Source organism: Pristiophorus japonicus, chromosome 23, assembly GCF_044704955.1.
Source record: "Pristiophorus japonicus isolate sPriJap1 chromosome 23, sPriJap1.hap1, whole genome shotgun sequence".
In the NCBI taxonomy this organism is placed as follows: domain Eukaryota; kingdom Metazoa; phylum Chordata; class Chondrichthyes; family Pristiophoridae; genus Pristiophorus; species Pristiophorus japonicus.
In genome coordinates, this window is record NC_091999.1 from 39934427 (window position 1) to 40078605 (window position 144179).

The 144179-nt window shown below is 46.1% G+C and overlaps 2 protein-coding genes, 3 non-coding genes and 1 pseudogene across 5 annotated transcripts; 2 read left to right on the plus strand and 4 right to left on the minus strand.

The window, feature by feature from the left end:
* Positions 1-14596: 14596 nt before the first annotated feature.
* Positions 14597-15022, plus strand: LOC139235498 (zinc finger protein 239-like; the record flags this gene model as incomplete). The annotated part of the gene is made up of 1 exon (XM_070866584.1): positions 14597-15022. A coding segment is annotated over one exon (384 nt), but the record flags the coding sequence as incomplete, so codon positions are not given.
* Positions 15023-23207: 8185 nt separating this feature from the next.
* On the minus strand, positions 23208-98812 carry LOC139235499 (zinc finger protein 229-like). Its single transcript, XM_070866585.1, has 2 exons — positions 98328-98812; positions 23208-24341 (listed from the first exon to the last, which is right to left on the minus strand). Exons 1-2 carry the CDS (start codon positions 98810-98812, stop codon positions 23498-23500), a joined length of 1329 nt encoding a protein of 442 aa, XP_070722686.1. The 3' UTR covers positions 23208-23497.
* Positions 79238-79837, plus strand: LOC139235666 (zinc finger protein 664-like; annotated as a pseudogene).
* trnad-guc (transfer RNA aspartic acid (anticodon GUC)) lies at positions 90926-90997 on the minus strand. Its single transcript has one exon. It is a non-coding gene; the product is annotated as a tRNA-Asp (tRNA).
* trnad-guc (transfer RNA aspartic acid (anticodon GUC)) lies at positions 92891-92962 on the minus strand. Its single transcript has one exon. It is a non-coding gene; the product is annotated as a tRNA-Asp (tRNA).
* Positions 98813-110227: 11415 nt separating the features above from the next.
* Positions 110228-110300, minus strand: trnaf-gaa (transfer RNA phenylalanine (anticodon GAA)). The gene has a single exon. It is a non-coding gene; the product is annotated as a tRNA-Phe (tRNA).
* Between the last annotated feature and the right edge of the window lie 33879 nt (positions 110301-144179).

Sequence of the window (144179 nt, forward strand, 5' to 3'; positions counted from 1 at the left end):
ACGGGAGGGGAACCAGTGAGTGCAGAACTGAACCCAGCCAGAGTCAGTACCTTCAGGGGAGGGGAACCAGTGAGTGTAGAACTGAACCCAGCCAGAGTCAGTACCTTCACGGGAGGGGAACCAGTGAGTGTAGAACTGAACCCAGCCAGAGTCAGTACCTTCAGGGGAGGGGAACCAGTGAGTGTAGAACTGAACAAAGCCAGAGTCAGTGCTTTCAGGGAGGAGGTACAGAGGTTTCGGGAGGCAGTTCAAGAGCTTGGGGCCTCGGCAACAGAAGACAAGGCCACCAACGGTTGGGCGATTATAATCAGGGATGCTCAGGAGGGCAGAATTGGAGGAGCGCAGACATCTCTGGCGGTTGTGGAGCTGGAGGATATTACAGAGATAGGGAGGGGCGAGACCATGGAGGGATTTGTAAACCAGGATGATAATTTTGAAATCGAAGCGTTGCTTAACCGGGAGCCAATGTAGGTCAGTGAGCACAGGGGGTGATGGGTGAACGAGACTTGATGCGAGTTAGGACACGGGCAGCCGAGTTTTGGATGAGGTGAAGATTACGTAGGGTAGAATGTGGGAGGCCAGCCAGAAGTGTGTTGGAATAGTCAAGTCTAGAGGTAACCGAGGAATGGATGAGGGTTTCAGCAGAGGGTGAGCTGAGGCAGGGATGGAGACGGCTGATATTACACAGGTGGAAATAGGTGGTCTTGGTTTTCTGGGGATATGTGGTCACAACATTCTGGATAAGATCATCCGCCATTTTCATAGAATGAAAGCGCAGGAGACCATTCGGCCCATCGTGCCTGTGCTGGCTCTATGGTCGAGCTATCCAGTTAGTTCCACTCCCCTGCTCTTTCCCCATAGCTCTGCAAATATTGCCCCTTTAGTATTTATCTAATTCACTTTTGAAAGCCACTATTGAATCTGCTTCCACCACCCTATCAGGCAGTGCATTCCAGATTGCAACAACTCGCTGCTTATACAATGGTTCCTCATGTCGCCTCTGCTTCTTTTGCCAATCACCTGAACTCTGTGTCCTCTGGTTACTGACCCTTCTGCCACTGGAAAGTGTTTCTCCTTATTTAGTCTTTTAAAACCGTTCATGATTTTGAACACTCTATCAAATCTCCTCTTAACCTTTTCTGCTCCAAGGAGAATTACCGCAGCTTCTCCAGTATCTCCACATAACTGAAGTCCCTCCTCCTTCGTACCATTCTAGTAAATCTCTTCTGTCCCTCTCTAAGGTGCAGATACCCTTCTGAAAGTGTGGTGCCCAGAATTGAGCACAATATGTCAGCTGAGGCCTAGCCAGTGTTTATAAAGGTTGAGCAGAACTAAACATCAAATGCTGCTATTTGTGTGATGGGGTTTAGACGGGCGAGGTTTATCCAGTCAGTTGGATGTGAGCTGAAACATGTGCACTTGGAGTGGGGAGCCAGGGACAAGCTGTGTCACCGGGCACAGACACTCTGTACAGCCCACACATCACTTGTTTCCCACTTGGCCCAGAAGGATGTATTAAATGCAACAATTCATTTGATTTGACTTTAAATAGTTTTGTTTATAAATTTAATCATGCTTCTCTAATTTTATTTCTTAACTCAGATTCACTACCCCATTTTATTTCTTCCTCTGAGCCTCTCAACTTAATCTGTCAGCGAAATGTTGGCGAGTGGTGATTGATTGTCCTGGGAACCAACAGGAAGAGAGGTCAGAAGCCGGAGGGCCCAGGGAGCAGCGTGTTCTGCAACCAATCACGGTGCTTGAGGGGTGGATCCTGAGCCGGCCTGTCAGGTGAGTGTGTGTGAACCCCTGTGAAACAATTCATCTTTTAAAGTTAAATCGAGATTTCTTTTGTCAGCAAAACAGTTTAACATTTGTCAATATTTTATTTCCCTGGAGTTCCTATTATGAGTTTCAGACACTTCAGTGCCAAGTGGACCAGGTGTTTAAAGGTCATTCATTTCCCCCATGTCGCTGTTAGTTAAAGATACAGAGATTGATTTCCCTTCATTATGCATCTTTTGTAAGTAAACAAAAATCCTTTCTGTTAGCAGTGAGTCACATTCTGCACTGGGGGAGACGGCTGGTGGCTTCAGGCTTTAAAATTCTCATCCTCTTGTTCAAATCCCTCCAAGGACTCGCCCCTCCCTATCTCTGTAACCTCCTCCAGCCCTCCAATCCTCTTAATAAGGAGAAACAATTTTCAGTGTCAGAAAGTTCAATGACCAGAGGCACAGATTGAATGTGATTGGCAAATGAACCAGATGCTACATGAGGGGTCTAATGAAGCAGCGAGATGTTCTGGCCTGGAACACACTGCCTGTTAGGGTGCTGGAAGCAGATTTACTTGTAACTTTAGAAAGAGATAAACATGAGTTGAAAAAATTTTCAGCGTTATGGGGCAAGAGTAGGACAGGAGTCCCCTGAGTGCATCTCGCTCGCTAACCGGTTTTCAGTTCTGGATACTGATGAGGGCGATGGTTTCTCTGGGGAGTGCAGCCAGAGCCATGTCCACGACACCGTGGGTGGCTCAGCTGCACAGGGCGGGGAGGAAGAAGAGTGGAAGAGCAATAGTGGGAATGGATTTGATAGTTAGGGGAACAAACAAGCGCTTCTGCAGGCACAGACATGATTCCAGGATGGTATGTTGCCTCCCTGGTGCCTGGGTCAAGGATATCACTGAGCGGCTGCAGGACATTGTTGAGGGGGGAGGATGAACATCCAGAGGTTGTGGTCCATATCGGGACCAATGACATCGGTAGAAAGAGGAATGAGATCCTGCAGGCAGTATTTCGGGAGCGAGTAAAGAGATTTAAAAACAGGAACTCAAAGGTAGTAATGTTCGGATTACTCCCTGTGCCCCGTGCTGGTGAGTACAGAAATAAGAGGATAGAGCAGATGAATGCATGGCTGGAGTTTAGTGCAGGATGGAGGGCTTTAGATTCCTGAGGCAGTGGGAGCGTTTCTGGGGGAGGTGGGACCAGTACAAGCCGGACAGGTTGCACCTCAACAGGACCGGACAATATCCTCACTGGACAGAGAGAGGGGACAGTGTGGACAGAGAGAGGGGACGGTGTGGACAGAGAGAGGGGACGGTGTGGACAGAGAGAGGGGACGGTGTGGACAGAGAGAGGGGACGGTGTGGACAGAGAGAGGGGACGGTGTGGACAGAGAGAGGGGACGGTGTGGACAGAGAGAGGGGACAGTGTGGACAGAGAGAGGGGACAGTGCGGACAGAGAGAGGGGACAGTGTGGATAGAGAGAGGGGACAGTGTGGATAGAGAGAGGGGACAGTAGGTATCATGTTTGGAAGGCAGAGGAAACAAAAACTAGAAAATAGACAATAAGGGAGTTTGGCAGCACTAAATGCCAGTGCCAGTGTGTTTCAATGAGATCACCTCTCATTCTTCTAAACTCCAGAGAGTATAGGCCCATTCTACACAAACTCTCATCATAAGACAGTCCTCTCATCACAGGAATCAATCGAGAAATACTTCAATGCCAGTGCAAGGAGTCCAGGGATTAAGGCAGATAAGCTGAGGGCACAGACAGACATGTGGGGGTATGATATTGTAACTATTAGTGAAACACGGCTAAAAGAACTGCAGGAATGGCAGCTCAACATTCCTGGTTACAGGGTTTTAAGACGAGACAGAGACAGGGATAAAAAAAGGAGAGCGCGTCGCAGTGTTGATTAAAGAAACAATTCCAGCTGTGGGGAGGGATGATATGTTCGAAGGATCATCAAATGAGGCCACATGGGAGAAGTGAAGAACAAAAAAGGGGCAATCACACTGCTGGGGATGTACTATAGACCCCCAAACAGTCAGAGGGAGACAGAAGAGCAAATATGTCGGCACATTTCTGCTACGTGCAAAAATAATCGGGCAGTAATAGTCGGGGATTTCACTACCCAAATATTAACTGGGATAGAATTAGTATGAAAGATATAGAAGGAGCAGAATTCTTAAAATGCATTCAGGAGAACTTTTTTAGCCATTACGTAGCAAGCCCAACAAGAGAGGGGGTGATTCTGGACTTAGGTTTAATGAATGAAGCTTGGGCAGGTGGAAGGGGTATCAGTGGGAGAATATTTTGGTGCTGGTGATCATAATTCAGTTAGATTTAGGGTAGTTATGGAAAAGGACAAAGATGGACCAGGAATAAAAGTTCTCAATTGGGGTAAAGCTAATGTTACTAAGCAGAGATGTGATTTAACCAAAGTGGACTGGAAACAGCTACTTGAAGGTAAATTAGTGTCAGAGCAGTGGGAGACATTCAAGGAGGAGATAGCGAGGGTACAGAGCAAGTATGTTCCCTTAAGATAAAGGGTGGGACTAATAAATCTAGAGCCCCTTAGATGTCAATATTAGAATATCAGAGATAGGAGCAGGAGTAGGTCATACGCCCCCTCGAGCCTGCTCCGCCATTCAACAAGATCATCGCCCTCAACTCCACTTTCCCACCTGATCTCCATATCCCTTGATTCCCCGAGAGTCCAAAAATCTAACTATCTCTGCCTTGAATAGACTGAGCATCCACAGCCCTCTGAGGCAGAGAATTACAAAGATTCACTACCCTCTGAGTGAAGAAATTTCTCATCTCTGTCTTAAATGACCTCCCCCTTATCTTGAGCCCCCGAGTTCTAGTCACTCCAGCCCGGGGGAATCGAGCTCTCAGCATCTACCCTGTCAATACCCTTCAGAATCTTGTATGTTTCAATGAGATCCCCTCTCATTCTTCCAAACTCCAGAGAGTATCGGTCCATTCTACACAATCTCTCATCGTAAGACAGCTCTCTCATCCCAGGAATCAATCTTGTGAACCTCTATTGCACCATCTCCAAGGCAAGTATATCTTTCATTATATAAGGAGACCGAAACTGCCCAGTACTCCAGGTGTGGTCTCACCAAGGCCCTGTACAATTTTAGCAATAGATCCTTACTCTTATACTCCACCCCCTTACTGCTTGCTGTACCTGCATGCTCGCTTTCTGTGTTTCTTGCACAAGGACACCTAAATCTCTCTCAACACCAACATTTAAAGTTTCTCACCATTTAAAAGATATTCTGTTTTTCTATTCTTCCTACCAAAGTGAATAACCCCACATTTCCCGACATTATACTCAATCTGCCACCTTACTGCCCATTCACATCGTCTGTCTATATATCTTTGCACTCTTGTGTTCTGCTCACAGCTTACTGTCTCACCGAGCTTTGTATCGTCAGCAAATATTACACTGGGTCCCTTTATCTAGGTCATTAATATAGATTGTAAATAGCTGAGGCCCCAGCACTGATCCTTGCTGCACCCCACTAGTTACAGCCTGCCGGAAGCCCCGCCCCTCACACACTCCAATTGGTTGGAGGACCAACCGCCCATTTGGTCTTCCAGCCCCGCCCCACTCTTCCTATTGGTGGGGAGCTGCCGTCAATCCCCCGGGCAGTGTGAGCTGAGCATGTGCAGGCCCCGGGCCCAGATATAAACCGGGGAACATTCTCCCCACACCGCGGGGGGATATAAACCAGGGAACATTCTCCCCACACCGGGGGGTGGATATAAACCGGGGAACATTCTCCCCACACCGGGGGGGGGGATATAAACCGGGGAACATTCTCCCCACACCGGGGGGCGGGGGATATAAACCGGGGAACATTCTCCCCACACCGGGGGGGGGATATAAACCGGGGAACATTCTCCCCACACCGGGGGGGGATATAAACCGGGGAACATTCTCCCCACACCGGGGGGCGGGGGATATAAACCGGGGAACATTCTCCCCACACCGGGGGGGGGATATAAACCGGGGAACATTCTCCCCACACCGGGGGGTGGATATAAACCGGGGAACATTCTCCCCACACCGCGGGGGGATATAAACCAGGGAACATTCTCCCCACACCGGGGGGGGGGGATATAAACCGGGGAACATTCTCCCCACACCGGGGGGGGGATATAAACCGGGGAACATTCTCCCCACACCGGGGGGGGATATAAACCGGGGAACATTCTCCCCACACCGGGGGGGGATATAAACCGGGGAACATTCTCCCCACACCGGGGGGGGATATAAACCGGGGAACATTCTCCCCACACCGGGGGGGGGATATAAACCGGGGAACATTCTCCCCACACCGGGGGGTGGATATAAACCGGGGAACATTCTCCCCACACCGGGGGGGGGGATATAAACCGGGGAACATTCTCCCCACACCGGGGGGGGGGATATAAACCGGGGAACATTCTCCCCACACCGGGGGGGGATATAAACCGGGGAACATTCTCCCCACACCGGGGGGGGGGATATAAACCGGGGAACATTCTCCCCACACCGGGGGATATAAACCGGGGAACATTCTCCCCACACCGGGGGGGGGGGGATATAAACCGGGGAACATTCTCCCCACACCGGGCCGGGGGGGATATAAACCGGGGAACATTCTCCCCACACCGGGGGGGGGGGGATATAAACCGGGGAACATTCTCCCCACACCGGGCCGGGGGGGATATAAACCGGGGAACATTCTCCCCACACCGGGGGGGGGGATATAAACCGGGGAACATTCTCCCCACACCGGGGGGTGGATATAAACCGGGGAACAGTCTCCCCACACCGGGGGGGGGATATAAACCAGGGAACATTCTCCCCACACCGGGGGGGGGATATAAACCAGGGAACATTCTCCCCACACCGGGGGGGGGATATAAACCAGGGAACATTCTCCCCACACCGGGGGGGGGATATAAACCGGGGAACAGTCTCCCCACACCGGGGGGGGGATATAAACCAGGGAACAGTCTCCCCACACCGGGGGGGGGATATAAACCAGGGAACATTCTCCCCACACCGGGGGGGGGATATAAACCAGGGAACATTCTCCCCACACCGGGGGGGGGATATAAACCGGGGAACATTCTCCCCACACCGGGGGGGGATATAAACCGGGGAACAGTCTCCCCACACCGGGGGGGGGATATAAACCGGGGAACATTCTCCCCACACCGGGGGGGATATAAACCGGGGAACATTCTCCCCACACCGGGGGGGATATAAACCGGGGAACATTCTCCCCACACCGGGGGGGGGGATATAAACCGGGGAACATTCTCCCCACACCGGGGGGGGGGGGGGATATAAACCGGGGAACATTCTCCCCACACCGGGGGGGGGGGATATAAACCGGGGAACATTCTCCCCACACCGGGGGGGGGGGATATAAACCGGGAAACATTCTCCCCACACCGGGGAGGGATATAAACCGGGGAACATTCTCCCCACACCGGGGGGAGGGGGGGGATATCAACCGGGGAACATTCTCCCCACACCGGGGGGGGGATATAAACCGGGGAATATTCTCCCCACCCCGGGGGGAGGGGGGGGATATAAACCGGGGAACATTCTCCCCACACCGGGGGGGATATAAACCGGGGAACATTCTCCCCACACCGGGGAGGGATATAAACCGGGGAATATTCTCCCCACTCCGGGGGGTGGATATAAACCGGGGAACATTCTCCCCACACCGGGGGGGATATAAACTGGGGAACATTCTCCCCACACCTGGGGGGGAGGGATATAAACCGGGGAACATTCTCCCCACACCGGGGAGGGATATAAACCGGGGAATATTCTCCCCACACCGGGGGGGGGGGATATAAACCGGGGAACATTCTCCCCACACCGGGGAGGGATATAAACCGGGGAACATTCTCCCCACACCAGGGGGAGGGGGGGGATATCAACCGGGGAACATTCTCCCCACACCGGGGGGGGGATATAAACCGGGGAATATTCTCCCCACCCCGGGGGGAGGGGGGGGATATCAACCGGGGAACATTCTCCCCACACCGGGGGGGGGAGGGGGGGATATAAACCGGGGAACATTCTCCCCACACCGGGGGGGGGATATAAACCGGGGAACATTCTCCTCCTGCCTGCCGGGTCCCGGCTCTGCTCGCACTGTGTCTGCGTCAATCTCTCAGGGAGCGTCTGTAAATCAACGAGAAATAGTAATGGACCAGGGAGCGTCTGTAAATGAAGGAGCAATGGTGACTGAGCAGGGAGCATCTGTAAAGAATTCTAGAATCACAGAATATTACAGCAAAGATGGGGGCCATTCGGCCCATCGAGTCTGCGCCGATACTTTCGGGGAGCAATCCGGTTATCCCGCTTCCCCCGCTCTTTCCCCAAATCCCTGCAATATCATTCTGCTTCAAGTCTTTGTCCAATTCACTTTTGAAGGCTACTATTGACTCTGTCTCCACCGCTCCGTCAGGCAGTGCATTCCAAACCCTAACCACTCCTTGTGGGAAAATGGTTTTCCTCATGTGACCTCTGTTTTTGCCAATCGCCTCAAATCTGTGCCCTCTGGTTATCAGTGTTAGAAACAGTTTCTCTATTTATTCTATCTCATCTTCATGATTTTTAACACCTCTATCAAATCTCGTCTTTACCATCTCTGCTCCAAGGAGAACAATCCCAGCTTCTCCAGTCTCCTATAAATGAACTTACTCATCCCTGACACCATTCCAGTAAATCTCTTCTGCCCCCTCTCCAAAGCCTTTGTGTCCTTCCTGAAGTGTGCCCAGAATTGGACCCAATCCTCCAGCTGGGGTCGAGCTAGTGTTTTATATCGCTTTAGCATAACTTCCCGGCTTTAGTACTCTGTGCCTCGATTTATAAAGCCAGGATCCTTTACGCTTTATGAACAGCTTTGTTAACCTGTCCTGTGACCTTCAAAGATTTATTAAACTCTTTAAATATTTCAAAAAATGTAGCAGAAATGGAGAGTGGTCAGGGAGCGTCTGTAAAGGAAGGAGAAATGGAGAGTGGTCAGGGAGCGTCTGTAAAGGAAGGAGAAATGGAGAGTGGTCAGGGAGCGTCTGTAAAGGAAGGAGAAATGGAGAGTGGTCAGGGAGCGTCTGTAAAGGAAGGAGAAATGGAGAGTGGTCAGGGAGCGTCTGTAAAGGAAGGAGAAATGGAGAGTGGTCAGGGAGCGTCTGTAAAGGAAGGAGAAATGGAGAGTGGTCAGGGAGCGTCTGTAAAGGAAGGAGAAATGGAGAGTGGTCAGGCAGCGTCTGTAAAGGAAGGAGAAATGGAGAGTGATCAGGGAGCGTCTGTAAAGGAAGGAGAAATGGAGAGTGGTCAGGGAGCGTGCGTAAAGAAAGGTGAAATGGTGACTGGGCACGAAGCTCAATTTTAAAATTCTCATCCTTGTTTTCAAATTCCTCCGTGGCCTCGCCCCTCCCTACCTCTGTAACCTCCTCCAGCCCTACAACCCTCCAGGATCTCTGGCCTCCCTCGCATTCCTGGTTTTAATCACACCACCATTGGTGGCCATGCCTTCAGCTGCCTAGGCCCGAAGCTCCAGAATTCCCTCCCGAAACCTCTCCCTCCTCCTTTAAGACCCTAAGAACATAAGAAATAGGAGCAGGAGTCGGCCATTTGGCCCCTCGAGCCTGCTCCACCATTCAATAAGATCATGGCTCATCTGATCATGGACTCAGCTCCACTTCCCTGCCCACTCCCCATAACCCTTTACTCCCTTATTGTTCAAAAATCTGTCTATCTCCACCTTAAATATATTCAATGACCCAGCCTCCACAGCTCTCTGGGGCAGAGAATTCCACAGATTTACAACCCTCTGAGAGAAGAAATTTCTCCCCATCTCAGTTCTAAATGGGCGGCCCCTTATTCTAAGACTATGTCCTCTAGTTTTAGTTTCCCCTATGAGTGGATGCAAATATCCTCTCTGCATCCACCTTATCGAGCCCCCTCATTATCTTATATGTTTCAATAAGATCACCTCTCATTCTTCTGAACTTCAATGAGTATAGGCCCAACCTATTCAACCTATCTTCATAAGACAGCCCCCTCATATCCGGAATCAACCTAGTGAACTTTCTCTGACAGCCTCCAATGCAAGTATATCCCTCCTTAAATAAGGAGACCAAAACTGTACGCAGTACTCCAGGTGTGGCCTCACCAATACCCTGTACAGGTGTAGCAGGACTTCTCTGCTTTTATACTCTATCCCCCTTGCAATAAAGGCCAACATTCCATTGGCCTTCCTGATTACTTGCTGTACCGACATACTAACTTTTTGTGTTTCATGCACAAGGACCCCCAGGTCTCTCTGTACTGCAGCACTTTGCAATTTTTCTCCATTTAAATTATAATTTGTTTTTCTATTATTTCTGCCAACGTGGATAATCTCACAGTTTCCCACATTATACTCCATCTGCCAAATATTTGCCCACTCACTGAGCCTTTGCAGATTTTTTGTGTCCTCCTCACAATTTGCTTTCCCATCCATCTTTGTATCATCAGCAAACTTGGCTACATTACACTCTGTCCCTTCATCCATGTCATTAATATAAATTGTAAATAGTTGAGGACCCAGCACCGATCCCTGCGGCACCCCACTAGTCACTGTTTGCCAACTGGAAAAAGACCCATTTATCCCGACTCTGTTTTCTGTTAGTTCGCCAATTCTCTATCCATTCTAATATATTACCCCCAACCCAGTGAGCTTTTATCTTGTGCAGTAACCTGTTATGTGGCACCTTATCGAATGCCTTCTGGAAATCCAAATACACCACATCCACTGGTTCCCCCTGATCCACTCTGCTTGTTACATCCTCAAAGAACTCCAGCAAATTTGTCAAACATGATTTCCCTTTCATAAAACCATGCTGACTCTGCTTGATTGAATCATGCTTTTCCAAATGTCCCATTACTGCTTCCTTAATAATGGACTCCAACATTTTCCCAACGACAGATGTTAGGGTAACTGGTCTGTAGCTTACTGCTTTTTGTCTGCCTCCTTTTTTAAATCGGGGCGTTATTTGTGGTTTTCCAATCTGCTGGGACCGCCCCAGAATCCAGGGAATTTTGGTAGATTAAAACCAATGCATCCACTATCTCTGCAGCCATTTCTCTTAATACCCTGGGATGTAAGGCATCAGGTCCGGGGACTTGTCCACCTTTAGTCCCATTATTTTACCTAGTACCACTTCATTACTGATAGTGATTGTATTAAGTTCCTCCCTACCTATAGCCCCTTGATTATCTAATATTGGGATGTTTTTAGTGTCTTCTACCGTGAAGACCGATACAAAATATTTGTTCAACGTCTCTGCTATTTCCCTGTTCTCCATTATTAATTCCCCAGTCTCATCATCCAGGGGACCAACATTTACTTGAGCCACTCTTTTCCTTTTTAACACTCTTTAAAATGTGCCTCTTTGACCCTCGGTGTCAAATTCTATCTGATAATGCTCCTGTGAAGCACCAGGGGCCATTTTACAGAGTTATTTCAAGGCTGAGATCGATACATTTTTGGTGTTTGGGGAATCAAGGGATATGGAGATCGGGCGGGAAAGTGGAGTTGAGGTTGATGTTCAGTCATGATGTTATTGAATGGTGGAGCGGGATCGAGGGGCCGTATGGCCTACTCCTGCTCATAACTCTTATGTTCTTAAAGGTGCTATATAAATGAAAGAGAAATGGTGATGGGTCAGGGAGAGCATTTGATCAGAACTGGGAGATATGGCAGATGGACAGCTTATAGGGAGCGATAGAGTGAGGGAAAGGAGAGAGAGAGAGAGAGAGAGAGAGAGAGACCATGTACACAAGAAATGAACTGTAAAGTTGGGTGGGGAAGAGGAGGTGGGGAAGTGACAGCAGACAAAAGGAGGCACAATGGGAGAAGGGAGAGTAATAAAAGACACATAGAAAATAAAAAGACTTGCATTTATTTTGCACCTTTCACCACCACCAGATGCCCCAAAGCACTTTACAGTCAATTAATTTATTTTTGAAGTGTAGTCACTATCGTAATGTTGGAAACGCAGCAACCAATTTACAATGTGGTAATGACCAGATAATCTGCTTCGCTGATGTTAAGGGAAAATATTGGCCAGTACATCGGGGATAACCCCCCTGTTCTGCTTGAAATAGTGCAATGGGACCTTTTACATCCACCTGAGGGAGCAGACGGGGTCTCGGTTTAACATCTTATCCAAAAGACAGCACTTCCGACACTACAGCAGTCCCTCAGCACTGCACTGGAGCATCAGCCGAGATTTTTGTGTTCATGTCTCTGGAGTGCGACATCAACCCACAACCTTGTGACCCAGAGGCAAGTGTGTTACCCACTGAGTCACAGCTGACACAAATACTGACATAGTTAGAGCAGGGTAGCTCAGTTGGAGATGTTTGATAATGCATTTATCAATGCTTAGATATTTTGTCTATTCCTCAAAATCAGTAACATTTTGGAAGCTTCAGGTCAAGGTTCACAGATTAACAATAAGAAATAGGAGCAGGAGGAGGCCATTGGATCCCTCGAGTCTGCTCTGCCATTCAATAAAATCATGGCTGATCTGATCTTGACTTCAACTCCACTTTCCTGCCTGCTCCCCATAACTCTTGACTCCCCTATAATTCAAAAATCTGTCTATCTCCCTTTTAAATATATTGACTGACTCAGCCTCTACAGCTCTCTGGGGTAGATAATTCCAAAGATTCACGACCCTCAGAGAAGAAATTCCTCCGCATCTCCGTTTTAAATGGGCGACCCCTTATTCTGAAACTATGCATCCTAGTTCTAGATTCCCCACACGAGGGGAAACATCCTCTCTGCATCTACCCTGTCAAGCTCCCTCAGAATCTTACACGTTTCAATAAGATCACCACTCATTCTTCGAAACTCCAATGAGTACAGGCCTAACCTGCTCAAGCTTACTTCATGAGACAACCACCTCATCTCAGGAATCAACCTCGTGAACCTTCTGTGAACTGCCTCCAATGCAAGTATATCCCTCCTTAAATAAGGAGACCAAAACTGTACACAGTACTCCAGGTGTGGTCTCACGAACACCCTGTACAATTGTAGCAAGACTTCTCTACTTTTATACTCCATTCCCCTTCAATAAAGGCCAACATTCCATTTGCCTTCCTGATTACTTGCTGTACCTGCATGCTAACTTTTTGTGTTTCATGCACAAGGACCCCCAGATCCCTCTGTACCGCAGCATTTTGCAGTCGCTATTTAAATAATAATTTGCTTTTTTATTCTTCCTACCAAAGTGCATAACCTCACATTTTCCCACATTATACTCCATCTGCCAAATTTTTACCCACTCACTGAGCCTGTCCATAACCCTTTGCTGATTCTTTGTGTCCTCCTCACAACTTGCTTTCCCACCTATCTTTGTATCAGCAGCATATTTGGCCACAGTGCACTCCGTCCCTTCATCCAAGTCATTAATATAGATTATAAATAGTTGAGGCCCCAGCACTGATCCCTGTGGCACCCCACTAGTTACAGTTTGCCAACCTGAAAATGACCCATTTATCCCGACTCTGTGTTTTCTGTTAGTTCGCCAATCCTACATCTATGCTAATATATTACCCCCAATCCTGTGAGCTCTTATATTGTGCAGTAACCTTTTATCTGGCACCTTATCGAATGCCTTCTGGAAATGCAAATACACAACTGCTACTGGTTCCACTTCATCCATCCTCAAAGAACTCCAGCAAATTTTTCAAACGTGATTTCCCTTTCATAAAACCATGCTGTCTCTGCTTGACTATTATGGTTTTCTAAATGTCCTAATATTTCCTTAATAATGGACTCCAGCATTTTCCCAATGATAGATGTGAGGCTAACTGCTCTATAGTTTCCTGCTTTCTGTATCCCTCCCTCCCTTGTTGAATCGGGGTGTTGCATTTGAGGTTTTCCAATCCACTGGGACCTTGCCAGAATCCAGGGAATTTTAGTAGATTACAACCAATCCATCCACTTTCTCTGCAGCCACTTCTTTTAAGACCCCAGGATGCAGGCCATCAGGTCCAGGGGACGTCCACCTTTAGTCCCAATAGTTTGTCTCGTACTTTTTCTCCAGTGATAGTGATTGTTTTAAGTTCCTCGCTCACTGTGACCCCTTGATTATCTATTATTATTGGGATGCTTTTAGTGTCTTCCACCGTGAAGACCATACAAAATATTTGTTTAAAGTCTCTGCCATTTCCCCGTTTAATCCTCTCAGGGACCAACGTTTATTTTAGCTACCTCTTCCTTTTTATATATCTGTAGAAGCTCTGATTGTATTTATATTTCTTGCCAGTTTACTCTCAATCTATCTTCTCCCTCTTTATTATTTTTATTAAGTCAATATATAAAACCACACAGCAGAAGGAAAGAATGTTCCATAGAAACTAGAATTGTCTCTTCTGAATTTCGATCCTGTACTTACAGTAACGACTTTTGTAAACTCCTTTTGCAGGGTGTTAGAAGGGGAGGATTTGAAGGAGGGAAACTCAAACTAAACGTCACGTCAAGATCTGATGGAGTCACTCGATTCATCAGGACTTGAATATCATCGGCCTTGGAATGTGGAAGGAGAAATGTTTGTTTATTCTGTCTGTGGGGAAAGATTACAAACATCAATGTGACTGAAAAAGCAGAGACCCACACACCCGAGTGAGAGTGTTTCAGTGCACTGATTGTGGAAAGAGCTTTAACCAGTTACACAGCCTGAAAAACCCTCGAACCATTCACAGCGGGGAGAAACTGTAAACGTGTTGTGTGTGGAGGAGGCTTCAACTGATCATCCAACCTGGAGAGACGGAAGCACACCCGTACCACGGAGAAAACATGGAAATGTGGGGACTGTGGGAAGGGATTCAGCTACCCGTCTGCGCTGCAAGTTCATCACTGGGGAGAGGCCGTTCACCTGCCCCGTGTGTGGGAAGCGATTCACTCAGTCATCCAGCCTGGTGAAACACCAGCGAGTTCACACTGGGGAGAGGCCATTCATCTGCTCTGAATGTGGGAAGGGATTCACTGTGTCATCCCGCCTGCTGACACACCAGCGAGTTCACACTGGGGAGAGGCCGTTCACCTGCTCGGAGTGTGGGAAGGGATTCACTGTGTCATCCCGCCTGCTGACACACCAGCGAGTTCACAAGTGACTGCAGTGGTTGGATTCTGCTATCATTGCTGCTGTTAATAACATCCCGACTGAATCGTGTCCATTACGACAGTTGAAGTTTGTTTCTGATGATAATAGTCCCTATAACTGGGCTGGAATATAATATTTGATGTTTCAATAACAGAGTGTGTCGACATTTAATGTTCCAAGATAAGAGGAGACTAATTGATGTCCTGTTATTTTGGGGCCTTTTCTCCATTCGAACTCTGGATTATTTCAGTGCTCATACCTTCGGTTACTCTCGTGGACAAATGCCAGTTCCCCTTACCTTCCAGAGTGCCTCTCCTAGCCTTGGTATTGTGGGAAGGTGTCGGTAACATTTCTGGGAGCCCTGAACACAAAACCCAGTCTGTGAATCACTTTCAGATACTGGACTTAGTGTGTCCCACAGCATCTCTCTCACCTTCGATGTGTGAATGGAGCATCACGCCTGCAAACCTGGGCTCAATTTAAATTTCAATTTATTCAGGAAATGTATTTAAGACAATACAGATCACATGAAATAATTGGCAACGGTTTTGAGTCAACAAGATGAACAAGTAAATATATCCCGGTCCAATATTCCAGCTCTACATTCACAGGAGAAAGTCTGTTATCAAACTCCTCGAGTAGACAGAATAGAGAACAATGCTAACTCTAAGAATATCTAGCATCTGTTGTAAATATCTTTCAAATCCCGACTGTTAAAATCTGGCGTTTTCCTTTCAGTTGAAGTGAATGGAAGATGAGAGGGGTGTTGGCATCCGGAACTCGGTTAATTCAGCTTCTGAAAGGTGTTCATGTTTAGTTCATTCCATATCGGGGAAAATGTGGTTGTTATCATTCGAGAGAGATTTCACTGAGCAACAGTTGGTGTTTGCAACCAACTGGCCGTGGATATTTTCATCATAGAATGTTTAGATTAGAAATATTATGTTCGAATAAGAAAAGTTCAGAGACTGGTGGTTTGTGCTTGCCACAGGAAGACCAGTGTTTTACGTGCTTCGAATATTGTTGATGTATGTTGAAGAAAATGCAGACTCGTGTTTCTGGACTATGCCGTAGCCAAAGACGACCATATTAGGCAATGCCAGTTCCAGTTGGCTAAAAGGTTGATGGCACAGCAAAAGATCCAGCAGTTAAAACAAAATTATCTCCAGTTATCTGCAGACATCGAATGTCGCAGCATGCTGACAAAGATGGACTTAAGAATTTAAAGTATTGAGTTAAATTATTGGGATCGATTGTTATAGAATTGAATTGTTGTAGAATGGAAAAGTGGTGAAGTTATGCTAAACTTGTATCGAACCTTGGTTAGACTTTGTGTGTGCAATTCTGGTCACCATATTATAAAAAGGATACGGAGGCACTGGAGAGGGTGCAGAGAAGGTTTACAAGGATGATACCAGAAAGGCGAGCGTATACCTATCGGGAAAGGATGGACAGGCAAGGTCTCTTTTCTCTTGAAAAAAGAAGGCTGAGGGGTGACCTAATGTCTTTAAAATGATGAAAGATTTTGATAGAGTAGATACAGTGTTTCCACTTGTGGGGACCAGCATAATTAGAGGCCATCAACCTAAGATAGTCACCAAGAAATCAAATAGGGAATTCAGAAGAAACCGCTGCCACAGAAAGTGGTTGAAGCGAACAGTATCGATGCATTTAAGGGGAGGCTAGACAAGTATATGAGGGAGAAGGGAATAGAGGGTTATGTGGATATAGTTAGATGAGGAAAGAAGGGAGGAGGCTCGAGTGGAGCATAAACGCCGGCATGGACTGGTTGGGCTGAATGGCCTGTTTCTGTGCCGTATATCCGATGTCATCCTATTGTCCAAGTCACACTGCTCGAAGGGGAAGATAAATGACTTGCATCCAAACGCGATTGTTACTTTTGTCTTCTTTGTAAAATGACAAAGTCTGGGCATAATTTGTTTGTGAAATTAAAACTGATTTTATATATTTATATATATATATATTGCTAAGCTTCGCTGGTCAAACCCATGGGAAGGAAAATTTACTGAAAATTGAGATAATTAAGTTTTATTTTTGAAAAAGTCCCGTCTCTGTGGTTCTGTCCAAACTATGTATTCAGAAGTAAGTTTTTGGGGGCGACTGTTATGCTAAAGGTAACTAACATCCTTCTTGTTGTCGACTGAATTGCTCTCTGGCATATTTTGGAGAATAAAAGGTCCAAGAAGAAGTTCGGTTAAATAAAATTAAACAAAGAAACTGGGTCAAAACTTGGGCCAAGTGGGAATGTTTGATCGATGTTTAAAGACAGTATGATAATATTGTAGTCGACAGTAAAGTTCCCCCGGGCTCATGAATGAAATGGTGAACACTGTATAAAATGTAATGAGAGGAAATGAGTGAGGATATAATAGGAAAACAGGAAAGTTACACCTCAAAATAGAAATGTTTCTTCACTCATTGTTCCTGGGCGAATTGTCATAAATCACCTTGGTACAATCTGGTGTTAATGTAAATTCTTGTTAAAGTCAGGGAAGTGTAGGAAATTGCTAATATTTCTCTGAGATGTTTGTGTCATTGCATACACTGAACAATAAGAAAACTGAATTTGATCGCCTGGCCACTACCCGAGACATCGGGACCATGTAGAGGGAGATGAGCAAAGATCTTCAGAGACCCCACGATCTTTTGATAAGATCGCCTCAAAAGGCTTGGATCAGATGTCACATGTGGCATGATACTGGGATACCGCTGCGTGTGTGTGTGAACGAGTCTCGGGCATGCTCAGTTATCGACAACAGCACAACATGAAATGGCTAATGTGGCTCAGGAGAGTGAGAACACTTTTTAAACCAGCAAGGCCGTGACACAATCTCCATAGAGAAATCGACTTTGAAATAATCCGGATAGAGTTAAACACACTGCTACCTGTCAGAGGCATTAGAATTAACAGGAGTGAGAATGCTGATCAAATTAGGATTTCCTTACAGCTGGAATGGTCGTCAGTTTCAAGGCCTCCACTAAGTACTGAACAAAGAAAGCTTGTAGAGAGGCTAAAAACAAAAAAAGTCAGCCGGTCTCTGTCTGGACAAGGTGGCCATGGCTGTGTACAGATCAGCTACAAGCTGAAGGTGGGAGATAAGGAGGCCAGACCTTACAGGTTGCATAACAAAACATGGATCCAAGTGAGAGGCGATCTCCAGGAGGAAGCAGAGGACCTCAAAAGGGTTAGTTTTGGAATCTGTGATAAACCGAGGTATAGACCCTCAAAAGCATAATTTTGGTGGTAATGGAGAAAGAACCCTAAAGCGTGCTCCTTGGGAAGATTGGGAGACCAGGAAAACTCCCCTGAACCAGCTGGGTTGGGACACATCCTGACCACAAACATTAAATTAATAGTGTTCACTTAAAGAGTTAGTATCACTCCAGGGCAATAAGTAATTCAAGAACATTATAAAATACTTCAATACAAACTTAAAAGATAATGACGGCAGATTATTTTAAAGTAAGAAATGTTGTATGTTGATCAGTAATGTTAACTATTGGTTTGCCAAGTACAAATGCTGATAGTGATCATCATATGTGGGACTTAAATAAAATGACATCCCACCTCACAAAAAGAACTCGACCTGTCCGATCCAGTAAATTAACCCACATTTTAATGGACTAGAAGTAACTGAATCAGGAAATGTATTATATAACAATGTGTGTTTTTAAATTGTTCATTGAAATCAAAAGTTTTAAACATGAGCTTGAATCTATCAACTAGATTATGTGAAGGGAGATATTCACAGTTAATAGATAAAATGGGAAGAGAATTAGTAAAGGATGTGTTAGTAAAGAATAGAAAACAGGAACCAAGGGATGAGGAAGATGGGGAACACAAGGAGAATCAGTTTAAATCGCAAGGAAAGTGAGAGCTGACAGGATAGCTCAGAATAGGAGCCACAGCAAGGTTAGCAGGAGTAAACAGAATAGATATAGAAAGTGAATGGGAACACGATGTGTCTTACTGGTGGTATTGTGTGTAGCCTCTGTGACATTTATGATGAATGTGGTACAGAAGGGACTGGACAAGAGAGAGAGTAATCAAATCCCTTTGTTTATTCATGAAGAACAACTGAGAAAATGGTTTAGGGGAACCAAGTCATAGGCTTTGATGTGATGCAGCCAATAGGAATGGGGATTTTGACCCCCAGGGAAGGAGAAAGAAGTGAAGATATTAGACCAGTGGGATTGATCTTGCCTTTGCTGAGGAAAAATGAAATTGAAACGAAACCTTGGCCGGTGTATAGGGTAGAATCGTTTGCAAGGATGGAAGACTGAGTTAGGTCCGATCCATAAACAGTATGAGGAATATCCAAGATATCTGATTAAGAAGGGAGGAACTTGGATAGCACCAGATATGCAGTGTTGTACTCTGAAAGGGACAACATGGGTTTGTAGATGTTCCAGCTTGTGGGTTCACCCTCGACAAAGAATCTCCAGAATGCCAGATTGAAATAAGTAAATGGGGCAAAGGCCAAACTAATACCGTGTATAAAGGAAAAGGACAGTATTGTGTGAATACTACTGTCACGTATATGACTGTGGGTTAAACCGATGCCCCATACTAGAACATCACTTTAGCTTGATTCCACCGTGGAACACATGTATCAGTGCTAAACGTTGTTTCTGGTACATCATCATAACGCAACTTATCTGCAGATGAGACTGCCTCTGGAGGATGAAGCCATTCGAGTCATTCCACATATTGGACACTATATTCTCCCTGTTTCTGGCTTTAAAGCTCATAATTTAGCGAATTAGGACATCCCTGAAACACACAGTGCAAATCATATAGAGGAAGAGAGAGACAGAACAGGCAATCCCGAGACTTGCCAATCAGGAATGGTGGAAAGTAGTATCTAGTTAGATTGTTCCAGCTGGGATTGGTGATAGCACGGATAATAGCTTCAGGGATTCTGGTCATTGCATTATGCTGTAAGGAAGTCAATAAGGGACATTGAAAATATAAGAAAAGGGAAGGACGCTGAGAGGAAACCAGGATTAGTAAAGACAAAGAAAGATATAAAACACTTTATCAACAGGTAACGTAACCCATAAAAAAACCTGTGGGACAGGTTAACATGTGGACCCTGGTTAATTCAGCTTCTGAAAGGGGTTTATGTTTCATTCATTCGATAGAGGGAAAAATGTGGTTCGTATTATTAGGGAGAGAGAGAGACAGATTTCACTGAGCAACAGCTGGTGTTTTGTGACCAACCAGGCTTCGATATTCATAATAAAATGGATTAGAAATATTGTTTGGATAAGATAAGTCCAGAACTAGTGGTTTATGATCACCGTACCAGGCCGCAATGCTTCTAAATGTGTTGCTGATGTAAACTTGTGTGTCTGGATTATGCAGTAGCCAGAGACTACCATATTAGGCAATGCCGGCTCCAGTTTGATAAGAAAACAGTCTATAAATGTAAGCTTTTTCCTTTGTTTGTTAGCGTGGAGATACCCGTGCCTGGTTACACGTGCTCCATCTGTGACTATACTCCACTTGTAAATTGATTATAAACAGAAGACTGAATTCGTTACTACTCAAGTGAACAAACAGAAGTTTGTTTTCAATCAACACTTGTTTCTTTTTTTAAGTTTGATACTTTAAAACTTCCTTCGGAATTAAAAATCCGTTAAAACAGCAAAAATCATTCGTAAAGCTATCATCATTAACCTTGAATAAAACATAACTTAGTTAATTTCAATAACTCCAATTTAATTCGGACCAATATTTTATTAACTAAACACAATACAGAACAGATAAAATAAAACAAAATAGCACCTGCTTACAGAACACAGTAAATTACATCATTGTTACCTTCAGGTGCTTTTAAGGAAAGATAAACTTGCTGTAGAGGGAGTGCAATGAAGGTTCATCAGACTGATTCCTGGGATGGGGGGGATTGTCCTATGAGAGATTGAGTAGACTAGGCCTATATTCTCCAGTGTTTAGAAGAATGAGAGGTGAGAGGCGACACCCACATCCCATGAACAAATTTTTAAAAAGATGTGAGATGTTTAAATTTGATCAAGGACACCAGCCAAATTAATAGAGACACTCCCTGTCCTTCAGGACCTGTGTCCAGGGGAGAAGCTGATGGGTTTATCTGATCATCTTTGGGATAAATGTTGTGCTCATCGAGCTGAGCAGCTCATGCCAGCATCAAACACTCTCCAGTCAGGCACAGCACGAGTTAGATACAGAGTGAACCCATCGGTCGCTCCCCGACACAGATACAGATAAATTGATCCTGTACCTCTCCCCATTAATCCTGGGCTCCACACGGCTCGAATCCTGCTCCTGTTTCCCTTCCTGTAACAGCACTGAGCTCAACCCAGCCCATAATGAGCAGGGCTCAGGGAGGGTGGTTGGTAGGCACTGCAGTGATGTCATAAAGCAGGGCCATTCAGCCCAGCTGGTCCTCTCCTTGTCCCTTTAAAGGTGGAGAGCTGGGACATCCTGTCTCAACACACATCCTCCTGTTCATACTGAGTCCCCGGGGAAGGCCCAAGGCCCAGAGTGTGGAACACAACCAAGGGGGAAAGAGGAGGAGGTAAATCAAGGAGTGGGAACTGAGGGGCATCAAGCTTCAGTTTTAGAGCCAGCAGACTTCAGGAGGGATCAGTGAGTGCTGTAGTTTCAGGATCCAGGGAGAGAACAAGGAGCAGATGGGGAGACTGGTGTGGATTCCAGCACAGTGAGGATGTAGGGGGAGGGAGATTGTGTCGGGCCGTGTATTAGGGGTGTGGGAGGGACAAGAGAGGAAAGGTCAGAGGAGCAATTACTGCAGCAGTGTCCATCAATAGTGAGAGAGAGAGAAGGTGGGGGTCAGAGTGGGCCCTGGACAGACCGGTAAACTGTTTGTTTTCTGTGACCAGCTTTCCTTCTGTCACAAATAGCCTCCTGTCGCCCAGTGACACAAACGCCACCAATGTCCTTTGGTCTGGTGAGGTCTCCCTTTGTGAAACATCGGCTGTTGTTAAAGCTTTTCATTCTGACTCGCTCACAGTGAGACAGTATCCATTGTCCCTTTTATTCCATGGGCTTCATCTTTGCTGGTTTTGGTAACACGCCCGGGATCACTAAACACAAAACCCAGTCTGTTCATCACTTTCAGCTACAGGACTTAGTGTGTGCCCCACAGCACCTCTCTCACCTTCAATGTGTGAATACAGCATCACGCCCGCAAAGCTGGTTTAAGTTTATATCCAGGCAGAAAATCTATTTAAGAAAAGCCTGTAGGCCGATGAGACTCTGTTCAGGTGCCAATGTGCTGCTGGTTTGTCCGGCATTTTGCCAGTAATGGAAAATAACTGAACATTTCTCCCAGTGTAACCTTTGCTGTAATGAAATGTGTCTTTTAATAAGCCTCATTTCCTTGCTCATGTCTGCTGCAATTGTTTAGAAAGAGGATGTGAAATGATGGTGTTTGTATGAAGATGTGAGACAAGGAAACAGTATCTGTGTGTGGCAGTGACACAGCCCTGTGGTCACAGGCAGAACCATGCACCGATATCCTCATGGTTATGGTTTGAGCAGGGTCAGTTCATGAATGCTCAAGCTAAGATGTGCCAGGGATCGGGAGCAGCGGCAGTAAATAAAATCTAAATGTAAATTCCGATGTAGTTTTTCTTCATTTATTGCTATTTTCATAGCTTTTGCTGAATGTGGCCCAAGCCAAGTGCCAGGATACTGGACCAGGCCCACCATAGAATATGAGTTTGACACCTTGAGGTAGACAATGTCAACCGGAATCCACCATCCACCAACCTAACAACTTCTTTACAAACTGAAGATAGTTTGTAAGACGTGACCATGTTTACCAGAATCCGTGTTCAGTATCTGTAATGGCCCCTTCCCTTTCCCCATGATGGAAAACAGCATCTCTCAGGATCCCTTCAAGCACCTTCCCAGTGATCGAGGTCACGTTGATGGGCCTTTAGTTCCCGAGCTCTGACTTGTGCCCAATTTGCAAAATGGGAACGACATATACTACCTTCCAATCTCAGGGAACAACCCATGACTCTACTGAGCTGTTGGAGATATGGGCAAGGGGCTGACAGAGCACCCATCCCATCTCTTTAAACACCCTTGGGTGGATATCATCCGCACCTTACACGTCAAGGTTAACCCACGCAGTGAGTTTGCTGTCAGTGAAGAGAAATGAGAAAGACCAAAGTGCCATTTGCCCCCCTCAGTGTGACCTTGAAGGACTGTGTCCAGGCTGAAGTTTTCTCCCCATATGATCCTCCCCCCAGTGTGTCCTCTCTGAGCTCCAGCCAGGTGATGATAAACACACAGGTGGGAAAGACAAAAATCTACAGCAATGTGTTGAAAGCAACACGAATTTATTTGTCTATAACCCAAATATTAAACTCCAGTCCAGTTACTGGAGTTATTGACATCAGCAGAAACAAACCCCAACTGTCAGAATGAACATGGTTCAGTCGGGATGTGATTAACAGCAGCATTAACAGCAGATCCCAACCCCTGCAGTCACTTGTGAACTTGCTGGTGTCTCAACACATGGGCTAACGTACTGAATCCCTTCCCACACTCAGAGCAGGTGAATGGCCTCTCCCCAGTGTGAACTCGCTGATGTGTTAGCAGGTTAGATGACTGAGTGAATCCCTTCCCACATTCAGAGCAGATGAACAGCCTCTCCCCAGTGTGAACTCGCTGGTGTCTCAGCAGGTGGGATGATGTAGTGAATCCCTTCCCACACTCAGAGCAGGTGAACGGCCTCTCCCCAGTGTGAACTTGCTGGTGTGTCAGCAAATGGGATGATGTACTGAATCCCTTCCCACACTCAGAGCAGGTGAACGGCCTCTCCCCAGTGTGAACTTGCTGGTGTGTCAGCAAATGGGCTAACGTACTGAATCCCTTCCCACACTCAGAGCAGGTGAACAGCCTCTCCCCAGTGTGAACTCGCTGGTGTGTCAGCAAATGAGATGATGTCGTGAATCCCTTCCCACACTCAGAGCAGATGAACAGCCTCTCCCCAGTGTGAACTCGGTGGTGTTTCAGCAGGGTAGATGAATGAGTGAATCCCTCCTCACACTCGGAGCAGGTGAACGGCCTCTCCCTCGTGTGAACTTGCTGGTGCCTCAACAGGTGGGATGAACAACTGAATCCCTTCCCACACTCTGAGCAGCTGAATGGCCTCTCCCCGGTGTGAACTCGCCAATGTATTTCCAGCTGGGACGGGTAGTTGAAACATTTCCCACAGTCCTCACATTTACACAGTTTCTCCCCAGTATGACTGCACTTGTGTTTCTCCAGGTTGGATGATCGGCTGAAGCCTTGTCCACACACACAGCACGTGTACTGTTTCTCCCCGCTGTGAACAGTGCTTTTCCCTTCCATGGTCAAAGGCCGATGATATTCCGTTCCCGATGAATCGAGTGACTATCACATCTTAATGTGATGTTTGGTTTGAGCCTCTGGTCGACAAATCCTCCCCTTTTAATACCCTGTAAAGTGAGTTTCAAACAGGAAAAAGGGTGGGTGAGAGAGAACCCACAAAAACACAAAGGCAGGTTGTGAAATTGAGCTGAATGAACCTGGCTATTTGTGCGGCCATCAGCAGAAAATAAGTGACCATGAAAGCTGTTGGATTGTCGTAATAACCCAACTGGTCACTAATGTCTATAGGATTCACAAAATTCTGGGACCCCCTACTCAATGGACATGTGTCTGGAATTTAAATTGGAACTGTGTTAGACTTTTGGAGGAGAAATGTGGACAGAAATATCTCACTATTAGGTGCCTTTGGACTAAACTAGGGCCTTTTAGATTGAGTTTGGACATTTTAAATTGTATGCTGGGTCTGCATAGGGCTGCTAACCCACCTGGGAGGCAGGCCCCAGGGAGACATTAGCAGTCTAACAAAAGCCCACTTACCAGGGACCCAGATACATACATATTTTAATAGTTCTTAAAACGGCTATACGGAAAAACCCTGGCATCAGCAAAACACACAATGGACAGTATCAAGACCTGATTACATTCTAACGGCACCATTTGAAAACCCCATCAACACCTTTGGGAATCTTGTATCAGGCTAATACTCAATCAGCCCACCAAAATATCTCACAAAGGGATCACATTAGAGTTGATCAGCCTGCCAACATCGCACAAAAGCAGTCATCAGAAATCAATTGTGCACTCAGGTATAACTGGGGGCCTTGGTGGTGATTTTGGGCTGTGGTACCTTTTGGGCATAGAAAGTAGGTGCAGGAGTAGGCCATTCAGTCCTTCGAGCCTGCACCACCATGCAACAGGATCATGGCTGATCATTCACCTCAGTACCCCTTTCCTGCTTTCGCTCTATATCCCTTGATCCCTTTCGCCGTAAGGGCCATATCTAACTTCCCCTTGAATATATCAAATGAACTGGCATCAACAACTCTCTGCGGTAGGGAATTCCACAGGTTAACAACTCTCTGAGTGAAGAAGTTTCTCCTCATCTCAGTCCTAGATGGCCTACCCCTTATCCTTGGACTATGTTCCCAAGTTCTGGACTTCCGCAACATCGGGAACATTCTTCCTGCATCTCACCTGTCCAGTCCCGTCAGAATTTTCTATATATCTATGAGAACCCCTCTCATCCTTCTAAACACGAGTGAATACAGGCCCAGTGAATCTAGTTTCTCCTTATATGTCAGTCCTGCCATCCTGGGAATCAATCTGGTGAACCTTCGCTACACTCCCTCAATAGCAAGAACGTCCTTCCTCAGATTAGGAGAACAAAACTGAACACAATATTCCAGGTGAGGCCGCACTACGGCCCTGTACAACTGCAGTAAGACCTCCCTGTCCCTATACTCAAATCCCCTCGCTATGAAGGCCAACAAAGCATTTGCCTTTTTCACCGCCTGCTGAACCTGCATGCTAACTTTCAATGACTGATGTACCATGACACCCAGGTCTCGCTGCACCTCCCCTTTTCCTAATCTGCCATCATTCAGATAATATTCTGCCTTCGTGTTTTTGCCACGAAAGTGAATAACCTCACCTTATACTGCTTCTGCCACATGTTTGCCCATTCACCTAACCTGTCCAAGTCACCCTGCAGCCTTTTAGCGTCCTCCTCACAGCTCACACTGCCACCCAGCTTAGTATCATCTGCAAACTAGGAGATATTGCACTCAATTCCTTCATCCAAATCATTAATATATATTGTAAATAGCTGTGGTCCTAGCATTGAGCCCTGCAGTACCCTACTAGTCACTGCCTGCCATTCTGAAAAGGACCCATTTATCCCGACTCTCTGCTTCCTGTCTGCCAACCAGTTCTCTATCCACGTCAGTACATTACCCCCAATACCATGTGCTTTAATTTTGCACACCAATCTCTTGTGTGGGACCTTGTCAAAAGCCTTTTGAAAGTCCAAATACACCACATCTACTAGTTCTCCCTTGTCCACTCTACAAGTTACATCCTCAAAAAATTCTAGAAGATTTGTCAAGCAGGATTTCCCTTTCATAAATCCACGCTGACTTGGGCCGATCACGTCACTGCTTTCCAAATGTGCTGCTATTTCATCTTTCATAATTGATTCCAAGATTTTCCCCACTACTGATGTCAGGCTAACCAGTCTGTCATTACCCATTTTCTCTCTCCCTCCTTTTTTAAAAAAGTGGTGTTACATTAGCTACCCTCCAGTCAATAGGAACCAATCCAGAGTCGATCGACTGTTGGAAAATGGTCACCAATGCATCCACTATTTCTAGGGCTACTTCCTTAAGTACTCTGGGATGCAGACTATCAAGCCCCGGGGATGTATTGGCCTTCAATCCCATCAATTTCCCTGACACAATTTCCCACCTAATAAGGATTTCCTTCAGTTCCTCCTTCTTACTCGACCCTCGGTCCCCTAGTATTTCCGGAAGGTTATTTGTGTCTTCCTTTGTGAAGACAGAACCAAAGTATTTGTTTAACTGGTCCACTATTTCTTTGTTACACAGTATAAATTCACCTGAATCTGACTGCAAGGGACCTACGTTTGTTTTCACTAATCTTTCACACATATATATAGAAGCTTTTGCAGTCAGTTCTTATGTTGCCAGCAAGCTTCCTCTCATACTCTATTTTCCCCCTCCTAATTAAACCATTTGTCCTCCTCTGCTTTATTACAAAATTATCCCAGTCTTCAGGTTTGCTGCTTTTTCTGGCCAATTTATAAGCCCCTTCCTTGGATTTAACACTATCCTTAATTTCACTTGTTAGCCACGGTTGAGCCATCTTCCCTGTTTTATTTTTACTCCAGACAGGGATGTACAATTGTTGAAGTTCATCCATGTGATCTTTAAATGTTTGCCATTGCCTATCCACCGTCATCCCCTTAAGTATCATTCATCAGTCTATTCTAGCCAATTCATGTCTCATACCATCAAAGTTACCTTTCCTTAAGTTCAGGACCCTAGTCTCTGAATTAACTGTGTCACTTTCCATCTCAATAAAGAATTCTACCATATTATGGTCACTCTTCTCCAAGGGGCCTCGCACAACAAGATTGATAATTAGTCCTTTCTCATTACACATCACCCAGTCTCGGATGGCCAGCCCTCTAGTTAGGTCCTTGATACATTGGTCGAGAAAACCATCCCTAATACACTTCAGGAAATACTCCTTCACCACATTGCTACCAGTTTGGTTAGCCCAATCAATATGTAGATTAAAGTTGCCCATGATAACTGCTGAAGAGAGAAAGCAGTGTGCAACTGGTCTAAACTGTGGAGAAATCCTTTGGTGAGCATAGTCCCTGCAATTTCTGAGCCGAGCTCAGTTAGTGTAGTGGTGGTAGGTGTTTTTTTTTCCACTGCATAGCCTCTGTACCCGTTGCGTATATGTTTTCCCCCTTTTTCTGTACATTTTGTTATATGCTATTCAGGTAATTAGTGTGGTGTGCTATTTCCTAAATAAAATATTTGTTCTTGCACCAAACAGTTGTCTGTCCACATCTATCACATCTCCTAAATAATTCCAAGCCCGAGAACCAGGGAGTGTGACGATTCGGACCATCAAGGTCAGAAAAGGCTGACACACCCACCACCCCCTACATGTCCTTCAGGGACAGGAACTCACCACCCGGTCTGGGCCGACACAAGACTCTGGTCTCTATGCGAGGAGGGAGGGGTGGGCGGGGTGAAGGGGAGGGAATGTATACATCTGCAACTCGACCAGAACTTTGACAGAACCTCCCAAACCCACAACCTCTCCCACCCAGATGGACCAGGGCAGCAGGTGCATGGGAAATCCATCACCTCCAAGTTCCCCTCCAAGTCTCACACCATCCTGACTTGGGCATATATCACCGTTCCTACATCGTCACTGGGTGAAAATCCTGGAACTCCTCACCTAACAGCATTGTGGGAGGGCCTTCACCACACGGACTGCAGCGGTTCGAGAAGGCCCACCATCACCTTGTCAAGGGGCAAATGGAAATTGGAAATATATTCTGGCCCGACTGGTGACAGCCACATCCCAAGAATGGATTAAAACAAATCTTTATATTGAAAGCCCCTACAGAAATACTTGTTCCTAAAACAATACTCTTCTACATTGTGCGGGCAGTGTCTGTTTCACAACCTAATCTCCCCTAGAATCCACCGCTGTTGACAGTCTCTCATCGGAAATTGTTGGGCCCGACTGGGCCCAGAGGTACTGGGGGTTAAACCCAGCAGCTTCTCCTCCTCTCCACTCCAGCTCAAACTGATGCAACAAACAGACCCACACAGGAGGCCATGGAGCGACTTCTGCATCCAGCACCCACCCTGATACAGAGCGGCTCTGGATTGGTCGCTCTGTGTTTCCAGTATCGATGCACTGAAGATCAGCATATGAGGGAGGTGAATAGAGGCTGATGATGAGAGAGTTAGAACCATAGAATCAGAGAATGGTTACAGCACGGAACAAGACCATTCGGCCCGTCGAGCCCGTGCCAGCTCTCTGCAAGAGCACCTCAGCTAGTCCCACTCCCCCGCCCTTACCCCACAGCCGTGCAAATGTTTTTCTTTCAGATACTTATCCAACTCCCTTTTGAAAGCCGCAATTGAGTCTACCTCCACCACCCTTTCAGGCCGTGCAATCCGGATATTAACCACTCGCCACGCAAAAAGGTTTTTTCTTGTGTCGCCTTTGGTTCTTTTGCCAATCACCTTAAATCTGTGTCCTCTGGTTCTCGACCCTTCTGCCAATGGGAACAGTATCTCTCGACCACTCATGATTTTGAACACCTCTATCAAATTTCCTCTCAATCTTCCCTGCTCTAAGGAGAACACAAGAAATAAGAGCGGGAGTAGACCATTTGGCCCCTCGAGCCTGCTCCATCATTCAATAAAATCATGGCTGATCTGATCCTGGACTCAACTCCACTTACCCCTCGCTCCCATAAACCTTTACTCCCATATCGCTCAAAAGATCTGTCTATCTCCGCCTTAAATATATTCAATGATCCAGCCTCCACAGCTTTCTGGGGCAGATAATTCCACAGAATTAGAACCCTCAGAGAAGAAATTCCTCCTCATCTCAGTTTTAAATGGGCAACCCCTTATTCTGAAACTATGCCCCCAGTTCTAGATTCTCCTATGAATGGAAACACCCTCTCTGCATCCACCTTGTCAAGCCCTCCAGTATCTTTTATGTTTCAATAAGATCACCTCTCATTATTCTGAACTCCAATGAGTATAGGCCCAAACTACTCAACCTTTCTTCATAAGTCAACCCCCTCATCTCAGGAATCACCCAAATGAACCTTCTCTGAACTGCCTCCAATGAAAGTATATCCTTCCATAAATACAGAGACCAAAACTGTTCACAGTACTCCAGGTGTGGCCTCACCAATACCCTTCTCTGCTTTTATACTCTATCCCCCTTGCAACCCCAGCTGCTCCAGTCTGTCAAGGTAACTGAAGTCCCTCATCCCTGGAATCATTCTCGTAAATCTTTTCTGCACCCTCACCAAGGCCTTCACATTATTCCTAAAGTGTGTTGCCCAAAATTGGGCATAATACTCCAGTTGAGGCCGAACCAGTGTTTTGTACAGGTTCATCATAATATCCATGCGTTTGTACTCTATACTTCTATTTATAAACAGGGATACTGTCAAGTGTAGTATAAACAGGGACAGGGTCTAGTGTAATATAAACAGAGGCAGGGTCGAATGTAATATAAACCGAGACAGGGTCATGTGTAATTATAAACAGTGACATGGTCTAGGGTAATATTTAGAATGACTCCTGGCGCCATGAACTAGTGAGTACAGAAATAGGAGGATAGAGCAGATGAATGCCTGGCTGGAGAGATGGTGCAGGAGGGAGGGCTTTAGATTCCTGATGCATTGGGACCGCTTCTGGAGGGAGGTGGGACCTGCACAAACCGGACGGGTTGCACCTCAACAGAGCCGGGACCAATATCCTCGTCCGGGGGGGGGGGGGGTTTGTCAGTGCTGTTGGACAGAGGAAAAAAGCAGGAAACACAGGTAAAAATAACAAATTTAAAGCTTTTTGTCTAAATGCACATAACATTTGTAACAAAATAGATGAGTTGACGGCACAAATAGATACAAATGGGTACGATCTGATAGCCATTACAGAGACGTGGTTGCAAGGTGACGGGGACTGGGAACTAAATATTCAGGGGTATTTGACAATTCGGAAGGACAGACAGAAAGGAAAAGGAGGTGGGGTAGCTCTGTTAATAAAGAATTAGATCAGTGCGTTAGTGAGAAACGATATTTGCTCAGAGGATCAAGATATTGAATCAGTTTGGGTGGAGATGAGGAATAATAAAGGGAAAGTCACTGGTGGGCAGAGTCTATAGGCCCCTAACAGTAGCTACACTGTTGGACGGAGTATAAATCAAGAAATAATGGAGGCTTGTAATAAAGGAACGGCAATATTTATGGGTGATTTTAAACTTCATATTGATTGGACAAAGAAAATTGGCCAGGGTCGCCTTGAGGAGGAGTCCATAGAGTGTATCTGGAATAGTTTCCTTGAACAGTATGTTGTGGAACCAACCAGGGAGCAGGCTATCTTAGATCTAGTACTGTGTAATGAGGCAGGATTAATAAATGATCTCGTACTAAAATGGTTGGTGAGAAAGTTGGTTCTCAAACCAGGGTCCCAAGCTGAAATAAAGGAGACTACAATGGTATGAGGGCAGAGTTGGCTAAAGCGGACTGGGAAAATAGATTAAAGAATGGGACGGTTGATGAGCAGTGGCAGACATGATTGAGAGGGAAGATAGATTATGAAAGAAAACTAGCACAAAATATAAAAACAGATAGTAAGAGTCCTTCATGGTAGAAGACACTAAAAACATCCCAGCAGTGGATAAGCGAGAGGCAAGAGATCGGGAGGAACGCAATACAATCACTATCACTAATGACGTAGTACTAGGTAAAATAATAGGACTAAAGGCAGACAAGTCCCCTGGACCTGATGGCTTGCATCCTAGGGTCTTAAGAGAAGTGGCTGCAGAGATAGTGAATGCATTGGTTGTAAAATTCCCTGGATTCTAGGGCGGTCCCAACAGATAGGAAAGCCGCCAATGTAACGTGCCTATTTGAAAAAGGAAACAGACAAAAAGCAGGACAATTTAGACCAGTTAGTCTAACATCTGTCATTGGGAAAATGCTGGAGTCCATTATTAAGGAAGCAGTCGCAGGACATTTGGAAAAGCATGATTCAATCAAGCAGATTCACATGGTTTTATGAAAGGGAAATCATGTTTGACAAATTCGCTGGAGTACTTTGAGGATGTAACAAGCAGGGTGGATTAGGGGGAAGCAGTGGGTGTGGTGTATTTGGATTTCCAGAAGGCATTCGATAAGGTGCCACATAAGAGGTTACTGCACAAGATAAAAGCTCACAGGGTTGGAGGTTATGTATTAACGTGGATAGAGGATTGGCAAAGCAACAGAAAACAGAGGGTCGGGATAAATGGTAATTTTCCAGTTGGCAAACATGACTAGTGGGGTGCTACAGGGATCGGTGATGGGTCTTCAACTAATTACAATCCATATTAATGACTTGGATGAAGGGACCGAGTTTGCTGTTGTTACAAAAATTGTGCGGAGGACACAAAAAATCTGCAAAGGGATATAGACAGGTTAAGTGAGAGGGCAAACATTCGGCAGATGGAGTATAATGTGGGAAAATGTGAAGTTATCCACTTTGGCAGAAATAACAGAAAAGCAAATTATAATTTAAATGGAGAAAAATTGCAAAGAGCTGCATTACAGAGAGACTTGGGGGCCTTGTGCATGAAACACAAAAAGTTAGTATGCAGGTACGGCAAGTAATCAGGAAGGCAAATGGAATGTTGGCCTGCATTGCAAGGGGGATAGAGTATAAAAGCAGAGAAGTCCTGCTGCAACTGTAAAGAGTATTGGTGAGGCCACACCTGGAGTACTGTGCACAGTTTTGGTCTCCGTATTGAAGGAAGGATATACTTGCATTGAAGGCTGTTCAGAGAAGGTTCACGAGGTGAATTCCGGAGATGGGGGGTTGACTTCTGAGGATAGGTTGAGTAGGTTGGGCCTATACACATTGGAGTTTCGAAGAAATGAGAGGTTATCTTATTGAAACTTAATGATAATGAGGGGGCTCGCCAAGATGGATACAGAGAGGATATTTCCACTCATAGGGGAAACTAAAACTAGGGGGACATAGTCTCAGAATAAGGAGCCGCCCATTTAAAAGTGAGATGAGGAGGAATTTCCTCTCTGAGGGTGGCAAATCCCTGGAATTCTCTGCCCCAAAGAGCTGTGCAAGCTGAGTCATTGAATAATTAAAGGTGGAGATAGACACATTTTTGAACGATAAGAGAGTAAAGGGTTATGGAGAGCGGGCAGGGAAGTGGAGCCGAGTCCATGATCAGATCAGCCATGATCTTATTGAATGGGGAGCAGGCTCAAGGGGCCAAATGGCCTATTCCTGCTCCTATTTCTTATGTTCTTATGTTATAGACTGTTTTCCCTCCACTCCCAATTTTCACCACCAATTCTAGCTGCGTTCAGTTCGACACTCACTGGCTCCCCTCCATCTCCTTCCCTGAAGGTGCTGGCTCTGGCTGGGTTCAGTTCTACACTCACTGGTTCTCCTCACTTCCCTCAAGATGCTGGTTCTGTCTGGGTTCAGTTCCACACTCACTGGTTCCCCTAGCTCACCTCCGCTGATGGTGCTGACCCTGGCTGGGTTCAGTTCCGCACTCACTTGTTCCCCTCCCTCTCATTACCAGAGGGTGCTGACTGGCTGGGTTCAGTTCTACACTCACTGGTTCCCCTCCCCTGAAGGTGCTGACTCTGGCTGGGTTCAGTTCTACACTCACTGGTTCCCCTCCCCTGAAGGTGCTGACTCTGGCTGGGTTCAGTTCTACACTCACTGGTTCCCCTCCCCTGAAGGTACTGACTCTGGCTGGGTTCAGTTCTACACTCACTGGTTCCCCTCCTCCCCTGAAGGTGCTGACTCTGGCTGGCTTTAGTTCTGTACTCACTGGTTCCCCTCCCGTGAAGGTGCTGACACTGGCTGGGTTCAGTTCTACACTCATTGGTTCCCCTCCCCTGAAGGTACTGACTCTGGCTGGGTTCAGTTCTACACTCACTGGTTCCCCTCCCCTGAAGATACTGACTCTGGCTGGGTTCAGTTCTACACTCACTGGTTCCCCTCCCCTGAAGGTACTGACTCTGGCTGGGTTCAGTTCTACACTCACTGGTTCCCCTCCCCTGAAGGTACTGACTCTGGCTGGGTTCAGTTCTACACTCACTGGTTCCCCTCCCCTGAAGGTACTGACTCTGGCTGGGTTCAGTTCTACACTCACTGGTTCCCCTCCCCTGAAGGTACTGACTCTGGTTGGGTGCAGTTCCAGACATTGACATCATTCACTTGGTTCCGACACCAAGATAGCAGCGCATGCGCTATGCTACTCACTGAACCAAGATGGCGGAGCGATGAACCTGCCTTCCTATACGAAGATGGCCGCCGTTATCCTGGGCCTGTGACCCGGAGAAAGCCCCGAAGCTGCAACCGCCGATATTCCGGTTATTATTCCGGGCTTGCGGCGGGCACCGGATGTTTATGAAGCCTCCCCGGCTCCCCGCTGGTCCATTATTCCGCTCCGTCCCGGTGAAAAGGCGACTTCTGAGGAGCCTATCCAAACTGTGTCTCCTCCGCCATTACACGCACCGCGCATGCTCCAAACACATCCAAGATCCGCGCCTGCGCACTGAGCTCCTGTAGTCTGGATGCGGCTCATTCTTCCGCGCGGGGCATGCTGGGTACATAAGACCATGAGAAATTGGAGCAGGAGTGGGCCAGCCGGACCCCCGAGCCTGCTCCCCATTCAATAAGATCATGGCTGGTCTGATCATAGACTCAGCTCCACTTCTCTGCCCGCTCCCCAGAACCCTATACTCCATTATCGCTCACAAATATGGCTATCTCCGCCTTAAATATATTCAATGACCCAGCCTCCACTGCTCTCTGGGGCAGAGAATTCCACAGATTTACACCCTCTGAGAGAAGACATTTCTCCTTATCTCAGTTTTGAATGGGCTGAGGAGAAAGGCTGCATTTGTGAATAGAACAGGATTTACTGTGATTGCATTGGGCACTGAAACATGTTCACTCTGGCAGCTCTACTTTGTTTCTGATGATCTTAATAACCCCTATACCTGAGCTGGAGAATAATATTGTGTTTAAATGTTGAATAAATTATCTTTGTTTCAAACACAGTGTGTCGAATATTTGATTCCTCGATGATCAGAGGAGACTAATTGATGTTCTGCAACTGACTGTTCCATTTTAGTGCTTTTTCTTAATCTAACTTATGTCATTTCTCACCTAGTTCACCTTCTATCAAACCCCAAACTTGTTCCATTTGAGTACGAGTTGTAGTTGTAGTCGACTTAACTGCAGTGTGTCAGTTTAAACTCAACTGAAATCCTTTGAACCACCCCTTTATTGAACCATCTTGCATAAGGTTCGAAATCCGTTACTTTCTGTAACCCGTTTTTGTAACCGATTGAATTTTACAAACTCATCCACACATTTTGCACGTGATAGCCTGTCAAATATACTGATATTTGTAATTGTCATTGCCACAAACTCCGTTCCCTAGCCACAGACTCTGTCCCTCTCCCCAACTTCTGTCTGAGCCTGAACCAGATTGTTTGCAACCTTGGTGTCATACTTAACCCTGAAATAGATTTTTTAAGCAGATATCCACGGCATAATTAAGACTGCCTATTTCAATCTCTGTAACATCATCCGTCTCCGCTCTTGCCTCAGCTCATCCACTGCTGAAGCCCTCATCCATGCTTTTGTTACTTCTGGACTTGACTATTCCAACGCACTCCTCCCACATTCGACTCTAGATAAACTAGAGTTAATCAAAAATTCGGCTGCCCATGCCCTAACTCGCACCAAGTCCAGCTCACCCATCACCCCTGTCCTCACTGACCTACATTGGCTTCTAGTTAAGCAACGCCTTGGTTTGAAAATTCTAATATTTTTAAACCACTCCATGGCGTCATCCCTCCCTAGCTCTGTAAATTCCTCCAGCCCCACAACCACCATCCTGTCCCCCACCCATGAGATATCTGTCTTCCTGAGCATTCCTGATTATAATTGGTGACGGTGCCTTCTGTTGCCCAGGTCCCAAGTTCTGGAAAACCCAGCCTAAACCTTTCTGTCGAACCCATGCTGTACCTGCTCTGGCAGTTATTGATGGGATAGTGTAGAGCAAGCTTTTCTCTCTTATCTAATCCGTGCTGTATCTTCCCTCGTAGTGTTTGATGGGACAGTGTAGAGTGAGCTTTACTCTGTATCTAACCTGTGTTGTTCCTGCCCTGGGTCTGTTTGATGGGACAGTGTAGAGTGAGCTTTACTCAGTATCTAACTCATGCTGTACCTGCGATGGGAGTGTTTGATGGATCAGTATATGGAGAGCTTTGCTCTCTGACTAACCCGTGCTGTGTCTGTTGTGCGAATGTTTGATCGGACAGCGTAGAGGGAGATTAACGCTGTATCTAACCTATGCTGTACCTACCCTGGGAGTGTTTGGGGCAGGCTAGAGTGAGATTTAGCCTTTAATAACCCACGCTGTACCGACCTGGGAATGTCTGGTGAGACAGTGTAGAGGGAGCTTTACTCTGCATTTAACCTGTGTTGTCATCATCATCATCATAGGCAGTCCCTCGGAATCGAGGAAAAATAGAAGGAAGACTTGCTTCCACTCCTGAAGTGAGTTATTTGGTGGCTGACCAGTCCAATATGAGAGCCACAGACTCTGTCACAGGTTGGACAGATAGTCATTGAGAGAAGGGGTGGGTGGGACTGCTTTGCCATATGCTCCTTCCACTGCCTGCGCTTGATTTCTGCATGCTCTCGGCATTGAGACTCGAAGTGCTCAGCGCCCTCCCGGATTCACTGTCTCCACTTAGGGCAGTCTTTGGTCAGGGACTCCCAGGTGTCAGTGGGGATGTCGCACTTTTTCAGGGAGGCTTTGGGGGTGTCCTTGTAATGTTTCCGCTGCCCGCCTTTGGCTCATTTGCTGTGACGGCGCTCCACATAGGGCACTTGCTTTGGGAGTCTCGTGTCTGGCATACGAACTATGTGGCCTGCCCAGCGGAGCTGATCAAGTGTGGTCAGTGCTTCAATGCTGGGGACATTAGCCTGGACAAGGACGCTGATGTTGCTGTGCCAGTCCTCCCAGGGGATTTGTAGGATCTAGCGGAGGCATCATTGATGATATATCTCCAGTGACTTGAGGTGTCCATTCCTCTGAGCCATACAGGAGGGCGGGTATTACTACAGCCCTTTAGACCATGAGCTTGGTGGTACCTGCCCTGGGAATGGTTGATGGGACAGTGTAAGGGGAGCTTTACTCTGTATCTAACCCGTGCTGTACCTGCCCTGGGAATGTCCAGCAGAACAGTATAGAGGGAGATTTTCTCTATATCGAACTGATGCTGTATCTACCCTGGAATGGCTGGACAAGTCAGAGGGAGATGTAGACTGTGTCTAACCTGTGCTGTACTTGACCTGGGAACGTCTGATGGAAAAGTATAGAGGGAGCTTTACTCTCTATTTAAGCCATGTTGTACTTGCCCTGGGAATATTTGATGGGACAGTGTCGAATGAGCTTTACTCTATATCTGACCCATGCTGTATCTTCCCTGCAAGTGTCTGGTGGGAGAGTGTATTGAGATCCTTACTGTGTACCTACTCATGTCCGTTATACTCCGCAGAGGATGAAAACCACACTGTGACTCCGGGAGGAGCTCCTCAGCCACAGGGAGAAGATGGTTGAGGAGGATTCTAGCGATGGCTTTCCCAGGGCGATTCATCTGTAATTGCCGCAGTTGGACTTGTCCCCTAGTTAAAGATGGTCACGATTACTGCATCTCTGAGATCTCCAGGCATGCCCTCCTTCTTCCAGATGAGAGAGATGAGGTCATGCATTTGTGCCAATAGTGCCTTTCCGCCATACTTTAGTGCCTCAGTGGGGATTTCATCCACTCCCATTGGCTTGTTGGTTTTGAGCTGGCAGATGGCCTTTTCCACCTCATACAGGGCTGGGGTTTTGCTGAGATGGTAGTGGATAGCATGCTGTGCGTTGGAGCCGAGGACACTCGAGTCAAAGGCAGTGTGTCGGTTAAGGAGATCTTCGAAGTGTTCCTTCCAGCGGGTCCTGACTGCCTCGGTGTCCTTGATGAGTGTTTCCCCGTTCTTGGCCAACGGTGGGGTGGTGCCTTGGGTGGCTGGGCTGTAGGTGGCGTTGACTGATGTGAAGAATCCTCACACATCATGGCTGTCAGCCAGCTGCTGAACCTCCTGTGATTTCTCCACCCACCATCTATGCTTTAGGTCACAGGTTTTTTCTTGGACCTCGGCCTTAAGCCACTTGTAATGCTGCTTTGCTGGTCCCGAGTTGGGTTGTTGTTTTAGGTTCAGAAATGCCCTGCGCTTGCGATTTATTAGCTCTTGGATCTCCTGATCATTTTCATCAAACCAGTCCCAGTGTTTCCTCGATCAGGCCAACATCCTCAGCATCAAAGCACTGACCACACTCGACCAGCTGCGTTGGGTGGGCCACATTGTTCACAACTATTTTAAGTCGAACAATGATCAAGTGCCCCCTGATTAAAGTGTGGGAGGGTGGTCACACTCCAGAAACTTTCATTAAAGTGCCCCCTTGTTTTTTTTTTTTTGAGGGCACCAAAAACACAACTTAATAATTCAACATAAAGGGAACCTTTGTCAAATCAAATCAAATTAATAAAAATTAAAATTCTGTTCTCTCTTGAAATGATGCACTCCAGTCTCTGCAGTGTCCATCTCTTGTGGACACGGCGTGCTCCAACTCCAGAGATACCCTGGCTCGCCACATTGTTCACATGGCTGACACAAGACTCCCAAAGCAAGCGTTCTGCTCAGAACTCCTACATGGCAAGCGAGCCCAAGGTGATCAGAGGAAACATTTCAAGGACACCTTCAAAGCCTCCTTGATAAAAATGCAGCATCCCCACTGATACCGAGGAGCCCTTGGCTAAATTTGCCCTAAGTGGAGGAAGTGCATCCGGGAGGGTGCTGAGCACCTCGAGTCTCATCACTGAGAGCATGCAGAAACCAAGTGTAGGAGCATGCGGCAATCCAGTCCCACCCACCCTTTCCTTCAATGACCGGCTGTCTCACCTGTGACAGAGACTGTAATTCCCGTATTGGAATGTTTAGTCACCTAAGAACTCACCTTTAGAGTGTAAGCAAGTCTTCCTTGATTTCGAGGGACTGCCTATGATGATGATAATGTGTACCTAACCTGTGTTGTGCTTGTCCTGTTAATTTTTGGATTGGCTGTTTTGAAAGACGTTTACCCTGCATTTAAATTATGCTGTACTTGCCCTGGGAGTGTTTGAAGGGACAGTGTAGAGGGAGCTTCACTCTGTCTCTAACCCCTGCTCTACCTGCTACCGATACGCTTGCGGCCTTCTGTAAGAGGTTGGCACTGGAGGGACTGGAGTGCATCGTCACCTCGAGCAACCAAATTTTAATTTGATTTAAGTTTACCATCCAAAGTTTAATTAGTTTATTTTGTTGGTTATAGTGCCCTCCTCCCTTTAATCAGCGGCATTTGATTTACAGATTAACAACAAAATAGTTGCGTTGTACCTGCCCTGGGATTGTTTCTTGGGACAGTGCAGAGGGAGCTTTATTCTTTATCTAACCCGTGCTGTACATGCCCTGGGAATACCTGGTGGGACAGTGTGCAGGGACCCTTACTGTATATTTAATATGTGCTGTACCTGACCTGGAAGTGTTTGATGAAAGTCAGCGTACAGCAAGCTTTAAATTGTAACTAACCCGTGCTGTACCTGCCCTGGGATTGTTTAGGACAGTACAGAGGGAGCTTCACTCTGTATATAACCCTTGCAGTATGTGGCCCACTCCTGCTCCTGTTTGTCATGGTCTTATCTACCCAGCATGCCCCGCACCCAGAATGTAGGAGCTGTGTTTGGAGCATGCGCGGTGCAAGTTATGGCGGAAAAGCCATGTTTTGGACAGGCTCCTCAGGATTCTCTTTTTCAGCGGGACGGAGCGGGGTAAGGGACCAGCGGGGAGCTGGGGAGGTTTCATAAACAACCGGTGCCCGCCGCAAGCCCGGAATAATAACCGGATTATCGGTGGTTGGAGCTTCGGGGCTTTCTCCCGGTCACAGGCCCAGGCTAACGGCGGCCATATTTGAGCAGGAAGGCAGATTCAGTGAGTAGCACAGCGCATGCGCGGCCATCTTTGTGCAGGTACAAATTGAGTGATGTCAGTGTCTGGAACTGAGCCCAGTCAGAGTCAGTACCTTCAGGGGAGGGGAACCAGTGAGTGTAGAACTGAACCCAGCCAGAGTCAGTACCTTCAGGGGAGGGGAACCAGTGAGTGTAGAACTGAACCCAGCCAGAGTCAGTACCTTCAGGGGAGGGGAACCAGTGAGTGTAGAACTGAACCCAGCCAGAGTCAGTACCTTCAGGGGAGGGGAACCAGTGAGTGTAGAACTGAACCCAGCCAGAGTCAGTACCTTCAGGGGAGGGGAACCAGTGAGTGTAGAACTGAACCCAGCCAGAGTCAGTACCTTCAGGGGAGGGGAACCAGTGAGTGTAGAACTGAACCCAGCCAGAGTCAGCACCTTCAGGGGAGGGGAACCAGTGAGTGTAGAACTGAACCCAGCCAGAGTCAGTACCTTCAGGGGAGGGGAACCAGTGAGTATAGAACTGAACCCAGCCAGAATCAGTACCTTCAGGGGAGGGGAACCAGTGAGTGTAGAACTGAACCCAGCCAGAGTCAGCACCTTCTGGGGAGGGGAACCAGTGAGTGTAGAACTGAACCCAGCCAGAGTCAGCACCTTCAGGGGAGGGGAACCAGTGAGTGTAGAACTGAACCCAGCCAGAGTCAGTACCTTCAGGGGAGGGGAACCAGTGAGTGTAGAACTGAACCCAGCCAGAGTCAGTACCTTCAGGGGAGGGGAACCAGTGAGTGTAGAACTGAACCCAGCCAGAGTCAGTACCTTCAGGGGAGGGGAACCAGTGAGTGTAGAACTGAACCCAGCCAGAGTCAGTACCTTCAGGGGAGGGGAACCAGTGAGTGTAGAACTGAACCCAGCCAGAGTCAGTACCTTCAGGGGAGGGGAACCAGTGAGTGTAGAACTGAACCCAGCCACAGTCAGTACCTTCAGGGAAGGGGAACCAGTGAGTGTAGAACTGAACCCAGCCAGAGTCAGTACCTTCAGGGGAGGGGAACCAGTGAGTATAGAACTGAACCCAGCCAGAATCAGTACCTTCAGGGGAGGGGAACCAGTGAGTGTAGAACTGAACCCAGCCAGAGTCAGCACCTTCTGGGGAGGGGAACCAGTGAGTGTAGAACTGAACCCAGCCAGAGTCAGCACCTTCAGGGGAGGGGAACCAGTGAGTGTAGAACTGAACCCAGCCAGAGTCAGTACCTTCAGGGGAGGGGAACCAGTGAGTGTAGAACTGAACCCAGCCAGAGTCAGTACCTTCAGGGGAGGGGAACCAGTGAGTGTAGAACTGAACCCAGCCAGAGTCAGTACCTTTCAGGGAAGGGGAACCAGTGAGTGTAGAACTGAACCCAGCCAGAGTCAGTACCTTCAGGGGAGGGGAACCAGTGAGTGTAGAACTGAACCCAGCCAGAGTCAGTACCTTCAGGGGAGGGGAACCAGTGAGTGTAGAACTGAACCCAGTCAGAGTCAGTACCTTCAGGGGAGGGGAACCAGTGAGTGTAGAACTGAACCCAGCCAGAGTCAGTACCTTCAGGGGAGGGGAACCAGTGAGTGTAGAACTGAGACCAGCCAGAGTCAGCACCTTCAGGGTGCCGCGGCCCCGCCACTGATTGGTGCGGAGCAGCACGCTGGGTGGGCTGGTGCCCTGCGCCCCCTCGCTATTGGCTGTGGGCTGAGTGTTGCGGGCGGGCGGTTAGGGGGTTTGTTGGTGGGCTCCGCTCGCAGCCGTTGAGCTCGGGGCCCAGGTGAGGCGAGGCGGAGTTGTGTGCAGGCGCGGGGCCAGCCTATTGTGGGAGAACAGCCGTGGGCGGACGACGTTTTGCCCTCCCCCGCGGAGGATGGATGAGCAGCCCGGGCAGTGCGCCCAGCCTCCCTGAGGACTCACAGACTCACGCTGGCGGTGAGATTTGTCGGCGGGTGGCAGCTGTGGGGCACCTTCGGGCAGGGACAGGCCTTGGTTATTGTTGGGGTTTGCCGGGAGTTTGGCCGCCATCTTTGGGCAGCACGGGGCCGCCCGCCACGGGGGGCGGAGCTTCCTCGACGTCACAATACTTTCCATTGTCCCGCTGTAGGGCAGGGAGCATGCGTGGCGGCCATCTTACTGCAGGGAGCAGGTGCAGGATGGGGACCAGTGACATGAATACATGAGAACATCAGAAATAGGAGATGAGTCGGCCCTTTGGCCCCTCGAGCCTGCCGCCATTCAATAAGATGATGGCTGCAGCATCTGGGGTGGTTCTCCTTGGAGCAGTGAAGGTGCAGGGCAGGTTTAACAGGTGCTCATAATCAGGAAGGCTTTAGATTGAGTCAGGGAACAGAGTGGTTCTGCTCACACAATCAGAGAATGGTTACAGCACGGAAGGCCATTCGGCCCATCGAACCCTTGCCTACTCCCCTCCCTTTCCCCCGGCCCTGCAAATGTTGTTTTTCAGATACTTATCCAACTTTTTTTTTTGAACGCTGTGATTGAGTCTGCCTCCACCACCCTTTCAGGCCGTGCATTCTGGATCCTAACCACTCTGCATAAAATTGATTTTTTTGATGTCACCTTTGGTTCTTTTGCCATTCACCTTAAATCCGTCTCCTCTGGTTCTCTACCCTTCCACCAATGGGAACAGTATCTCCCTATCCACTCTGTCCGGACCCCTCATGATTTTGAACACCTCGATCAATTCTCCTCTTAACCTTCTCTGCTCCAAGGAGAACAACCCCAGCTTCTCCAGTCAATCCACGGAACTGAAGTCCCTCATCTCGTGAATCATTCTTGTTAATCTTTTCTGCACCCACTCTCAGGCCTTCACATCCTAATGTGCGGTGCCCAGAATTGGACACAATGCTCCAGTTGAAACCGAACCAGTGTTTTACAAAGGTTCATCATAACCTCCTTGCTTTTGTACTCTGTGATGCCCAGCAACCTGTAAGTTTTTTTAACTGCTTTCTCAACCTGTCCTGCCACCTTCAGCGATTTGTGCACAAATACCCGCAGGTCTCACTGTTCATGCACCACCGTTAGGATTGTACCCTTTAGTTTATATTGCCTCTCCTTGATTATTTAATCATGCTTTTCTAATTTTATTTCTTCACTCAGATTCACGGCCTCATTTTATTTCTTCCTCCGAGCCCCTCAACCTAATCTGTCAGTGCAATGTTGGCGACTGGTGATTGATTGCTCTGGGAACCAACAGGAAGAGAGGTCAGAGGCCGGAGGACCCAGGGAGCAGTGTGTTCTGCAACCAATCGCGGTGCTTGAGGGGTGGATCCTGAGTCGGCCTATCAGGTGAGTCTGTGTGAATCCCTGTTAAACAATTCACCTTTTAAACGTTAAATCGAGATTTCTTTTGTCAACAAAACAGTTTAACATCTGTCAGTATTTTATTCCTATTTATGAGTTCCTATTATGAGTTTCAGACACTTCAGTGCCAAGTGGACCAGGTGTTTCAAGGTCATTCATTTCCCTCTTTCCATATCGCTGTTAGTTCGAGGGACAGAGATTGATTTCCCCGCATTATGCATCTTTAGCAGTTAAAGTAACATCCTTCCTGATGGTAGTGAGTTACATTCTGTGCTGGGCGAGATGGCTGGTGGCATCAGCCTTTAAAATACTCATCCTCTTGTTCAAATCTCTCCAGGGTCTCACCCTTCCCTATCTCGGTAACCTCCAGCCCACCAACCGTCTTAATATTTTTTTTTTCTTTGGAACAGAGGAGGCTGAGGCAAGACCTTTAATGAGGTGTATAAAATTATGAGCGGCCTAGATAGAGTGGATAGGAAGGACCTATTTCCCTTCGCAGAGGGGTCAGCAACAAACAGAACTTTTTAGCCAGTCTGTAGTAAGCCCAACAAGAGAGGGGGAAGTTCTGGACTTAGTATTAGGTACTGAAGCTGGGCAGGTGGAAGGGGTATCAGTGGGAGAGCATTGGTGCTAGTGATCGTAATTCAGTTAGATTTAGGGTTGTTATGGAAAAGGACAAAGATAGACCAGCAAAAAAGTTCTCAACTGGGGAAAAGCCAATTTTACTAAGCTGATCTGTGATTTAGCCAAAGTGGACTGGAAACAGCTACTTGAAATGGTGAGAGATTGGGAAATGTTGGTGTTTAGAGGGACCTTGGTGTCCTTGTACAGAATCACTGAAAGTTAATATGCAGGTACAGCAAGCAATGAAAAAACCAAATGGTGTGTCGGCCTTTATTACAAGAGGATTTGCGGATAAGAGTAAACATAAGAACATAAGAAATAGGAACAGGAGTAGGCCGTACGGCCCCTCGAGCCTGCTCCACCATTCAATAAGATCATGGCTGATCTGATCATGGACTCAGCTCCACTTACCCGCCCACTCCCCATAACCCCTTATCCCCTTATCGTTTAAGAAACTGTCTATTTCTGTCTTAAATTTATTTCATGTCCCAGCTTCCACAACCGTCTGAGGCAGCGAGTTCCACAGATTTACAACCTTCAGAGAAGAAATTCCTCTTTATCTCTGCTTTAAATGGGTGGCCCTTATTCTAAGATCATTCCCTCTAGTTCGAGTCTTCCCCATCAGTGGAATCATCCTCTCTGCATCCACCTTGTCAAGCACCCTCATAATCTTATACATTTCGATAAGATCACCTCTCATTCTTCTGAATTCCAATGAGTAGAGGCCCAAACTACTCAACCTTTCCTCATAAGTCAACCCCCTCATCCCCAGAATCAACCGAGTGAACCTTCTCTGAACGGGCTCTGAAGCAAGTAAATCCTTTCGTAAATATGGAAACCAAAACTGCATGCAGTATTCCAGGTGTGGCCTCACCAAAACCTTATATAGCTGTAGCAAGACTTCCCTGCTTTTATACTCCATCCCCTTTGCAATAAAGGCCAAGATACCATTGGCCTTCCTGATCACTTGCTGTACCTGCATACTATCCTTTTGTGCTTCATACACAAGTGACCCCAGGTGCCACTGTACTGCAGCATTTTGTAATCTTTCTCCATTTAAATAATAACTTGCTCCTAGACATCTTACTGCAATTATATCAGGCCCTGGTGAGACTACACCTGGAGTATTGTGTACAGTTTGGCTGCTTACCCAAGGAAGGATGTACAGACCATTGAGGATGGTAACGAAGGTTCGCCAGACTGATTCCTGGGATGGGGGGATTGTCCTGTGAGCAGAGATTGAGTAGACCAGGCCGATATTCTCTACAGTTTAGAAGAATGAGAGGTGATCTCATTGAAACATAGAAAACTCTTACAGGGCTTGACATTGTAGCTCAGGGGTGTCAAACATACGGCCCGTGGGCAGGACACGGCCCCCCCAAGCCCCTTCCTCCGGCCCACCGCGTGTTTTAATTTATACACCCCCCACTCCCGATCTTTCGCTTGCTGACTGGAACACAACCTGAATTTGTCGGCCGTCACGGAACAGGAGGAGGGCGGCGGAGGCACGGGGAAGGTCAGTTGGTGTCCACGGGGAGCAATTCTGGGACAACGAGGGCTCTCACATGGATTGTCAATGGGAGATAAGCTTTGAGTGAGGCAGTGAGTGGATAAATACCGAGAAAGAGGGGGAGAGTGTCGCTGGAACTCCAGGTGATGTAACAGATGATGGGGGTTAGTGCAGGGTAGGTAGTGAGGGGGTTGTGTTCCTGCACTTCTCCCCCCTCCTCGGCCCCAGTGAGGCGCTGATTTAAAATTCTCAGCCTCCTGTTCAAATCCCTCAATCTCCCCTCCCCTCCCCTCCCCTCCCCTCCCCTCCCCTCCCCTCCCCTCCCCTCCCCTCCCCTCCCCTCCCCTCCCCATCTCTGTAACCTCCTCCAGCCCCTCCCCATCTCTGTAACCTCCTCCAGCCCTACAAACCTCCCGTTCTCTGTAACCTCCTCAGCCCTACAACCCTCCCGTTCTCTGTAACCTCCTCAGCCCTACAACCCTCCCTATCTCTCTCAACCTCCTCCAGCACCGACACCTCTCATATCTCTCTAAACCTCCTCCAGCCCCAAAACCCCACCCCTACATCCCTCCCTATCTCTCGAACCTCCTCCTGCCCTACATCCCTCCCTATCTCTAAACGTCCTCCAGCCCCTACACCCCTCCCTATCTCTCTAAACATCCTCCAGCCACTACACCCCTCCCTATCTCTCTAACCCTCCTCCAGCCCCTACACCCCTCCATATCTCTTACCCTATCCACCTCCGTATCTCTGTAACCTCCTCCAGCCCTACACCCGTTGTTATCTCTCTAACCTCCCCCTGCCCCTACATCCCTCCCTACATCTGCAACCTCCTCCAGCACGACAACCCTCCCCCTCTGTAACCTCCTCCAGCACTACACACCTTGGTATCTCTCCAACCTACTCCAGCACCTACATACCTCCCTATCTCTAACCTCCTCCAGCACCTACATACCTCCCTATCTCTGTTATCTCCTCCAGCCCGTACACCACTCCCCATGTTTGTACTCTCCTCCAATCGCTGCACCCCTCCCGATCTCTGTAACCTCCTCGAGCCCCTAGACCCTTCCTTATCTCTGCAATCTCCTTCAGACCTACACCTCTCCCTATTTCTGTCACCTCCACCAGCCCATACACCCCTCCCTACCTGAAATCTCCTCCATCCCTTACATCTCTCCCTATCTCTATAACCTCCTCCAGCCCCTATACCTCTCCCTATCTGTAACCTCCTCCAGCCGCTACACCCCTCCCTATCTCTGTAACCTCCTCCTCCGGACCCTATACCCCTCCCTATCTCTGTAACCTCCTCCAGACCCTACACCCCTCCCCATCTGTAACCTCCTCCAGTGCAACACACCTCCACATCTCTCTAACCTCCTCCAGCCCCTACACCCGTCCCTATCGCTGTAATCTTCAGAACCTACACAGCTCCCTATCTCTGTAACCTCCTCCAGCACTAGACCCCTCCCTATCTCTCTAACCTCCAGACACTACACCCATCGCTATCTCTGTAACCTCCTCCAGCCCATACAACCCTCCCTATCTCTGTAACCTCCTCCAGCCCTAAACCCCTCCCTATCTCTAACTTCCTCCAGACCGACACCCCTCACTATCTCTGTAACCTCTTCCAATCCTACACCCCTCCTTTTCTCTAACCTCCTCCAGCCTAAACCCCTCATCTCTGTAACCTCCTCCAGCCCCTACACCACTCCCTATCTCTGTAAACTCCAGCCCCTACACCCCTCCCTATCTCTGTAACCTCCTTCATTACTACACCTCTTCCTATCTGTGTAACCTCCTCCAGCCCTTACACCACTCCCTATCTCTAACCTCCTCGAGCCCCTACAACGTTCCAATCTCTTCAACCACCTCCAGCCCCGACAACCCTCCCTATCCCTTGTAACAACCTCCAGTTCCTATCTCTATAAGCTCCTCCAGCCCTACTCTCCTCCATATCCTTCTAACCACCTCCCGCCCTACACTCCTCCATATCTCTCTAACCTCCTCCAGCCCCTACACCCATCCCGATGTCTGTAACCTCCACCAGCCCCTACACCCATCCCTATCTCTGCAACTTCCTCCAGCCCTGAACCCTTACCTATCTCTAACTTCCTCCTGCCCCTACACCCCTCCCTATCTCTGTAAACTCCTCCAGCCCCTACACCCCTCCATATCTCTGCAACCTCTTCCAGCACCTGCTTATTTCTGTAACCTCCTCCAAACCTACATCCCTCCTTATCTCGAACCGCCTCCAGCCCTGACCCCTTCCCGATCTCTAATTTCCTCCAGCCCCTACACCCCTCTCTTTCTCTGTAACCTCCTCCTGCCCCTACACCCCTACCTTTCTCTGTGACCTCCTCCTGCCCCTACACCCCTCCCTATCTCTGTAACCTCCTCCAGACCAGATACCCGTCCCGATCTCCAACCTGCTCCAGCCCCTAAACCCCTCCCTATCACTGTAACCTCCAGGCCCTACAACCCTCCCTCACTGTAAGCTCCTCCAGCCCTAAACCCTGCCCTATCTCTAACCTCCTGCAGGTCCTACACATCTCCCTATCTCTGTAACACCCTCCAGCACTACAATCCTCCCCCTCTGTAACCTCCTCCAGCACTAGACCCCTCCCCCTCTGTAACCTCTTTCAGCTTTTACACCCTCCCGATCCCTCTAACCTCCTCCAGCACCTACACACCTCTCTATCTCTCTAACCTCCTCCAGCCCGACACCCCTCCGTATCTCTGACCTTCCCCTTCCCACTGCCCCCCCCCCTTTACAGTTGAGCCACCCATGATGCCTTGGACTTGGCTCTGGCTGTACTCCCTGAGGAACCACCAGTACAGAGAGTGAGATGCAGTGAGAGATGTCCTGCACTATCTGCCTGGTCCTCCATGTCTGTCTGGGCAGTCACCCATTCCCTCTCTGCCTGCACACTCTTCTTCTGCGAGGTGACGACCCCGTGAAAGGTGCTATCCACGTAGCGCTCAGCCTCGCGGATGCAGTGACACTCGCTGCTGCTCAAGCTCACAAACCCCATGCTCAAGCATGCCTCCCCCAGCTGAAGTGCCTTACCCCAGTCCCAGTATATGCCTTACCACAGTCCTGTTTCTCGGCACCACCTGCATGGAATGATTTGGGCTTAGAGGGGGCGGGCCATGACACGGGGTGGGGCTTGTCGCCTCTCCATCAGAAAAGTGCAGAACAAATAGTTCCCTGCGTTAATAAACCCCGGGGGGGTCACGCAGCCCGAGCGCGGGCCCAGGCTCGAGAGACAACACTCCGCACCATCCGCTACACACACACCCGGGCTCGGTCCCAGGCCCCGAATCACAGGCCGCAGGCCCAGTGTTTGCACCCCGGGTTCCAGCCTGGGCATATGCTATTGGGCCAGCCTGGGCTCACGCTATTGGGCAGCACAAAAGACCCAGGGTCCAGCGTAATATAAACGGAGACAGGGTCCGGCGTAATACAAACGGAGACAGGGTCCGGCGTAATACAAACGGACACAGGGTCCGGCGTAATACAAACGGAGACAGGGTCCGGCGTAATACAAACGGAGACAGGGTCCGGCATAATACAAACGGAGACAAGGCCTAGTTTTACACTGTAAACAAGTATTTAATAACTGAAACAGCGTTTTTGCAATGATAACTGAAAGTGTGACACTATCCCCTCTAAAAGAAGCCTTTAACACTTTAACAATACCAGAAACACACTCTATAGAGTACAACAGAGACACGATCTACAGTTATAATAATAGAGCTGTGCACTAGAACTGGAACTACAGGGGCAGGTTATTTTCAGCTCTAGTGTAACAATTCCAGAGACAGGGTCCGGAGTAATAACAGGAAATGAATGGCCAACTGTGAGAGTAACAAAGACAGTGTTTGAGCCAATAATAACAGAGGCAGACTCGAGTGTAATACTGAACACAATGCTGGATCGAGTGTGATGGTCACACAGGCAGTGTCCAGTGCAACAAAACAAAGATTGGGTCTCCTCTAATAGTGTGTGCAAGTCGGGGCCTATTGCTATAACCTCATTCACCCATCCCCCTGTGCTCACTGACCCAAGTTGGCTCCTGGTTAAGCAACGCCTCGATTTTAAAATTCTAATCTTTGGTTTAAAACTCTCCCTGGCCTCGCCCCTCCCTATCTCTGTAAACTCTTACAGCCCCACCACCCTCCGAGTTTCTGCACTCCTCTAAATCTGTCCTTGCCCATCCCTGATTTTAATAGCCCCACCATTGGTGGCCGTGTCTTCAGCTGCTGAAGCTCTAAGCTCTGGAATTCCCCCTAAACCTCCACCTCCTCTTTCAAGGTTCTTTTTAAATACTACCTCTTCGATCAATCTTTTGGGAATCTGTCCTGATATCTTTCTCTGTGGCTCTGTGTCAAAAATGTTTTCTTATTGATATCGATCGTGTTAAGCACCGTGAGATGTTTCATTGCATTAAAGGCGCTATCTTAATGTAAGTTCTGGTTCTTTTCTTGTTGTAACAAATGCTTTGCCGAATGTCTGATAACAGAGTCAAGGCCCACTGCAGTATGAATGTGTGGGTCAGTGTGATAACACCGGCACGGTCCAGTGTAACGTGAACAGGGAACAGACCCTGTCAGCCTTCGCTCAGTGGTAGCACTCTCGGCCGAGTGAGGGTTCAATTCCCAATCCAGAGCCCGAGCACATCATCTACGCCCAGACTCCAGGTGCCAGTACCGAGGGAGTGCTGCACTGTCAGAGGTGCCGTCTTTCAGGTGAGACACTAAACCGATGCCCTGTCTAAATTTTAAGTTGGATGTAAAAGATCCCACGGCCACGATTCAGAGGAAGAACAGGCGGAGTTCACCCCAGTGTCCTGGGTAATGTGTATCCCTCAACTTACATCACTGAGAACGGATTGTCTTGTCATCATTACATGGCTGTTTCTGGGATCCTGCTGTGCACAGATTGGTTGCTGCATTTCCCACATTACATCCCCCCCTCGCCCCTTCGTGTCTTGAATTGCCTTCACTGTCATGGAAACTGACAATTGGAACCGGTCAGGATTTGAACGATATTTACAACAGATTCGAGATGTTCTGAGAGTCGGTATCTTTCTCTCTTCTGCCCACTCGAGGAGTTAGATGACCAACTTTCTCCTGTGAATATAGAGCTGGAGTATTGGGTCATGATGTATTCACTAGTTCATCCTGTTGACTCTAAATATTGAGTCTTGTGGTTACAGACACCAGATAATCAAGCTCAGAACACCAGACTGACTTTTACTGACGTTATTAACAGCACTGCAAACATACAGACAGTATAGTTACCGGATCCGGAGAACAGGGATAATGGAGTGGGTTCCCAGGGCTCCTCTCCCCAGGTGTGTCTAACAAGCTGCGGATACACTGGCGATATGTATACTGAACTGGTTTGCTACATTCCTGAGCTGACCCTGCTCAAACCATAACCACAAGGATATCGGTGCATGGTTCTGCCTGTGACCACAGGGCTGTGTCACTGTCACACACAGATACCGTTTCCTTGTTTCACATCTCCATACAAACACCATCACTTCACACATCCCCTTTCTACACAATTACAGCCGACATGAGCAAGGACATGAGCCACGTTAAAATGCACAAACATTTCATAATAGCAAAGGTTAAACTGGGATAAATGTTCAGTTATTTATTGTTCAGGCAAAATGCAGAACAATCCAGCAGCTCACCGGCACCTTTACAGCATCTCATCGGCCGACAGACTTTCATTGAGTCGCGGCCGTCTGGGGGAGGTGGGGGGGCTGCCTGGAGGGGAGGGGCTATCTGGGGGGGGAGAGGGGTTGTCTATGCGGGGGGCGGGGGTGGAAGAGTGGACATCGGGGGAGAGTGGAGGAGGCGCGGTCCGAGAGGAGGGGGGAGAGGGGAGGAGGGGCGGTCCGGGAGGAGGGCGGGAGAGGGGAGGAGGGGCGGTCCGGGAGGAGGGGGGGGGGCGTTCCGGGAGGAACCGGCTGGTGCAGGGTCACAGCCCAGCAGGTAAGTGATTGGCTGGTGGATTGGTAAATCTTTTTCTTTTGGTTTTCAGTTGGAAACCTTTGTCATTGTTGTAAGTCAGAACTGCCAGTAAATATATGTGAACTTTATTATCTAAGGAGAGCCAGTTAATTAAATCAGCGGATTGCTGAGTAGTTGCTGGGTGTATTTCTCTAAGGTTTAGAGTTTAGTTCTACTTGATAGTTGTGAGTGTAACTAGAGGGATGACAGGACAGCTCAGTCCCGTGGATTACACATCCTGTGGCATGTGGGAAATCCCGGAAGCTTCGCACAGCCGGGACGACCACATGTGCAGGAGGTGTCTCCAGCTGCACCAACTCCAGCTCCACGTTTTGGAGCTTGAGCGGTGGCTGGAGTCACTGCGGTGCATCCATGAGACTGAGAGCTCCGGGGATCTCACGTTTCTAGAGGTGGTCACTCTGCAGCTTAAGAATGTGCATTGATAGGGATTGGGTGACCCCTGGACAGAAGAGGAGGACTAGGCAGGTAGTGCAGGAGTCCCCTGAGTCCATCTCGCTCTACAACTGGTTCTCTGTTCTGAGTACCGGTGAGGGCGATGGTGGCTCTGGGGAGTGAGCCAGAGACAAATCCACGGCACCACGGGTGTCTCAGCTGCACTGGGTGCGGGGGGGGAGGAAGAAGAATGGAAGATCTATAGTGGTAGGGGATTCAATAGTCGGGGAGCAGACGGGTGTTTCTGCGGCCACAGACGTGACTCCAGGATGGTATGTTGCCTCCCTGGTGCCAGAGTCAAGGATGTCACTGAGCAGCTGCAGGGCATTCTGGGGGGAGAGGGTGAACAGCCGGAGGTTGTGGTCCACATCGGGACCAATAACGGGTAGAGGAAACTAACAATATTCCAATAGTGGATAGTCAAGGGGCTATAGGGCGGGGAGGAGCGTAACACAATTACAATCACTAAGGTGGTGGTACTCAGTAAGATAATGGGACTGAAGGCAGATAAATCCCCTGGACCTGATGGATTACATCCTAGGGTATTAAGAGAAGTAGCGGCGGGGATTGTGGATGCATTGGTTGTAATTTACCAAAATTCCCTGGATTCTGGGGAGGTCCCAGCAGATTGGAAAATTGCAAATGTAACGCCCCTTTTTAAAAAAGGCTGCAGACAAAAAGCAGGAAACTACAGGCCAGTTCGTCTAACATCTGTGGTTGGAAAAATGTTGGAGTCCATTATTAAAATAGCAGTTGTAGGACATTTGGAAAAGCAAAATTCGGTCAGGCAGAGTCAGCATGGATTTATGAAGGGAAGTCATGTTTGACAAATTTGCTGGAGTTCTTTGAGGATGTAACAAACAGGATGGATAAAGGGGAACCAATGGATGTGGTTTATTTGAATTTCCAGAAGGCATTTGACAATGTGCCGCGTAAAAGGTTACTGCACAAGATAAAAGTTCACGGGGTTGGGGGTAATAATTTAGCATAAATAGAGGATTGGCTAACGAACAGAAAATCGAGAGTCGGAATAAATGGTTCAATCTCTGGTTGGCAACCAGTAACTAATGGGGTGCCGCAGGGATCAGTGCTGGGACCCCAACTATTTACAATCTATATTAACGACTTGGAAGAAGGGACCGAGTGTAACGTTGCCAAGTTTGCTGATGATACAAAGATCGGAGGAAAAGCAATGTGTGAGGAGGACACACACAATCTGCAAAAGGACATAGACAGGCTCAGTGAGTGACCAAACATTTGTCAGTTGGTGTATAATGTTGGAAAGTGTGAGGTCCTGGACTTTGGCAGAAAACAATGGAAGAGCAAGTTATTATTTAAATGGAGAAAGATTGCAAAGTGCCACAGTACAACGGGATCTGGGGGTACTTGTGCATGAAACAAGGATAGTATGCAGGTACAGCAAGTGATCAGGAAGGCCAATGGTATCTTGACATTTATTGCAAAGGGGATGGAGTATAAAAGCAGGGAAGTCTTGCTACAGCTATATAAGGAATCGGTGAGGCCACACCTGGAATACTGCGTGCAGGTTTGGTTTCCATATTTACGAAAGGATATACTTGCTTTGGGGGCAGTTCAGAGAAGGTTCACTCAGTTGGTTCCAGGGACGAGGGGGTTGACTTATGAGGAAAGGTTGAGTAGGTTGGGCCTCTACTCATTGGAATTCAGAAGAATGAGATGATATTGAAACGTATAAGATTATGAGGGGGCTTGACAAGGTGGATGCAGAGAGGATGTTTCCACTGATAGGGGAGACTAGAACTAGGGGACATAATCTTAGAATAAGGGGCAGCCCATTTAAAACTGAGATGAGAAGGAATCTCTCTGAGGGTTGTAAATCTGTGGAATTCACTGCCTCAGAGAGCTGTGGAAGCTGGGACATTGAATACATTTAAGACTGAAATAGACAGTTTATTAAATGATAAGGGGATAAGGGATTATGGGGAGTGGGCAGGGAAGTGGAACTGAATCCATGATAGGATCAGCCATGATGGTGTTAAATGGCGGAGCAGGCTCGAGGGGCCGAATGGCCCACTGTTGCTCCTATTTCTGATGTTCTAATGTTCTAACCCGTCCAAGATGTCGGCCAGTGACCCCGCTGACCCGGGCCTGTCACCACGAGGCAAACCCGGGGCCTCTGGGCTGTGATTGGGGCCTGGGGCCTACAGCAGGTGTTTGACGTTCACCCGCCCACTCGTGGCTCCAATTCCTGCCCCACACCGACAGTCGACTGTCTCCTGTCCGACATCATCCGGGCTCCACCAACTGTGGCCGCCGCTGCCTGTCATGCTCAGTGCGGGAGATCCGGGCCCAGTCCCGCCCACTGGGGGGGGGCGCAAGCCCCGCCCCTCGCTCACTCCGATTGGTTGGAGGACCAACTGCTCGCTCAGTCCTCCAGCCCCGCCCCTCGCTCTTCCTATTGGCCCAGAGCTGGCCTTGCCAGTGACACCCATATCCCATGTCCCATGAACAAATAAAAAAAACAGGTCAGCTTTGTTTCAAACGCACAGTTGAGTATTTGTTTCTAATTGATGTCCTGTTACCGACTGTTCAATTTTGGGACCTTTTCTCCTTTCTAACTCTGGATTATTTCAGTTCTCATACCTTCGGTTACTTTCAGGGACAAGTGCCAGTTCCCCATACCTTCCAGAGTCTCTCTCCGAGCTTTGGTATCAAGGGAAGGTGTCTGTAACACACCCGGGATCAATAAACACAAAACCCAGTCTGTTAATCACTTTCAGATACTGGACTTAGTGTGTGCCCCACAGCATCTCTCTCACCTTCGATGTGTGAATGGAGCATCACGCCTACAAACCTGGTTTTAAATTTAAATGCACTCAGCAAATGTACTTAATGAAAGTCTGTCGGCCGATGAGACGCTGTAAAGGTGCTGGTGAGCTGCTGGATTGTTCTGCATTTTGCCTGAACAGAAAATAACTGAACAGTTATCCCAGTTTAACTTTTGCTATTAGGAAATGTTTGTGTAGTTTAATGTGGCTCATGTCCTTGCTGATGTCGGCTGTAATTGTGTAGAAAGGGGATGTGTGAAGTGATGGTGTTTGTATGGAGATGTGAAACAAGGAAACGGTATCTGTGTGTGACAGTGACACAGCCCTGTGGTCACAGGCAGAACCTTGCACCGATATCCTTGTGGTTATGGTTTGAGCAGCGTCAGATCTGGAATGTCGCAAACAAGTTCAGTATAAATATCGCCAGTGTAACCACAGCTTGTTAGACACACCTGGGGAGAGGAGCCCTGGGAACCCACTCCATTATCCCTGTTCTCCGGATCCGGTAACTATACTGTCTGTATGTTTGCAGTGCTGTTAATAACATCAGTAAAAGTCAATCTGTTGTCCTGAGCTTGATTATCTGGTGTCTGAAACCACAAGACTCAATATTTAGAGGCAACAGGATGAACGAGTGAATACATCACGACCCAATACTCCAGCTCTATATTCACAAGAGAAAGTTGGTCATCTAACTCCGCGAGTGGACAGAATAGAGAAAGATACTGACTCTCAGAACATCTCGAATTTGTTGTAAATATCTTTCAAATACTGACCAGTTCCAATTGTCAGTTTCCATTACAGTGAATGCAATTCAAGACACAAGAGGGGCTGGGAGTAGGGGTGAAGGAGGGGTTGGGGTGAAGGAGGGGTTGGGGTGAGGAGTTGGGGAGTAGGGGTGAAGGAGGGGTTGGGGTGAGGGGGGTTGGAGAGTAGGGGTGAAGGAGGGGTTGGGGTGAGGGGGGTTGGAGAGTAGGGGTGAAGGAGGGGTTGGGGTGAGGGGGGTTGTAGAGTAGGGGTGAAGGAGGGGTTGGGGTGAGGGGGTTTGGAGAGTAGGGGTGATGGGGGGGTGAGGGGGGGGTTGGAGAGTAGGGGTGAAGGAGGGGTTGGGGTGAGGGGGGTTGGAGAGTAGGGGTGAAGGAGGGGTTGGGGTGAGGGGGGATTGGAGAGTAGGGGTGAAGGAGGGGTTGGGGTGAGGGGGGTTGGAGAGTAGGGGTGAAGGAGGGGTTGGGGTGAGGGGGGTTGGAGAGTAGGGGTGAAGGAGGGGTTGGGGTGAGGGGGTTTTGGGGAGATGTAATGTAGGAAATGCAGCAGCCAATTTGTGCACAGCAGGATCCCACAAACAGCCATGTAATGATGATAAGACAATCCGTTCTCAGTGATGTAAGTTGAGGGATACACATTACCCAGGACACCGGGATGAACTCTGCCTTTTCTTCCTCTGAATCGTGGCCATGGGATCTTTTACATCCAACTTAAAATCTAGACAGGGCATCGGTTTAATGTCTCATCTGAAAGACGGCACCTCTGACAGTGCAGCACTCCCTCTGTACTGACACCTGGAGTCTGGGCCTAGATGATGTGCTCGGGCTCTGGATTGGGAATTGAACCCTCACTCGGCCGAGAGTGCTACCACTGAGCCAAGGCTGACAGGGTCTGTTCCCTGTTCCCGTTACACTAGACCGTGCCGGTGTTATTACACTGACTCACACATTCATACTGCAGTGGGCCTTGACTCTGTTATCACACATTCGGCAAAGCATTTGTTACAACAAGAAAACAGCCAGAACATACATTAATATAGCGCCTTTAATGCAATGAAACATCTCACGGCGCTTAACACGATCGATATCAATAAGAAAACATTTTTGACACAGAGCCACAGAGAAAGATATCAGGACAGATTCCCAAAAGGTTGATTTGAAGAGGTAGTTTTTAAAAAGAACCTTGAAAGAGGAGGTGGAGGTTTAGGGGGGAATTCCAGAGCTTAGAGCTTCAGCAGCTGAAGACACGGCCACCAATGGTGGGGTGATTAAAATCAGGGATGGGCAAGGACAGATTTGGAGGAGTGCAGAAACTCGGAGGGTGGTGGGGCTGTAAGAGTTTACAGAGATAGGGAGGGACGAGGCCATGGAGAGTTTTGAAACCAAAGATTAGAATTTTAAAATCGAGGCGTTGCTTAACCAGGAGCCAATGTAGGTCAGTGAGCACAGGGGGATGGGTGAATGAGGTTATAGCAATAGGCCCCGACTTGCACACACTATTCGAGGAGACCCAATCTTTGTTTTGTTGATCATCACACTCGATCCAGCATTGTGTTCAGTATTGCACTCGAGTCTGCCTCTGTTATTATTGGATCAAACACTGTCTTTGTTACTCTCACAGTGGGCCATGCATTTGCTGTTATTACTCCGGACCCTGTCTCTGGAATTGTTACACTTGACCTGAAAATAACCTGCCCCTGTCGTTCCAGTTCTAGTGCACACCTCTGTTATTATAACTGTAGATTGTGTCTCTGTTGTATTCTATCGAGTATGTTTCTGGTATTGTTAAAGTGTTAAAGGCTTCTGTTAGTGTGACACTATCACCTCTTCAATTATTATTGCCAAAAAATTCTTTCAATATTAAAGACTTGTTTTTCGTGTAAAACTAGGCTTTGTGTCAGTTATTAATGCACCATACCCTGTCTCTGTTTATATTAGACTAGACCCTGTCTCTGTTTATATTACACTACACCCTGTCTCTGTTTATATTACACTGAGCCCTGACACTGTTTATATTACACTAGACCCTGTCTCTGTTTATATTACACTACGCCCTGTCTCTGTTTATATTACACTAGACCCTGTCTCTGTTTATATTACACGACACCCTGTCTCTGTTTATATTACACTACACCCTGTCAGTGTTTATATTACACTGGGCCCTGACACTGTTTATATTACACGACACCCTGTCTCTGTTTATATTACACAAGACCCTGTCTCTGTTTATATTACACGACACCCTGTCTCTGTTTATATTACACGACACCCTGTCAGTGTTTATATTACACTACACCCTGTCAGTGTTTATATTACACTGGGCCCTGTCTCTGTTTATATTACACTAGACCCTGTCTCTGTTTATATTACACGACACCCTGTCTCTGTTTATATTACACGACACCCTGTCTCTGTTTATATTATACTAGACCCTGTCTCTGTTTATATTACACTGGCCCCTGTCTCTGTTTATATTACACTAGACCCTGTCTCTGTTTATATTACACTGGCCCCTGTCTCTGTTTATATTACCCTGGACCCTGTCTCTGTTTATATTACACTGGACCCTGTCTCTGTTTATATTACACTGGCCCCTGTCTCTGTTTATATTACACTAGACCCTGTCTCTGTTTATATTACACTGGCCCCTGTCTCTGTTTATATTACACTAGACCCTGTCTCTGTTTATATTACACTAGACCCTGTCTCTGTTTATATTACACTGGACCCTGTCTCTGTTTATATTACACTGGACCCTGTCTCTGTTTATATTACACTGGGCCCTGTCTCTGTTTATATTACACTAGATCCTGTCTCTGTTTATATTACACTAGACCCTGTCTCTGTTTATATTACACGAGACCCTGTCTCTGTTTATATTACACTAGACCCTGTCTCTGTTTATATTACACGAGACCCTGTCTCTGTTTATATTACACTAGACCCTGTCTCTGTTTATATTACACTGGACCCTGTCTCTGTTTATATTACACTAGACCCTGTCTCTGTTTATATTACACTAGACCCTGTCTCTGTTTATATTACACTGGGCCCTGACACTGTTTATATTACACTGGACCCTGTCTCTGTTTATATTACACTAGACCCTGTCTCTGTTTATATTACACTGGGCCCTGACACTGTTTATATTACACTGGGCCCTGACACTGTTTATATTACACTGGACCCTGTCTCTGTTTATATTACACTACACCCTGTCTCTGTTTATATTACACTGGACCCTGTCTCTGTTTATATTACACTAGACCCTGTCTCTGTTTATATTACACGACACCCTGTCTCTGTTTATATTACACTACGCCCTGTCTCTGTTTATATTACACTAGACCCTGTCTCTGTTTATATTACACTACACCCTGTCAGTGTTTATATTACACTGGGCCCTGACACTGTTTATATTACACTACACCCTGTCAGTGTTTATATTACACTGGGCCCTGACACTGTTTATATTACACTCGACCCTGTTTCTGTTTATATTACACGACACCCTGTCTCTGTTTATATTACACTAGACCCTGTCTCTGTTTATATTACACTAGACCCTGTCTCTGCTTATATTACACGACACCCTGTCTCTGTTTATATTACACGACACCCTGTCTCTGTTTATATTACACTGGGCCCTGTCTCTGTTTATATTACACTACACCCTGTCTCTGTTTATATTACACTGGGCCCTGTCTCTGTTTATATTACCCTGGACCCTGTCTCTGTTTATATTACACTACGCCCTGTCTCTGTTTATATTACACTACGCCCTGTCTCTGTTTATATTACACTAGACCCTGTCTCTGTTTATATTACACGACACCCTGTCTCTGTTTATATTACACGACACCCTGTCTCTGTTTATATTACACGACACCCTGTCTCTGTTTATATTACACGACACCCTGTCTCTGTTTATATTACACTACACCCTGTCTCTGTTTATATTACACTGGGCCCTGTCTCTGTTTATATTACCCTGGACCCTGTCTCTGTTTATATTACACTACGCCCTGTCTCTGTTTATATTACACTACGCCCTGTCTCTGTTTATATTACACTAGACCCTGTCTCTGTTTATATTACACTAGACCCTGTCTCTGTTTATATTACACTAGACCCGGTCTCTGTTTATATTACACTAGACCCTGTCTCTGTTTATATTACACTACACCCTGTCTCTGTTTATATTACACTACACCGTGTCTCTGTTTATATTACACTAGACCCTGTCTCTGTTTATATTACACTACACCCTGTCTCTGTTTATATTACACTGGCCCCTGTCTCGGTTTATATTGCACTAGACCCTGTCTCTGTTTATATTACACTACACCCTGTCTCGGTTTATTTTACACTAGATCCTGTCTCTGTTTATATTACACTAGACCCTGTCTCGGTTTATATTGGGTCTTTTGTGCTGGCCCAATAGGGTGAGTCCAGGCTGGCCCAATAGTGTGTGCCGGGCCTGGAACCGGGGGGTGAACACGGGGCCTGCGGGCGGTGAGTCGTGGCCTGGGCCCGAGCCCGGGAGTGTGTGAAGCGGATGGTGCGGAGTGTTGTCACTCCGGCCTGGGTCCGCACTCGGGCTGTGTGACCCCCCACCTTCCCCGCCCCGGGGTTTATTAACCCAAGGGAACTATTGGTTCTGCACTTTGTGACCGACAGGCGACAAGCCCCGCCCACTGTTTAGCCTCCCCCCCCCGAATCATTCCATGCAGGTGGTGCTGAGAAACAGGACTGGGGGAGGAATGCACTGGGACTGGGCAAGGCACTTTGGCTGGGGGAGGAATGCACTGGGACTGGGCAAGGCACTTTGGCTGGAGGAGTGCATTTAAAGAGATGGAACCCTGTGAGGTGGAGCAAACATTGCAGCGTTTGGGAATGACATGGATTCATTCAGGCCGGGCAGCGGGGATTATTTCAGGGAATAACAGTGGAGCTGTTTTTGTTTAAACAGATGAAACCCTGTCATTGTGGAACAACCACGATTCTCGTGTCCTGGTCAAGTACGTGTGCAATAAGTGTCGTCATCTGGAGGAGCTCGATCTCCGGGTTTCGGAGCTTGAGCAGCAGCGAGTGTCACTGCATCCGCGAGGCTGAGAGCTACGTGGATAGCACCTTTCAGGGGGTCGTCACCTCGCAGCATAAGAGTGTGCAGGCAGAGAGGGAATGGGTGACTGCCCAGACAGACATGGAGGACCAGGCAGGTAGTGCAGGACACCTCTCGGTGCATCTCACTCTCTGTACTGGTGGTTCCTCAGGGAGTACAGCCAGAGCCAAGTCCAAGGCATCATGGGTGGCTCAACTTTACGGAACGGGGGGAAGTGCAAGGTCAGGTCGGCAATATTGAAAGGGATTTCAATAGTTACAGGAACAGACAGGCCTTTTTGCGGCCACCGACATAACTCCAGGATGGTAGGTTGTCTTCCTGGTGCCAGGGTCAAGGATAACATTGAGAGGCTGCAGGACATTCTGAGGGGCGAGCGTGAACAGACAGATTCCTGAGGGGCTGGGGACTTACAAGCCGGATAAGGTCACACCTCAACAGGGCCCCGACCATTATCCTCCCGGGGGTTTGCTAATGCTGTTGGGGAGGGTTTAAACTTGCTTGGCAGGGGGATGGGAACCTGAGCGTAGATTCAGAAGGGAGAGAAGCAAAGCTTGGAAATGGGAGCAGAAAATTCGTAAATGAGTTTGGAAGGCAGAGGAAACAAAGGCTAGAAAATCGACAACAAAGGAGTTTGGCCATGCTTAATGGTATATACTTCAATGCAAGAAGTCTAGGGGATAAGGCAGATAAGCTGAGGTGTTGTTACAGCAGTGAGGAGGGATGAGATGTTGGAAGGATCATCAAATGAGGCCATATGTGTTGAACTGATGAACAAAAGCGGGCCAATCACAATGTTGGGAGTGTACTATAAACAGTCAGAGGGAGATAGAAAAGCAAATATGGAGGAAGGTTTCTGAGAAGTCCAAAACCACAGGGCAGCAATAGTCGGGGATTTCAACGACCACAGAATCATAGACATTTACAGCACAGAAGGAGGCCATTCGGCCCACTGTGTCTGTACCGGTCGAAAAAGAGCTATCCGGCCTAATCCCACTTTCCAGCACTTGCTCCACAGCCTTGTGGGTTATGACACTTCCAGTGCATATCCAAGTATGTTTCAAATGTGGTGAGGGTTTCTGCCTCTACCACCCTTTCAGGCAGTGAGTTCCAGACCCCCACCACCCTCTGGGTGAAAGGTTTCTGCTCAACTCCCCTCTAATCCTTCTACCAATTACTTTAAATCTGTGCCCCCTGGTTATTGACCTGTCTGCGAAGGGAAATAGGTCAGTTCAGAGAAGGTTCACAAGGTTGATTCCTGAGATGAAGGGGTTGTCATATGAAGATAGGTTGAGCCTGTACTCATTGGAGTTTAGAAGACTGAGAGGTGATATTGAAATGTATAAGATGCTGAGGGGGCTTGACAGGTTTGATGCAGAGAGGATGTTTCCCCTCAAGAGGGAAACTAGAACTAGGGTGCATAGTTTCAGAATAAGGGGTTGTCCATTTAAAATGGAAATGAGGAAGAATTTCTCTCCCAGAGGGTCGTGAATCTTTGGAATTCTCTACCCCAGAGAACTGTGGAGGCTGGGTCATTGAACATATTTAAGGTGGAGATAGACAGATTTTTGATTGATAAAGAAGTCAACGGTTTATGCGAGTGGGCAGGGAAGTGGAGTTGGGACCAAGATCAGATCAGCCAAGATCTTATTGAATGGCGGAGTGGGCTCGAGGGGTCCGATGGCCTACTCCTGCTATTTATTTGTCCTTATGTTCTTAAGTCCTTCCTATCCACTCCATCTGGGACCCTCCATAATTTTGTACGCAATTATATCCTCAGCCTCTATTCCAAAGAAAATAACACCACCCCATCTAAAATTCTTCAGCTAAAATTCTTCAGTCCAGGCAACATCCTTGTAAATCTCATCTGTACCCTCTCCAGTGCAAAGACATATTTCCTGCACTGTGGTGACCAGAACTGTGCGAATACTCTAGCTGTGGTCTAACTAGTGTTTTACACAGTCCGAGCATAACCTCCAGAGTCTGGAACTTACTGCCTGAAAGTAGAGGCAGAAACCCTCAGCGCATTTACCGAAGTACTTGTATATGCACTGGAAGTGCCGTAACCTACAGGGCTATGAACTAAGAGCTGGAAAGGGGGATTAGGCTGGATAGCTCTTTTTCAGACACACTAGGACAAATGGCTTTCTTCTGTGTTGTAAACTGCTATGATTCCATGTCACCAATCCCCTCCTGTCTGATATAAACCCACCCCACAGTCACTGACACCAATCCCCTTCTGTCTGATATAAATCCACCCCACAGTCACTGACACCAATCCCCTCCTGTCTGATATAAACCCACCCCACAGTCACTGACACCAATCCCCTCCTGTCTGATATAAACCCACCCCACAGTCACTGACACCAATCCCCTCCTGTCTGATATAAACCCACCCCACAGTCACTGACACCAATCCCCTCCTGTCTGATATAAACCCACCCCACAGTCACTGACACCAATCTCCTCCTGACTGATATAAACCCACCCCAGTCACTGACACCAAACCGCTCCTGTCTGATATAAACCCACCCCACAGTCACTGACACCAATCCCCTCCTGTCTGATATAAACCCACCCCACAGTCACTGACACCAATCCCCTCCTGTCTGATATAAACCCACCCCACAGTCACTGACACCAATCCCCTCCTGTCTGATATAAACCCACCCCACAGTCACTGACACCAATCTCCTCCTGTCTGATATAAACCCACCCCACAGTCACTGACACCAATCTCCTCCTGACTGATATAAACCCACCCCAGTCACTGACACCAAACCGCTCCTGTCTGATATAAACCCACCCCACAGTCACTGACACCAATCCCCTCCTGTCTGATATAAACCCACCCCACAGTCACTGACACCAATCCCCTCCTGTCTGATATAAACCCACCCCACAGTCACTGACACCAATCCCCTCCTGTCTGATATAAACCCACCATGATCATAGACAGTCCCTTGGAGTCGAGGATGACTTGCTTCCACATTACAAATGAAGTCTCAGATGTCTGTTAAGTCCAATGCGGGAGCTGCAGTCTCTGTCGCAGGTTGGACAGACGGTGGTTGAAAGTACGTTGGTTGAAGTGCCGGTTTGTTGAAGTGCTTGGGTTGTCGTGTGCTCCTCCCGCCGTCAGCACTTGGTCTCCGCTTGCTCCAGGTGGAGAGACTCGAAGTGTTCGACGCCCTCACGGATTATTCTCTTCCACTCTGAGCGATCTTGTGCCAGGGATTCCCAGGTGTCGGTGGGGATGTTGAACTTCAAGGAGGCCTTGAGGGTGTCCTTGAAGCGTTTCCTCTGCCCCCCGGGGCTCGCTTGCCATGTTGAAGCTCCAAGTAGAGTGCTTGCTTTGGGAGTCTCGTATCGGGCATGTGGACGATGTGTCCCATCCATCGGAGCTGATCGAGCGAGGTCAATGCTTCAATGCTGAGGATGTTGGTCTGTGCGAGAACAGACGTTGGTGCGTCTATCCTGCCAATGGATTAGCAGGATCTTCCGGAGGCAGTGTTGATATTTCTCCAGTGCTTTGATGTGCCTGCTGTCCATAGTCCATGTCTGAGAAGCGTGTCTGAGGGCAGGTATCACTACTGCTCGGTAGACCATGAGCTTTGTGCCGGTTTTACGGTTCTGGTCTTCAAACACTCTATGCCTTAGGCGACCGAAGGCTGTGCTGACACACAGAAGGTGGTGTTGGCCCTAGTCATTGATATGTGCCCTTGTTGACAGCAGGCTCCCGAGGTATGAAAAATGGACCATTTTGCCAAAGGCCTCATCGTGGATTTTGATCATCCGGGGTGGGGTGGGGGTGAAGGACAGTGCTGTTTGGCGGGGATAGGTTGATGGAGCACCTTTCTTTTACACAGATGTTTAGTGTAAGGCCTATACTCTCAGACACTACGGTGAATGTCTTGACGATAGTTTGGAGCTCGTCCTCTGAGTGAGCGCAGACACAAGCATCATCTGCATATTGTAATTCGATGACAGAGGATGGCACGACCTTGGATCTGGTCTGAAGGTGATGGAGGTTGAACAGTTTCCCATTTATTCTGTAGATTATCTCCACTCCAGCGGGAAGCTTACTGACGGTGAGATGTAGCAATGCAGCAAGGAAGATGGAGAAGAGTGTGTGTGCAGTGACACAGCCTTGCTTCACCCCGGTCCATACATGAATTGGGTCTGTGGTGGATCCATTGCTCAGGATCACAGCTTGCATGTTATCACCAAGCAAGTGGAGGGTGGTGACAAATTTTAGAGGACAGCCGAATTTGAAAAGTACACCCCATAATCCCTCACGGTTGACAGTGTCAAAGGCCTTGGTCAGGTCAAAGAAGGTTGAATTAACCCCACAGTCACTGACACCAATCTCCTCCCATGTGATATAAACCAACCCTTGTCACTGACACCAAGTGGACTGGGAAAATATGTTCAAGGGTAAGACTGTAGAAATGCAGTGGCAAACATTTAAGGAGATATTTCATAATCTCAGCAGAGAAACAAAGATGCTAAGAGAAGGATGAACCATCCCTGGCGAAGTAAGGAAGTAAAGGATGGTATCAAATTGGAAAAAAAAAGCATACAATGTTGCAAAGGATAGTGGAAGGCCAGAGGATTGAGAAATGTTTAGCAACCAGCGAAGGAGGACTAATAATAATGATAAAGACAGAGATGATAGCATACGAGATCAAACGAGTAAGAAATATAAAAAGACAGTAAGAGCTTCTACAGGTATGTAAAAAAGAAACGAGTAGCTAAAGTCCCTTAGAAGATGAGACTGGAGAATTAATCATGGGAAACACGGAAATGGCAGAGACTTTGAACAGATATTTTCTATCGGTCTTCACGGTAGAGGACACTAAAAACATCCCAATAGTAGTTAAAGGAGTTATTGTGGGGGGTGGGGGCCTTAAAAGAATCACTATCACTAGAGATAAAGTAGGAAGCAAACTAATGGGATTAAAGGTGGACAAGTCTCCTGGACCTGATGACATGCAACCCAGGGTCTTAAAAGAAGTGGCTGCAGAGATAGTGGATGCACTGGTTGTAATCTACCAATATTCCCTGAATTCTGGAGAGGTCCCAGTGGACTGGAAAACTGCAAATTTAACATCCCTATTTAAGAAAGGAGGGAGACAGAAAGCAGGAAACTATAGACCAGTTAGCCTACCATCTATCAATGGGAAAATACTGGAGTCCATCATTTAGGAAGTAGTAGCAGGACATTTAGAAAATCATATTGCAGTCAAGCAGAGTCAGCATGGTTTTATGAAAGGGAAATCATGTTTGACAAATTTGCTGGAGTTGTTTCAAGATATAACGAGCAGAGTGGATAAAGGACAACCCGTTGATGTATATTTGGATTTCCAGAAAGTATTCGATAAGGTTACTGCACAAGCTAAGAGGTCACGGGGTTGTCGATAATATATCAGCATGGATCGAGGATTGGGTAACACACAAAACAGAGTCGGGATAAATGGGTCATTTTCAGTTTGGCAAACTGTAACTAGTGGGGTGCCGCAGGGATCAGTGCTGGGACATCAACTATTTATAATTGATAATGACTTGGATGAAGGGACCGAGTGTAACGCAACCAAATTATTGATGATACAAAGATAGGTGGGAAAGCAAGTTGTGAGGAGGACGCAAAGAATCTACAAAGGGATATAGACAGGCTCAATGAGTGGGCAAAAATCTGGCAGATGGACGACAATGTGGTAAAATGTCAGGTTATCTCCTTTTGGTAGGAAAAATAACAAAGCAAATTATTATTTAAATGGATGATTACAAAATACTGTTATACAGAGGGATCTGGGGGTTCTTGTACATGAAACTCAAAAAGTTAGTATGTAGGTACAGCAAGTAATCAGGAAGGCAAATGGAATTCTGGCCTTTATTGCAAGGGGACGGAGTATAAAAGTCGAAGTCCTGCTACAACTGTACAGGTTATTGGTAAGACCACAGCTGGAGTACTGCGCACAGTTTTGGTCTGGACTTATCTCCATTCCCGTGCTGAGGGGATTTCTACACCAGACAGGAGAGGAACCAGGGAGTGAACCTGAAGGTTCCTTCTGTGGATGTGTTCAGTTCTATACTCCATGCTTCCCCTCCCTCCCATTTCTCCCCTCCCCTGAAGGTACTGACTCTGGCTGGGTTCAGTTCTACACTCACTGGCTCCCCTCCCCTGAAGGGTGCTGACTCTGGCTGGGTTCAGTTCTATACTCATTGGTTCCCCTCCCCTGAAGGTACTGACTCTGGCTGGGTTCAGTTTTACAGCGAAATTGACCTATTTTGCCAAAAAGCCTGCCACTTGTTTTTTTGTTGATAAAAGGGGAACTAGTCCTCTTGAATGTATATAATTCCTGTCACAATGCGAGGCTGGTTTATATCAAGAGCTCAGCCTTGGACAGTAATTGTATGAAAAGCTTTGTAAACTTTGTAATGCGACTTAAGGACGAGTGCTAAAGCACGTGATGTAAAGTGACGTAATTTGTAAGATAAAAGATCCTCACTGGAGATATCAAATTGAGAAGCTGGTTCAGAGACAGGGGTATCTAACACTTCTCCCAAAGCTTTGTCTCCGATTTAATAAACCTCTTTTTATATATTATACAATTTCGGAAATATTTTTCCACAACACCCCACAGCATCTCTCTCTAAACCAATCACATCAAATAATTGGCAAAGGTTTAGAATCAACTAGATGAATAAGTAAACACATCACAGCCGAATAACCTAGCTCTATATTCACAGGAGAAAGTCTGTTATCTAACGCCTCGAATGTCAATTGGTGAGATGAGCGACTGAATCACTGTCCACGTGCAACAGCATCCATTCCCACTGTCCCTACATTTACAGTGTTGAGTCAGGTGGGCGCACGAGTCTCACAGGCTGAACGATTGGTTGAAGGTACATTCACACACACAACATGTGTCCTGTTTCTCCCCGCTGTGATTGGTGTTTTTACAAAGGCTGATGATAAGGTGATCCTAATCAATCCAGGGAATCTCTCAAATCTTGACGTGATGTCCGGTTTGAGTTTCCCAGCTGCAGATCCTCCTCTTCTCATACCCTGCAAATGGTGGTTACAAACGTTGTTACTTTAAGTAAAGGATTGAAATTCAGAACACACTATTCCAGATTCTACAGAACATCCTGTCCTCTCCTGTCCCCGCTAAGCTGTAAATTCCTTATTCAAGACTCTACCCTCCATCCTCACTCTCTAAAATCAACATTCCTTTCATCGCCTGAGATGTATTATCTCCAGAAAATGCTGAATCTGGCTAGGTGCAATTCCACAGACATTAGAAAACCTCTCGTGCTTCACTGTCAGTCGACACTGAGTGCCAGCAGGATTCCCACTTTGGTAGGCATCACAGCCTCAAATCCTGTCCTCAAATGACATCCACACACTTCCCAGTTGACGTCACTTGATCGGTCTGAAGAGCAGGGGCAGTGTCTGATTTTTACTCTTATTTAGCCCAATGGTATTGAGGACAATTATAACCTCTGAACTGCTGCCTTGGCTGAGGTCAACCAACAGCCCAGATCAAGGATTGAACTTGGGACCTTCCCAGTCAGTATTGTACTGTTCTAAAATTTGGGGGGTTGGGGAAGGATTAGAACAGAATATTTTGAAACAAATTTTACTCCACCTTTAAATGAAATCTTCCTCACACTGCACAATTCTGGACTCTTTCCAAATTATACAATTGGATCATCAAAATCAGTGAGACATTTTAGAAATGTTCAAGTAACTGAAATGGACAGCTTTACAATCACTGCACAGTACAGAAGGGAGCGACTGTCAATGGGAGCTCTGTTAGTGAAGTCCTCCGACACCCCAAGATGAACTGGACTGTCCCTTTAACTATAAAGAAGCAGAGAAAGGGGAGTCCCCGTCCCTTTAAATACCTGCCCCATTCCCCCAGGCAGTGGGAGGAGGAACAGCGCACGGTCTCTTTATATCCTGACCCGGCAAGCACCGCCGGATGGGCTGCCGCAGGGTCCTAAAATGCACATCGTAAAAACGGTCGGGTTGAGCAGAACAACTGAAAAGGGCAAACACAGAGTCTTTGCTATATATATAAATATTTATGTGTGTTTGTAAACAAAACACGACACTCTTAATGTTTGCTAGTCAATTCCACAGAGATACATACTTATCTTCACCAATTATTTTCCAACAATTTATTTCCATTCTGTTTACAATGCAATTGCGGGGTGTTTAATAACTTTACCATTTATTGATAACACATTGTCTTGTGTGCTCTTGTTCAAAAAGTGACGTCACACTGACCATTCTGTTACAAGGTGACCATGTCTGTCTGCAGTAATCAGTGGGAAAGCGGATTAAATCAAATCGAGGATAATGAGCAGCCCCCACCCCCCCTCCCCGCCGTCTCTGCGCTTTATTGTCCAGTGATCATCGCACCGTCACACAGAAGCTCCTGAGATTTACCTCCAGTGGGAAAGAGGAGCTGGGGTGAGGAGTTGTATGTAGAGAGGGAGTTGAAGAGTCGGGGTGAAGGAGGAGTATGAGTGAAAGGGATTTACTGAAATTAATCACCTCTGTTGTGCTATGTTGCGGTTCATTTTTATTTTAAAATGTTTATAATTCACTGAAGTTAAATGCGGGGCAGCAGTTACTTGTGGGCACTGGGTTGTTCTGTTGAAGTAATGTGGACCGTGTTAATTGGGAATAGACTGAGTGGGATCATTCTGTGCTGAATGCAATGATGGGCAGCGGGTTTGCACTCAGTCCCAGTGACGAGGTGCTTTCGACAACAAATCCAAAAACTACTCGCATTGTGACACCAAATCCAGGGACCACTTACACTGAGACACCAAATCCAGGGACCACTTACACTGAGACACCAAATCCAGGGACCACTTACACTGCGACACTAGATCCTTGGATCAGTTACACTGAGGCACCAAATCCAGGGACCACTTACACTGAGACTACAAAATTACACAGGATTTACGACACACAAATGGGCCATTCGGAATAATCAGTCCATGCTGGCGTTTGTGCACCATTCGAGAATTAGAGAGTCTTAGTGTGGGCAATGGTCATGATGCTGAAACCAGCTCTAGTGAGGGCAAAAGCTGAGTAATGGATGAAGATATGACGGTGGAATCACATGGTGACTGGAGGGGTCTGGTACAGGAACATAAGAAGTAGGAACAGGAGTCGGTCACCTGGACCCTCATGACTGATCTGATCATGGATTCAGCTCCACTTCCCTGCCTGCTCCCCATAACCCTTTATTCCCTTATTGCTGAAAAATCTATATATCTCCGCCTTAAATATATTCAATGACCTAGCCTCCACAGCTCTCTGGGGCAGAGAATTCCACAGATTTACAACCATCTGAGAGAAGAAATTCCTCCTCATCTCAGTTTTAAATGGGCGGTCCCTTATTCTGAGACTTTGCCCCCTAGTTTTAGTTTCCCCTGTGCGTGGAAATATCCTCTCTGCAAGCATATTGTCGAGCTTCCTCATGATCCTATATTTTTCAATAAGATCACCTCTCATTCTTCTGAACTCCAATGAGCATAGGTCCAACCTACTCAACCTATCTTCATAAGTCAATCACCTCAACACTGCAATCAACCCAGTGAACTTTCTCTGAACCACCTCCAATGCAATTATATTCCTCCTTAAATACGGAGATGAAAACTGTATGCAGTACTCTTGGTTTGGATTCACCAATACCTTGTGCAGTTGCAGCAGGACTTCTCAGCTTTTCTAATCCATCCCCCTTGCAATAAAGTCCAACATTCCATTTGCCTTCCTGATTACTTGCTGTACCTGCATACTAACGCTTTGTGTTTCATACACAAGGACCCCCAACTCCCTCTGTATTGCAGCACTTTGCAATTTTTCTCCATTTAAATTATAATTTGCTTTTCTATTTTTTTCAATTTTGTAATAGGTTATTGTCAGAAGCACTTTTCAGACAGGCTGATAATTTGATGTAACCAGCACAGCAAACGTATCCGTCTGTTCTTGTTCCAAAGTACCAAAATCTAATGTCCCTAATTAAATGTTCGGTGAGATTTGTAGAGAAGGGAGGAAATGAGGCTTGCAGGAAAGAAGGTTCTTTGAATGAACAGTTTGTGAGGCAGGTTTGTGACTCGTCTGCATGAGGTTAAAGGCATGAAATGGAAAAGGACACGTCCAGTGACACTTATATTGTCAATAATGGTTTCTGTGTTAATTACTCATCATCATAGGCTGTTCCGCGGAATCAAGGAAGACTTGCTTCCGCTCCTGTAGTAAGTTCTTTGGTGGCTGAACAGTCCAATACGAGAGCCACTGACTTGTCACAGATGAGGCAGATAGTCGTTCAGGGAACGGGTAGGTGGGACTGGTTTGTGCACGCTCTTTGTGCTGCCTGCACTTGATATCTGAATGCTCTCTGCATTGAGACTCAAGCGCCCTCCCGGATGCACTTCCTCTGCTTAGTGCGGTCTTTGGCCAGGGACTCCCAGGTGTCAGTGGGGATGTCGCACTTTATCAGGGAGGCTTTGAGGGTGTCCTTGTAACCTTTCTGCTGCCCACGTTTGGCTTGTTTACCATGAAGGACCACCACAAAGAGCATTTGCTTCGGGAGTCTCATGTCTGGCATGCAAACTGTGTGGCCTGCCCAGCGGAGCTGATCGAGTGTGGTCAGTGCTTCAATGCTGGGGATGTTAGCCTAGACGAGCACGCTGATGTTGGTGCGCCTGTCATTCCAGGGTATTTGTAGGATCTTGTGGAGACATCATTGGTGATATATCTCCAACGACTTGAGGTGTCTGCTGTATATGGTCCGTGCCTTTGAGCCATTCAGGATGGTGGGTATTACTACAGCACTGTAGACCATGAGCTTGATGGTAGCTTTGAGGGCCTGGTCTTTGAGCACTCTTTTCCTCCGCCGGCTGAAGGCTGCACTGCCGCACTGGAGGTGGTGTTGAATCTCCTCATCAATGTCTGCTTTTGTTGATAAGACGCTCCCGCGGTATGGGAAATGGTCCATGTTGTCGAGGGCTGCGCCGTGGATCTTGATGACTGGGTGGCAGTGTTGTACGTTGAGTACTGGCTGGTGGAGGATCTTTGTCTTACGGATATTTAGCGTAAGGCCCATGCTTTCGTGTTCCTCAGTAAATACGTCGACTATATCCTGGAGTTCAGCCTCAGAATGTGCGCAGACACAGGCGTTGTCCACGTACTGTAGCTCAACGACAGAGGTTGGGGTTATCTTGGACTTTGTCCCGGAGGCAGCGAAGATTAAACAGCTTCCTGCTGGTTCTGTAGTTTGGTTCCACTCCAGCAGGGAATTTGTTGACTGTGAGGTAGAGCATGGTAACGAGGAAGATTGAGAAGAGGGTGGGAGCAATGACGCAGCCCTGTTTGACACTGGTCCGGACGTGGATTGGATCTGTAATGGATCCGTTGGTAAGGATTAATACCTGCATGTCATCATGGAGCAGGTGAAGGATGTTGACACATTTTTGAGGGCATCCAAAATGGAGGAGGACGCTCCATAGAGCCTCATGGTTCACAGTGTCAAATCCCTTTGTAAGGTTGAAAAAGCCCATGTATTATGGCTGGCGCTGGTACCTGCATTTTTCCTGCAGCTGTCGCGCTGCAAAGATCATGTCCGAAGTGCCCCGTGGGGCACTGTGATTCCAGGAGGAGCTCCTCGGTCACAGGGAGAAGACGGTTGAAGAGGGCTCGAGCAAAAACTTTCCCAGTGCCTGATTAGCAGTGAGATCCCTCTGTAGTTGCTGCAGTTGGAATTGCCCCCCTTTTTTTAAAGATGGTCACGATCACTGCATCTCTGTGATCTCCCGTCATGCTCTCCTCCCTCCAGATGAGAGCGATGAGGTCATGTATCCATGCCAACAGCACATCTCCGCCATGCTTTAGCGCCTCAGTAGGGATTCCATTCGCTCCCGTAGCCTTGTTGTTCTTGAGCTGTCTTATGGATTTTCCTACCTCATGCAACGTTGGTGTTTCACTAAAGTGGGGGCGGGACGCATGCTGTGGGATGGAGTCAAGAACACTCAAGTTAAAGTCAGAATGTCGATTGAGGAGATCTTCGAAGTGCTCCTTCCAGCGGGCCTTGACAACCTCGGTGTCCTTGATGAGTGTTTCCCCATTCTTGGCCAGCAGTGGGGTGGGACCTTGGGAGTTTGGACCGTAGGTGGCCTTGACTGATATGAAGAATCCTCGCACATCATGGCTGTTGGCCAGTTATTGTATCTCCTGTGCTTTCTCCATCCACTACCTGTTCTTTAGGTGCCAGGTTTTTTGTTGGACCTCAGCATTGAGCCGCCTTTAGTGTTGTTTTGCTGCTCCTGAGTTGGGTTTTTGCTTGAGCCTCAGAAATATAAATTCTTGGATCTCTGATCATTCTCATCAAACCAGTCCTCGTGTGTTCTGGTTGAATGACCAAGTGTCTCTTCACAGGCACTGGTTATGAGGCCTGGAGGGCAGACCAAGAACTGTGGGCATTCAGCATCTCAGCGTCATCAAGGCACGTCAGGTTAGCTGTGAAGCGTTGGCTGTATTGGGCTGTCTTAGCTGGGTCTTTCAGTGCCCCGGCATTGACTTTCTTGTGGCACTGCTTCTGCTGTCCCCTCCGCTTTGGGGTTAATGTCGATGATGAGTCAGGCGGTCGTCCGGCCAACAGTCGTCAGCTTCTGTCATGACGTGGGTGATGCGCACAACCTTGTGATCCCTGGCTCGGACGATGACATAGTCGAGCAGGTGCCAGCATTTGGAGCAAGGGTGTTGCCACGATGCCTTGTATTTTTCCTTCTGGCGGAACAAGGTGTTGGTGATGAGAAGTTCATGTTCTAGATATTTTGTCAGGAGTAGAATACTGCTGGAGTTGGCTTTCCCTACCCCCTCACTGCCAATCACGCATCCCCAGAGGGCTGTATCTTTGCCGACCCTGGCATTGAAGTCACCGAGGAGGATCAGTTTGTCACCTGCGGGGACACAGGACAGGAATGTTTCGAGGTTGGAATAAAAACCCTCTTTAGTCTCATCCATTGCATCCAGTGTTGGGGCATACGCACCGATGACTGTGGCGCATTGGTTCCGGGATAGGGTGAGTTGAGGCATCAAGAGGCGTTCGTTAACCCCACAGGGGTGTCTTTGCGGCTGTCGACCAGCTCATTTTGATGGCGAAGCCGACTTTAAGAAGGCGGCGTTCTTCCTCTGGTTTTCTTTTCCAGAAAAAGGTGTAACCTCCATCTTGTTCCTTGAGCTAGCCTTCCCCTGCCTGCCGGATCTCGCTTAGGGTGGCGATGTCGATGTCAAAGCTTCTAAGTTCCTGGGCAACTATGGTGGTGCGGCATTCTGGACTGTCCAATGGGAGTCCTGTCGTTTCAGGTCCCGAACTTCATGTTAACGGAGTGGAAGATGCCTGTGTGTGAGTTCTTTTAACGTGGGGCGGCATAGCTGAGCAAGGTCTTGGTCCAGTGGCAAGGGATCCAAGACGACTGGAGACCAGGCACTTCTGTATGAGCCGAATTGCCTAAGGCGAAATGTTGGCTGCAAGCTCGGCGTTGAGGAGCACCCTTGTTGGTAAGTGGTCTGAGGCTTAGTTGGGGGCAGGCATTAGGAAGTCAGTTATCTGCTGGAGTTCCAAGTGGGAGGTCAGCAAGGAGTAGGAGGGTGAAAGAATCATAGCCAGGCCACCAGTGGGGAAGGGGAGGTCCAGCCATCGACGAGGAGAGACATATAGGCCCGCTGCTGGAGGGACGAAAACCCGCCGCTCGAGGGATGTAGGCCCGCCGCAGGAGGGGCCGGGTGATGTCGCGGTCGCCGGGTCGGAGGCACACCTGCTTGCTGGGCGTCGTCGTGAGCAACCTGCTTTCAAACGGCTGAAAATTTTGCTAATAAAACACACCAAACTATTTTCTATTTAGATTGGGGTACAGTATTCAATTGCTTAATAAAACATTTTTAAAAGAAAATTATTCTTAAAGGTTCCTACACATTGTTTAAAAGTTTCTTCAGAAGTTTTAAAAGTTTCTCCAGGAGTTTTAAAAAAGGTTTCCCAAATTATTTAAAATTTTCTCCAGAGTTTTTAAAAGTTTCCCCAAGTTGTTTAAAAGTTTCTCTTGAAGTTTTAAAGGTTTTCCCAAGTTGATTAAAAATTTAAAATGAAAGTTACTAGTAACCTACCTGCCTTCGTACTGTTCCATGGGTGCTGCCATCCCACTGCAGCTGCACAAAGCCCTGGCTAGACCACACCTGGAGCAGTGCGGGGAAGTAGAGGCTCAGTCATCTCTGAAGGGGGCCCGAAAGCCTGGACGCCATGTACATTCCCAGGGTCAGAACCCCCATGTACAATCCCAGGGTTAGAATCCCTCTGTACATTCGCAGTGTCAGAATCCGCATGTACAATGCCAGCGTTAGAATCCCCATGTACAGTCCCAGGGTTAGATTCCCCATGTACTCTCCCAGGGTTAGAATGCCCACATACACACCCAGGGATAAAATCCCCATGTACAGTCCCAGGATTAGAATCCCCATTTACAGTGCCTAGGTTAGAACCTCCATGTATGGTCCCGGGGTTAGAATCCCCATGTACTCTCCCAGTGTTAGAATGCCCAAGTACTCTCCCAGGGTTAGAATCCCCATGTACAGTCCCAGGATTGGAATCCCAATGTACAGTCTCAGGTTTTGAGATTGAGGCCTTGAATCTGAGTTGGGGAAAAATCATAGAAACATGATTCAATTTCTATCCTAAACTATTTGAAATCAAATCAAATGAATTGTTGCAATTAACACATTACTTTCATGCCAAATGGGAAACAAGTGATGTGTGGGCTGTGCAGGAGTGTTTGTGCCCGGTTACACAGCATGTCCTGGCTCTCCACTCTAAATGCACTTCTTTAGGTTCACAGTCTCATTGACACATCCAAGAGACGAGATGGACCTCGCCCTTTAAACCCCATCAGAGAAATATCAGCATTTGATGTTTAATTTGCTAAACCTTTATAAATCACTGGTTAAGCCTCAGCTGGAGAATTGTGTTCAAGTTTGGGCTCCAAACTTTCGTAATGATGGCAAGCTTTTAGAGAAGGTGCAGAAAGAATTGTGCCAGGGAGAAGAGACTTCCGTGATGTGGAGAGCCTGGTGAAGTTTTCTCCAGAGAGCAGGAAATGGTAAAAGGAGATTTGATGGAGATGTACTAAATTATGAACGATTTAGATAGAGTAAATATGGAGAAGGTGTTTCCAGTGGCATTAGGGTAGGTAACCAAAGGAGTCAGACTTCCGATGATTGGCAAAATAACGAGAGGTGAGATGTGGGATCATTTGTGACTCAGCGAATTGTTATGATCTAGATTGCACTGTCTGAAATGGTGGTGGAAGCAGATTGAATTGTAACTTTTAAAAGGGAATTGTATAAATACTTGCTGGGAAAAATATATATAGCAATGGGTAAAGAGCAGAGGAGTGAGACTCATTGAACAGCCCACCAAAGAGCCAGTACAACAGGATGGGCTGCATGGCCTCCTGTGCTGTCCTCTCGGGGACAATGGCGGAGGATCTTACCCAGAGTGCTCCGCCCGTCGGAATACGCCCTATCTCCATCAGCAGGGGGGCAACTTGGGTAGAGGTGGTCCCTGGAGAGCACGCCCCTGTGCGGAGAGGCTCCCAGGAACAGATTGGAGCGAGCACGGCATTAGTGTGGCTCTTAAGCGCCAGGCAACACCGAGTGTGACTCTTAGTCCCGGGCAGCACCGAGTGTGGCTCCCAGGACCCATGCACCAGGCCCCATGCTTCACTGAGTGCGGCTCTCAGGCCCCGGTCGACACCGAGAGTGGCTCTCAGGCCCCGGGCAACACCGAGTGCGGCTCTCAGGCCCCGGGCAACACCGAGTGTGGCTCTCAGGTCCCGGGCAACACCGAATGCGGCTCTCAGCCTGCGTGTCAAAGCCTCTGGGCCTGGCATCAGCAAACCCCGGGGGCAGTGCCTCCCCCACACCACGAAAACAAATACTTGCGTTTATACAGCATGTCCTGCAATTCCCAGCTGCTCCGTATCAGGGTGGGCACTGAATGCGGAAGTCACTTCCTGGCCTCCTGTACAGTATAGAATTAGGCAGTCCCTTGAATCGATGATGACCCACTTCCACACCAAAACGTATGAGTTCACAGATGTCTCACGATGAGACCTGATATTCCAGGTCCCGAACTACATATTAAAGTGTGGAAGAAGCTTGTGTGCAGATTATTTTAACGTGGGTAACCGTTGCACACCAGCCACCACACGGGCTGAACAGAGTGAGGTCTTGGTCCAGTGGCAAAGGTTAACGAAGACGACTGGAGACCAAGCTCTGCTGCACTGACCTGGTGCACATATTTGCAATGCCCATAGATCACAGTGCGGTCTGGCCCATGCTGTCCCTGGACCCTTGCCGATTCTGGGCCCCGAACTCACACCTCTTGTGGCCCCAATCTCTCCACCCCAAACTCTCATCTCTCGTGGGGCCCAATCTCTCCGCCCCGAACTCTCGCCTTTCGTGGGCCCCAATCTCTCCGCCGAAGTCTCGCCTCTCATGGGGCCCAATGTCGCCACCCAGAACTCTCGCCGATTGTGGGCCCCAATCTCTATGCCCTGAACTCTAGCCTCTCCTTGGCCCCAATCTCTCCTCCTCAAACTGTCGGCTCTCCTTGGCTCCAATCTCTCCTCCCCAAATTCTCCCTTCTCCTTGGCCCCAATCTCTCCATTCCGAACTCTTGCCTCTCCTTGGCCCCAAACTCTCAGCCCCGAACTCTCGCCTCTTGTGGGCCGCAATCTCTCAGGCCCGATCTCCCAGCGCTACTCCACCCCGACTTCACCACTCCTCTGCTGCTTGCCGCATCGCCTGCTGTACCTGGGCCGTTCCGACGGTCCTGCGCATGCTCCAATCGCTGACCTGGATTCCAGTACAAAGCAAAATCAATGAGGAAGAAATAAGCGGGATATCTAGACAGGAATAGTGCAATCAAGCAGACGCAGCATGGATTCATGAAGGGGAAATCATGTTTAACTAATTTACTGGAATTATTTGAGGATATAACGAGCATGGTGGATAGAGGTGTACCGATGGATGTGGTGTATTTAGATTTCCAAAAGGCATTTGATAAGGTGCCACACAAAAGGTTACTGCACAAGATAGAGGTACGTGGCGTCAAAGGAAATGTATTAGCATGAATAGAGAATTGGCTGGCGAACAGAACGCAGAGAGTCGGGATAAATGGGTCCTTTTCGGGTTGGAAATCGGTGGTTAGTGGTGTGCCACAGGGATCGGTGCTGGGACCACAACTGTTTACAATATACATAGATGACCTGGAAGAGGGGACAGAGTGTAGTGTAACAAAATTTGCAGATGACACTAAGATTAGTGGGAAAGCGGGTTGTGTAGAGGACTCAGAGAGGCTGCAAAGAGATTTGGATAGGTTAAGCGAATGGGCTAAGGTTTCGCAGATGGAATACAATGTCGGAAAGTGTGAGGTCATCCACCTTGGGAAAAAAAACAGCAAAGGGGAATATTATTTGAAAGGGGAGAAATTACAACATGCTGAGGTGCAGAGGGTCCTGGGGGTCCTTGTGCATGAATCCCAAAAAGTTAGTTTGCAGGTGCAGCAGGTAATCAGGAAGGCGAATGGAATGTTGGCCTTCATTGCGAGAGGGATGGAGTACAAAAGCAGGGAGGTCCTGCTGCAACTGTATAAGGTATTGGTAAGGCTGCACCTGGAGTACTGCGTGCAGTTTTGGTCACCTTACTTAAGGAAGGATATACTGGCTTTGAGGGGGGTACAGAGACGATTCACTCGGCTGATTCAGGAGATGAGGAGGTTAACTTGTGATGATAGATTGAGTAGACTGGGTCTTTACTCGTTGGAGTTCAGAATGATGAGGGGTGATCTTATAGAAGCATTTAAAATCAAGGAAGGGATAAACAAGATAGAGGCAGAGGGGTTGTTTCCACTGGTAGGGGAGACTAGAACTCGGGGCAAAGCCTCAAAATACGGGGGAGCCAATTTAAAACCGAGTTGAGAAGGAATTTCTTCTCCCAGAGGGTTGTGAATCTATGGAATTATCTGCCCAAGGAAGCAGTTGAGGCTAGCTCATTGAATGTATTCAAGTCACAGATAGATAGATTTTTAACCAATAAGGAATTAAGGGTTACGGTGAGAGGGTGGGTAAGTGTAGATGAGTCCACGGCCGGATCAGCCATGATCTTATTGAATGGCGGAGCAGGCTCAAGGGGCTAGATGGCCTACTCCTGTTCCTAATTCTTAAGTTCTTATGTTATTATGTAAAATCTAGAATCTGAAGTCTACAAATCTCGGACAAATTAGAATAAATCGCCTCTCAACTATGCTGCAAATGTTAGAAAGACGCTTTGGATACCTGGCCTCCTGTGTGGGTCTGTTTGTTGCATCTGTTTGAGCTGGAGTGGAGATGGAGGAGAAGCTGCTGGGTTTCACCCCCAGTATTTCTGGGCCCAGTGGGACCAACAATTCCCCATGTGGGGCTATCAATGGAGGTGGGTTCCATTTCCTGTAGGACATTGATAAACCAGTTGGGTTTTACCACAAACTGGCAGTTTTCATGGTTACTATTTCGAGTGCCGGTCCCACAAATTACCAAGTTCATTAAGCTGAATTTCTCAAAGTGCCTTTGTGTTTTTGTGGATTCTCTCTCAACCACCCTTTTTCTTGACTGAAATTCACTTTACAGGGTATTAAAATGGGAGGATTTATCGACCGGAGGCTCAAACATCACATTAACATCTGACGAAGTCACTCGATTCATCGGGAATGGATTATCATCCAGCAACGATGGATACAAAAAGCACTGTTCATAGCGGGGAGAAAGTGTACACATGCTCTGTGTGTGGACAAGGCTTCAGCCGATCATCCAACCTGGAGAGACACAAGCGCAGTCATACTGGGGAGAAACTGTGCAAATGTGGGCACTGTGGGAAACGTTTCAACTACCCGTCCCAGCTGGAAACACACCAGCGAGTTCACACTGGGGAGAGGCCGTTCACCTGCTCCGAGTGTCAGGAGGGATTCACTCAGTCATCCAACCCGCTGATACATCAGCGAATTCACACCGGGGAGAGGCCGTTCACCTGTTCCGTGTGTGGGAAGCGATTCACTCAGTCATCCACCCTGCTGACACACCAGCGAATTCACACCGGGGAGAGGCCGTTTACCTGCTCTGATTGCGGGAAGTGATTCATTCAGCCATCCGACCTGTTGAGGCACGAGCGAGCTCACACTGGGGAGAGGCCATTCACCTGCTCTGAGTGTGGGAAGGGATTCACTCGGTCATCCCATCTGTTGAGGCACCAGCGAATTCACACTGGGGAGAGGCCGTTCACCTGCTCTGAGTGTGGGAAAGGATTCACTCAGTCATCCCACCTGTTGAGGCACGAGCGAGTTCACAAATGATTGTCGGGGTTGGATTATGCTGTTATTGCTGCTGTTAATCACAACCCGACTGAACCATGTTCATTCTGACAGTTGGGGTTTGTTTCCGCTGATGAAAACTCCTGTAACTGGACTGGAGTTTAATATTTGCGATGGAGACAAATACATTCGTGTTGCTTTCAACACATTGCTGTAGATTTTTCTCTTTCCTACCCGAGTGTTTAGCATCACCTGGCTGGAGCTCAGAGAGGACAAGCTGGGGGGAGGATCATATGGGGGAAGAACTTCAGCATGGACACAGCCCTTCAGGGTCATACTGAGAGGGGCAAATGGCACTTTGTTCTTTCTCATCTCTATTCACTGCAGCAACCCGTGCGGGTTAATATTGACAGTGAAAGGTGTGGATGATATCCACGCAAGGGTGCTAAAAGAGATGGGATGGCTGCTCTGCCAGCCACTTGCCCATATCGCCAACAGCTCAGTAGATTCATGGGTTGTTCCCTGAGATTGGAAGGTAGCCGATGTAGATCCCATTTTTCAATTGTGCACAAGTCAGAGCTCGGGAACTGAAGGCCCATCAACGTGACCTCCATCACTGGGAAGGTGCTTGAAGGGATCCTGAGAGATGCTGTTTTCCATCATGGGGAAAGGGAAGGGGCCATTAGAGATACTGAACATCGATTCCGGAAAACAAGGTCATGTCTTACAAACTAGCTTGAGTTTGTAAAGAAGTTGTCAGGATGTGGATGGGGGAATCCGGTTGACATTGTCTACCTCAGGGTGTCAAACTCATTTTCTCGGGTGGGCCTGATCCAATATCCTGGCACTTGGCATGGGACACATTCAGCAAAAGCCATTAAAATAGGAATAAATGAAGATAAACTACATCGGAATTTGCATTTAGATTTTATTTACTGCCGCTGCTCCCAATGCCTGGCACCTCTTAGCTTGAGCATTCATGAACTAACCCTGCTCAAACCATAAGCACAAGGATATCGGCGCATGGTTCTGCCTCTGACCACAGGCTGTGTCACTGCCACATACAGATACCGTTTCCTTGTTTCACATCACAATACAAAGATCATCTGTTCACATATCCCCTTTCTGCACAATTGCAGCAGACATGAGCAAGGACGTGAGGCTGATTTAAAGACACATTTCATTACAGCAATGGTTACACTGGGAGAAATGTTCAGTTATTTTCCATTACAGGCAAAATGCCGGACAAACCAGCAGCACACTGGCACCTGAACAGTGTCTCATCGGCCGACAGGCTTTTCTTAATTAGATTTGCTGCGTGGAAATAAACTTAAACCAGCTTTGCGGGCGTGATGCTCGATTCACACATTGAAGGTGAGAGAGATGCTGTGGAGCACACAATAAGTCAAGTAGCTGAAAGTGATTAACAGATTGGGTTTTGTGTTTAGTGATCCCGGGCGTGTTACCAATACCGGCAAAGATGAAGCCCATGTAATAAAAGGGACAGCGGATACTGTCTCACTAGTGAGTCAGAATGAGAAGCTTTAACAACAACCCATGTTTCACAAAGGGAGACCTCACCAGACCAAAGGTCATTGGGCGTTTAATGGGCTCTTTTTGTCAGTGGGCTATAGGAGGCTATTTGTGACAGAAGGAAAGCTGGTCACAGCAAACAAACAGTTTACCGGCCTGTCCAGGGCCCACTCTGACCCCCACCTTCTCTCTCTCACTATTGATGGACACCGCTGCAGTAATTGCTCCTCTAACCTTTCCTCTCTTGTCCCTCCCACACCCCTAATACACAGCCCGACACAATCTCTCTCGCCCTGCATCCTCACTGTGCTGGAATCCACACCAGTCTCCCCATCTGCTCCTTGTTCTCTCCCTGGATCCTGAAACTACAGAACTCGCTGATCCCTCCTGAAGTCTACAGGCTCTAAAACTGAAGCTTGGTGGCCCTCAGTCCCCACTCCTTGATTTACGTCCCCTTCTCTCCTCCTCTTTCCCCCTTGGTTGTGTTCCACACTCTGGGCTTTGGGCCTTCCTCGGGGATTCTCAGTATGAACAGGGGGATGTTTGTTGAGACAGGATATCCCAGCTCTCCTCCTCTTTCCCCCTTGGTTGTGTTCCACACTATGGGCCTTGGGCCTTTCCCTGGGATTCTCAGTATGAACAGATGGATGTGTGTTGAGACTGGATGTCCCAGTTCTCCTCCTTTAAAGGGACATGGAGAGGACTAGCTGGGCTGGTGGCCCTGCTTTATGACATCACTAAAGTGCCTAACAACCAACCTTCCTGAGCCCTGATCATTTTGGTCAGTGTTGAGCTCAGTGTTGTTACAGGAAGTGAAGCAGGAGCAGTATTTGACCCGTGTGAAGCTCAGGATTAATGGGGAGAGGTACAGGATCAATTTATACCTTATTGAGTGCGAAATGTCATTGTCCCAGACACTCCCTGTCCCTCAGTATCTGTGTCGGGGAGCGACCGATGGGTTCAATCTGTATCTAACCCGCGCTGTGCCCGACTGGAGAGTGTTTGATGCTAGCACGAGGTGCTCAGCTAAAAGATCACAATATTTAATCCAAAGATGATCAGATAAACCCATCAGCTTCACCCCTGGACACAGGTCCTGAAGGACAGGGAGTGTCTCTAATAATTTGGCTGGTATCCTTGATCAAATTTAAACACCTCACATCTCTTTTTAAAAATTCGTTCATGGGATGTGGGCCTCGCCTCTCATCTCTCATTCTTCTGTACGAGAGCGAATATAGGCCTAGTCTACTCAATCTCTCATAGGACAATCCCGCCATCCCAGAAATCAGTCTGGCGAACCTACATTGCACTCCCTCTATAGCAAGTTTATCTTTCCTTACGTCAGGAGACCAAAACTGCACACAATACTCCAGGTGTGGTCTCACCAGAGCCCTTTATAATTGCAGTAAGATGTCTTTACTCTTATACTCAAATCTTTTTGTAATAAAGGCCAATATACCATTTGCTTTCTTAATTGCTTGCATATAATCTTTTAGCGATTTGTATACAAGAACACCCAGGTCCCTCTGAACACCAACATTTCCCAATCACTCACCATTTAAAATAAATACTCTGCCTTTCTATTTTTACTGTCAGTCTCTAACTTAACATTTCTTCACATTATATTCCATTTACCATGTTCTTGCCCACTCACTGAGCCTGTTTCTATCCCTTTGAAACCTCTTTTCATCCTCCTCACACTTACATTCCCAACTAGCTTTGTAGCCTCAGCAAACTTCGATATATTACATTTGGTCCCCTCATCCAAATTATTGATATAGATTGTGAATAGCTGGGGCCCAAGCACCGATCCTTGCAGCACCCCACCAGTTACAGCCTGCCAACCGAAAATCACCCGTTTGTTCCTACTCTCTGTTTTCTGACCGTTAACCAATCCTTGTTCATATATTACCCCTAATCTCACGAGCGATAATTTTGTTTAATAATCCCTTTTGTGGCACCTCATTGAATGCCTTTTGTAAATCTAAATAAACCACATCAAGTGGTTCACCCTTGTCTATCCTGCGAGTGTCAAACTCAAGAAATGCTAACAGATTTGTCAAGTACAATTTCCCTCTCATAAATCCGTGTTCATTCTGCCCAATCGTGTTATTACTTACTACGTGCTTAATAATAGATTTTAGCATTTTCACTACTACTGATATCAGAACTACCAGTATTGCACTGGTTAGATACAGAGTAAATCTCACTCCATCCTGTCCCAAACACTATCAGGGTTGATACAGAGTAAATCTCAGACTACAATATCCCAAATACTCCCAAGGCACGTACAACATGGTTTAGATACAGCGTAAAGCTCCCTCTACACTTTGCCATTAACCAGTCCCAGGGCAGGTGCAGTACAGGTTAGACATGGAGTATATCTTCCTCAACCCTGCCACAAAACAATCTCAGGGCAGGTACAGCACGGGTTAGATACAGAGTAAAGCTCCCTCTGCCCTGTCCCATCAAATACTCCCAGGGCAGGTACAGCACGTGGTTAGATGCAGAGTAAAGCTCCCTCAACACTGTCCCATCAAACACTCCCAGTGCAGGTACAGCACGTGTTTAGATACAGAGTAAAGCTCCCTCTACACTGTCCCATCAAACACTCGCAGGGCAGGTACAGCAGCGTCAGATACGGTGTAGAACTCACTCTACACTGCCCCATCAAACACTCCCAGGACAGGTACAGCACAGGTTACACGGAGTATATCTCCTTCTACCCTGACCCAGCCATTCCATTGCAGATACAGCATTTGTTACATATAAAGTAAATCTCCCTCTACACTGTTCGATCAAACACTCCCAGAGCAGGTACTGCATTGCTTATACACTAAGTAAAGCTTCCTCTACACTGTCGAAATAAACACTCCAAGGACAGATACAGCACAATGTAGATACATTATAATTCTCTCTCTAATCTCTCTAGAATTGTGCACAGTTTTGGTCGCCTTATCTAAGGAAGGATATATTTGCCTTGCTTAGAAACAGAGTAAAGCTCCCTCAACACTCTCCCACCAGACATTGCAAGGGCAGGTACAAAGCAGGTTAGATACAGAGTATATCTTCCTCAACCCTGCCCCAAGCATTCCAGAGCAGATACTGCATTGGTTAGATACAGATTAGAGCTTCTTCTACACTGTCCCATCAAACACTCCCAGGGCAGGTACAGCACGGGTCAGATCCAGAGTAAAGCTCCCTCGATACTGTCGCGTCAAATACTCCCACAGCAAGTACAGCACAGGTTAGATATGGAGTAAAGCCCCCCCTAGACTGTCCCGTCCAATGTTATTGAATAGGGAGCAGGCTCCGGGGGCCGGGTGGCCCCCTCCTGCTCTTATTTCTCATGGTCTTATGTACCCAGCATGCCCCGTGGGGGAGAATGTGCCGCACGCAGAGTCCAGGAGCTCAGTGCGCCGGTGCTGGTCATGGCTGTGTTTGGAGTATGCGCAGTTCGTGTAATAGTGGAGGAGACACATTTCGGGCAGGCACCACAGAAGTATCCTTTTCAGTGGGACGAAGGGGAATAATGGACCACCAGTGAGTAAGGGAGGCTTCATTAACAACCGGTACCCGCCGCAAGCCCGGAATAGTAACCAGAATATCGGCAATTGCAGCTTCGGGGCTTTTTCCCAATCACAGGCCCAGGCTAACAGCGGGCATCTTGGTGCAGGAAGGCAGGTTCAGCGCTCCGCCATCTTGATTCAGTTAGTCGCACAGTGCAATGTGCGGCCATCTTGGTACAGGTACAATGTGAATGGTATCAGTGTCTGGAACTGAACCCAGCTCGAGCAAGCAACTTCAGGGGAGGGGAACCAGTGATTGTAGAACTGAACCCAGCCACATTCAACACATTCAGGGGAGGGGAACCAGTGAGTGTAGAACTGAACCCAGCCAGAGTCAGCACCTTTAGGAGAAGGAAGTGTACCTGTGAGTGAAGAACTGAACCCAGCCGGTGTCAGCACATTCTGGGAAGGAGAAGGAGGGGAACCAGTGAATGTAAACCTGAACCCAACCAAAATTGGTAGTGAAAACTGGGAGCGGAGGAGAAACTGTCTCGAAATTTGTGTTGATTTGGATTTCAGCACAGCAGGTGGGCCAACGTGTGGGAGAGGGATTTATAGCTTTGGAAGGACAAGGGAGAAAAGCATGTTCCATGGAAACTAGATGAGTATATCCTGAATTTCTGTCCTGTACTGACAGCGATGAGTTTTGTTATCCCATTTTACAGCGTATTAGAAGGGGAGATTTTCAGACAGGAAACACAAACCAAACATCATGTCAAGATCTGACAGAGTCACTCGATGCATCAGGACCTGAATATCACCGGCCTTTGAAAGTGAAACGAGAAATGTTTGTCTGTCTTGCCTGTGGGAAAAGATTTCAAACATCAGTTTGACTGGAAAGGCACCGAGACACACACTCCCGAGTGAGTGTTCCAGTGCACGGACTGTGGAAAGAGCTTTAACCAGTTACACAGCCTGAAGAAAACATCGCAGCATACAAAGCACCGAGAAACTGTAAACGTTTTGTGCACATGGGTTAGGCTTCAACTGATCGACCAACCGTGGAGATTCACAAGGACACCCACACCACGGAGAAACCGTGGAAATGTGGTGACTGTGGGAATGGACTCAGATCGCCGTCAGAACTGGAAATGCATCGACGTAGTCACATTGGGGAGAGGCCATTCACTTGCTCTCTGTGTGGAAAGGGATTCACTGCATCATCCCACCAGCTGAAATACCAGCGAGTTCACACATGGGAGAACAAGTTCACCTGCTCTGAGTGTGGGAAGCGATTCACTCGGTCATCCCACCTGCTGACACACCAGTGAGTTCACACTGGGGAGAGGTTGTTCACTGCTCTGAGTGTGGGAAGGGATTCACTCAGTCATCCGACTTGCTGCCACACCAGCGAGTTCACAAGTAACACAAAGGGTTAGAATCTGCTGTTATTGCTGCTGTTAATCACATCCCGACTGAACCATGTTCATTCTCACAGTTGTTTTTTTTTTCTGCTGATAATAACCCTGAAACTGGGCTGGACCTTAATATTCTGGATATATTGCTGATTGTGTTCTCGGGGCTGCAGTGTCCATTTAAAAACTCTGTGTGTTATCTTTCCCCTTAATTCAGCAACTCTCAAAAATAAAATTATGAACTTTTACTTTAATCCTACCTTGATCTTTGGTACACAATCTACAATAATGTAAACGTTTGTACTGAATATAATCTCCAATTAGATAGAGCTTGCTGACAATTCTTACTGACTTGCACATTACACACAGCGGCCCCTCCATTATCCACCAGAAAGAAGGGGAATGGGAATTGGGGGGGAATCAGTATCCCCAAATGGTGTCCCCCATCTGGTGTAGCAAAACCCCTGGCACGGCAATGGAGTCAAGTCCAAACCAAAACAGTGTGCAGTGCTCCAGGTGTGGTCTTACCAACGCCCTGTACATTTATAGCAGGACTTCCCTACTTTTATACTCCATCTCCCTTGCAATAAAGGCCAGCATACCATTTCCTTTCCTGATTATTGCTGTACCTGCATGCTAAATATTTGCATTTCATGTACAAGAACCGCCAGATCCCTCCGTGCTGCAGCATTTTGTAATCGTCCCCATTTAAAGAATAATTTGCTTTTTTATTTGTACTACCAAAGGGGTAAGCTGATATTTTAACACATTACAGTCCATCTGCCAGATTTTGCCCACTCACTGAGCCTGGCTATATCCTTTCGTAGATTATTTGCGTCCTCCTCACAGCTTGTTTTCCCAACTATCTTTGTATCATCAGCAAATTTGATGATGTTACACTCGGTCCCTTCATCCAAGTCATTAATATAAATGGTAAATAGTTGAGGCCCAGCACTGATCCCTGTGGCACTCCACTAGTTACAGTTTGCCAACCTGAAAATGATCCATTTATCCCGACTCTCTGTTTTCTGTTAGTTTGCCAATCCTCCATCCACGGTGATACATTAACCCCAACCCCATGAGCTCTTAGCTTGTGCATTAGCCTTTTGTGTAGCACCATATGGAATGCTTTATGGAAATCCAAGTATACAGCATCAACTGGATCTCCTGTATCCATTTCGCTCGTTACATCCTCGAACAACTCCAGGAAATTTGTCAACATGATTTCTCTTTCATAAAATCATGCTGACTCTGCTTGACTGCAATATGATTTTCTAAATGTCTTGCTACTTTTCCTTAATGATGGACTCCAGTATTTTCCCACTGACGGATGCTAGGCTAACTGGTCTATAGGTTCCTGCTCTCTGTCTCACTCCTATTTTAATTAGGTGTGTTACATTTGCAGTATTCCTGTCCACTAGGACCTCGCCAGAATTTAGGGAATTTTGTTAGATTACAACCGATGCACCCTCTATCTCTGCAGCCACTTTTTTCAGACCCTAGAATGCATGTAATCAAGTCCAGGGGACTTGTCCATCTTTAGTCCCATTAGTTTGATTAGTACTTGATCTCTACTGATAGTAATTGCTCCCCCGCTCCCCCGCCCCCCGCAATAGCTCCTTGGTTATCAATTATTAGGAAGTTTTTAGGTGCCCTCTACCATGAAGACCGATTCAAAATTATTTTTTAAAGTCTCTGCCATTTCCGTGTTTCCCATTATTAATTCTCCAGTTTCACCTTCTAAGGGACCTCAGATGCTCGTTTCCGTTTTATATCCCTGTAGAAGCTCTTATTTTCTGTTTCCATATTCCTTGCTAATTTGCTTTCATCTGCTATCTTCACTGTCTTTATCATTTTTTCGTCGTCCTTTGCTGGTTTCTCAAAATTTCCTAATCCTCAGGCCTTCCACTGTCGTTCGCAACATTATATGCCTTTTTTCAATTTGATACCATCCTTTACTTCCTTAGTTAGGCAGGGATGGTTCATCCTTCTCTTAGCATCTTTATTTCTCACTTGAATAAACCTTTGCTGAGAGTTATGAAATATCTCCTTAAATGTTTACCATTGCATTTCTACAGTCTTATCCTCTAACATATTTTCCCAGTCCACTTGTTGTCAGTGACAAGGGTTGGTTTATATCACATGGGAGGAACTTGGTGTCAGTGACTGAGGATTTGGTTCAACATTCTTTGACATGACGAAGGCCTTTGACAAGGTCAACCATGAGGCGTTATGGAGTGTACTCTACAATTTCTGCTGTCCATATTCCCAATACAAGCCTCCTAAAGCAAGTGCTCCATTCGGAGTTTCGACACGGCAGGGACATTGGGTGGGCGGGGCTTCAGGTTGTCTGTCAGTTTTATTGGACATCATGTTTGTGCCCAGATCAGTGGCCCCTGAAAGGGAATCTTGTTCTGGTGATTGTTGTCTGGTGACTCTGGGTCAAACTGGCTCACCCTATTTGGCCAGCCTGTGATCACCCTATTGGGCTAGCCCAGGCTCACCTGGCCCAGGCCATCCCAGGCTCACCTCATTGGGCCAGCCCGGGCTCACCTATTGGGGCAGCCTGGCCACGCCCTACTAGGCCAGCCCGGCTCACACTATTGGGCCCGCCCGGCTCACACTATTGGGCCAGCCTGGACTCACCTATTGGGCCAGCCTGGGCTCACCCTATTCGGCCAGCCCGTCTCACCCTATTGGGCCAGCACAAAAGACCCATTGTCCAGCGGAGAGAATCGGCAGCTCATTGATTTTATTCTCACTCTGCGCACAGCGGTTGCAGAACTGAACCCAACCTTGTAAGCTGAAAATGCATAGTCACAGTCACACTGGGGAGAGCCCGTTCAGCTGCTCTGAGTGTGGGAATGGATTCACTCAGTCATCCCACCTGCTGACACACCAGCGAATTCACACTGGGGAGAGGCCATTCTCCTGTTCTGAGTGTGGGAAGGGATTCACTCAGTCATCCCAACTGCTGAGACAACAGCGAGTTCACAATTGACTGCAGGGGTTGGATTCTATTGTTTTTGCTGCTGTTAATCGCATCCTGATTGAATCATGTTTGTTGTATCACTTGGTGTTTTTTTCTGTTGATGTGAATAACCTATAACTGGGCGAGAGCTTAATATTTTCATGTTTCAAATAACACAGTGTGTCGATATTTGATATCTCCAAGACCAGAGGGGACTAACTGATGTCCTGTTACTGACTGCACCAATTTGGGCCTTTTCTCCTTTCTAATTCTGGATGATTACAGTTCTCATACCATCAGTTACTCTCCGGGACAAGTTCCCAGTCTGGTAATCACTTTCAGATACTGGACTTAGCGTGTGCCCCACAGCATCTCTCTCACCTTCGATGTGTGAATGGAGCACCCCGCCTGCAAACCTGGGTTCAATTTAAATTTGAATCCACTCAGCAAATGCATTTTTTAAAATATGTACATGTAAACTGATCACATGAAATAATTGGCAAAGGTTTAGAGTCACCAAGATGAATAAGTGAACACATCACGGACTAATAACCTAGCTCTATATTCACAGGGGAAAGTTTGTTGTCTATCTGCTCGAATGTCAGTTGGTGAGATGAGCGACTGAATCTCTTTCCACGCACAACAGCATCCATTCCCGCTGTCCCCACATTTACAGTGTTGAGTCAGGTGGGTGCACGAGTCTCACAGGCTGAACGATTGGTTGGAGGAGCATCCACACACAGAACATGTGTCCTGTTTCTCCCCGCTGTGATTGGTGTTTTTACAAAGGCTGATGATAAGATGATCATGATCAATCTGGGGAATCTGTCAAATCTTGACGCGATGTCTGGATTGCGTTTCCCAGTTGCAGATCCTCCCCTTCTAATACCCTGCAAATAAATGGTGGTTACAAACGTTGTTACTTTAAGTACAGGATATAAATTAAGAATAGACAATTCTAGATTCTATGGAACATTCTGTCCCCTCCTGTCCCTCTTAAATTCCTTATTCTAGACATTTACTGTATAAAATCAACATTCATTTCGTCGCCTGAGCTTTATTATCTCCAGAAAGTGCTGAATCTGGCTCGGTGCAATTCCACAGACATTAGTTAGCCTCTAGTGCCTCACGGTCAGTCGATTCAGTGAGTGCCAGCAGGATATCCACTGTGGTAGGCATCACAGCCTCAACTCCTGTCCTCAAATGACATCCACACACTTCCCAGTTGTACAGAGGACAATTATAACCTGTGAACTGCTGCCTTGGCTGAGCTCAACTAACAGCCCAGATCAAGGATCGAACTTGTGACCGTCCCAGTCAGTAGTGCAGTGTTCTAAAAATTGGGGGTTGGGGGTGCGGGGGGGGCGTTGGGGAAGGGTGGGAACAGAATATTTTGAAACAAATTTGACTCCACCTGTAAAGGAAAACTTCGTCACAATGCACAATTCTGAACTCTTTCCAAATTAGACAAGCAAGTGAAATGCATCATCATAAACAGTGAGACATTTTAGAATGGCTCACGTCACTGAATTAGCTTTACAATCATTGCACAGTACAGAAGGGAGCGACTGGTAATGGTAGCTCGGTTCGTAAAGTCCCCCAACACAAGATATTGCTCTGGAACTTTTTAATATGCATCTCTTCCAAGAAGCAGAAGTAAAATTCGACATCTTGAAACAACTGCCTCCCCGTCGGGGAATTGAACCCCGGTCTCCCGCGTGACAGGCGGGGATACTCACCACTATACTAACGAGGAACTGACGGATACCAGTCCTGTCAGAGCAGGAATCGAGTCACTGTGAACAGAACTGGACACCAGGAGAAGTCGACAGATACATTGAGAGACAGAGACAAACCGACAAACAGGGAGAGACAGACAGCGAGATAGAGACAACGAGAGACAGTTTGTGTGAGACTGAGAAGGAGAGGCAGACTGAGTGCGAAAAAGAATCAAATATATACATATACAGAGATGTGTGTGTGTGTGATCTATTAAGAGAGAAAGGGAAAGAGTGAGAGAAAGACAATGAATAAAGGCAGTGACGCGGAGAGAGAGAGATAGAGAGAGAGCGATAGAGACTAAAACAGAAAATGATGGAAATACTTCTCAGCTTACAGGCAGGGACTAACAGAGAGAGGCAAAGACATGGACAGACCGAAATGACGGGAAAGAGAGAGCCAGTCAGACAAAGAGTCTGAGAGAATCCCATTGGAACAGACGTGGCACCGTGAGAAAGAGACAGATTGAGAGACAGAGACAAACAGAGAAACAGGGACAGACAGTGAGTCAGACTGAGAGAGACAAAGACTCAAACATACAAACACATACACAACTCTCTGAAGAGAGAGAGAGAGGCAGAGACCGAGCAACACAGATACGTTTCACAATTTCATTTCATTATCGGTTCAGAGTGTCACATTGTTACAGAAAATTGCTGATTCAACCGATGAAAATCCGGTCTTACTGGTGAGAAAGGGAGGAAATCCGTGTTAAATTAAAGAGATACCAGGAGTGGGGTACGAACCCACGCGGGAAAAACCCATTGAATTTTAAGGCCAACGCCTCAACCACTCGGCTATTCTGGTCCTGTGAGAACCTGGATTCTGTCTCTGTGAGAATCTGGGCTTCAACCGCAACCCCACATACAAACACATGCACATCGGCTTTCAGTGAGCATTTACGAACATTTTTAGTAATATTGACACGGGGGCAACTCTCCTATTCTTTTTCGAGTAATGCCATGGAAAATTTCATATCCACCCGAGGGTGCAGACGGAGCTTCAATTTAACATTTCATCCGAAAGTCAACAGCTTCAACATTGCAAAATTCCCCAAATGCTGCACTTGAGTGTTAGCCAAGATGATATGCTCAAGTCTCAGGAGTGCGGCCTGAACACACAAACTCCCGATTCAGTCGAGAATGCGGCCACTGAACCAAAGCCGATACAAAAGTTCACAACCGTATTATTTTCCCCAAGTCTTTTTTATAAGTTCCAGGACATACCAAATTCATGGTGATGATTTCCACAGACAGTTGCACATACACAGAGACATATAAAGAGATAGACAGACACAGAGACCCACAAACACATAACCAAATATTTGCACGCACTAACGGGCATGCACAGATGCCTCAGACATCTCGAGGAATAGACAGGCTGAATCACTGTCGCAACTTTGAATGATGTTTGCGATTTTTGAAACGGATGTATCGTGAATATTGCAGATTAATAAAAATGAGAAAAAAATGTCAAAGTTGAAAGGTGTGGGACGTTATTCCATCTTTCTCAGGATCAGTTTGGCAGAGAACCGGTTAAATTGTGAAATGGAATGAAAAATGCTGCGAATCGTAGTCGGCAGGATTCGAACCTGCGCTGGATAACTCAATGGATTTCTAGTCCATCGCCTTAACCACTCCGCCACGACTACTGTGTAGCTGCCTTTTTAAACGTTACTCAGAAAAAACTCAGTCATCCATCTCTGTGCAGCAGACGGCCAAAGACTCCTGAAAAATTCTCCGTTTGCTAAAAATCTGGACGAAGCAATCTCATCTACCTGTATTTTTACAGTTCCATATTGCTCTGGAACTTTTTAATATGCATCTCTTCCAAGAAACAGAACTAAAATTCGACATCTTGAAACAACTGCCTCCCCGTCGGGGAATTGAACCCCGGTCTCCCGCGTGACAGGCAGGGATACTGACCACTATACTAACGAGGAACTGACTGGCACCAGTGCTGTCAGAGCAGGAATCGAGTCACTGTGAACAGAACTGGACACCAGGAGAAGTCGACAGACACATTGAGAGACAGAGACAAACCGACAAACAGGGAGAGACAGACAGCGAGATAGAGACAATGAGAGACATAAAGTGTGAGACTGAGAAGGAGAGGCAGACTGAGTGAGAAAATGACTCAAACATATACGTATACAGAGATGTGTGTGTGTGATCTATTAAGAGAGAGAGGGAAAGAGTGAGAGAAAGACAATGATAAAGACAGTGACAAGGAGAGAGACAGATAGAGAGAGAGCGATAGAGACTAAAACAGAAAATGATGGAAATACTTCTCAGCTTACAGGCAGGGACTAACAGAGACAGGCAAAGACATGGACAGACCGAAATGATGGGAACGAGAGAGCCAGTCAGACAAAGAGTCTGTGAGAATCCCATTGGAACAGATGTGTATTTAGATTTACAGAAGGCATTCGATGAGGTGCCTCACAAGAGATTATTATACGAGCAAGGATTAAGGATTGGTTAATTGACAGAAAACAGAGAGTAGGAATAAACGGGTGATTTTCGGGTTGGCAGGCTGTAACTGGTGGGGTGCTGCTAGAGTCGGTGCTTGGGCCCCAGCTATTCACAATCTATATCAATAATTTGGATGAGGGGACCAATTGTAATATATCGAAGTCTGCTGAGGCTACAAAGCTAGTTGGGGATGTAAGTGTGAGGAGGATGAAAAGAGGTTTCAAACGGATATGTACAGGCTCAGTGAGTGTGCAAGAACATGGCAAATGAAATATAATGTGAAGAAATGTTAAGTTAGACATTTATCGTAAAAATAGAAAGGCAGAGTATTTTTTTTAAATGGTGAGAGTTTGGGAAACATTCTGTTCAGAGGGACGTGGGTGTTCTTGTACACAAATCGCTAAAAATTAATATACAGGTGCAGCAAGCAATTAAGAAAGCAATAGGTTTATTGGCCTTTATTACAAGAGGATTTGAGTATTTACGTCTTACTGCAATTATACAGGGCCCTGGTGAGACCACACCTGGAGTATTGTGTGCAGTTTTGGTCTCCTTACCGAAGGAAAGATAAACTTGCTATAGAGGGAGTGCAATGAAGATTCACCAGACTGATTGCTGGGATGGGGGGATTGTCCTATGAGAGATTGAGTAGACCAGGCCTATATTCTCCAGCGTTTAGAAGAATGAGAGGTGAGAGACGAGACACACATCCCATGAACACATTTTTTAAAAGAGATGTGAGGTGCTTAAATTTAATCAAGGGCACCAGCTAAATTATTAGAGACACTCCCGGTCCTTCAGGGCCTGTGTCCAGGGGAGAAGCTGATGGGTTTATCTGATCATCTTTGGGTAAAATGTCGTGTTCATTGAGCTGAGCACCTCGTGCCAGCATCAAACACTCTCCAGTCGGGCACAGCATGGGTTAGATACAGATTGAACCCATCGGTCGCTCCTCGACACAGATATTGAGGGACAGGGAGTGTCTGGGACACTGACATTTCTCACTCAATAAGGTATAACTTGATCCTGTACCTCTCCCCATTAATCCTGGGCTCCACACGGCTCGAATCCTGCTCCTGTTGCTCTTCCTGTGACAGCACTGAGCTCAACCCAGCCCATAATGAGCAGGGCTCAGGGAGGGTGGTTGCTAGGCGCTGCAGTGATGTCACTGAGCAGGTCCATTCAGCCAAGCTGGTCCTCTCCTTGTCCCTTTAAAGGTGGAGAGCTGGGACATCCTGTCTCAACACACACACCCTGTTCATATTGAGAATCCCCAGGGAAGGCCCAAGGCCCTTGGAACACAACCAAGGGGGAAAGAGGAGGAGAGAAGGGGAGGTCAATCAAGGAGTAGGGACTGAGGGCCACCAAGCTTCAGTTTTAGAGCCTGTAGACTTCAGGAGGGGGAAGAGTTAGAAATATAGAAACATAGAAAATAGGTGCAGGAATAGGCCATTCGGCCCTTCGAGCCTGCACCACCATTCAATAAGATCATGGCTGATCATTCACCTCAGTACCTCTTTCCTGCTTTCTCTCCATACCACTTGATCCCTTTAGAGGTAAGGGCCATATCTAACCCACTCTTGAATATATGTAACGAACTGGCATCAACAACTCTCTGCAGCAGAGAATTCCACAGGTTAACAACTTTGAGTGAAGAAGTTTCTCCTCATCTCGGTCCTAAATGGCTTACCTCTTATCCTTAGAATATGTCCCCTGGTTCTGGACTTTCTCAACATCGGGAACATTCTTCCTGCATCGAACCTGTCCAGTGCCGTCAGAATTTTATATGTTTCTATGAGATCCCCTCTCATTCTTCGAAACTCCAGTGAATACAGGCCCAGTCGATCCAGTCTCTCATCATAGGTCAGTCCTGCCGTCCCGGGAATCAGTCACGTGAACCTTTGCTGCACTCCCTCATAGCAATAATGTCCTTCTTCAGATTAAGAGACCAAAACTGAGCACAATATTCCAGGTGAGGCCTCACAAAGGCCCTGCATAACTGCAGTAAGACCTCCCTGCTCCTATACTCAAATCCGCTTGCAATGAAGGCCAACATACCATTTGCCTTTTTCACCACCTGCTGTACCTGCCAGCCAACTTTCAATGACTGATGTACCATGACACCCTTGTCCCATTGCAACTCCCCTTTTCTTAATCTGTCGCCATTCAGATAATATTCTGTCTTCATGTTTTAGCCATCAAGTGGATAACCTCACATTTATCCACATTATACTTCATCTGCAATGCATTTGCCTGTCCAAGTCACCCTGAAGCCTCTTAGCATCCTCCTCACAGCTCACACCGCGATCCAGCTTAGTATCATCTACAAAGTTGGAGATATTACACTCCATTTCTTCATCTAATTCATTGATGTATATTGTAAATAGCTGGGTTCCCAGCACTGAGCCATGCGGCACCTCACGAGTAACTGCCTGCCATTCTGAAAAGTATCCGTTTATCCAGACTTTATGCTTCCTGTCTGCCAACCAGTTCTCTATCCACATCCATACTTTAACCCTAATACCATGTGCTTTAATTTTGCACACCAATCTCTTGTGTGGGACCTTGTCAAAAAACTTTTGAAAGTCCAAATACACCACATCCACTGGTTCTCCCTTGTCCACTCGACTAGTTACATCCTCAAACAATTCTCGAAGATTTGTCAAGCATGATTTCCCTTTCATAAATCGATGCTGACTTGGACCGATCCCGTCACTGCTTTCCAAATGCGCTGCTATTTCATCTTTAATAATTGATTCCAACATTTTCCCCACGACCGATGTCAGGCTAACCGGTTTATAATTACCCGTTTTCCTCTCCCCCCTTTTTTAAAAAGTGGTGTTACATTAGCTACCCTCCAGTTCATAGGAACTGATACCGATTCGATAGACTGTTGGAAAATGATGAGCAATGCATCCACTATTTCTCGGGCCACTTCCTTAAGTACATTGGGATGCAGACTGTAGTTTCAGGATCCAGGGAGAGAACAAGGAGCAGATGGGGAGACTGGCGTGGACTCCAGCACAGTGAGGATGTCGGGGGGGGGGGGAGATTGTGTCAGGTCGTGTATTAAGGGTGAAGGAGGGAGAAGAAAGGAAAAGTCAGAGGAGCAATTACTGCAGCAGTGTCCATCAATAGTGATAGAGAGAAGGTGGGGGTCAGAGTGGGCCCTGGACAGGCCGGTAAACTGTTTGTTTGCTGTGATCAGCTTTCCTTCTGTCACAAATAGCCTCCTGTCACAAATAGCCTCCTGTAGCCCAGTGACACAAACAGCCCATTAAACGCCTCCAATGTCCTTTGGTCTGGTGAGGTCTCCCTTTGTGAAACATCAGCTGTTGTTAAAGCTTCTCATTCTGACTCGCTTACAGTGAGACAGTATCCACTGTCCGTTTTATTCCATGGGCTTCATCTTTGCTGGTATTGGTAACACGCCCGGGATCACTAAACACAAAACGCAGTCTGTTAATCACTTTCAGCTACTGGACTTAGTATGTTCCCCACTGCACCTCTCTCACCTTCTATGTGTGAATAGAGCATCACGTCTGCAAAGCTGGTTTAAGTTTATATCCAGGCAGAAAATATATTTAAGAAAAGCCTGTAGGCCGATGAGACACTGCTCAGGTGCCAGTGTGCTGCTGGTTTGCCCGGCATTTTGCCTGCAATGGAAGATAACTGAACATGTCTCCCAGTGTAACCTTTGCTGTAATGAAATGTGTCTTTTAATAAGCCTCATGTCCTTGCTCATGTCTGCTGCAAATGTGTAGAAAGGGGATGTGTGGGGTGATGGTGTTTGTATGGAGATGTGAAACAAAGAAACGATATGTGTGTGTGGCAGTGACACAGCCTTGTGGTTACAGGCAGAACCATGCACCGATATCCTTGTGGTTATGGTTTGAGCAGGGTCAGTTCATGAATGCTCAAGCTAAGAGGTGCCAGAGATCGGGAGCAGAGGCAGTAAATCAAATCTAAATGTAAATTCCGATGTAGTTTATTTCATTTATTCCTATTTTAATAGCTTTTTCTGAATGTAGCCCATGCCAAGTGCCAGGATATTGGATCAGGCCCACCATAGAAAATGAGTTTGACACCTTGAGGTAGACAATGTCAACCGGATTCCCCCATCCACCAACCTAACAACTTATTTACAAACTCAAGCTAGCTTGTAAGACGTGACCATGTTTACCGGAATCCATGTTCAGTATCTCTAATGGCCCCATCCCTTTCCCCATGATGGAAAACAGCATCTCCCAGGAACCCTTCAAGCACCTTCCCGGTGATTTAGGTCACGTTGATGGGCCTTCAATTCCCGAGCTCTGACTTGTGCCCAATTTGAAAAATTGGAACTACGTGTGCTACCTTCCAATCTCAGGGAACAACCCATGATTCTACTGAGCTGTTGGAGATATGGGCAAGGGGCTAACAGAGCACCCGTCCCATCTCTTTAAACACACTTGGGTGGATATCATCCGCACCTTACACCGTCAAGATTACCCCGCACGGTGACTTTGCTGACAGTGAAGTGTGATGAGAAAGACCAAAGTGCCGTTTGCCCCTCTCAGTGTGACCCTGAAGGACTGTGCCCATGCTGAAGTTCTCCCCCCATACAATCCTCCCCACAGATTGTCCTCACTCGGGTGCTAAAGACAAAAATCCACAGCAATATGTTGAAAGCAACACTAATTTATTTGTCTATATCGCAAATATTAAACTCCAGTCAAGTTACAGGAGTTATTAGCATCAGCAGAAACAAACCTCAACTGTCAGAATGAACATGGTTCAGTCGGGATGTGATTAACAGCAGCAATAACAGCAGAATCCCACCCCTGCAGTCACGTGTGAACTCTCTGGTGTTTCATCAGGGTGGATGACTGAGTGAATCCCCTCCCACACTCAGAGCAGGTGAATGGCCTCTCCCCAGCGTGAATTCTCTGGTGTATCAGCAGGTTGGATGGCTGAGTGAATCCCTCCCCACACTCGGAGCTGATGAACGGCCTCTCTCCAGTGTGAACTCGCTGGTGCCTCAGCACGTCGGCTGACCAAATGAATCCCTTCCCACAATCGGACCAGCTGAATGGCCTCTCCCCAGTGTGAAATCGCCAATGTGTTTCCAGTTTGAAACATTTCCCACAGTCCCCATATTTACACAGTTTCTCCCCAGTATGACTGCACTTGTGTCTCTCCAGGTTGGCTGATCGGCTGAAGCCTTGTCCACATGCAGAGCAGGTGTACCATTTCTCCCCACTGTGAACAGTGCTTTTTGCTTCCATGGTCAAAGGCCGATGATATTCCATTCCCGATGAATTGAGTGACTCCGTCATATCTTAATGTGATGTTTGGTTTGAGCCTCTGGTCGACAAATCTTCTCCTTTTAATAACCTGTAAAGTGAGTTTCAAACAGAAAAAAGGGTGGGTGAGAGAGAACCCATAAAAACACAAAGGCAGGTTCTGAAATTGAGCTGAATGAACCTGGCTATTTGTGCGGCCGCCAACAGAAAAAAAGTGACCACGAAAGCTGCCGGATTGTCATAATAACCCAACTGATCACCAATGTCTTTCAGGGAAGGGAACCCACCACCCGGTCTGGGCCTACACAAGACTCTGGCCTCTATGGGAGGAGGGAGAGGTGGGCAGGGCGAAGAGGAAGGAATTTAAACATCTGTAACTCGACCAGAACTTTGACAGAACCTCCCAAACCCACAACCTCTCCCACCTAGATGGACCAGGGCAGCAGGTGCATGGGAAATCCATCACCTCCAAGTTTCACACCATCCTGACTTGGGCATATATCGCCGTTCCTACATCGTCACTGGGTGAAAATCCTGGAACTCCTCACCTAACAGCATTGTGGGAGGGCCTTCACCACACGGACTGCAGCGGTTCGAGAAGGTCCACCATCACCTTGTCAAGGGGCAAATGGAAATTGGAAATATATTCTGGCCCTACGAGCGACACCCACATCCTAAGAATGGATTAAAACAAATCTGTATATTGAAAGCCCCTACAGAAATACTTGTTCCTAAAACAATACTCTTCTACATTGTGCGGGCAGTGTCTGTTTCACAACATAATCTCCCCTAGAATCCACCGCCGTTGAAAGTCTCTCATCGGAAATTGTTGGTCCCGACTGGGCCCAGAGGTACTGGGGTTTAAACCCAGTAGCTTCTCCCCCCTCTCCAATCCAGCTTAAACTGATGCAACAAACCGACCCACACAGGAGGCCAGGGAGCGACTTCTGCATCCAGCGCCCACCCTGATACAGAGCGCCTCTGGATTGGTCGCTCCATATTTCCAGTATCGATGCACTGAAGATCAGCATATGAGGGAGAAGGGAATGGAGGCTTATGATGAGAGAGTTAGAACCATAGAATCAGAGAATGGTTACAGCACGGAACAAGATCATTCGGCCCGTCGAGCCCGTGCCAGCTCTCTGTAAGAGCACCTCAGCTAGTCCCACTCCCCCGCCCTTACCCCACAGCCCTGCAAATGTTTTTCTTTCAGGTACTTATCCAACTCCCTTTTGAAAGCCGTGATTGAGTCTGCCTCCACCACCCTTTCAGGCCGTGCAATCCAGATATTAAACACTCGCTACGCAAAACGGTTTTTTCTTGTGTCGCCTTTGGTTCTTTTGCCAATCACCTCAAATTTGTGTCCTCTGGTTCACGACCCTTCTGCCAATGGGAACAGTATCTCACGATCTACTCTGGCAAGACCACTCATGATTTTGAACACCTCTATCAAATCTCCGCTCAATCTTCCCTGCTCTAAGGGGAACATAAGAAATAAGAATGGGAGTCGGCCATTTGCCCCTCGAGCCTGCTCCATCATTCAATAAAATCATGGCTGATCTAATCATGGACTCAGCTCCACTTCCCCGCCCGCTCCCCATAAACCTTTACTCCCATAATCGCTAAAAAATCTATCTATCTTCGCCTTAAATATATTCAATGATCCGGTCTCCACAGCTCTCTGGGGCAAAGAATGCCACAAAATTAGAACCCTGAGAGAAGAAATTCCCCCTCATCTCAGTTTTAAATGGGCAATCCCTTATTTTGAAACTATGCCCCCTAGCTCGAGATTCCGCTATGAGTGGAAATATCCTCTCTGAATGCACCTTGTCAAGCCCCCTCAATATCTTATACGTTTCAATTATATCACCTCTCAGTCTTCTGAACTCGAATGAGTATAGGCGCAAGCTACTCAATCTTTCTTCATAAGTCAACCCCCTCATGTCAGGAATCAACCTGGTGAACCTTCTTTGAGCTGCCTCCAATGAAAGTATATCCTTCCTTAAATACAGAGACCAAAACTGTACGCAGTACACCAGGTGTGGCCTCATCAAAACCCTGTACCGTTGTAGCAGGACTTCTCTGCTTTTATACTCTATCCCCCTTGCAACCTCAGCTGCTCCAGTTGTCCAGGTAACTGAAGTCCCTCATCCCTGGAATCATTCTCGTAAATCTTTTCTGCACCCTCTCCAAGGCCTTCACATTATTCCCAAAGTGTGTTGCACAAAATTGGGCATAATACTCCAGTTGAGGCCGAACCAGTGTTTTGTACAGGTTCATCATAATATCCACGCGTTTGTACTCTATACTTCTATTTATAAGCAGTGATACTGTCTAGTGTAATATAAACAGGGACAGGGTCTAGTGTAATATAAACAGAGGCAGGGTCGAATGTAATATAAACCGAGACAGGGTCATGTGTAATTATAAACAGTGACATGGTCTAATGTAATATTTAAAATTACTCCTGGTGCCATGAGCTAGTGAGTACAGAAATAGGAGGATAGAGCAGATGAATGCGTGGCTGGAGAGATGTTGCAGGAGGGAGGGCTTTAGATTCCTGATGCATTGGGACCGCTTCTGGAGGGAGGTGGGACCTGTACAAACCGGACGGGTTGCACCTCAACAGAGCCGGGACCAATATCCTCGCCGGTGGTGGGGGGGTTTGCCAGTGCTGTTGGGGAGAGTTTAAACTAGCTTGGCAGGGGAATGGGAACCTGAGAATAGATTCAGTAGGTAGGGAAGTAAAGCTGGAATGAGAAAGCAAAAATGTAGAAAGTGAGTTTGAAGGACAGAAGAAAAAAGCAGGAAAAACAGGTAAAAAAACAAATTTAAAAGTTCTTTGTCTAAATGCACATAACATTCGTAGGAGAGAGGCGGGAGTCGAGAGAGGCAGCGGCCTATAAAAGGCTCAGCAGTCCGGGGGGAGTCGAGAGAGGCAGCGGCCTATAAAAGGCTGAGCAGTCCGGGGGGAGTCGAGAGAGGCAGCGGCCTATAAAAGGCTGAGCAGTCCGGGGGGAGTCGAGAGAGGCAGCGGCCTATAAAAGGCTCAGCAGTCCGGGGAGCATCGAGAGAGGCGGGAGTCGAGAGAGGCAGCGGCCTATAAAAGGTTCAGCAGTCCGGGGAGCATCGAGAGAGGCGGGAGACGAGAGAGGCAGCGGCCTATAAAAGGCTGAGCAGTCCGGGGAGCGTCGAGAGAGGCAGCGGCCTATAAAAGGCTCAGCAGTCCGGGGAGCGTCGAGAGAGGCAGCGGCCTATAAAAGGCTCAGCAGTCCGGGGAGCATCGAGAGAGGCGGGAGTCGAGAGAGGCAGCGGCCTATAAAAGGCTCAGCAGTCCGGGGAGCGTCGAGAGAGGCGGGAGTCGAGAGAGGCAGCGGCCTATAAAAGGCTCAGCAGTCCGGGGAGAGTCGAGAGAGGCAGCGGCCTATAAAAGACTCAGCAGTCCGGAGGGAGTCGAGAGAGATGTACTGGTGCAGCTCCAGCTGAGAGAAGTCAAAAAAGAAGTCGAAAGAAATCAAAAGGTGACGTCACAGCCAACGTGGTAAGTGATTGGCTGCTGATTGGTGAGTAGTTTTTCTTTTTCTTTATTAGTCAGCAACTTTTAACATTATTGTCGGCAATTTAAGTGTATCTAAGGGTTAAGTCATGGCAGGACAGCTAGGTCACGTGATATGCTCCTCCTGTACCATGTGGAAACACGGGGACAATACCAGTGTCCCTGACGACTACATGTGCGGGAAGTGTGTCCACCTCCGGCGACTGACGGTCCGCGTTGCGGAGTTGCAGCTGAAGGAGGATTCACTCTGGAGCATCCACGATGCTGAGAATGACGTGAGTATCACGTGTAGCGAGTTGGTCTTACTGCAGGAGAAGGGTCCACAGCCAGCGAGGGAATGGAAGACCAGCAGGAAGAGTAGTGCAAGAAAGGTAGTGCAGGGGTCCCCTGTGGTCATCCCACTGCAAAACAGATACACTGCTTTGAGTGCTGTTGAGGGGGATGACTCATCAGGAGCGGGCAGCAGCAGCCAAGTTCATGGCACCGTGGCTGGCTCTGTTGCACAGGAGGGCAGGAAAAAGAGTGGGCGAGCGATAGTGATAGGGGATTCAATTGTAAGGGGAATAGATAGGCGTTTCTGCGGCCGCAACCGAGACTCCAGGATGGTATGTTGCCTCCCTGGTGCAAGGGTCAAGGATGTCTCGGAGCGGGTGCAGGACATTCTAAAAATGGAGGGAGAACAGCCAGTTGTCGTGGTGCACGTTGGTACCAATGACATAGGTAAAAAAAGGGATGAGTTCCTACGAAATGAATTTAAGGAGCTAGGAGCTAAATTAAAAAGTAGGACCTCAAAAGTAGTAATCTCGGGATTGCTACCAGTGCCACGTGCTAGTCAGAGTAGGAATCGCAGGATAGCTCAGATGAATACGTGGCTTGAGCAATGGTGCAGCAGGGAGGGATTCAAATTCCTGGGGCATTGGAACCGGTTCTGAGGGAGGTGGGACCAGTACAATCCGGACGGTCTGCACCTGGGCAGAATCGGAACCAATGTCCTCGGGGGAGTGTTTGCTAGTGCTGTTGGGGAGGAGTTAAACTAATATGGCAGGGGGATGGGAACCAATGCAGGGAGACAGAGGGAAACAAAAAGGAGGCAAAAACAAAAGACAGAAAGGAGATGAGGAAAAGTGGAGGGCAGAGAAACCCAAGGCAAAGAACAAAAAGGGCCATTGTACAGCAAAATTCTAAAAGGACAGAGGGTGTTAAAAAAACAAGCCTAAAGGCTTTGTGTCTTAATGCAAGGAGTATCTGCAATAAGGTGGATGAATTAACTGAGCAAATAGATGTTAACAAATATGATGTGATTGGGATTACGGAGACGTGGCTCCAGGATGATCAGGGCTGGGAACTCAACATCCAGGGGTATTCAACATTCAGGAAGGATAGAATAAAAGGAAAAGGAGGTGGGGTAGCATTGCTGGTTAAGGAGGAGATTAAGGCAATAGTTAGGAAGGACATTAGCTTGGATGATGTGGAATCTATATGGGTAGAGCTGCAGAACACCAAAGGGCAAAAAACGTTAGTGGGAGTTGTGTACAGACCTCCAAATAGTAGTAGTGATGTTGGGGAGGGCATCAAACAGGAAATTAGGGGTGCGTGCAATAAAGGTGCAGCAGTTATAATGGGTGACTTTAATATGCACATAGATTGGGCTAACCAAACTGGAAGCAATACGGTGGAGGAGGATTTTCTGGAGTGCATAAGGGATTTTTTTTAGACCAATATGTCGAGGAACCAACTAGGGGGGAGGCCATCTTAGACTGGGTTTTATGTAATGAGAGAGGATTAATTAGCAATCTCGTTGTGCGAGGCCCCTTGGGGAAGAGTGACCATAATATGGTGGAATTCTGCATTGGGATGGAGAATGAAACAGTTAATTCAGAGACCATGGTCCAGAAGTTAAAGAAGGCTAACTTTGAAGGTATGAGGCGTGAATTGGCTGGGATGGATTGGCGAATGATACTTAAGGGGTTGACTGTGGATGGGCAATGGCAGACATTTATAGACCGCATGGATGAACTACAACAATTGTACATTCCTGTCTGGCATAGAAATAAAAAAAGGGAAGGTGGCTCAACCGTGGCTATCAAGGGAAATCAGGGATAATATTAAAGCCAAGGAAGTGGCATACAAATTGGCCAGAAATAGCAGCGAACCTGGGGACTGGGAGAAATTTAGAACTCAGCAGAGGAGGACAAAGGGTTTGATTAGGGCAGGGAAAATGGAGTATGAGAAGAAGCTTGCAGGGAACATTAAGACGGATTGCAAAAGTTTCTATAGATATGTAAAGAGAAAAAGGTTAGTAAAGACAAACGTAGGTCCCCTGCAGTCAGAATCAGGGGAAGTCATAACGGGGAACAAAGAAATGGCGGACCAATTGAACAAGTACTTTGGTTCGGTATTCACGAAGGAGGACACGAACAACCTTCCGGTTATAAAAGGGGTCGGAGGGTCTAGTAAGGAGGAGGAACTGAGGGAAATCCTTATTAGCCGGGAAATTGTGTTGGGGAAATTGATGGGATTGAAGGCCGATAAATCCCCAGGTCCTGATGGACTGCATCCCAGAGTACTTAAGGAGGTGGCCTTGGAAATAGTGGATGCGTTGACAGTCATTTTCCAACATTCCATTGGCTCTGGATCAGTTCCTATGGAGTGGAGGGTAGCCAATGTAACCCCACTTTTTAAAAAAGGAAGGAGAGAGAAAACAGGGAATTATAGACCGGTCAGCCTGCCATCGGTAGTGGGTAAAATGATGGAATCAATTATTAAGGATGTCATAGCAGTGCATTTGCAAAGAAGTGACATGATAGGTCCAGGTCAGCATGGATTTGTGAAAGGGAAATCATGCTTGACAAATCTTCTGGAATTTTTTGAGGATGTTTCCAGTAGAGTGGATAAGTGAGAACCTGTTGATGTGGTATATTTGGACTTTCAGAAGGCGTTCGACAAGGTCCCACACAAGAGATTGATGTGCAAAGGTAGAGCACATGGGATTGGGGGTAGTGTACTGACATGGATTGAGAACTGGTTGTCAGACAGGAAGCAAAGAGTAGGAGTGAATGGGTACTTTTCAGAATGGCAGGCAGTGACTAGTGGGGTACCGCAAGGTTCTGTGCTGGGGCCCCAGCTGTTTACACTGTACATTAATGATTTAGATGTGTGGATTAAATGTAGTATCTCCAAATTTGCGGATGACACTAAGTTGGATGGCAGTGTGAGCTGCGAGGAGGTTGCTGTGAGGCTGCAGAGCGACTTGGATAGGTTAGCTGAGTGGGCAAATGCATGGCAGATGAAGTATAATGTGGATAAATGTGAGGTTATCCACTTTGGTGGTAAAAACAGAGAGACAGACTATTATCTGAATGGTGACAGATTAGGAAAAGGGGAGGTGCAAAGAGACCTGGGTGTCATGGTACATCAGTCATTGAAGGTTGGCATGCAGGTGCAGCAGGCGGTTAAGAAAGCAAATGGCATGTTGGCCTTCATAGCAAGGGGATTTGAGTACAGGGGCAGGGAGGTGTTGCTACAGTTGTACAGGGCATTGGTGAGGCCACACCTGGAGTATTGTGTACAGTTTTGGTCTCCTAACCTGAGGAAGGACATTCTTGCTATTGAGGGAGTGCAGCGAAGGTTCACCAGACTGATTCCCGGGATGGCGGGACTGACCTATCAAGAAAAACATGGATCTACTGGGCTTGTATTCACTGGAGTTCAGAAGAATGAGAGGGGACCTCATAGAAACATTTAAAATTCTGACGGGGTTAGACAGGTTAGATGCAGGAAGAATGTTCCCAATGTTGGGGAAGTCCAGAACCAGAGGTCACTGTCTAAGGATAAGGGGTAAGCCATTTAGGACCGAGAAGCGGAGGAACTTCTTCACCCAGAGAGTGGTGAACCTGTGGAATTCTCTACCACAGAAAGTTGTTGAGGCCAATTCACTAAATATATTCAAAAAGGAGTTAGATGAGGTCCTTACTACTAGGGGGATCAAGGGGTATGGCGAGAAAGCAGGAATGGGGTACTGAAGTTGAATGTTCAGCCATGAACTCATTGAATGGCGGTGCAGGCTAGAAGGGCCGAATCGCCTACTCCTGCACCTATTTTCTATGTTTCTATGTTTCTATGTCTTTGCAGCGTTAATACCAGTATGCAAGGGCGAAATGAAAACATTCTCACCTCTACAGACAACCTATTAACTTTTCAGAAAAATAATTATATCTGGAAAAAGAGAGCAACAGAACAAAATCTTGAAATGTCCCCTTTGATAACAAATCACAGTATTAAAAGTTTGCTCCTATCCTGATGGAGCATTTGGCATCACTGGAAGACAACTTCAAAAAATATTTTCTATCTTTGGATGTAGAGAAGTATGATTGGGTAAGAAATCCATTTTCTCCAACTAGTACGTCAGATTTTGATTTGACATTGCAAGAAGACGAAGAATTAATTACTATTTCTATAGACCACGGTCTTAAAATGAAACATTCAGATATGTCTCTTGATGAATTCTGGATTTCTATTAAAGAAGAATATCCTGCAATATCAAAAAAAAGCTTTGATAATACTGATGCAGTTTTCAACATCATATCTCTGTGAATTAGGATTCTTACCTCTTACGAACATCAAATGCAAAAAAAGGGAAACATTTAGCGAACTTGAACACGAAATGAGAGAGGCCTTATCGGTTATAGGCCCTAATATCAGTGACAGAACTAAAAAACGTCAGGCTCAAGTAGCACATTAAAATACTAATTAATCTGTAATTAATGTGAGGAATTATTATTATAGTTTATTATTGTATTGTTTCATTCAGAATAAAAAATAATTAATAACATACATGTATCCAATGTTGTATATCTCATATACTGTGACTAATAAAATGTTTTTAAAATTTTCTGAAACTTGATTTTTTTAACCTTTTAATCCCTTCAAGTGTGCACCAAAAGTTCTAGTATACGAAATTGTGCCGCGAATACAAGAAGTTTGAGAACCACTGGTTCAGATGTAAGGTGATTGATTCAGATGTAAGGTGATTGACTAAAGAACCAGAGGCGATATTTGGACGAAATTTTTTATGCAACCACTGGTTAGGATTTGTGTTGTACTGCCTGATAGGGTGGTAGATATAGAATCAATAGTTGCCCTCAATATAAAATTGTACAAATACTTGAATGAGGAAAAAAATCCAGAGATATAGGGAAAGTGCGCTGGAGTGGGACTAACTGGATTGCTCTTCAAGAGAGACAGCAGCGATTCTTTGGGCTGAATGGCCACCTTCTGTGCCATACTAATGTATGAATGACCATAACATGGTTGAATTTCAAATTCAGTTGGAGGGTGAGAGAGTTGGTTCTCAAAGCAGTATCCAAAGCTTATATAAAGGAGACTACAAAGGTCTGAGTGCAGTGCTTGCTAAAGCGTACTGGGAAAATAGATAAAAGTATGGGACGGTTGATGAGCAGTGGCAGGCATTTAACGAGATATTTCATAACGCGCAACAAAAATATATACTAATGAGCAGGCAAGACTGAAAGAGCAGGGATAACCATCCGTGGCTAACTAACGAAATAAGAGATGGTGTCAAATTGGAAGCAAAGGCATACAATGTGGCCAAGACTAGTGGGAGCCGAGAGGATTGGGAAACTTTATAAAGCCAGCAAAGAACAACTAAACAAATTATAAAGAGAGAGAAGACAGATTAGGAAAATAAACCAGCACGAAATATAAAAACAGATGGTAAGACTTTCTACATGTACATAACGCAAAAGAGATGCTAAACTAAATGTTGGTAAACAAGAGGATCTGACTGGGGAATTAATAATGGAGAACAGGGAAATGGCAGACGCATTGAACAAATATTTTGTATCGGTCATCACGGAAGCAGACACTAACAACATCCAAATAGTGGAAAATCAAAGTACTATATGGAGGGAGGAAATTATTACAATTATTATCACTAATGAAGTAATACTCGGTAGAATAATGGGATTTAAGGCAGACAATTCCCCAGGACTTGGTGGCTTACATCCAAAGGTCCTGAAAAAAGTGGCTGCAGAGATGGTGATGCATTGGTTGTAATCTACCAACATTCCTTTGTTTCTGGGGCGGTCCCAGCGGATTAGAAAACTGCAAATTTAGTGCTCCTATTTTAAAAAATAGGCAGACAGAAGGCAAGCAACTATAGACTAGTGAGCCGAACATCTGTCATTGGGAAAATGCTGGAGTCCATTCAGAAAGCAGTAGCGGGACATTTGGAAGAGCATAATTCAATCAAGCACAGTCAGCATGGTTTCGTGAACGGGAAATCAAGTTTGACAAATTTGGTGGAGATCTTTGAGGATGTAACGAGCAAGTTGGATAAAGGGGCTCCATTGGATGTAGTGTATTTGGATTTCCAGAAGGCATTCGATAAGATGCCACATAAAAGGTTACTGCACGATAAACGTTCACGGGGTTGGGGTTAATATATGGATAGAGGATTGGCTAACTAACAGATCGGAGAGTCGGGATAAATTGGTCAATTTCCATTTGGCAAACAGTAACTCGTGGTGTGTCGCAGGGATCAGGTTGGAACATCAACTATTACAATCGATCATAATAAATTGGATGAAGGCCTGCAGTGTAATATAGCCAGTTTGCAAATGTTACAAACATAGGGATAGGTGGGAAAGAAAATTGTGAGGAGGATACAAAAAATCTGCAAAGGGATATGGACAGACTAAGTTCATGGGCAAAACTGTGCAGGATATTGATGATGCCACACCGAGAGTACTGCGTCCAGTTTTGGTCTCTGTATTTAAGAAAGGATATATTTGCATTGGAGGCATTTCAGTGAACATTGCTTCCAGAGATGAGGGGGTTGACTTATGAAGATAGGTTGAGTAGGTTGGGCCTATACACATTGGAATTCAGAAGATGAGAGGTGATCTTATTGAAACTTATAAGATAATAAGGGTGTTCGACAAGATGAATGCAGAGAGGATATTTCCACTCATAGGGGAAAATAAAACTAGCGGACATAGTCTCAGAATAAGGAGCCGCCCATTTAAAACTGAGATGAGGGGAATTTCTTCGCTTAGAGTGTTGTAATATGTGGAATTCTCAGCCCCAGAGAGTTGTGGAGGCTAAGTCATTGAATATATTTAAGATGGAGATAGAAATATCTTTGAACAATAAGAGAACAAACGGTTATGTGGATAGAAACATAGAAACATAGAAAATAGGTGCAGGAGTAGGCCATTCGGCCCTTCTAGCCTGCACCGCCATTCAATGAGTTCATGGCTGAACATGCAACTTCAGTACCCCATTCCTGCTGTCTCGCCATAACCCTTGATCCCCCGAGTAGTAAGGACTTCATCTAAATCCTTTTTGAATATATTTAGTGAATTGGCCTCAACAACTTTCTGTGGTAGAGAATTCCACAGGTTCACCACTCTCTGGGTGAAGAGTTTCTCCTCATCTCGGTCCTAAATGGCTTACCCCTTACCCTTAGATTGTGACCCCTGGTTCTGGACTTACCCAACATTGGGAACATTCTTCCTGCATCTAACAGGTCTGAACCCATCAGAATTTGAAACGTTTCTATGAGGTCCCCTCTCATTCTTCTGAACTCCAGTGAATACAAGCCCAGTTAATCCAGTCTTTCTTGATAGGTCAGTCCCGCCATCCCGGGAATCAGTCTGGTGAACCTTCACTGCACTCCCTCAATAGCAAGAATGTCCTTCCTCAAGTTAGGAGATCAAAACTGTATACAATACTCCAGGTGTGGCCTCACCAAGGCCCTGTACAACTGTAGCAACACATCCCTGCCCCTGTACTCAAATCCCCTCGCGATTGAGGCCAACATGCCATTTGCTTTCTCAACTGCCTGCTTTACCTGCATGCCAAAAAACATCTGCCGAAACCCAGGATTGAACAAGGGACCTTTAGATTTTCAGTCTAACGCTCTTCCAACTGTGCTATTTCGGCTGGTATTTTGGTTCGTAGAGAGGTGCAGCTGAGTCCATAATCAGATCAGCCATGATAGTAAGTTGCAGAGCAGGATCGAGGGACCAGGTGGCCTTCTCCTGCTCCTATTGCTTATGTTATTTTGTTTTTATTACACTTGGCACTATCTTTGTTGAAATTACACTAAACCTTGTCGTTGTTTAATTACATTAGGTCCTGTCTCTGTTTATATTACACTTGGCCCTGTCTTGGTTTATATTACACTAGATCTTGTCTCTGTTTAAATTACACTAGATCCTGTCTTTGTTTATATTTACTAGGCCCTGTCTCTCTTTATATTACACGAGGCCCTGTCTCTGTTTATGTTATGCTGGACCTGTCTCCATTTATATTCCACTAGGCCCTGTCTCTGCTTAGGTTACACTAGACCCTGTCTCCCTCTATGTTACACTAGGCCCTGTCTGCCTTTATGTTAAACTGGGCCATGTATCTTTTGACTTCACAACTCAATGTCTGTTTGTCTCAACCGGGGCTCAGTGTTTCTCACTTTTGCCTTAGTCTCAGATAGTTTTGGGATAAACTCCCACTCCAAGGATTATATCTCTATTTATCGTACAACAGACATGGTTGTCAGTTATTTCTGCATTCGACCATGCGTCTGTAAGATAGACAGAAGATATATAGATGGTGGATAGATATTAATATAAATAAAGATATATATGCGTGAGGGTGGGAGGATGCAATACTTTTTTCGTTGGAACATACGTTTAATTTCGGTACTAGCTAGCAAGAGTTGTGTGCAAAGTAATTTAGATCTGTTATTGCGTCGGTAATATTTGTGTTGCGAGGATGGGCTGATTCTTGTAACAATCTCCCAGAGATAGACTGGGATTGAGGGACAGCACTGAAGGTGAGCAATCCACTGCACTTTGAACTACTTAGTGGCACTCTGTGTGTTAAAGGTTACTAATTCACACTTGTCTTGTACTGTGCTCATTTCCCCCAGTTATTTAATGTAAAGAAGTGTTTTTCTTGCAATATTTTCGATTGCTCTTTTACGTGACCCACTGGTTGTGTCAGAAAGAGCCTGGAACCGTGACCTCACAGCACCGCCGTATGGGCGACTGCAGGATCCGAATATCCACTGAATACTTCTCTCCTCTGGTTAAGAGGATCAACTAAAAAGAGCACACACAAAGTGTTTGCGAAATATGTCTGTGTGTATGTGTGTTTGTGTGTGTATATGTGTGTATGTATGTACGTGTGTATGTACAAATGTATGTGTGTGTGTACAAATTATAATATGTGCAATTGCATTCCACAAAGATAAATAATTATCTTCAACCATTATTTTTCAGCATTTTATTTTAATCAACATCTAATTGCAGATCGTTTAATACCATTTAAACTTATTGATACCATGTTGTCTTGCATGCTCTGATGCAAAGTGATGTCACGCTGATCTTGCTGCTATCAAGGTGACGATGTCTGTCCGCAGTATTCACTGGGAAAGGGGATTAAATCACATCGAGGATAATGAGCAGCCAGCCAGCCGTCTCTGCACTTTACTGTCCAGTGATCACCTCACCATCACACAGAATCCCCTGATATACTCCTGCAGCGTGTGATGATTACTGCAAATGTTGTTAAACATGAAACTGCACCTGCACCTGGCTTGCGATTAACAAATCTGTAATTAGCTTACACATTGTTTCTATCATTATACCAGACCCTGTCGCAGTGTTTACGGTAATAGACCCAGTCTCAGTTTATGCCATTGTAGTGGTTGACTTCCAAAAGGTGTTTGATAAAGTGCGCTTACAATATCTTTGCCAGCAAAGTGGAAGCCCACAGAATAAAAGGAATAGTGGCAGCATGGATATGAAATTGAATGAGTGGCAGGAATCAGAGAGCAGTGTTTTTTTTGTACTGGAGGAAGGTGTACAGTGGTGTTCTGCAGCAGTTGGTGCTAGGAACACTGCTTTTCTTGATTTTTATTCGTGATAAGATTTATGTGTGAGGGCACAATTTCAAAAGTTGCAGATGACTCAAAGCTTGGTCGTATAGAGAACAGTGAGGAAGATAGTAGGAGACTTCAATAGGACATAGACATGCTGGTGGAATAGATGGACACGTGGCAAATAAAAAACAGAAATTTGTGAAGTGATACTTTTTGATAGGAAGAATGAGGAGAGGCAAAATATATTAAAGGATACAATTCTAAAAGGTGTGATGAACACAGAGACCTGGGGATATATGTGCACAAATCATTGAATGTGGCAGGACAGGTTGAGAAAGTGTTTTGAAAAGCATACTTCATCCTGGGCTTCATAAATAGAGCCATAGAATACAAAAGCAAGGAAATTATGACGAACCTGTTTAAAACAATGATTAGGCCTCAAATGAAGTTTTGTGTCCAATTCTGGGCACCGCGCTTTAGTAAGGATATGAAGGCCTTAGCGAGGGTGCAAAAAGATTTACGCGTGCTTCCAGGGATAAGGTACTTCGGTTACGTGGAGAGACAGGAGAAGCTGGGGTTCTTATCCTTAGAGCAGAGAAGGGTGAGATGAGATTTGATCGAGATGTTCAGAATTATAAGGGATCTAGACAGAGAAGCTGGAGAAAAACTTTTCCCATTGGCGGAAGGGTTGAGAAAAGAGGACACAGATTTAAGACAGAAGATCCAAAGGCGACATTTGGGAAATATTTTTATGCAGCGATTGTTTAGAATCTGAAATGCACTGCCTAAAAGGCTGGTGGGGGCAGATTCAATCATGGCATTACAAAGGGAATTGGATAATTACTTGAAGGAAGAAAATTCACAGGGCTACCGGAAAGGGCGGGGGAATGGACTAGCTGAAATGCTCTTGCAGAGAGCGGCACGGGCTATATGGGACGAAAGGCCCTCTACTGTGCTGTAACCATTCTATGATTGTATAATACACCAGAGCCTGTCTCAGTTGTTACTGAACGAGACACTGTTCCAGTCTACATAACCCCACACACACCACGTTAACTATTCACTCCATCCACCACCGGCGCACCATGTCTGCAGTGATTACTATCCACAAGATGCATTGTAGCTACTCGCCTAGACATCTTCGACAGCACTTTTCAAACCTACGACCTCTTCCAACTAGAAGGGCAAGGACAGCAGGGTCATGGGAATACCATCATCTCCACGTACCCGTCCAAATCACACACCATTATGTCTTTGAAATGTATTACCGTTCCTTCATAGTCACTGGGTTCAATTCGTGGAACCCCTCCCTAACACTGTGCAAGTACCTTCACCACACGGTCTGCAGTGGATCAAGGTGGCAGCTCACCACCTGCTTCTCAAGGCCAATTATGGATAGACCATCAATGATGGCCTTGCCAGCGACACCCACGTATCAGTGACCAATAAAACAATATCCCTGTATAGAACTACTAGCTTTGTATTCGGCGCTGTCTCAGATATTACTGGAACATGCCATGCTTTTGTTCCTGTTATAAAAGACCCTGTATCTGTTTATATTAAACTAGACAAGGACATTGCTTATATTGCACTAGCCCGATCTTTTCACATTACTGTACTAAACCATGTCTCTGTTTATATTAGACGAGACCCTGTCACCGTTATCACTGCATTAAATTATGTCCTTGTTTATATTAAGCTAGACGCTGTCTCAGTTATTACTGCCTTGACGCTGTAACGCCCAGGGTAGTTACAGCATCTGTCAGATACAGGGTAAACTCCCGCTATGCTGTTCCATCACACACTGCCAGGGCAGGTACAGCACAGTTTAGGCACAGACTAATGGTCCCTCTACAAAGTCCCATCAAACAATCGCAGGGCAGATACAGCACGGGTTAGATATAGCGTAAAGATCTACACTATCCCATCAAATACTCCCATATCATTTAATGCACAGTTTACATTTGGATTAAAACTCCCTCTGTGCACTCCGATCAATTTGTTCTGAGGCATATCCTTATGGCTGAGGGTAATCTTTTGTTAGCTGTTGACATTTATTTGTGGGGAAATGTCAATGAACAATTCTTGAGAGACGGAACCGAAAATGGAAATAGGAGAATGAGACGAGACATGTGATGTTGCTGTTCATGCTGACGAGAAGGAATCGTTCCCCATTCTCTCCGTGGGTATCATTTTTACTTGATTCGAATATAATTTAGTGAAATGTACCAAAAAACAATTGTTACTGGAATCTGTTGAGACATTTCCATTTCTGTCCATCTTTATTTCGATGCTGTGTTGGTGGGGAAACATTTGTTGTGTCTCTGTCGCTCAATACTCTAATCTGGGGCTTCTATTTCTGTGTTTATTTACAGAAACGCCTCACTGGTTGCCATGAAGTGTTCATGGCAGCAAAATCAGAACAACAGAGTTGCTTATTGATTAGACTCAACTCACAACAATGGCTTATTTTAAGCATATTGACAGTAGATTGGTACCTGCATGAGGGATTTCATTTAATGAGGAGAGACCGCAGAAGATGGGATTGTTATCCTTAGAGCAGAAATGGTTAAGAGGAGATGTAGTAGATTATCATCAGGCATGAGAGACTTCAGTTAATGTTGAGTTGCGGTCGAAGATCAGCCATGCTCTTCCTGAATGGCGGAGCAGGCTTGAGGGGCCGAATGGCCGACTCTTGCTCCTCATTGTTATGTCCTTATTTTATTAAACAGAGGCTGTGTGTACTGCAGTATAACTCAGACAGAACCTAGTGTAATATAAACCAGGTCATGAATTATATAAACAGAGAAATATCTGTTTCAGTAATAATTGATATTGGGACTTATGTAATATAAACAGAGAAATGGTCAGATATAATTTAACTAAAATATGTTCTGGTGCAGGAATAACTGGGACTGGGTCATGTGTAATATAAACAGGGACATGGTCCTGTATAATATAAACTGAGAACAGGTAAAGTACATTAATAACTTAGACAGTTATGCCCTGCCTCAGTTATACTGATCTGGAGAATGCCTCTGTTAAAAGTACAGCAGGACATGTTTTAGTTTTTGCTGTAATAAAACTTGTCTCTGTTTATATTACAGTAGGTCCAGTCTCTGTTTATATTACAGTAGACATTGTCTCAGTTTCTATTACACTGGACAATATCTCTGTTTATATTGCACTAGAAAATGTCTCTGGTTATATTACACTAGACACTGTCTCAGTATATTTACACTATATAATGTCTCAGTTTATATTACAGTATACAATCTCTCTGTTTATATTACACGAGACAATGTGCATGTTTACATTGCCCGAGACAATGTTTCTGTTTATATTACACAAGACAATGTCCCTGTTTATATTACACAAGATGATGTCTCAGTTATTACTGCACCAGACCATATCGCAGGTATATTAGACTAGCTCCTGTCTCCATCAGTACTGTACTAGACTCTTTTTCTGATAATATTGCACAATGTCCTGCCTCATTCATCATTGCACTAGACCTGGTCACTAGTTATTTTACACTATGTTCTGCATCTGTTCATATTACACTGGGCCATGTGTCAGTTATTACTGCACTAAGCCATGTCTCTGTTTATATTACACAAGGCTCTCTCTGTTAGTATTGCACGAGAACACGTGTCTCTTTATATTACACTAGGCTCTGTCTCAGTTATCACTGCACTTGACCATGCATGTGATTAAATTTCACTCAGACTTGTCTCATTTTACATTACACGATGCCCTGCTAAGTTATTATTGCACTGGACCGTACCTCTGTTCATATAGCCTTAGATTAAATACTGTCTCATTTATTGCTGCACTCGGCTATGTATCTTTCATATTACACGAAACCTTGCCTCAGTTATAATGCACGAGGAAATGCCTATGTTTATAGTACACTGGACACTCTCAGTTATTACAATCTATACCGTGTCTCTATTTATATTACACTAGGCACTGTCGCACTTATTACTACACGAGACGATGTCTCCTCTTTTTATTGCTCTAGGTCTTGTCTCTGTTATTAATGGATTAGACCATTCTTCTGTTTAAGTTACACGATACGCTTTCTCAATTAGTACTGAACTATACCATGCCTCTATTCAATTAGATGATGGATGATCGGCATCTTAACTCCATCGACCAGCATTGGTTCCGTCATCTGTAATATCCGAAACGAACCAAAATCTACCAATCAATCTCTGGCAGCAATCGGAAAATAATACCTCTGCCTGTTATAGCCTTCCCTTTATGAAGGGATTTGATAGGGTTAAAAGTGAGACAGTGTTTTCACTGACAGGAGTGTCGGTAACCAGAGGACACAGATTTAAGATCATTTGCAAAGAAAAACAGAAGGGAGATGAGGAGATGGTTTAATATAGCAATGGCTCTGATTTGGAATGCAGAAGGTATACACTATCTTCCATTTTTATAAATGGAGACGTAGGATGCAAATGAAAGGAACTTATTGCTAAGCATTTGTAAAACATTGTTTATTGTGAGCGTCACATTTTAGGAACGATTGCACGGCCTTGGAAAGGGTGCAGCGGGAATTTACTAGAATAGTACCTTGGATGAAATACTTCAGTTAACTTAAGACAATCAGAGCATTGGGATTGTTGTCATTAGCGCAGAGAAGGGTAAAAGGAGCTTTTATAAACAAGTTCAAATTCGTGAATGGTTCTGACACTTTAAATAAGAAGATCATTTTTCATTGGCTGACGGGTCTGTAACCAGAGGATACAGATTTAAGGAACGTGGCAAAAGAGCCTGAGGCGAAATGAGGAAAAAGAAGTACACAACGAGCTGTTATGATCTGGAATACACTATCTGATAGGGTGCTGGAAGCAGTTCAGGTAATAAGTTTCAAAAGGGAATTGGGTAAATAATTATATTTGAAAAAATGCAGGGATATTGGGAAATAGCAGGGGGAGTGGGACCAATTGCTTAGCTATTTTAGCTTAGTGTCAGCACAGGCACAAGTCGGCTGAATGTACACATTATCTGCTGTATCATTCTTCCATTTTGTGTTTCTATAACTACATCATGTCTAGGTTCATATTACACTGAGACCCTTCTCTGTATATAAAACACTAAATCCTGCCGCAGTTATTATTGCAATGGACAAGGAATATTTTTGAATCACGCTAGGATCTAAGAATATAAGAACAAAATAAATAGGAGCAGGAGTAGGCCAATTGGCTACTCGAGCCTGCTCTGCCATTTAATCATGGCTGATCTGATCATGGACCCAAATCCAATTCCCTGCCCGTTCCGCATAACCCTTTATTCCATTATCGCTCTAAGATCTGTCCATCTCTGTCTCACATATATTCAATGACCCAGCCTCCACAGCTCTTTCTGGCAGAGAATTCCATAGCTTTACAACCCTCTAAGAGAAGAAATTCCTCCTCATCTCTATTTAAACTGGGCAGCCCCTTATTCTGAGAATAAGCCCCCTAGGTTTAGTTTCCCCTATGAGTGGAAATATCCTCTCTGCATCCATCTTGTCGAGCCCCCTTATATGTTTCGATAAAAACACCTCTCATTCTTCTGAATTCCAACAAGTATAGGCCCAACCTACTCAACCTTTCTTCATAAGACAACCACCTCACCTTCAGAATCAACCGAGTGAACCTTCGCTGAACAGCCTCCAATGCCACTATCTCTGTTTATATTACATTACACCCTTTATCCGTCATTCCTGACATAGACCATGTCTGAAATATATTATAATATATCCCGTCTGTCTTCATATTATACAAGGCCTTGTCTAAAATATTCGTGCACTGGACGCTGTCACTATTTATTGTACAACAGACCCTGCCTCCGTTATTTCTGTGCTTGTCCATGCGTCTGTTACTTAAGCAGAAGATTTAAAGAGGGATCGACAGATATTAATATAAATAAAGATGTATGTGTTTGTGGGTTTGAGGATACAATACTTTTTTGGTTTGAAGTATTTGTTTAGTTTTGTTAACAGCTATCAACAGCTGTGTGCAATTACTAATTGATCTGGTATTGTGTCGGTTATATTCGTGTTGATAGGATGGGGTGAATTTTGTAACAATTTCCTGGAGATGGACTGGATTTGAGGGACAGGACTGAAGGTGAGCAATTCACTGCAATTTGCACTACTTATTGGCACTCTGTGTGTTAAAAGTTACTAATTGTCACTTGTTTTGTCCTGTGCAAATTCCTCCCTGTTCTTTAATATTAAGGAATGTTTTTCCTCCAGTATTTCCTATTTAGCTGTCCCGTGACCCACTGATTGCGTCAGACAGGGCCTGGAACCGTGACGTCACAGCACTGTCGAATGGTCGGCCGCGTGGTACTAATATCCACCGGAAAAATGTCTCATCTGGTTGAGAAGAACAACTGAAAAGAGTTAGTGTATCTGCATGTGTGTGTGTGTATGTGGGTACGAAACACATCATTCATAATGTGTGCATTGCACAAAGATAAATGATAAGCTTCAACCATTATTTTTCAGCATTTTATTGTATTCAAAATGCAATTGCAGGTCGTTAATACCTTTACCATTTATTGATAACCCATTGTTTTGTGTGTTCTTGTTTAGAAAGTTTTGTCACACTGACCATTTCTTTACCAAGGTGACCAAGTCTGTCCGCAATATTCAGTGGGAAAGGGGATTATATCACACCGAGGATAATGAGCAGCCACCCACCTGTCTCTGCGCTTTACTGGCCAGTGATCACCTCACCATCACACAGATGCTCCTGAGATTTAACTCTAGTGTGGAAGTGATGGTAAAAATGAAAATGCACCTGTACCTGGCCAGAGGTTAGCAAATCTGTAATTATCTAACTTATTGCTTCTCTCATTACACCAGACCCCGTCCCAGTTTTTAATGCACAATACCCAGTCTCAGTTCATATGGTTGATGTGGTCCACTTCCATAAATTGCCTTGATAATATATTTGCCAGCAAAGTTGAAGCCAATAGAATAAAAAGGACAGTGGCAGCATGGATATGAAATTGGTTGAGTATCAGGAATCAGACAGTCGTGTTTTTTTTTGACCAGCGGAAGGTATACAGAGGTATTCTGCAGTGGTTCATACTAGGAACTCTGCTTCTTTTGATTTATATTCATGACATGGATTTTGGTGTACGGGACACAATTCCAAACTTTTCAGATGACTCAAAGCTTGGAAGCATAGTGAACAGTGAAGAGGGTACTGATGACTGCAAGAGGACATAGAGATGATGGTGGAATGGGTGGACATGTGTCAAACTAAACGGAGAACATTTTAAAGTGATACATTTTGTTGGGAAGAAGGAGAGGCAAAATAAAGGAAAGGGTAGAATTCTGAAGGGCGTGATGAACAGAGAGACGTTGGGGTATGTGTACAAAAATTATCGAAGGTGGCAGGGCAGGTTGAGAAAGTGGTTTAAAAAGCATACGGAATCCTGGGCTTCATTAATAGAGGCATAGAATACAAAAGCAATGACCAACCTGTATAAAACACTGGTTAGTCCTCAACTGAGTATTGTTTCCAATTCTGTGCACCGCACTTTAGGAAGTATGTGAAGGCCTTAGAAAGGGTGCAGAAAAGATTTACGTGTGGTTCCAGGGATAAGGTACTTCAGTTATGTGGCTAGACAAGAGAAGATGGGGTTGTTCTTCCTAGAGCAGAGAAGGTTGAGATGAGATTTGTGAGAGGTGTTCAGAATCATAAGGGCTCTAGACAGAGTAGCTGCCTAGAAACTGTTCCCATTGACGTAAGAGTCGAGAACAGAGGACACAGATTTAAGGTGATTGTCAGGAGCACCAAAGGCGACGTGAGGAAATTGGTTTTAAGCAGCGAGCGGTTAGGATCTGGAATGCACTGCCTGACAGGGTGGTGGAGGTAGAGTCAATCATGGCATTGCAAAGGGAATTGGATAAACACGTAAAGGAAGAAAATTCACAGGGCTACGGGAAAGGACGGGGGAGTGGACGAGCTGAAATACTCTTGCAGAGAGCGGCACGGACTATATGGGCCGAATGCCACTTTTATGTGCTGTGACCATTCTACGATTGTATAATACACCAGAGCCTGTCTCAGTTATTACTATACTAGACCGTGTTCCTGTTTATATCACGCCATCCATTAAAAATTCACTACCTCAACTATCGGCGGACCTTGTCTGCAGTGAGTATTATCGACAAGATGCATTGCAGCAACTTCCCAAGACATCTTCGACAGCACTTTCCAAACCTAGAAGTATAAGGGCAGCGGGCTCGTGGGAACACCATCACCTCCACGTACCCCTCCAAATCACTCACCATCCTGAATTGGAAATTTATTATGGTCCCTTCATAATTGCTGGTTCAAATTCGTGGAAACCCATCCCTAACACTGCGGGAGTACCTTCACCACACGGACTGCAAGCGGTTCAAGGTCGCAGCTCAACACCTGGTTTTCAAATCCAATTAGGGTTACGCTTTCAACCTTGGCCTTGCCAGCGACACCCACATGCCAGGCATAAATAAAACCGTACTGCACTAGAACTACTAATATTGTACTATGCCGTGTCTCAGATATTGCTGGAATATGCCACGCCTTTGTTCCTATTACTCAGAACCATGTCTCTGCTTATAGTAAACGAGACAAAGACACTGTTTTTTTAAACTAGCCCCATTCTTCCATGTTAAAAAACTAGCCCATGCCTCTGTTTATATTAAACTAGACCTTGTCTCATTTATTACTGCACTGAACTCTGTAACTCACAGGGCAGGTACAACATGTTTCAGATACAGAGTAATGCTCCCTCTGCACCGTTCCATCAAACACTCCTAGGGCAGGTACTGCTTGGATGAGATACAGATTAAAGTCTCTCTAGACTATCCCATCAAACATTCCCAGGGCAGGTACAGCGCGGGTTAGGTACAGAGTAAAGCTCTATCTACACAGTCCCATCTAACACGCCAAGGGCTGGTCCAGCACGGGTTGGATACAGTGTATATATCCCTCTACATTGTCCCATCAAAAACTCCCAGATCATTCCATACACATGTCACATTTTGGATTAAAGCTCCCTCTGCGCACTATAATCAACTTGGTTCGAAGCATTTCAGTAGGGCTTAAGGAAAACGCTTGTTAGATGTTGACATCTAGTTGTGGGGGGAAGGCCAATTATCCATTCTCCAGAGAGAAGGTGGAAAGTGGAAACAGGAGAGGGAGAGGATACAGGAAATTTGTGATGTCACTTTAGACGGTGACTAGAATCTTTCCCAATTCTGACCGTGGGTATCAACGTTACTTTATTTTCCTATAATTTAGAGAAATGTAACAAAAAACATTTGTTGCTGGAATCTGTTGAGATATTTTCATTTCTCTCTATCTTTATTTCTGTGCCATGTTGGTGGGGACACATTTATTGTGTTTCTGTCGCTCAATGCTCTAATCTGGGACTTCTATTTCTGTGTTTATTTACATAAACGCATCACTGAAGTGTTCATGGCAGAAAAATCAGATAAACAGAGTCAATTATTGATTCATTTCATCTCACAACAAGGGCTTTTTAAAATATTATTGACATTTGGCACACAGATATATACATATCTCGAACTGTGACGTTGGCTTCAGTTTTGTTCAATAGAACAGATGTGATTTATATCAAGGGAATACATTTTAAAATGTATACTTCAGTTCTGAAAGTTCTGCTGCCGAAATCAGTTGAACATCTCTGAACAGGCTGCTATTCCACTGGATCTCCATTTATTGGAAGATTTAACCAATTGAAACTAAATAAGTTAACCAGTGCCCAGAGGAGTGTTCTACAATTGCAGTAATATCAGAGCTTTTCACATATCGCAACTTGTATTTTCAAATGTTGACATTTAGAAACACCTTGCGTTTATACAGCGACTTTCATGAACTCATGTTGTCCCAAACTGCTTTACAGCCAATGATATTTTTTTGGAAGTGTGGTCGTTATTGTAATGTAGGAAATGTGGCAACCAATTTCTGCACAGCAAGATTCCACAAACAGCAATGAAATAATGATCAGATAATCTATTTTTCAGATGTTGGTTGAGTGATAATTTGTTGCGCTGGAAACCGTGGAGAACTCCTCTGCTCTTTACGATAGTGCCAAGAGTCCTTTATATCCAACTGGTCGGGAAGATGGGGCCTCACTTTAATGTCTGACCCGAAAGACGGCACATCTGACCATGCAGCATTCACTCAGTACTAGCATCGGGCATGTCGGCACAGCTTATGGGCTCAGGTCGCTGGAGTGGAGTTTAGTATCTGTCACCTTCTGAGTCAGAGGCGAGAGCGATTCCACTGAGGCGAGGCTTGAACATATCACAGCTTGTATTTTAAAATGTTGCCATTCAGCTCATCGTCTTTGAATTTCAGAGCCTGAACCCAGTCTTACACTGATCCGTTTATTATCAGGGAGAGTTCTCTTATCTTGCCTGTGATGTAATTCACACACAGGGATTTGCACTGGCTCCATAAAAAAGTGTCAGTGATTCAGCAGGGAATATCTGGAAGTGCCTGAGGTAGAAGGACTCACGGAACTTGAGATTTACACTGCGTGAGCTGCACCATCAGAGCAGCTGAAAGCTGGGATTGTTCTCCTTAGAGCTGAGCAGGTTATGGGTCATTTATTATCGGTGCTCAAGAATATGAGGAGTTTTGATCGGGTAAATTGGGAGATATTACATCAGTCCCTCCCACCATCCCTTCCTCCCTCTACCCGCCTCTGCTTCGCTCCCTCCCTTCATCCCTCCTTCCTTTCATCCCACCCTCCCCCCTCCCTCCCTCCATCAATCGCTCCCTCCCTGGACCCACAGCTCCCTCCCTCCGTCCACATTCCACCCATCCTTCACTCCAACGCTACCTTGCTCCATTCCTCCCTCCCTCAATCCCTCCCTCCATCAATCGTTCCCTCACTGCACTCATCCCTTCCTCCGTCCACCCCTCCACCCCTCCATCACTCCACCCCTCCTTTGCTCCACTCCTTCCTCCCTCCATCCCTCCCTCAGCCCAACTGATTCTTATTTATCCTATTGTATGTGTTTCTGGTTCCATCGATGAGGATTCCTCAGCTGGAATTTTCTGCACCCAATTCCTTCACCGGGCTTTCATATATATTAACAAATAAGAGAGAGAGCGATGGCAAATATATACATTTAACCCTCCCACCTCCATCTAAAAAAACTGACAAGAAATAAAATGTTGACCTTTACGGAGAGGGAGTTCGCTGCGAACTGGCACTGGGTAGAATTTCTAGCTGGGGAAGTGAGGTTATTTTTTCTGCATTTAAATTAAATAAATAAGGATCACAGTTTTAGAAAAATTGCTTTAAGTCACCGTCGACTTTCAGCTGTTCTTTTTTCCTGTCCATTTTAGCAATTCCTGCCACGAGCTCGATGCCATTGTGTGCACTGGAAGGTAGGATGCAAACGCTCGTTACACGGACATCTTGTAGATTCTGGGGCTGTTCTTCTTACAACAGAGAAGGGTAAGGGGAGATTTACCAGATTGGTACCAAGGATGAAAGACTGGAACCACGAGTTCGGCCCCAGCTGGAGGATTGTGTCCAATTCTGGGCACCTCACTTTAGGAAGGACGTGAAGACTTTCGAGAGGGTACGGAAGAGATTTACTGGAAACGCATCAGGGATGGGGGATTAAAATTATGTGGAGAGACTGGAGAAGCTGGGGTTGTTTTCCTTGGAGTAGAGAAGGTTAAGAGGAAATGGGTGACTTTAATATGCACATAGATTGGGCTAACGAAACTGGACGCAATACGGTGGAGGAGGATTTCCTGGAGTGCATAAGGGATGGTTTTCTAGACCAATATGTCGAGGAACCAACAAGGGGGGAGGCTATCTTAGACTGGGTGTTGTGTAATGAGAGAGGATTAATTAGCAATCTCTTTGTGCGAGGCCCCTTGGGGAAGAGGGACCATAATGTGGTGGAATTCTGTATTCGGATGGAGAATGAAACAGTTAATTCAGGGACCATGCTCCAGAACTTAAAGAACGGTAACTTTGAAGGTATGAGGCGTGAATTAGCTAGGATAGATTGGCGAATGAAACTTAAGGGGTTGACTGTGGATGGGCAATGGCAGACATTTAGAGACCGCATGGATTAACTACAACAATTGTACATTCCTGTCTGGCGTAAAAATAAAAAAGGGAAGGTGGATCAACCGTGGCTATCAAGGGAAATCAGGGATAGTATTAAAGCCAAGGAAGTGGCATACAGATTGGCCAGGAATAGCAGAGAACCCGGGGACTGGGAGAAATTTAGAACTCAGCAGAGGAGGACAAAGGGTTTGATTAGGGCAGGGAAAACGGAGTACGAGAATAAGCTTGCAGGGAACATTAAGACGGATTGCAAAAGTTTCTATAGATATGTAAAGATAAAAACGTTAGTAAAGACAAACGTAGGTCCCCTGCAGTCAGAATCAGGGGAAGTCATAACGGTGAACAAAGAAATGGCAGACCAATTGAACAAGTACTTTGGTTCGGTATTTACTAAGGAGGACACAAACAACCTTCCGGATATAAAAGGGTCAGACGGTCTAGTAAGGAGGAGGAACTGAGGGAAATCCTTATTAGTCGGGAAATTGTGTTGGGGGAATTGATGGGATTGAAGGCCGATAATTCCCAAGGCCTGATGGACGACATCCCAGAGTACTTAAGGAGGTGGCCTTGGAAACAGCGGAGGCATTGACAGTCATTTTCCAACATTCCATTGACTCTGGATCAGTTCCTATCGAGTGGAGGGTAGCCAATGTAAACCCACTTTTTAAAAAAGGAGGGAGAGAGAAAACAGGGAATTATAGACCGGTCAGCCTGACCTCAGTAGTGGGTAAAATGATGGAATCAATTATTAAGGTTGTCATAGCAGCGTATTTGGAAAGAGGTGACATGACAGGTCCACGTCAGCATGGATTTGTGAAAGGGAAATCATGCTTGACAAATCATCTGGAATTTTTTGAGGATGTTTCCAGTCGAGTGGTCAAGGGATAACCAGTTGATGTGGTATAATTGGACTTTCAGAAGGCTTCGACAAGGTCCCACACAAGGGATTAATGTGCAAAGTTAAAGCACATGGGATTGGGGGTAGTGTGCTGACGTGGATTGAGAACTGGTTGTTAGACAGGAAGCAAAGAGTCGGCGTAAATGGGTACTTTTCAGAATGGCAGGCAGTGACTAGTAGGGTACCGCAAGGTTCTGTGCTGGGGCCCCAGCTGTTTACTCTGTACATTAATGATTTAGACGAGGGGATTAAAGGTAGTATATCCAAATTTGCGGATGACACTAAGTTAGTTGGCAGTGCGAGCTGCGGGGAGGATGCTATGAGGCTGCAGAGTGAAATAGGTAGGTTAGGTGAGTGGGCAAATGCTTAGCACATGAAGTATAATGTGGGTAAATGTGAGGTTATCCACTTTGGTGGTAAAAACAGAGAGACAGACTATTATCTGAATGGTGACAGATTAGGAAAAGGGGAGGTGCAACGAGACCTGGGTGTCATGATACATCAGTCATTGAAGGTTGGCATGCAGGTACAGCAAGCGATTAAGAAAGCAAATGGCATGTTGGCCTTTATAGCGAGGGGATTTGAGTACAGGGGCATGGAGGTGTTGCTACAGTTGTACAGGGCCTTGGTGAGGCCACACCTGGAGTATTGTGTCCAGTTTTGGTCTCCTAACTTGAGGAAGGACATTCTTGCTATTGAGGGAGTGCAGCGAAGGTTCACCAGACTGATTCCCGGGATGGTGGGACTGACCTATCAAGAAAGACTGGATCAACTGGGCTTGTGTTCACTGGAGTTCAGAAGAATGAGAGGGGACCTCATAGAAACGTTTACAATTCTGATGGGTTGAGACAGCTTAGATGCAGGAAGAATGTTCCCAATGTTGGGGAAGTCCAGAACCAGGGGTCACAGTCTAAGGATAAGGGGTAAGCCATTTAGGACCGAGATGAGGAGAAACTTCTTCATCCAGAGACTGGTGAACCTGTGGAATTCTCTACCACAGAAAGTTGTTGAGGCCAATTCACTAAATATATTCAAAAAGGAGTTAGATGAAGTCCTTACTACTAGGGGGATCAAGGGGTATGGCGAGAAAGCAGGAATGGGTTACTGAAGTTGCATGTTCAGCCATGAACGCATTGAATGGCGGTGCAGGCTAGAAGGACCGAATGGCATTCTCCTGCACCTATTTTCTATGTTTCTATATTTTAGTAGAATAGCAGCGGGAATGAAGGACTTCAGTTAATGTGGAGCGACAGGAGCAGATGGGATTGTTCTCCTTGGAGTGGACAAGGTTAAGGGCATCTGTAATAGAATGTTACCAGGGATGAGGGACGTCAGTTAATGTGGAGAGATAGGAAAAGCTGCGATTCTCCTCCTTAGAGGAGAGAAGTCTAAGAGCAGATTTGAAAGACCTGTTTAAAATCATCAAGAGTTGAGATATAATACATAAATAGAAGATGTTGCAGGTGATAGGTGATTGACAAAAGAACCAAAGGCGATGTGTGGACAAACTTCTTAATGAGACCACTGGTTAGGATTTCGAGTGTATTGCCTGAAAGGATGGTAGATATAGATTGAATAGTAGCCTTCAAAAGTAAATTGTGTAAATACTTGAAGGAGAAAAAAATGCAGTGATATAGCGAAAGAGCGGTGGAGTGATACTAACTGGATTGTTCTTCGAAAGAGCCGGCACAGGCTCTATGGGCTGAATTGCCACCTTCTGTGCTGTACTAATCTGTGAGTGACCATCACAATCACTAAGGAGGTGGTACTCAGTAGGAAATTGGGACTAAAGTCAAATCATTCCTCTGGACCTGATGATTTGCAGCCTAGAGTCTCAAGAAAAGTGGCGGCAGGGATTGTGGATGCATTGCTTGTAATTTACCAAAATTTCCCGGAGTCTGAGGAGGTCCCAGCAGATTGCAAAACTGCAAATGTAACGCCACTATTTAAAAAAGGAAGCAGACAAAATGCAGGAAACTATAGACCAGTTAGCCTAACATCTGTGGTTGGGAGAATGTTGGAGCTCATTATTAAAGAAGCAGTAGCAGGACATTTGGAAAAGCAAAATTCGGTCAGGCAGAGTCAGCATGGATTTATGATTGATAAATTTGCTGGAGTTCTTTGAGGATGTAACGAACAGGGAGGATAAAGCGCAACGAGTGGATGCAATGCATTTGGACTTACAGAAGGCATTTGACACGTAAAAGGTTACTGCACAAGATGAAAGTTCACGGTGTTGGGGGTAATATATTAGCATGGATAGCGGATTGGCTAACTAACAGAAAACAGAGAGTCGGGATAAATGGTTCTAGTGTGGTGCCGCAGGGATCAGTATACAATCTAAATAAACGACTTGGAAGAAGGGACTGAGTGTAACGATGTCAAGTTTGTTGATGATACAAAGATGGGAGGAAAAGCAATGTGTGAGGAGGACACGAGAAATCTGCAAATGGTCATAGACAGGCTAAGTTAATGGCCAAAATTTGGCAGATGGTGTATAATGTTGGAACTTGTGTGAGGTCATGCACTTTGGCAGAAAAAAACAAAGAGCAAGTTATTATTTAAATGGAGAAAAATTGCAAATTGTCGCAGGACTACGGGAGCGGGAAGTACTTGTGCATGAAAGGCAAAAGTATACTATGCAGATACAGCAAGTGATCAGGAAGGCCAATAGTATCTTGGCCTTTATTGCAAAGGGGATGGAGTATAAAAGCAGGGACATATTTCTACAGCTTTTTAAGGTATTGGCGATGCCATACCTGGAATACTGCGTGCAGTTTTGATTTCCATATTTACGAAACGATATACTTGCTTTGGAGGCTGTTCAGAGAATGTTCACTAGGTTGATATCGGGGATGAGGGGTTTGACTTATGAGGAAAGGTTGAGTAGGTTGGTCCTCTATTCATTGCAATTCAGAAGAATGAGAGGTGATCTTATCGAAACGTATAAGATAATGAGGGGGCTTAGCAGGGTGGATGCAGAGAGGATATTTCCACTCACAGGGCAACATAAAACAAGGGGACATAGTCTCAGAATAAGAGGCCGCCTATTTAAAACTGAGATGAGGAGGAATTTCTTCTCTCAGTGGGTTTCAAATCGAAAAAATTTTCTGTCACAGTGAGCTGTGGAGGCTAGGTTATTGAATATATTTAAGGCGGTGATAGACAGATCTTTGTGCGATAAGGGAATAAAGGGTTATGGAGGGCAGGAATCGAGCTGAGTCAATGATCTGATCAGCTATGATCTTATTGAATGGCGGAGCAGGCTCGAGGGGTCAGGTGGCCTACTGCTGCTGCTATTTCTTATGTTCTTGTGTTCTTAAGTTTATACTACACTAGGCAATGTCTCTGTTTTTAATACACTACGCCTTGTCCATGTTTATATTACACTAGACCCTGTCTTTGTTTAAATTACACTACATCCTGCCTTTGTTTATATTACACTAGGCCCGGTCTCTGTTTATATTACAATAGATCCAGTCTCTGTTTAAATTACACTGCATCCTGTCTCAGTTTATATTACACTACTCCTTGTCTGCTTAAATTACACTGGGCTCTGTCTCTGTTTAAAAGGCACTATAACCTGTCTCTGTTTATAATTCACGTGGCCCTGTATCCTTTTATGTTACACTAGGCCCCTGTGTCCCTTTATGTTACACTGGTCCATATATCCATTGCGCTTCACATCACAATGTCTGTTTGTGTGAGACGATGCTCAGTATGTCTCACTTTCGTCTCGGTCTCAGATATTTTTGGGATAACCACCCACTCCAGGCTCTATATCTCAATTTATTGCACAACAGACCCTGTCTCAGTTATTTCGGCACTTGACTATGCGTCTGTTAGCTAGATAGAAGATCATCATTATAGGCAGTTGCTCGGAATCAAGGAAGACTTGATTCCACTGTTAAAATTAGTTCTTAGGTGGCTGAACAGTCCAATAGAGGAATTACAGTCTCTGTCATAGGTGGGACAGATAGTCGTTGAAGGAAGGGATGGATGGGACTTTTTTGCCATGCGCTCTTTCCACTGCCTGCGCTTGATTTCTGCATGCTCTCGGAAATGAGACTCGAATTGCTCAGCACCCTCCCGGATGCATTTTCTCCACTCAGGACGGTTTTTGGCCTTGGACTCCCAGGTGTCAGTGGGGATGTTGCACTTTATCAGGGAGGCTTTGAGCGTGTCCTTGTAACGACCTCGACCAGGCCAACATCCCCAACAGTGAAGAACTGACCACACTTGATCAGCTCCGCTGGGCAAGCCACATAGTTCGCATGCCAGGACACGAGAATGCCAAAGCAAGAAAGAAGATGTATAAAGGCTGGAGTGATATTAATGTAAATAAAGATATACATGTGTGTGGGTAGGAGGATGCAATACTTTTTTGGTTGGAACATATGTTTCGATTCCTTAACAGCTATCAAAGGTTGTGTGCAATGTCTAATTGATCTGGTGTCATGTCGTTAATATTTGTGCCGAAAGGATGGAGTGAATCTTGTAACAATCTTCCAGAGATGGACTGGTATTGAGGGACAAGACTGAATGTGTGCAATAGTGCACTGCACTTTGCACTACTTAGAGACACACTGTGTGTTAAAGGTTACTAATTCACACTTGTGGTGTGCTGTGCCAATTTCTCTCAGTTAATTAATGATAAGAATTGTTTTTCCTGCAACATTTTCTCTGGAGCTCTCACGTGACCCACTGGTTGTGTCAGATGGAGCCTGGAACCGTGACCTCACAGCACCATCAGATGGGCGGCTTCAGGGTGCTAATGTCCACAAACATTGTATCGCTCATTTGGTTCAGACGAACAACTGAAAATAGCACACACAAAGTGTTCGCTATATGTGTCTGTGCGTGTGTAGTTTATCAGAGAGGCGTTGAGGGTGTCCTTGTAACGTTTCCAGTGCCCACCTTTCGCTCGTTTGCCGTGAGTTCCGAGTAGAGTGCTTGCTTTAGGAGTCTAATGTCTGGCATGCGAACAATGTGGCCTGCCCAACGGAGCTGATCAAGTGTGGTCAGTGCTGCAATGCTAGGGATGTTGGCCTGGTCGAGGACGCTAACGTTGTTGCATCTGTCCTCCCAAGAGATTTGCAGGATCTTGCGAAGACATCGTTGGTGGTATTTCTCCAGCGACTTGAGGGTTCAACTCGACATGGTCCATGTCTCTGAGGCATACAGCAGGGCCAAAGACAAAAGACTGCCCTATGTGGAGGAAGTGCATGCGGGAATGTGCCGAGCACCTCGAGTCTTATCGCTGAGAGCATGCAGAAAGCAAGCGCAGGCAGTGGAAAGAACGTGCTGTCCCACACCACCTCGCCCCTTTCCCTCAACGGCTCTCTGTCCCACCAGTGACAGTGACTGTGGTTCTCGTGTTGGTCTGTTCAGCCACCTAAGGTCTCATTTTTAAAGTGAATGCAAGTCTTCCTCGATTCCGAGGGACTGCCTATGATGTGTGTGTGTGTATGTGTGCATGTGTGCATTTGTGTGTGTGTGTGTGTGTGTGTGTCTATGTATGTGTGTGTGTGTACAAGTTTGTGTGTATAAAACACATCATTTATAATATGTGCAAGTGCTATCCACAAAGATTAGATTCAACCATTACTTTTTCTCCTTTAAATATTATTCTACATCTAATTGCATGTCGTTTAATGCCTTTAATATTTATTGAAAACACATTGTCTTGCGTGCTCTGCTTTAGAAAGAGATGTCACACTGACCATTCCGTTACCAAGGTGACCATGTCTGTTTGCAGTGTTCAGTGGGAAAGGGGATTAATTCACACCGAGGATAATGAGCAGCCCACTAACAGTCTCAGCGCTTTTTTGTCCAGTGATCACCTCAGCGCCAGACAGAATTGCCTGTTATACACCTCGAGTGTATGATTATTGGTGCAAGTGATGGCAAACATGAAACTGCACCTGCACCTGGCATGCGTTTAATAAATCTGCAATTATTATTTCTCTCATTACACCAGACCCTGTCGCAGTTTTTACTGCACTAGTCCCAGTCTTAGTTTATATGGTTGATGTGGTGGACTTCCAAAAGGCGTTTGATAAAGTGTCTTGAAAATATCCTTTGCAGCAAAGTTGAAGCCCATAGAATAAAAGGGACAGTGGCAGCATGGGTATGAAATTGACTGAGTGACAGGAATCAGAGAGTAGTGTTTTTTTTGGGATTGAAGGAAGGTATACAGTGGGTTTCCGCAGCGGTTGTCATTAGGAACACTGTTTTTCATGATTCATATTCATTACTTAGACTTGGGTGTACGGGCACAATTTCAAAATTTACTGATGGCATCAAACTTGAAAGCATAGTGAACAGTGAGGAGGAGAATAATGACTGCAAGAGGGCATTGACACTCTGGTGGAATGGGTGGCCACGTGGCAAATGAAATGCAGAAAATTGTGAAGTGATAAATTTTGGTAAGAAGAACGAGGAGAGGCAAAATAAACTAAAGGATACGATTCTAAAGGGTGCATGAACGCAGTGAACTGGGGGTATACGTGCACAACTCATTGAATGTGGCAGAGGCGGCTGAGAAAGTGGCTAAAAAGCATTCGGGACCCTGGGCTTCATAATTAGAGGCATAGAATACAAACGAAAGGAAGTTATGATGAACATTTATAAAACACTGGTTCAGCCTCAACTAGAGTATTGGGTCCAATTCTGGGCACCCCATTTTAGGAAAGATGTGAAGGCCTTAGAGAGGGTTCATAAAAGATTTACAAGTGTGGGTCCAGGGTTAAAGGACTTTGGTTACGTGGTAGCCTTGGGAAGCTGGGGTTGTTCTCTGTAGAATAGAAAAGATTGAGATGCGATTTGATAAAGGTGTTCAGAAAAATAAAGTGTCGAGACAGAATAGCTAGAGAGAAACTGTTCCCATTGGCGGAAGGGTCGAGAACAGAGGACCACAGATTTAAGGTGATTGGCAGCAGAGCCAAAGGCGACATGAGGAAAACGTTTTTAAACAGCGAGCGGTTAGGATCTGGAATGCACTGCCTGAAAGGGTGGTGGAGGCAGAGTCAATCATGGCATTGCAAAGAGAATTGGATAAGTACCTGCAGGAAGAAAATTCACAGGGCTATGGGAAAGGGTGGGATGTGGATTAGCTGAAATAATCTCGCAGAGAGCGGCACGGGCTACATGGGCCTAATGGCCCTCTTCTGTGCTGTAACTATTCTATGATTCTGTAATATATCAGACCCTGTCTCAGTTGTTACTACCCTAGAGCCTGCTCCACTTTATATTACCCCATCCACCACGTTAAATATTCATTCCCTCCACCACTGGCACACCATGTCTGCAGGGATTACTATCTACACGATATATTGCAACAACTCGCCAAGACATCTTCGACAGCACTTTCCAAACGTACGATTTCTTCAACCTACAAGGACAAGGGCAGCAGCCTCGTGGGAACACTACCACCTCAAAGTTCCCCTCCAAATCACACAACATCCTGACTAGGAAATTTATGACCGTCCCTTCATATTCGCTGGGTATAATCCATGGAACCCACTCCCTCACACTGTGGGGGTCCCTTCACCACACGGACAGCAGCGGTTCAAGGTGGCAGCACATGACCTGCTTCTCAAGGCCAATTAGGGATAGACAATCAATGTTAGCCTTGTCAGCGGCACCCACACCCACATGCCAGGAACCAATTAAAATGTCACTGTATCAGTAATTACTACACAAGGCTCTACCTCAGTTATTATTGCAGTAGAGCTACTAATATTATTCTCGGCTCTGTCTCAGATATTGCTGGAATGTGCCATGCCTTTGTTTCTATTACACAATACCCTGAATCTGTTTATATTAAACTAGACAAGGACACTGTTTATATTACACTGGCCCCATCCTTTCACATTTAAACTAGACCATGTCTCTGTTTATATTAGTCTAGACCCTGTCACCATTATTACCGCACGAGACCATGCCTCTTTTTCTATTAAACTAGACCTTGTATCAGCTTTTATTATAATTCACCATGTCAGTGTTTATATGACACTGCACCCTGTCTCAGCTATTACTGCACTCAACCCAGTAACTCCCAGCGCAGTACAGCATATGTCAGATTCAGAGTAATTATCCCTCTACACCGTCCCATCAAACATTCCCAGCGCCGGTGCAGCACAGATTGGAAACAGAGTGAAGCTTTCTCCACATGGTCCCATCAAACACACCAAGGACAGGTACAGCACGGGGTTAGAAAAAGAGTAAAGCTCCCTCTAAACTGTCCCATCAAACACAACCAGGGCAGGTATAGCACGGGTTAGATACAGTGTAAAGTTCCATCTACACTGATCCATCAAACAATCCCAGATAATTTAATACACGTGTCATATTTTGGATTAATGCTCCCTCTGTGCAACCCAATCAATTTGTTCCGAGGCATATCATTGGGGCTCAAGGAAAACCTTTGTTAGATGTTGACATCTAGTTGTGCGGGAACGCCAATTATCTCTTCTTGAGAGACAAGATGGAAAGTGGAAATAGGAGAGGGAGAGGATACAGGAAATCTCCACTGTCATATTTGTGATGTTGCTGTGTACGGTGATTAGAATCTTTCCCCATTTTGTCCGTGGGTATCATCTTTATTTTATTCTCCTGTAATTTAGTGAAATGTACCAAAAAAACAATTGTTGCTGGAATCTGTTGAGAGATTTGCATTTCTCTCTATCTTTATTTCTGTGCTTTGTTCGTGGGGACACATTTATTGTGTTTCCGTCGCTTAATACTCTAATCTGGGACTTCTAGTTCTGTGATTATTTACATAAACGACTCACTGGTTCCCATGAAGTGTTCATGGCAGCAGAATCAGATCAACAGAGTCAGTTATTGATTAGTTTCAACTCACAACAAGCAATTATTTTAAGAATATTGACAGTTGATACAACATTAATAGAAATATGTCGAACAGTGATGTTGGCTTCAGTTTTGTTCAATTAGAACAGATGTGATTTTTATCAAAGGGAATAAATATTAAAATGAATAATTCAGTTCTGAACATTCTGCTGCTGGGATCATCTATGAACAGGCTGCTATTCCACTAGAGCTCCATTTAGTGGAAGATTTAACCTTTTGAAACTAAACAAGTTAAACCAGTGACCAGAGGAGTGTCCTACAATCACTTTAATATCTGAACTTTTCACATAATGCAAATTGTATTTTCAAATGTTGAAATGTAGCAACAGCTTATCATGACTTCATGTTGTCACAAAGTGCTTTACAGCCAATTAATTACTTTGGAAGTGTGGTAACTATTGCAATGTAGGAAATGGGGCAGCCAATTTGTGCACAGCAAGAGACCAGAAAAAGCAATGAAATAATGATAAGATAATCAATTTTTCAGATGTTGGTTGAGGGTTACATATTTGACCTTGAAACCATGGAGAACTCCTCTGCTCTTCAACAGAGTGCCATGACTCCTTTAAATCCAACTGAGTTGGAATATGGGCCTCAGTTTAATGTCTGCCCCGAAAGATGGCACATATGACCGTGCAGCACGAACTCAGTACTGGCACTGCGGATGTCGGCATAGATTTTGTGCTCAGGTCTCTGGAGTGGGTTTAGTATCTGTGACCTTCTGAGTCAGAGCCAAGAGCGATAACACTGTGCCGAGGTTTAAACATATCACAGCTTGTATTTTAAAATATTTCCATTCAGCTCATCGTGTCTGAAGTTGAGGGCCTGAGACCAGAATTGCACTGATCCATTTATTATCAGGGGCCAGTTCTCTTTTCTTGCCTGGGATGTCATTCCCACACTGGGATTTACACCGGGTCTATATAAAATGTTGGCAATTTCGCAAGGAACATCTCGAAGTGTCCCAGGAAGAAGGAGTCACGGAACCTGAGTTTTACCCTCTGTGAGCTACACCATCCGAGGAGCTGGAAGCTGGGACTGTTCTCTTTAGAGTCGAGCAGGTTTGGGCCACTTAATAGAAGTGTTCAAAATCATGGAGCGTTTTGATCAGGTAAATTGGGAGATAGTCCATCACTCCCTCCCACCCTGCACCCATCTTTACATCCCTCCCTCCCTTCATCGCTCCCACCCTCCATACCTCCATCATTCCCTCCATCAATCGCTCCTTACCTGCACCCATCCCTCCCTCTCTCCATCACTCCACCCCTCCCTTGCTCCATTCATCCCTCTCTCCATCATTCTCTCAGCCCAAGTGATTCATATTTTTCCCTTTGCAGTGTTTCTGCTTCCATCGATGAGGATTCCTCAGCTGCAATTTTCTGCACCCAATTCCTTCACCGGGCGTTCATATATTCTGAAACTGGATAAGCTATGGTTGTTCTCCTTGGAGCAGAGAAGATTAAGAGGTGATTCACGAGTTGAGTACCAGGCATGAAGGTGTTCAGTCATTGTGGAGAGACAGGAGAAGATGGGATTCTACTCCTTAGAGGAGAGAAGTAAGAGGAGATTTGATAGACGTGTTTAAAATCATCAAGGGTTTAGATTGAGTAAATAAATAGAAACTGTTTCTGATGTAAGGTGATTGACAACAGAACCAGAGGCGATATGTGGACAAACTTATTTATGCAACCACTGATTAGGATTCGGAGTGTACTGCCCGATAGGGTGGTAGATACAGATTCAAGACTAACTTTCAAAATGAAATTGTATAAATACCTGAAGGAGAAAAATGCAGGGATATAGGGAAAGAGCGGGGGAGTGAAACTAATTTGATTGCTCTTGGGAAGAGCCGGCTCAGACTCTATGGGCTGAATTGTCACTGTCTGTGCTGTACTAATCTATGGGCCCGAGTTTGGTCAAACCTAAATTCCGCCCATGTACCGTTGAATGGACTGCTACGGTCCTCACGGTGCAGGGTGAAAGTTTGGTGGAAAAATATGAAAAATAATGCCCAGTGGATAAAAATTGGCCTTACACGCCGAATCTAGGCAGCTGCAGGCCGTAGTTCAGATCCTGGCTGGTAAATGCGATCCTTGGCAAAGCAACGCCGAGGATAGAGTCCAGCCCACGAAGCGGGTAACGGGATAAAAATATTTCAACAAATGAAATGGGAACTATTACAAATTCTTCAGAGGACCAACAAAATGGCTACAAAAGAAATTAAGAAAACAAGTGCACTAACCTTTTCTTGCAAGTCTCCATACTTACCGTTCAGGTAAGAACTGCCTACATGCGGCAGTCTCTTCTGCTGCCGCAGTGGAGGACTGGCTGGACCAATCTCGGAAGGGAGCGGGCAGGAAGTCTTTTGTCGGTGTTGCGACCTCACCAAAATCACTCGGAGAGGAGAGCACCCAAAATACAGGGAGAGCGCGGGGAAAACGCGGTGGCAGCTGGCAATAAGTCCAACAAATTCGGGCCCTGTGATTTTGTGAAAATGTTTCCACGTGGAGCAGAGCCATTAAACAGAGGGCACAGCTATGACTGCGCAAGACCATGTCTCAGTTTCTGCTATTCTAGGCACTGTCTCTGTTTATATTGTATTAAGCCCTGTCAATGTTTAAATCACACTAAACCCTCTCTCTGTTTATATTAGACGGGGCCCTGTCTCTGTTTATATTACACTAGACCCTGTCTCTGTTTATATTACACTGGACCCTGTCTCTGTTTAAATTACACTTGACACTGTCTCTGATAATATTACACGAGATCCCGTCTCTGTTTATATTACACTAGACTTTGTCTCTGTTTATATTACACTCGACTCTGGCTCTGTGTATATTCCACAAGACCCTGTCTCTGTTTATATTACACTAGACCCTGTCTCTGTTTATATTACACTAGATCCTGTCAATGATGTTATTACACTAGATCCTGTCAATGTTTATATTACACTACAACCTGTCTCAGTTTATATTATACTGGACCCTGTCTCTGTTTATATTACACTAGATTCTGTCTCTGTTTATCTTACACTAGACCCTGTCACTGTTTATTTTACACTACAAGCTGTCTCTGTTTATATTATTTTGGACCCTGTCACTCTTTATGTTACACTAGACCCTGTCTCTGTTTATATTAAACTAGACATTGTCCCTGTTTATATTACACTAGACGCTGTCTCTGTTTATATTACCCGGGGGCATGTATTCATTGCACTGCACAAGACAACGTCTGTTTGTGTCAGCCGAGGCTCAGTTTATCTCACTTCCCCCTCGGTCTATGATAGTTTTGGGATAAACTCACAATCCAGAGAATTGAGCGTAAAGTCAGGCACATCATTCCTGGTGCCAGTATTGAGGGAGTGCAGCACTGTCGGAGTTGCCGTCTTTGGGTTGAGAAGTTAACCCGAGTACCCATCTGCCCCCTCAGATCTACTTAAAAGGTCCCATGACATGATTGTGCAGAAGAGCAGGTGATTTCTCCCCAGTGTCCGGTTCAATAACTTCCACTCAACGAACTACACAGAGAATATCGATTAACTGCTCATTGATCACTTGCAGTTTGTGGGAGCTTGCTGCACTCAATTTGGCTGCCATGTTTCCTACATTACAACAGTGACTACACTTCAAGGAATGTCATTGGCGGTAAAGAGCTTTGGGACGTGCTCAAGTGGTGAAAGGAGCTGTGTAAATGTAAGTATTTCTTTCTTATTGATGCATTTTCTTTTGAATGATGTTCAGATGATGCATTTCCACGCTGAAGAAGGAGAAGTATCAGCACATGGACAGCAACACACACATCAATGTGTTCCACACACATCAGCATGATCCACTCACACATCAATGTTCCCTGCACACATCAATGTGTTCCACACACACATCAATGTGTTCCATACACAAACATCAATGTGCTCCACACACACATATCAATGTGCTCCACACACGCATCAATGTGCTCCACCCACACATCAATCTGTTTCACACACACACATCAATATTTTCCACACACACACATCAATGTACTCCACACACACACATCAATGTGCCCCACATACACATATCAATGTGCTCCACACACATATCAATGTGCTCCACACACACATCAACGTGTTCCACACACAAGCATCAGTGTGCTCCACAAACACATCAATGTGCTCCAACACAAAAAATGGTGTTAAAATGTTGGTAATTAACAAAAGCGAAAGTCCAGTTATTCACGGGGCAGTGAAATAAATTATTTTGCGCTGGGTGAGCGAGAGGTCTTAATCGGGATGTCCAAATAAGTCCCTTCCCTTCCTCATATTGTACCATAGAATCGTAGCAGCTCACTGCGCAGAAAAAGGCCATTTGGCCCATCGCATCCGTACTGGACCTGTACTGGAATAACCCAAATCTAATTATGCTGGTCCGCTCTTTCTGCATCGCTTGTTATCATACTTGCTTCAGACAATTGTTCCACTGTCCCCTTGAAAGATGTTCTGATGATGGGTCATCGACCTGAAACGTTAACTCTGTTTCTCTCTCCTGCCAGACCCACTGAGATTATCAGTATTTTCTGGTTTTGTTTTAATCCTTAAAACATGTAGCGGCCTTTGTCTCAAAGAGTGCCTCACGCGCATAACCTCTCTCCTCTCTGCCTCAGACTGAACAAATTTCCTCTCTGTCTTTCTCTCTCAGACATCACCTAACTCACACAACCTCTGTCCTCTCTCTGAACCGTTAACTCTGTTTCTCTCTCCACAAATGCTGCCTGACAAGCTGAGATTTAAAGTGTTTTCTGTTTTTATTTTGTCCCTTAAAAGAAGTAGCGGCCTTTGCCTCAGAGAACACCTAACGCACTCTACCTCTCGCCTATCTCTCCCTCTCTATCTCTCAGAGAGCATCTAAATGACCTAAAACCTTCTATTTTCCAATCGCACTGTTTAGGGTAAATTCATTTTTATCTCCCCTCTTTTATCCCAGTGATCACATTCAGTCCATCTCGCTCGTTACTGAACGTGTTAAACCCCAAATAAGTGCTTGGGTTTTAATATTTAAAATGAGAATGGAGGTGAATGCAATGTTGAGATGAAGGGCAATCCGTGCTGTGGGTCTTGGTGCTGTCAGGGTGAGGCTGCCCTCACAGACCGGAAGCCTGTTCATGGTGATAACATCAAACTGACGCTATTTCAGTCTCAGTCAACACAACTTCCTGTTTCTGTGCTGCCGGCTCCAAACCGCACATCTCACTTCTGAGCAGTAAATAAACCCAGGGCCGCAATCTGGTGGAAACATCTGACAAGAGATCTATATCTGGCCAGAGAGTCGGTGCAGAGCCACACATTGCGGTGACATTTGCAAATGAGCCTGTTGTTCAGAGTCTCCATTCTGGAAATGACTGGCGGTGTGTGTGGATCGGTCACTGAGCTCCCTCTGCTCTCTGAAGCCGGGAGATAGTCACTCGCTCCCTTTCATTTTATATGGTGAGTTTTTCTTTACGCAGCGAGTTGTTGTGAAATGGAACGCACTGCCTGACAGGGTGGTGGAAGGAGATTCACTAATAACTCTCGAATGGAAATTGGACAGATACATGAAGGGAGAACATCACAGGGCTATGGGGAAAGAGCAGGGGAGGGGTACTAATTGGATCGCTCTTTCAAACAGCCGGCACAGGCACGATGGGCTGAACGTCCTCTTTCTGTGCTGTATCATTCTGTGATTCTATTTCTCAGCTTTTATCCAACACCATCTCGTGTCTCCTCTTTTTAAGTATCTTTCTCTCTTTATCAGTCTTTCTGGGCTTCAGACATTAAAGTTTAGACTACAGAAGTGGGCCGAATACTGCAGCTGGGGCCGAACCTGTGATTTATAAACCTTTAGCAATAACGTCCTTGCTTTAGAATGGAAATAGGGGGCAAAATAATCCAGTATGTTCTCCCAGTGGAGTTTGTGTCCCTTCTGGAGAAGATACTGAACCGACTGCTTTACAACAAGAAACTCCCTTTGTTGCGGTTACACTAAGAGCCCTGGGAGTCATTTTCATCGTCACGCTCGGGCGGAAACCCTGTCGCAGGATCCATCACGTGTAATAAAAACATAAGAACACAAGAAATAGGAGCAGTTGTAGGTCAAAAGGCCCCTCGAGCCTGCTGCACCATTTAATAACATTTAATACCAAGGGTCCGCAGGTTTTCTCAAGGCCTCAAAGGGGCTAACATCAACTTTCAGCTTTCAGTCCTCTTCCACCCCTTTATTTTTACACCAGACCTCGCTTCTGTTGTGATCTCTTCCCGATGTTATTCTTAAACCAGATCCCATTTCTTCTCTTGTAACACCACACTCCCCGCCTCTATTAGGCAGGAACATAGGAACACGAGGAGGATGGTCTGCCCCTCGATCCTGTATCTATAACCAATTACATAAGAACGTAAGAAAACGTAGCAGGAGTAGGGCATGCGGCCCCTCAAGCCTGCTCCGCCATTTAATGCAATCATAGCTGATCCGATCAGGGACTCAGCTCCACTTCCCTCCCCGCTCTCCATAACCCCTTATTACCTTATCAGTTAAGAAACTGTCTATCCCGGTCTTAAATTTATACAGTGACCCAGCTTCCACAGCTCTCTGAGATAGCGAATTCCACAGATTTACAACCCTCTGAGAGAAAAAATTCCTCCTCATCTCAGTTTTAAATGGGCGGCCCCTTATTATAAAACTATAGAAACATAGAAACATGGACAATATGTGCAGGAGTAGGCATTTCGGCCCTTTGAGCCTGCACTACCATTCAATAAGATCATGGCTGATGATTCTCCTCAGTATCCCGTTCCTATTTTTTCTCCATACCTCTTGATCCCTTTAGCCGTAAGGGACATATCTAACTTTCCCTTGAATATATCCAATGAACTGGCATTAACAACTCTCTATGGTCGAGAATTCCACATGTTAACAACTCTCTGAGTGAAGAAGCTTCACCTCATCTCAGTCCTAAATGGCTTACCCATTATCCGTAAACTTTGTCCCCTGGTTCTGGACTTCGCCAACATCGGGAACATACTTCCTGCATCCAACCTGTGCATTCCCGTCAGAATTTTACATGTTTCTATGAGATCCCCTCTCATCCTTCTAATCTCCAGTGAATACAGGCTCAGTCGACCCAGTCAATCCTCATATGTCAGTCCTGTCAACCCGGGAATCAGTCTGGTGAAGATTCGCTGCACTCCCTCAATAGCAAAAACGTCCTTCCTCAGATTAGGAGAACAAAGCTGAACACAATATTTCAGGTGAGGCCTCACCAAGGCCCTGTACAACTGCGGTAAGACCTCCCTGCGCCTATTCACAAATCCCCTAGTTATGAAGGCCAACGTACCATTTACTTTCTTCACCACCTGCTGCACCTGCATGCAAACTTTCAATGACAGACGTACCATGACACCCAGGTCTCGTTGCAACTCCCCTTTTCCCAATCCCCCGCCATTCAGATGATATTCTGCCTGCGTGTTTTTGACACCAAAGTGGATAACCTCACATTTATCCACATTATACTGCATCTGCCATGCACTTGCTCACTTACCTAACCTGTCCGAGTCACCCTGTCATCTTTTAGCATCCTCCTCACAGTTCAAACCGCCACCCACCTTAGTGTCATCTGCAAACTTGGAGATATTACACTCAATTCCTTCATCTAAATCATTGATGTATATTGTAAATTGTTGGGATCCCACACTGAGCCCTGCAGCACCCCACTAGTCACTGCCTGCTATTCCGAAAAAGACCATTTATTCCGACTCTCTGCTTACTGTCTGCCAACCAGTTCTCTATCCACGTCAGTACATTACCCCCAATAACATGCACTTTAATTTTGCGCCCCAATCTCTTGTGTGGGACCTTGTCAAAAGCCTTTTGAAATTCCAAATACACCGCATACACTGGTTCTTCCTTGTCTACTCTATTGTTACATCCTCCAAATATTCTAGAAAATTTGTCAAGCATGATTTGACTTGTACCGATCCTGACACTGCTTTCCAAATGCGTTGCTATTTCATCTTTAATGATTCATTCCAACATTTTCTCCACTACTGATGTCATGCTAACCGGTCCATAATTAACCGTTTTCTCTCCCCTCCTTTGTTAAAAAGTGTTATTACATTAGCTACCCGACAGTACGTAAGAATTGATCCAAAGTCGATAGACTGTTGGAAAATGGTCACCGATGCACCCACTATTTCGAGGGCCACTTCCTTAAGTACTCCAGGATGCAGACTGTCAGGCCAGGGGGACTTATCGGCCTTCAACACCATCAATTTCCTCAACGCAATTTCCCGCCTAATAACCTTCTCACTAGACCCTCGTTCCCCCAGTATTTCATGAAGGTTATTAGTGTGTTCCTTCTTGAAGACAGAACCAAAGCGTTTGTTCAACTGGTCTGCCATTTCTTTGTTCCCCATTATACATTTAACTGAATCTGACTGCAAGGGATCTACGTTTGTCTTAACTACTTTTTTCTCTTCACCGATCGATAGAAGCTTTTGCAGTCAGTTTTAAGTTCTGACTGAAAACCCCTAGTTCTAATTCTAGTCTCCCCTATCAGTGGAAACATCCTCTCTGCATCCACTATGTCAAGCCCCCCATAATCTGCTACGTTTCGATAAGATCACCTCTCATTCTTCTGAACTCCAATGTATCCGTAAAAAGGTGGATGAATTAACTGTGCAAATAGATGTTAACAGATATGGTGTGATTGGGATTACAGAGACGTGGCTCCAGGATGATCAGGGCTGGGAACTCAACATCCACGGGTATTCAACATTCAGGAAGGATAGAATAAAAGGAAAAGGAGGTGGGGTAGCATTGCTGGTTAAAAAGGAGATTAATGCAATAGTTAGGAAGGACATTAGCTTGGATGATATGGAATCTATTTGGGTAGAGCTGCAGAACACCAAATGGCAAAAAACGTTAGTGGGAGTTGTGTACAGACCTCCAAACAGTAGTAGTGATGTTGGGGAGGGCATCAAACAGGAAATTAGGGGTGCATGCAATTAAGGTGCAGCAGTTATCATGGGTGACTTTAATATGCATATAGATTGGGCTAACCAAACTGGAAACAATACGGTGGAGGAGGATTTCCTGGAGTGCATAAGGGATGGTTTTCTGGACCAAGATGTCGAGGAACCAACTAGGGGGGAGGCCATCTTAGACTGGGTGTTGTGTAATGAGCGAGGAATGTGTAATGTGAGGCCCCTTGGGGAAGAGTGACCATAATATGGTGGAATTCGGCATTAGGATGGAGAATGAAACAGTTAATTCAGAGACCATGGTCCAGAACTTAAAGAAGGGTAACTTTGAAGGTATGAGGCGTGAATTGGCTAGGATAGATTGGCGAATGATACTTAAGGGGTTGACAGTGGATGGGCAATGGCAGACATTTAGAGACTGCATGGATGAACTACAACAATTGTACATCCCTGCCTGGCATAAAAATAAAAAGGGAAGGTGGCTCAACCGTGGCTATCAAGGGAAATCAGGGACAGTATTAAAGACAAGGAAGTGGCATGCAAATTGGCCAGAAATAGCAGCGAACACAGGGACTGGGCTAAATTTAGCACTCAGCAGAGGAGGACAAAAGGTTTGATTAGCGCAGGGAAAATAGAGTACGAGAAGAAGCTTGCAGGGAACATTAAAACGCACTACAAAAGCTTCTATCGATATGTAATGAGAAAAAGATTAGTAAAGACAAACGTAGGTCCCCTGCACTCAGAATCAGGGGTAGTCATAACGGGAAACAAAGAAATCGCAGAACAATTGAACGAGTACTTTGGTTCGGTATTCACTAAGGAGGACACAAACAACCTTCCGGATATCAAAGGGGTCAGAGGGTCTAGTAAGAAGGACGAACTGAGGGAAATTCTTATTAGTTGGGAAATTGGGTTGGGCACATTGATTGGATTGAAGGCCGATAAATCCCCAGTGCCTGATGGATTGCATCCCAGAGTATGTAAGGAGGTTGCCTTGGAAATAGCGGATGCATTGACAGTCATTTTCCAACATTCCATAGACTCTGGATCAGT

Bases quoted from the DNA above. Each gene is read 5' to 3' on its own strand.
- LOC139235499 (XM_070866585.1), bottom strand. From the start codon at position 98,812: ATGACGGAGTCACTCAATTCATCGGGAATGGAATATCATCGGCCTTTG. The intron at 24,342-98,327 runs GTGACTGCAGGG...CACTGTTCACAG, and splicing joins AAACACCAGAGAGTTCACAC to CGGGGAGAAACAGTACACGT.